This window comes from Talpa occidentalis, unplaced genomic scaffold (genome assembly GCF_014898055.3).
Source record: "Talpa occidentalis isolate TD23 unplaced genomic scaffold, MPIMG_talOcc4v2.1 talOcc4.16, whole genome shotgun sequence".
NCBI lineage: Eukaryota > Metazoa > Chordata > Mammalia > Eulipotyphla > Talpidae > Talpa > Talpa occidentalis.
Genome location: NW_023601653.1, coordinates 21,995,529 through 22,139,707, shown reverse-complemented (window position 1 = coordinate 22,139,707; position 144,179 = coordinate 21,995,529). Strand labels below are relative to the sequence as shown.

Below are 144,179 nucleotides of genomic sequence, written 5' to 3'. Positions count from 1 at the left end.
AAAGTTTTCATTTTTGCGATTGTTGTTTTTATAATAGGCTGCTTAGTTCTATCTCAGAAATAGAAATGTAGGTGGTGAGTCAGGGAAAAAGCTCAGTATGAAATAGAGACATGAGTAAGCACACTGCAAAATTCACAGCAGGCAGATCCCTTCTTAGCTGCACAGTGTATGGAAAGACAGTGACTAGTGATCTGGGAGAGAGCAGAGCTAACAAAGAAGGGTGGTGGGCCCAGTTATACTTTGGCAATGGTACTAAAGGAAGTAATGAAAATGAAGAAAGCCATTAGAAAAAGAAGCAACCAGTCTTTTGCAAAAGGCGTAGGAGGAAAGCAAGATCCTTATTAAAAGTAGTTGATGAAGATGCAAGTCTTAGATGCTGTACTCAGAAAAAGTACACAACAGGTAGATGGGTCTAGAAGTTTCTGCCAGCACCTGTTATATCATGCTTCCAGTTGAAGTGAAAAGGGAACTAACATGAGCACTTATTATGCCAAGCACATGCAGAAGACTTCAGCCCCTTTCTACTGAGGGCCATGAACCATCTAGTTTTTCTTTTGCTGTAGAGCCCTCCTCACATAAGGAAGGAAAATACTGAATGCTAAGTGTACCAGCTTTGCTTGCAACCAAGATATAGGCATGTCATCCACTCCAGAGTAATGGGGTCAGAAGGAACAGTCACTGAACTTTCTGGAAACAATTTTCTCTGCAGACATGCAAAGATAAATGTCCACACTTCTGCTTTGGACATTGTCACATGTGGGCATGATATGTAGATATTCAGCAGTGAAAAATATCATAGAGAAACTGACCTAGACCTCTGATGCTCTTGAGCATCTGAACCAACCCAGGAAATAACTGTCTCTATATTGATTTTTTTTTTTTTTAAGAAAAATAAGCCCCTTGCATTGAAATTACTTTTAGTTGAGTATTTCATTTCTGGCAGCCACATGCATCCTACCTGAACCACACAGTGCCAGACTCTTGCAATATGATTCATAATCATTCTGCCAGCTGAACATTAGCCCTCATCTAAGAAACAAGGAAACTGAGGTTCAGAAACATGAGGGTCTGATCTGGTGTCCCTAGTCTTTTAAGTATAGAAGTCAGGGTTTGAATCTAGGTGCCTGTACCTGAAATATCTGTGCATCTCCAGTTCTCCTGGCTTTCTGCCATCCTATCACATCTGACTGCCTCTGTGTAAGTGCAAATATTTACCAATGGAGTTTGTGTTTGAACCTGCCGGGGAGGGTAAAGGCAGGTGTGTCTTTGTTCTGAGATCACGGCAAGCACTATAAGAATCTGGTGCAAAAGGCAGTTTTTTTGGTTAACATTTATTTAAATGAGAATCATTTTAGATGTTTATTCTTAGCGTAAGAGGATTGGGGGATATATAACCTCAGTTATAATTAGATATTGGGTCATGAATATGCACTTAGAATTGCAAATATTTCTTGGAAACTACGTGACTAGGAGACTTGCCACCATGCCCTTCATTTTCCCAAGAGCACCCCAGTCCTCAGTCCTCCAGCTGGTCACATGCCCAATGACTGAAATAGAAGGATTTGGAAATCTGCTTTTAACAAATAACATTTTCAAGTTGTACCATTTGAAAATCGACAGAGTCCCTATAAGGTGGAAGAGAGACTAAGAATGAAGAGCAGAGGTGATCACATTTCTCGCCTTAAATTCTGCTTTTACAAAGGATTTAGTTGAACAAATTCTAGGGGTCTCTGGACAGGGAGAAACTAATTATTTGTTTTGAGCAGTGGGCCCTACTCTACATAGAATGTTTTGAGAGACGTGAGATTTTCTTGCCTTGTCTTTGCTATCCCAGATGAGCCTTACATTTGGGCTGTTTCCACCTCTGCCTGACTGCAGAGGATTCCTCCTTGGATTTTTTTTTTTCGGTCCCCTGTTTTTTCTAAACGGTATCATTAATGTGATTTTGGTAGACTAAACTAATGTGTTAATGGTGATTCAAAGTTAAATTATTGTGCCCCTGTGGGAAGTAATACATTTGCAAAGTCTTAACCCTTGGTGTGGAAATAGTGCCCTTTTTAATAGTAAAAAGAGCTTTTGGAAAATACTAAGTTAAAGATGTCATGTGAAAAAGATTAGGCCAGCCTCAGTTATTTTTCCTAAACTTTTATTAACAGTAAAAGCACCCAGAGTGGGAAAAACAAACAAAATTAGGTTCTTTGCTTGTAGCCCAAGTTACTGTCATCTGTTAACTGGGATTATTGAGATAATTAATTGATGTCTGGCTTCCATTCTCACCAGTAGATACATTCCCTCCTCAGTCTGTTCTCAACATAACAGCCTGAGTTTTCCCTTTAAATGTTAAATCAAGACATGCCACAAAATCTTCCAGTGGTTCTTCACAGCCAGGAGAAATGCTGTAGCTTATAATGACTTCGAGGCCTTATTTTTCTTTTACCAGATTCCTTCATTGTCCTTATTGGCTTGAATCTTGCTACTTCAGTCACAGTGGTGTCCTGTTCATGAAAATCCCCCAAGCACATACCTGCCTCAGGGTCTTCATTATCCCCTGCTCAAAAACTCCATTCTAAGAGAGGATCCCATAATCAAACTATTTAAACTTGCAAAATGTGGCTGATTCATTTTCTCCATAGTACTCTATAGAGAATAGAACATATTTTACTTATTTGGTTTTTTGTAATATTCCTATTATATTCCATCTCCCTCACTAAAACGCAAACTCTGAGAGTAAGAATTTTGTCCTCCCCTGCCCTTTTTAAATGCTGTAGCTACAGTACATAGTTTACTATTAGACATCCAATAAATACTTATGCAATCATCTTTCCACCTGCCTATTCAAGGCTTATAGTTGCAAAATTGCAATATTACCTGGTTCTAAATGATTCAGACAAATAATTGGTTGAATTGAGATTGGAAGACCTAACTATGAGATTCATAAAACATTAGGAATCTAAGTCTGGATAGCAGAACACCCAGGCCCAGCCCAGAGAGCTACACAGTGTGCCCCAGGGTTTCTTTCCTTTAGCTGTACCATCATGAGCAATCTCTGTCTGTTCCTGTATCTTTGTGTGCTTCCTTTAGTTCTGGACAGTTCGTAAGTTGGAGTCTCCTAGGTCATGTGCTTAACATTCTGTCGTGGGCCAGGCACCACAATATATAAACCCTGTTAAGTGGTAGCTTGGTTTTATCACCCACCAAAACTTATGGCAAGTCTTATATTATGGGCAACCAAATAAGAAAATGTTATTTTTAAAAACCCAATTCTGTTTGAGGTTACCATGAGGTCTGTACATAAGTTTCTATGCTAACACCTATTTTAAATTGCTTTTAATGTCTTGTTTTTGTTAACTTGTCACTTGTAAATCAGGCTTCTTTTCCTATTAGATGTCCCTGTGCTATTTATTGCAAGACTGATTTAGTAATGATGAATCCCTTTAATTTTTGTTTGTCTGTGAAACACTTTGTCATTCTTTCAAGTCGGAGTGATAACCAACCTGGGCAGAGGATTCTTCATTGGAAGTCTTTTCTTAGGCACTTTAAATGTATCATATACCATTCCTTTCTGATCTCTAAGTTGTCTGCTAAGAAATCCACTGATGTAGGGGTTCCCTAATATGTGATTAATTTTCTGCAGCTGCTCTTAAGAGTCTCTTTATCTTTAATTTTTACTGTGTAATTATAATGCGTCCTGGTGTATGTCTGTTTGGTTTATTTTGTTTGGAACTCTTTGATTTTTTTCCTTGATCTAGATGTCAGTTTCTTTACCCAGGTAGGGAATTCTCAGCTATTTCTCGAAATAAAATTTCTCCCCCTTTCTCTTTCCCTTCTCCTTCTAGAACCCTTTAATGTGAATATTCCTCTTGATGTTATCCCATAAGTTATTTTAGGTCATTTTATTTAATGCTTACATAATTATAATTCTTAAACAATTGCAAAAAGAAAGTGGTTGTCATTTGTCAAATTTTGGGTTTTTTTCCCCTTATTTTCTAAAATTTCCCAGTGATAAGAATAGGTAATATAGATTTTGGTTAAAGATAAAAAATTAACACTAAACCAATTAAGGTAATAAAAATTTTAGTCAGCCATCAATTTTCCTCTTGAGGCAGCTTATAATTTGTGGCCTATCTTAATTATAAGCTAGAATGAGAACAGAGTGAATTGATAGGTCTTCAGTGAACCATCTGATTTCTTCAGAGTAAACTTTTATTGAAAGGCTAATATAGCATGTTTTGTGTTTCACTAAATTCACATAGGAAAATGAAGAGCACTAATGGAAAGCAGATTGTCAGATGACCAAATTGTGAATCATTCTATTCCCCATAGAAAACAGTCACACATGGTATTGAACTAGAGTTCAAATTTATTACACTTTTTTTTTTTTTTGGTTTGGTGTGGGATTGCTCTAAAGATGGATGCAATAGTCTCTCCCATCTTGCATATACTTTGTGATGTGACTTATCTACTCCCAGCAAATTCCCATTGAATCTGAGCTGGCCCTGTGACTTCTTTAACTAAAAATGTTGCAGAAGGAAAAGGAGTGATTTCTGGGCTTAAACCTTAATATTTAGTACAGCTCCTGATTTTAACCTCTTGAAAACTCACTACCATGTACGGAAGTCTGGGTTATCCTATTAAGGAAGCAACATGGAGAAAAAGGCCCTAACATATAAGAAGCCATATGGAAAACATACATATCCCAAAGAAAACAGCCAGTAGCGACCATCACATTAAGTGAGGTTGTCCCAGATGTTCCAGCTCCAGTTGATCCACCATCAAAATTCAGTCACATGAGTGATCCGGCCAATATGACAAGGGGTGAAATAAACACCCATTGAACCAAGCCAACATGCAGAATTATGAAAAATGACTTGGTGCCTTAAGTCAACAGTATTTGAGGAGGTATATCATGTATTAATAGATGGCTGAAAATTTGGATATGAAGTGTTTTTAAAAACCTTGATTGGATAATGGTATTACTAAATTATTATTTTTTGAGATATTTTTATTCTTGTGTTGAAGAACTAGGATATAGACCAGAGGTGCAGGGGAGTAAGTGGATTCACAAGAGACAGAGTAGGGAAAAGAACAGGCAGATTAGCTGAAATACACTGCTCAGGGGAGCAGCGGGTGAGACAGGAGAGATCTTCTGTGCCATGTGGGTCAACTCCCTGGCCAGGGATGGAACTCAGGCCACAGTACCTGGTGATAGCTTGATAGTACTGAGACTTAACCCCTGTACCACTATGGAGGCCCTTATTCAGTTTATTTTTGAGAAACAGTTAGCAAATGCTTCTTTTTGTCCCAACCCCTTTGAATTTAGGAGGTTTTGCTGAACCACACCCTCTACTGAAAATTCCAGAACTGGAGAACAATTGAATATTTAAAAACTGACAAAATTGTGTATGTGTGAGTGTGTGTGTGTGTGTGTGTGTGTGTGTGTGATGTTATTCCTTATCCTTGGTCACTAGTAAAGTGTATACAGCCCATGTTTTCTCAGGATTATGAGTCCTAACTCTGCTTTGCCCCACTTTCAACTTGAAATGTACTTTCCTCTCCCAAAGGCATAGACATCCATCAGGCTATGTCAGTAAATCATCTGAATAAATGATAACGAGCTGGTCTTCCTTCCCTTTTGAGTTAGCCTTTGAAGCTCTTAGTTCTTACCCTCTTTCCATAAAAGAGTTATGTTGGGATAACTCTCTGGTCTCATGTGTCCTCAGGCCAACTATATATAAATTGAAGGGCCAATTCCAATCTCTTTGAGGATTGCAGCAAGTAGCCATTAGTAGCATATGCCTGAGCTCATACTCCTTGTGCACTTAGAGTTCTCAGCTAAAGCTGCCCTTGCAATGAACTGTATAGCACCAATCTCTCTCCTCACTGCTCTCCTTCCCCAACTCCATTTCAGTTCTTGTTCTTTTATGCTTGAGTTAATGGTTTATGTCTTACACAATACTTTTGGAAGTAGTTGTATAAATATTTAATAAGTAAATAGACTCCTTTATACATGTCCTTCCATAAAGAACTGGCATTTACTCAGATAAAATATTGCTGTATACATATTTATAATATTTCAGACATACATGCTAACTAAACTCAAATGAGTGTCATGAATTTTACAGGTTTTGGTCAGCAAATGTCTATCACATCTCCCATTTTTAGTCAAACGTAGTGAAATTTAGAATAATGTCCCAGGTAAGCAGTCTGGCTCTACTGGGCTGCACTCATCAACCCAACCCTCATTCCTTCTCCCACTCCCTTCCTCTTCTCCCAGTTCCAATTTCCAAGCCAGGAATACATATACTACTTTCAACGCTCACAATAACTATTAGACCTTCTCTAAAGTATGAAGGTGTCATCTAGCTTTTCTGATGAATCGGTGTTCCTACGAGAAAGACCAAGAGGAGTGTTCTCTGATAGTGTATAGCTTTTTTTTTTTTTTAAGATTTATTTATTTATGCATACAAGAGCTGGGGTGTAGGCCAGATGTGTAGGGGGTGAGAGGATTCACCAGAGACAGAGTAGGAAACAGAACAGGCAGATCAACAGAAGTACACTGCTGAGGGGAGCAGCGGGCGAGTCAGGAGAGGTCTGCTGTGCCATGTGGGTAGCTCCCTTGCCGGTGGGGGATCGAACTTGGGCTGCAGAGGCTGCGGATAGCTTCATAGTGCTGCTGCTTAACCCCTTGCTCCACCAGGGAGGCCCTGATAGTGTATAGTTTTTGACTGATCTTTAGAAATACTGATTCCCTCCCACATTGTTTTCCATGTTTCCCTCCCCTTTTACTCCTCAACTTTGTGTTGAAATCTTTCAATTATATAACATAGTGAAAATTTCACTAAATTAGATGGGTTATAGATGGCAAGAGAAACATGGGGAAAGATTTGGGCATAAATGATTGCATTATTTGTGAGGAACTTCTGTTTTTATCATTACGCTTTGCAGTGGACATCAAGAGGCCCAAAGTTCAGAAATATTGTTTGCGGTCACTTTAATGTAGTTTAAATGTCAGAAACTTAATTTAGATTGAGGCAATATTATAATAAAGTAATATTTAATTACTACTGTCTATATTTGAAAATTTCTATCAAATTATTTAAAATATTTAATCTGTGATGCCTTACTGCAGTGAACAAGTTTTATGTCCAGCGTATCTAGGATTTCCTGGTAGGTAGCTTCATTCTCAAGGATCTTTGTTAAATCTCCCCAATAGTTAAAAAGCAAATATAAGTTGTACCATATGATAGCTACATTGCAGTGTAGCAGGTTTTTAGAAACTGAACGTGGGACAAGTGTCTGTGAAGTGAGATTTTGCTCATGTAGCAGGGTGAATGTTATTATCAGTTAACAAGCAAATTTCTATTACACATCTACCAGTCTGGGACAGGCAATTGGGAAAGTGGTAGAAATGTAAAATTTGGTTCCTCCCCTAAAAGCACTAATAACTATTAGAGGGTGAAAAGACTCAAGTCAGATTTCATGGTAAAAAACAATGAAGTGTCTGGGTTCAATTCCGCCAAACAACTTAGGGAAATGTACTATTCAGTGGCTCAGATTCCTCCTCTATAAAATGGCATAATGAAAGTACCTCTATGTTAGATAATCTATGTGTAGTATTTAGGGATATGCCTGACATATAATAAGCACTAGTACATGTAAACCCTTATTTCTCTTACACATTCTTATAACACTGGCAGGTAAATATCACCTTGGTCTTGTCATTTCTGCTCATTAGAGTTAATCAGGATCCACATAGGTAAAAGGCATATTTTAAATGTTCTCCCCTCAGCTCTATCAACTTTAGGGAAGAAAAAGAGAAAATATACTAAAATATAAGTGCAATTTACAGTCTTTACTATTTTACAGTTAAAACTTTAAAACCATTTACATATAGAAATGCTCTCTTCCCACAGTGTCCTTTTTCTAGCCTTAAAGTAAAAATCATCAAAAATACTTTTAAAAACTGGAGCAAAGGGAGTTTTTTTGAATTTTAATTTGTTTTGTTATCATTGCACTTGATATACTCAGAATTTATTCATATTAAGATCGTGATCACACTAAAGCACTATCACCACCATAGTCATTTGTGTTTTAACTAGTGAGTTAACTAGTGAGCATTACTTGATAAATTGCAGATTTCATTCTTAGTTCCCCAAAATGATAGTTTTTGACTTCATGTTAGTTTCACTAAGCATTTTATATGCAGTCATCAGGTAAAACTGATATATCAGTTAGGGACTGATAAAAGGCAGAATGATTTCCTTTGCCTAATAGTTTATTGTCAGTGACCATTTCATTTCAGAGGCAGACTTGTCAATTTACAAAACTCACTTCTTATATGCCCTTAAGAAATTGCTTAATCCTTGCTGGTATTTTGTTGTTGCTGTGAATCCAGGTTCTTTAAATGAATAAGCATTTCCTTCCAGTACCTGTTTTGTTATAAATGTGTTGATCAGACAAAGGGTTATTGTTAATAACCATTTGATAAAAGGGGTAAAAAGGATTGCATTTATTTTTTTCCTTGACATTGTGTGCTATTAGGAGATAATCCACCCTCCCTGATAACTTTGGCGTAATGGGGAGGAAGCAGTGGGTAATATTTATTTTCTTTTTCAAATTTAACAAAAGTCTCCATTGTAATTTATCACAGAAATTTTCAAAAAGCTATTTGAATCATAGTTTGTATATACTCTTATGAGCCCTTAGCCACAAGGGATTATACTTGGGTATTTTAAGTTTGGGGGAAAGACTGAGTTTGTAGAGTTTTTTACTGATGAGTTACTAATCATATTTATCATATGATTGATGTTACAATCAATATATGTTGAAATAAACAAGAAATAGACATTTTAGATATGTAAAATGTACAAATCTAGGCAAACAATTTAAAACTTCATTGTTAAAATATAGGTATCATCCTTTGCAGAAAATGTTACTTGAAAATAATTTATCTTTAAATGAAAAGTAAATTCAAAACAAATACCTGGAAAGAAAGTGAAACTATTTCTAGAGTTGTAAAGCATTCTGTCCAAATACCCCTAGGACCGAAGCATTACCGTTCAAATTTAAAACTGTTGCTATGAAACTTTTGCTTTAAACCATTAAAGTATTTTAATAAATTTTGCATGATAACATACAAAGATCCTATAATCACTAAAATTTGGATATGCTTTATGTTTTGAAATAATATGTTTAATAAATTCTTGTGAAATTTAAGATCAGAATGAAGTATGCTTCCTAAAAGTATGATGAATTAGAAGACATGAGAGTTGAAAGTGTTAGCATTACTAAGGCTATTCTGGAATGTCCGTTTTTAACAATGTTATCAAACACTTTGTCCATACTATGGTCTATAAACAAACAAAAATCAACCAATATAACCACATAATATTTATTCAGTTTGCATATAAGTGTATTACTGATAATATATTATTTACTAGGAAAAGATTTTAAAAAATGGGAATGTAATCTAACTATATTTTTTAATATCATTAAATAGTTGGGATTAAATAGAAATATAAGTAAAGGCATTTTAAAATTTCATTTCAGCACAGCAAAAAAAAATTTACATCAATACATATTATAAGAGAATAATTGTATCAATTCTTGCTGATGAATGAATTTTTTTTTTTTTTATAGAGGCATATTTATTTATTTATTTGTTTGTTTTTGTTTATACATGCACTGGGTACAGACAGAAGCGCGGGAGGGTGAGAGAATTCACCAGAGCCAGAGCAGGGAGCAGAGCAGGCAGAAGGACTGAAGTACACTGCTGAGGGGAGCAGCGGGTGGCAGGAGAGGTCTGCACGCCATGTGGGACCCTCCTCCGGTGGCTGGGGAGCAGCCGGGGTTCGAACCGGAGCCGCAGAGGCTGCGGGCAGGTTCGCAACCCAGCGCTCAACCGCTGCACCACCGGGGAGGCCCTGAATGAAATTTTTTATCAAATTCTTTAAGGTTGTTTTAAATTGCTGGGGATTTTGATTGACTTTTCTTCCCCTAACAACCTGAAACACTTCACTAGAGTAAGGTTCTACCCAATGTCTATCTCGAGTACAGAAACACCCTTTATTTTGTCATAAATAAATAAATTCTAATGTACTAACCCTAGAAAAAATGGTTTCGAAAATTCAACCTCTTGCTCTGGTGATTTAATACGATAAGAGAATAATAAAACAAGTTCAGGTTAACTCTGGAAAGTCAGTGAGAACCACAGTATAACAGTAGGTGATGGGACTCTATCCTGAAACACATTTCTAGAAATACCAGTCCTTAGGCACAACGACCAGCCAAGTGGAATTTATCTACAAAGTTTTTCTAACCATGGTGCTTTGCTCCAATCTAATCTCAAGAAAGATTCTGACTTCTAATTCAATTCCACAAATATTTGTTGAGCAAAAGCATTCAATATCTGTTGTACAAGAGAACTCCGCACTCTGCCAATACCCTGCTTTGACAAAAAAAAACTGGAAATCTATATTTACTCTCTGGCAAAAATTTTACCAAATTGGCATCAGTTTCTCCATCTGTAATACCGAAATTGGATTAAATGATATCTAAGGTTTTATGATTTTCTGATTATGGGATTAGATGGATATGGTGAGAACAGTTTATGCTTTGCTTTAATCTTTTAATTCTTTGCCTTTACCTACTAGTACAGTAGAAATAGAGAAGCTACAGAGACTCTTTGGTGGATGGTTTATCTGTTCTCAGATGAAAATGTGTTCAGTGAGCCTTAAGAAAATAGTGGTGGAAAATTTACAGTCTGGGGTGGGACTGGCTGCATTTAGGTTCTGTCACTGAGGTTCAATCACAAATCCTTGGGTGATTGAACTTTGCCTCTTGGGGCTTCAATTTCCTCACTTAAAGTGGAAATAATGACTATACTTATCTTGTGATTACCTTAAAATTATATTTAACTTGTTATAAAGATTAAATAAGGCATTTGTAGTAAGGCACTTAGAACAGTGCCTCGCACACAGTATTCAAGACAATTAACTGCTATTCTAGCTAAAGACTAGAGACAAATGTCATTGGTTGAAGTTAAAGCCCAAGCATTGCTAGGGATTTTTTAGTTACTTTAATCTATAATAGCCTTTCAAAGGGATTCCACATGTATTTATATGTTTATAATTATTTATCTGTATCTAGACCCATATCTTGCAATAATGTCAGTATCCAACACATAGTGGTCAGTAATACCAGTAACTCAAACATTGAGAAATGGAGGGAAATTTCATGTATCTAGATAATGTATTTAGAAAGCTTCAGGTTGAATTTTCATGTATCTAGAAAACTTCAGGTGTTGGATCTCATACACATCAGGCCTATGAATTTTGAGATTCTGAAATGAGTTTTTGAAAAATAATGCAGAACAAAAGTTTATAGCCTATTAATAGCATACCTAACATATTGTAAATGATCAAAATGTTAGTGTTTATTATTATTAAGTGCATTAAGTTCTTTCTACAGCATTGGAACATATTTCTTGGCTTTTATTAAAAAGTTGGCTTCAACAGGTGACAAAAGCATAGTCAATAATGAAATAATTTTCTAAATGATAAAGTAACAAATTTTCTCATAGTGCAGTTAAAACTATGTCACAAATATGTTGCAGTATTTGTAACAAAGGATTAAAGAAAATGAATAATTATGGTTTAATAGAACTCATTGGAATGAAAAGCCGTTCTGCTTCAATTAAGTCCATTTAATCAATTCAATCCCCAGTGGTATATAAAAGAATAATGGACAAGTGCTTGCTGCTAGGATTCTCTATACTCTGCAGGAATTACATTCTTAGAAAAGAGTTCATTTTGGCTTGGCTAAAAATTAAGTTACAGATGCGCCAAAATCATTATCTGTTGTCCACATATTGACACTCGGTGTAATGAGAGGGGATGTGGTCAAACTCCATTATTAGGTCTTCAGAGAATGTATGTGCTATTGAATTAGGCTCATAGTTTATACATTCAGTAATGGAGTTTCTATAAAACTTCTATAAAAAGATATATGACTACTATATGAAAGAATCTGTATAACTAAATTTATTTCAGTTAGGTCAAGAAACTCAAGATAAATATTACAATTTATTTTTGGAAGTAAGCCCTCAATAGTATTAGAATATAGATAGATGTATGACTCAGAAGATAACAGAACAAACATTAATTCTGTCTTCTGACTTTATTTCTTTGCCTCTCTATATGTGCCATATAAAATTTCTTTATGAAGAATATATTGCCACATGTATGCACAAAACCAAGAATAAATCATCTGCTTGTATCTCCCTCTCCCCCATGCTATGCATATTGGACTACAGAGGACTGAATGTGGCACTGTTGGGGAGGATTTTTTGCTTTCAGTCAAGAGAGAAATTGAGACTAGATTTACTATTTTACTTGAAACAACTTAAAATCTGGAGCAAAAAATGTTTCCCAATATTGAACACTGAACTTCCCTGCCTAACAGAGTTAGGTCTGCCCTACCTAACAAGTCTCCAAAATTCAAACTGTTTACAAGAAACTACATCTTAGACTAAGGATCAAAAAATGTTGAGTACAGGGCCTCCCCGGTGGTGCAGCAGTTGAACACTGGGTTGCGAAGCTGCCCGCGGCCTCTGCGGCGCCGGTTCGATCCCCGGCTGCTCCCCGGCCACCGGAGGAGGGTCCCACATGGCGCGCAGGGTCTCTCCTGCCGCCCGCTGCTCCCCTCAGCAGTGTACTTCAGTCCTTCTGCCTGCTCTGCTCCCCGTTCTGGCTCTGGTGAATTCTCTCACCCTCCTGCACTTCTGACTGTACCCAGTGCTTGTATAAACAAACAAACAAACAAACAAATAAATAAATAAAAATACATGTCTCTTTAAAAAAATTAAAAAAAAAAAAATGTTGAATGCAAAAATATTCAACACCTGGTAGATAAGATGCACCAGGTCTGGCATCCAATAAAAAAATGACCATGTGGAATATAAAGGAAACACATCACTGTGTGTCTTCTGTGGTCTTCATATTCTACTTACAGAAGAATTCTGAGTATTTTGGAAACCAGATACATGGAAGATTTCTCACACATCAAGTAATTTTGTGACTACACCCATGTCTCATACAATTTACCTTAATTCAGATACTATCGAGCCACAGGTTAAGGGCTCAGTTCCATGAGACTGTCTTCTTCCTACTTGGGATATGGCAGTTGTGAGACCAGGTTCTTGTGCTTCTAACCTACTAGTTATAAATCAGAGGTTCCTATGATCCACTCCTTGGGTCTGGTTAATTCCCAGAGTGGCTCAAAAAACTCAGGAAAACATTTTACTTGTTAGATTACCAGTTTATTATTAAAAGGATATAACTTGGGAATAGCTACATGAGACACAGGGCAAAATATGTGCGAAGGGGTTCAGAGCACCCATGCCTTCTCCTGCTTGGCTCTCCCAGCATCTCTGGGTGTATCCCAGGCCAGAAGCTCCCTGAATCTGCTCTTGGATTTTTGTTTTATGGAGCTCTTGTTACATGGGTGTGATTGATGAAATCAAGTGTAGTTGAAAGGAAGTGGTCACTCTTCACACTTAGGAAACCCCACAGTGTTTTAGGACTCTGCTAGAAATGGGGGCAATGACTAAAATCCCTTATTATAAATCATGATAACACAGTGGAAATAGTTCATAGTGCAGAGAAAAGTTTCCAGAAATGACACAGATGATAGAATTATTAGGTGAGAACTTTATAATGTATAACTATAGTTCACAGTTATAGACTATTGCATAGGTTTAAGAAGCTAGAGGACAGATTGAACATGTTATGTTAGACAAGTGGAAGACATTTTTAAAAACCAGATTAAAAAAAATAAAGTTCTAACCATGTCTGAGATGAAAAATGTACTTAGCAGGATTAACAGTAAATTAAAGACTATATTAGGAAAAAATAGTGACTTGAAGACAAAGAAAAGTATCCAAAATTACCCAGAAAAATACTGAAAATAAGCAAGCAGATTTCAGAGTTATGGGACAACTTCAGGTAGCAAAGTAAGTGTAAGTGAAACTGGAGTTCTGAAGGGAAGAGGTGACAGGAAAAAATATGTGAAGCAATGATGCTCAAACATTTTCCAAAATTGATGAAAATTATAAATATCCAAGAAATTCCCAAGTACAGGACACAAGAAAATGATGCCGAGGTACACCACAACCAATTTATTTAAGAAGAGTGATTAAAAAAAGGGAAATCTGGAAAGCATCCAGAGGAAAAAAGATATCACTTAGAGGAAAAAAATCCAAGAACAAGATGTCCTGTTACAATGTGAACCAGAAGATAATAAAGAAACAATCTCTTAACTTCTGAAAAGAAACAGTGTGTATAGAATTCTATGTTCAGTAAAACTGTATTTGAAAAAGGAAGGCAAAATACTTTCTTAGGTATATAAACATGAAAGAATTAGCCACCAGCAGAAATGTCAAAGGAAGTCCTTTAGTCAGAAAGAAAATGATGCCAGATGGAAATCTGCATTTACACAAAGGTTTAAAGAGCATGTGGTAAATATGTGGGTAAATATAAAAGGCATTTTCTTTTATTTTTAAAGTCTCTTGAAAAGCTATATGACATTTAAAGCAAAAGCAGTATCAATGTATTGTAGGTAAAATACACATGTAGAATAAACAAACCTATACTCTGTAAGGTTCTTCGATGTAAAACATGTATTATTTGAAGCTAGACTGTGACAAATTAAAGATGCTTACTACAGTTTCTAAAATGGAAAAAACAAGTCATATGTGATAAGCTAACAAGTGAGATCAAATGGGGAAAAATAAAATGACTGTAAGTTTGGAAAGAATGAACTTTCATGCTTAATAAAGGGGCTTTCCAAATGTGTATAAATTATGCAGTGATTACTAAGTTCGAGTCCAAGTTTTTCCTTTTGAAGGAATCATAGTCACATCCAGTTTATTTTCCTTATCTCTTCAAGGACTTCTATTATAGTGTCCGTGATAAAGACTCTGGATCTATGTGCATAATCCTCTCTTTAAAAAAAAAAAATGCTGTAACATTGGCTTACATTATTGTATATGATTTAGAGGTATAGGATCACCTCCGTGCTGTTACCACACATTTACTACCAAGATACCCACTGTAGACTACCATGCTCCCTCCCCAAATGCCCATCTTCCTCCCTCTCCCCCTCTCGTAGCATCAATTCCACGGTCAGATCTCTAGGGTTTGCTCCTGTTTGGCTTTATCTGACTTTTTGTTTTGTTTATCTATATTCCACATAAAAGTAAAACCATCTGGTATTTCTTTCACCGATTGATTTATTTCACTTGGCATAATCTCCCAGTTTGATCCATGTTGCTGCTAATGCCTAGATTTTAACTTTTTTAATAGCTAAGTAGTATTCCACTGTATACATACCTCATCTTCCTAATCCTCTCATGTGTTTTGGGGCACTTAGGTTGTTTCCATCGTTTGAAGTGTTCCTTCATTTTTTAAAAATTTGTATTTCTCTTCCTTCCAACTGGGTTTTTTTCTGCATTACCATCTTCAGAGTCACTGATTTAATCTTCCTTTTGCTCTATTCTATTTCCATGGCTTTCTTCAGAGCTTTTCAATCTACTCTATTGATCTTTTTACATTCTTGACCTCCAGTCCATATCCAGTTGAAAGCACATATTCTTTCAAACAATCCCATTAATCCTTTTCCCTGCCCTCATCTCCATGATGTCTCCCTGGAAGTTAAGCAGGTACGAGAACATTGTCCAGATACCAGTTAAGAGCAGGTTCCAGCTGTTGGGTCCAGGTGTTAACTCATTACTTACCTGCTCTGTAACCCTAGGCTGATTACTGACCCATTCTTGGTTCCTGTCTCTCCTCATCTGTAAAATGGGGATATTTAATAACAACTTTGATAGATTACTGTGAGGATTCAGTAAGGTAACAGTGTAATCTTCACATATTAATCCTTAAAAGGAGTGGTGGTTTTGCTACATGATATTTTTTGTCCTTGCTTCATCTGCTGCTGATGTCCTGGTGCTGCCACAGGCACTGGTTGGTGCCACAGAGTTGTCATCTTCAACTTCTCTCTGTATCTGGTACCACCAGCTCAGTCAGTACCTCCATACTCCCTTGGGCATTTCAGAAATATTGCTTCAATTTTTCTTAACTGGGATGACCAGGATTCAGTGGTGCAATCTTCCAAACTAGTGTTCTCTGTGTTGGGGCACTTCCTTCTACCACTGCTTCTCTACTTCTTTCTCAGAAATACTCACTGTCCCTGGGTCACTCATCAGAGCAAGATACAATTTTTTTGTGTCTCTTTGGGCCTCTAGCATCTGACTTTCAAGTCTGTTTCTGATATTTTGTGAGCTTAAAAACTTCTCATTGAAAGCTTATTTCTAAGTAGTGACTTCAGCAATCTGCTGTAGCCAACCTCCATGCGTGAGCTCTCTGCCTACATGCTGAGGGCAGTTGTAGAGGGACAAGTAATCTAATCATAGCACCAAATATCATCTACTCCCACGTGGCAGTTTTGAATCTCTCTAATGCACATGGAAATGTTAATCACTCATGTAACTCTTACTAGTAATAAATTGTTCTAATCTCCCAGAAAGTGATTGCCATACACCATTGTACCACAGTGCCACAGTGCAGACATATCTGGGTCTACGCTCTCAGTGTTCTCCCCTACAGGGAGCTATTTGGACACATTTGGAGAGTCCTGGAGGCACCATATTTCCTGAGGTGACTCTGGGCTTCCCTGAAAGCTGCAGTTGCCTCTGGATTCAACCTAGGAAAACTAAAGACCATAATACAGTGATTCATATGTGAAGTTCAGCTCTAACAAAGGACCTCTCTGGGCATGCTTATCTTATGTTCATTACTACACATTAACCTGTGGTACTGTCATTCACATATCTTCTAATCTTCCTGGTATTCTAGTAACTCCTTGAGCCGTGAAACTTACTTCTTGCATTCCCCAGAAGGTCTAAGCAGGGTCACAGAGGAAGTTTCTTTGAGACCATTACTACTGCTACATATGAGGACATCCCCCAGACACTTTCAGGAGATCCACAAGTATGATTCCATTTAATCTTCATAGGACACTCTATCTGTTGTTGTCCCATTATATGGATAAAATATTGAGGTTCCAAATAGTTGTGAGACTTGGGCAGGGGCACAAACATGGGCTACTATTCTACCAAACCTGTGCGACTTGCATGCCTTATTTCTAGTCACTACAATGTAACATCTTCAAATAACACCTCTTTGCCATTATGGTTTCTGAGCTTGACTCTTTTTACTACATCTAGACTTCACAAGCTCGCTGGTATTGAAGCTGCCCAGGGAAGGAGTTTGAACACAGAAGCGTGGACAGAATTTGTGGTTATTAAGATAGTAGAGGGGAATAGGCAATTTTACCAAAGGTGTAACCTATTCCTTTAGAGATGCCTGTGCAAGTTTTATAAAGAACGTTCAATAATATTTTACACACATCTTATGAGAATATGATACTGTTGGTCAAAATTTTATAACTAAGAGCAAAAGGAACTCAGAGGAAAATAGCTGAATACTCCTAATATATTCAGTTTACTGAAGTCAGAATAACATTTTTTTTCCAAAAAAAGTGAGACATTGGGGTCATATTCCTGAATTTTGGTCTGAAAGTCCTGGCCTTTAGCCTGCATTTTAGAACTGCTAGATTGCATTATACTCCAAAGAGACATGTGCTTTCTGAGGACAGCCACATGTGAAGCAGGCAGAGCTGGACTTCTGCTATACTCACTTCCCTTTTAAGAAGCACTTTCCCCCTTTTATAGGCCCTTCTCCTTCCTCCCATTTACCTTCCCTAACCTCTGTTCTCAGTATTCTGCATTAAGTGTCAAATAGAAAATAAATCACTAATGCTTAAAGAAAAATTAGTCTGAGGATTAGTAACAACCCCAAGGGGAGTCACTCAAAAGTATAAATCTTCAGTGATAGAGATGACTAATAGTGGTATTTTAACTGCTATGACTCCTGGTTAAGGGAATTATTTTGGAGGTAAATTATACCATTGAAAAGACAAACTGCACCATTAAATCAGTCACCTGCCCACACCCTCCTTAGCTGTCTTAGCACTCCAGAGAGGGCAGCAAAACAGTTTTCCAATGGTCAAGCAAGAGGAGATACACAATCCTGGATTCAGCTCCACACTAGCTTCAAGGCTGTGTGTTGCTGAGAGCAGAGCAAGATGAATGGAACTTGCATGATGGTTCTTTGTTAAGGGTGAGCTGCTGCTGACCTTGCTGCTGACCTTGCTGCTGCTTTCTCCTAGTAAGTGTCAGCAGAATGGACCTTTGGCTGCTGGGCATGAAGAAATCATATAATCAATGAAGCAATCAATAGATAAAAGTATAATAGACTGCTACAATCTGTAAGGCTCTGTGACTAGTTGTACAAGGCACACAAAGATAATTTATGAGGCAATATCTGGTCTTAGGTCATGTATGATAATACTTAAGTGAGTATACAGAATCAGGAATCTGAGGAGATAGCCATCCAGTGGCTGATGTTGTCCAAGAAGTTTTTTTTTGTTTGTTTGTTTGTTTTTGAAATTCATTTGCCCTATTGAGTAGTATTGTAGAAAATAATAGAATCCTTTTGTTGAATACTTTCTTCTGCTGGTCAGTGTCCTAAGCTCTTTACACATATTATATGTAAAGTATTTGGATGAATATATGACCCATGATAAATGCTGAACTTATAGTTCTTCTTATTGTGCTACTCCTTCCAAACTCTTTCATAGGAAAAATTATTCCCCCCACATCATAATAGAGGAGACCGGTGCATTAATTCTGCACAATTGTACAATGCATGCACCTAGTAAGTATCAACTCAGCTACTGACTCCAGAGTCCAGGCTCTTAATCACACTCCAGTAGTTAAGTCAGAAGTTGCAGGGGACAGGTATGTTAGATCCCAGGATCAACAGGGCCAGATGGATAGATATGACAATGTTCCTATCTTGTGGAAGAGGTCAGAAAGTTAACTAGGGTAGAGGACTTGGGTCAAAAAGTTACGGAAAGTATGGCTAGAAAAGTAATTCAGAACAAAGTATGAAGTGGCTTGACTGTTAACTGAGAAAAGAATTAAAGGCACTTGAGCTTTATCCTTTATGGACTTTATTGTCAACACACACAAATACTCACAAACATAGACTCACACTCATGGCAGGTACCCCCTCACATGAAGAAAAAGAAATTTTAACAAAGATTAAGCTAAGTGTATTATTAGGACCCATTTATTCATTAAACACAAGTAGACACAGGGTCTGGAGTTCATAGTTCTTTGAAAGATACACAAAAATGTTTAAATTCTAATTAATTTCAATTCAGAGAAAATGAATATAGTACCATGAATAAATGCCATGAATATAATCCAGGTTATATTCATCTTTAATGAATATAACCTGGATTATATTCATCTTTATACCAACATTATAATACACTTTTTTGACTTTATTTATTTTTCTTTTTTCTTTTTTTGTGGAGAACAGGGCAAAAATGCCTCTGACCCACAAATCATACCACAGCCCTCGATATTATGCTGAATCACCTAGAGAAAGGAATGACTAAGCATAAGTAAAATAATTAGGGAACTACTAAAATCATTCTGCATGAGCTAATACAGGCTTTGACTATTTGTGAACCTGGCAATAGACAGAGAAACAAATTCATCACAATAGAAAGCTCAGAAAAGTTAATGCCTCTGTGTACAAGTATATAGGGGGCTGTGTACTCATACAACTGAGCCACAAAGTATGTGTTCTAGTTCAAGAGAGCAGGCTTTTATACATTTAATTTGTGTTTCAATACTTCTTGAACAACGAAACTACAGAAGAAAGATTTTTCAAAACCACAATGGTGCTGAAAAAGTGAGTCTGAATCAGCAGAGTAGACAGAGTTTGGAAGTCTGACTGATAAAGATTCAAAACTGAGAAACCTGATATAAGCTGAGGAAAGGGTTGCAGGATTCAAGTCAGAATAAACTGCTCTAAGAATAGAAACTTACCCTAAGATCACTTGTGTAATCATTAATTTAAAGGATTATGAAACAACCAGATTAGTTCTAGAGTAAGATAGGCGGCTGAACGGTTTTCCTCCAAGATATGACAGCTTTCAAAACAAAATGGACAATCTGCTGACCCAAGATAAATGGTAAGAAAAGGTAGTAAAAACCTTTTTTTTACTCAGAGACCAATCAGGTTTTCTCATCATTTGAGACTAGGGAGAAATCAGACGTATACAACTTTGAAAGAAACTTACACTAGTCACTTACACAAATGAATGCAAATCTTTCATGTTCAAATTTGTAAAAAACCAAAGAATTTCCTGGAATTTAAGGATAGTTAATATCATAAAGAAAAGATAATTGCTCACAAAAGCTGACCTATGAGAAATAGAAACTTCTTAATTCTTAGAAATATACAGGAAGAATGAAAACCATGAATCAAGAACAGGCTGCCAGGAAAAGGTGTAGTCAGAGAGTAAAAAAGAATTCTTAGGAAATAGTTATGATTTCAAAAACAAGCACTCTTACATCATACACAGATGGGTCTTAGAACAAAACTGATATAGCTGAAGACAATATTAGTGTGAGTGATAAAAATAAGGAAAACTCCCAAAACTTAGATAAAGAAATAGGAAATTTTAAAGATGGATAACATAAGAGTCATGAAGGATAATGCCAGAAAATTGAGTAACTGTATTTCTAGAAAATGGAAGGAGGATAAAATAAAACAGAAGTAGATGATGTAAGAAAACTTCCTGAAAGAGCCAAGTATTCAAATCAAAAGTCTTTGATGTACTGATCAAGAATATGGAAACACAGGCATACTCAGATAAATTCTTACAATTTTTTTGAATTCCAAGAAGAGTAAATTTTTAAAATTTCCATTGGAAAAGAAACCAAGCAAATAATGAGACTTAAACTGATATAGGATCCCCCTCAGCCTTCCTGCTGAATGCTAGAAAATGCAGCAATGGTCTCAATACCTTGGGGAAAATAAAAATTATAATGAAACTCTATGTCCAATCAATTAGTCTGTAAATACTTAGGAAACAAAGATTTTTGTTGGAAAGGAAAAGTCAAAATGTTATTCCTATGCATTTTTAGGAAAAAATACTCAAGATGTACTTCATTAGTTCAAAATTCATTTCAAAATTAATCCAGAAAGAAGATAAAGTATAAAAGTGCATGAATAAATAAATCAAGTGTACTGTTAAGCAGATATTGAAAATTTATCCATTTAGTGTATCTCATAACAAACAAATGCCTAAAATAATACATAAAAAAATAAATGAAGATACATAACTACAAATTAAAAGGTACATGAAAACTGAGTGGGATAGAGAGTATGCAAGGAATCAATTTTTCTTTAAACTTCAAACTTTCAAAAGTCTCATTGCTTTGGAAAATATGGGAAGAAGGTATTGTTTTGGGACATCATGGCTGAGAATTTGAAGAGTGGTTTAAACAATTGCTACAAATTTCCTAACAAAACTTTGATATAAGTTGTTTTCAAAATTGGTATAGGGTTGAAGATATAGGGATTTTTCAGTCTTTGTCAAGATTTCAAGTAGGATGCAAATGAAAAGATACTATGTTTAAGGATCAATATGCATGCAATTATTGCAAGGATTTCACTTCCTAAAGGAATTAGCAATTGCGGTTGGTGCCAATAGAATAAGTCACCAGGATAGGTCGAGACAGATGGGCTTGTGATACTTGGATTTAAGATTGTTCAGATTTACAATGGTGTGAAAGCCATATGCATTCAGTAGAAACCGTATTTGGAATTTTGACTTTTTCTCTGCCTGGCAATATGCTCTGCAATATTCTCTCCTGATGCTAAGCATCATCACTGAGCTATAGCTCCCAGTCAGCTAAGTGATCACAATGGTGTAAACCGTCAATATTCTACCATGTATTGTGTTGACAGTAGCTTAGACTTACAGTATTTTCAATTTATGATGGACTTTTCAGAACATAACCCCATCAAAAATTAAGGAAGAGCTGACCTGATATGTTTAAATATGTTCTTTATAACTTAGACATCTTGAAAAAGGGATAATCCTCAATATATATTTTAAGAGGTAGAAAAAAAAATATTGGGATTACAAATCCCTAATTCTAAACATACAGGCTGGGGGCAAAAATATTTCTTTAAGCCATTGCTAAGAAAGGTCAAGGTATATTGGCTTCCCAGGTTAAAAGCCTGGTTTACTATTAATAGATCTATGATGATACCCAAGGTCACATAGGGAATTTAGAAAGGCAACAGATAAAGAAAATCAAGAGATGAGTCCAAAAATGATAAATGAATTTGAAGTGAAAATCTTTGAAGGGGTGAAATAAATGTGAAACCAGGAACTCTGAAAAATCAAGAAAGTAAGATTTTTGCTGATCAAGCGAAAAGAATTACACAAGGATCTTGAGATTCTGATCCACAGAATGTTTTAATCTTGAAGTTATGAAGGCATTTGAAAGGAACAAGTACTATTTACTTACTCTACAGACATTTATTGAGTAAAGATATAAAATAGATGAAATGGATCTCACCCTTCTGATGCCTTTCATTTGATTTACAGTGTAGGGTCTGCAAAGATATTTTGATTATATGGAAATACTAAGAGTAAATCCCACCCATAATCATATCCATACTCCTTTGGTTTCTTTCTATATCTCTTTAATATTTTTCATTTTGTTTGTCTCACAACTCAAGATTTTCGGTATCAGAAAATCTTTGCATAGATGTCTGAAAATAACTGATATATCCAATCAATGGAAGTTTATCTGAGTTGTTCTAGATGCTAGGGATATAGGTTTATTAGAAAAAGGGACAGAAAAGCAAAAGACACTTGCATAGACACAAGCGGGCAGAAAGAGCTGCCCTACTCCTACATATATATTCAACTAAATGTGTACATGTGCACACATCCATGTGCAAGAGTATTCAGAGAGCCCCATTTGTAGTAGCCTGAAGCTAGAGGAAATGAGCCAAATTCCCATCAAGAGCATGTCATATGCCTCATGATCTAGTCACACAATGGGACACGCTACAGCTATGAGGATAAACAAATTACAGCTACAATGATCAATTATATGGAAGTCAGACAGAAATGAGGACATATTGCAGGATTCCATTTATGTAGAGTTCACAGGGGGAGACTTATCTATGGCATGATAAGTCATGAGATGGGCACTCATTTGAAAGGAAGTGGGGAGACTTCAGGAAATAACAGGCAAATCTGGGGTTAATTTTTTTCTGGAAACTGGTTCTATAAATAGATGTGTTTGTTCAGTTTGTGAAACTTGTGAAAGTCCATCATCACTTTACGATCTGTGCATTTTTCAAGATATATCTTAAACTTTGATAACATTTCAAAAATATATAGTGACCTGCAATACACACACATGAATATTCCTTTTAAGAAAATGGCATTACTTGTTTTGTCATATGATTATCAGGCTCTTAATAGATCAATAAGGGGAATGAAAATTTGAAAAGATTGAAAATACTGATACAATCATAAATTGAATATTTAGAACAAAAAATATACAAAAAAATATTAACACCCTAAACCATGTCTATAAAACTATTTTCCCACATGCTGCAGCTGCAAATTCAATGATTTCCTCATATGTTAAGCTTCATAGTTTTTACAAAGACTACAAAATGACTATCCTCAAATATGTTTGCTCCAACTTTTTAAAAAAAATTCATACCAGACATATTTGTTTGTTATGTTAATGCAAGCTTAGCTCCTATGATAGATTCTGATAAATTTTATTTGTTAAAATTTCCATAAAAAAAAACCAAGTGGTGCTTTTATTATTTTGTTCCCTGCCTATAGACTATACCCCTAACAGTGGAGAACTTCCATCTGACTAGGAAGTTTTTAAGAAGTAAATCTTCCACTTAAAATTTTACTTAGTAACCAGGAAGAATTTCCCACAGAGAAGATTCTTTTATCTCCACTGCCCACATTTTTCCAGGCGTGAGCACAGGACGTTTATAATGCAAACATCTTTGTATTACACTCTGGGTAAGTTTACCCAACAGACAGTGTGAATGTTCGAGTTTTTCCTGCACCAAGACAGCAAGTAGTACACAAATCCCACTAAATCCAAACTCACGGTGGGCACAACTGACCTTCCCTGATGTTGGATCTCAGAATTGGTCCACTTCAACATTCATGCCGGGGAAAGTGTGGGAGCAGCTAAGGTGGGATGGAGAGACAATAATCTCAAGCTGCTGCTGTGAAACATTCTACTTATGACAATTTTATAAAAATGAATGACCAGGAGGCGGAGCAACATGGCGGCGGCGAGGAGACGCTGCGAGTAAGATCTCCCATTAAAAAAAGTGAATAGGGAGGAAAAGCGGCAGGTCCCAGTGAGAACTGGGACACCGAAGATAAACGGGTGACGCCAGCGAACTGCCCGAAGAAGAAAGTGGCCATAAAAGAGGACCAGAAGGGAGGGAAGCGCAGAACCCTGCTCCCCTCCCCGCCCACAGAGGCGGCACTCTCCGACCGGCAGAGAGGAGGAAACAACAAACCAAAACGACCCACAAGAACAAACGACGCAGCAAGCGGGACCGTGAGTGGAAAGGAACTGTTGCAGCCACCACACCCCGTGAACGGGAGCTGAGGCGAACCCTGCAGGATCCGCCGCGGTGGTGAGCGAACGGCTCCGGGCGCCATTAGAGAAGAACAAAGACCCCGGGAGACACGCACACAGCCCGGGCTGCCGGTAAGCTGGCGCGGGAAAGCTGCTCGCTCGGCGCGCTTGAAAAGCAAGTGCAGACCTGGATCTCGGCTGCCCAGGTCCCCGCGCCTGCGACCTAGGCTTGCGGGGAGACGACCTAGGCTTGCGGGGAGACGCGCGGAGGTCCTCACTGAGGTGAAGGTCCCTCCCTGAGTGAGCAGGAACCAGGCGCCCAAGCACTGGAGCGGTGCAAAAGGCGCCATTCCCGCGCCACTGAACTGGGCTACAGCCCGCGTCCTGGAACTGAGGGCTTTGAACGGAGACCCGGGGCACGAAAATTCGGGGCGTGGTTTCTCCACGACGGTGGGGCACAAGGCAGACACAGCACCCCAAAGCTGTTGAGGTGTACCCTACCATTCCCGCTCTGTTCTCTGTCCCACGGGGTGGGGGGAGGCGAAAAACAGCCCCCCAAGGACAATAGGAGAGATCTCTGGCGCCACCTAGCGACCAGGAAAAAAAAAGTCACTAACACCCTATAAAACAGGACATTTCTTAAGACTGCTTGAAAAGGGCAGAAGGTTTCTGGAGGACACAGTGGCCAGCCGGGAAGTTATTCCACGCCAGGCTCCTTCCGACCAGCAGTCTGAGCCCACAGAGGGAGCAGGCACCCACGTCCGGGGCAGACCGGGTGCGCAGAAGAGTGTGCCTGAAACCGGAGGTGCAGGGACTGCATCCCGCTTCGCCATTTGAGAACAGGGACATTTCTTCAGTAAAAACTGCCTAAAACCAGCAGAAAGCTCCCCCAGAAGACAGAGATGGCTCCTGGAAGAGCCAGAGGGGAGCGGAGAAGTTCACCCAAGATGTCAGTCAGTCCGAGCAACACAGTGTCCCAACGCATACGACAAATTAGAAAACAGACAGTAGGGAGTAGAAGAACCACACGCAACCTAAAAACTCCTCAGGAAAGAAGCACACCACAAAAAGAAAACCACTCCCCAGATTGCAACAACAGCAACTTGGAAGAACTTCTGAGCCTTCCAGAAAGAGAATTTAAAATTGCCATGATTAAAAAAGTGATAGATCAGAAGAAGGAAATTGAGTCCCTAAAGAGGGAAGTAAGAGAAATGCAGGAGATCAAAGAATTAATGGAGGAACTAAAGAACTCTGGGAAAAGCAATGAAAGCAGAATAGATGAAATGGAAGAACGAATAAGTAATCTTGAAGACACAGAAATAAAAAGAACCAAAACAGAAAAGGAAAGAGAAGTACGAAGGAAAAAGAATGAAGAAAGACTTCGGGAACTATCTGACTCCATGAGGAAAGGAAATATAAGAGTTATAGGAATTCCAGAAGGAGAGGAGAGAGATGTAGGAACAGAGAAAATATTCATGGATATAATTGAAGAGAACTTCCCAAATGAGAAGAAGGAGCTGAAAATTGATATACAAGAAGCAAGAAGAACACCAAACTTCCACGACGAAAGGAAAAACACAGCAAGACACATAATAGTAAAGCTCCCAAGAATCCAGGACAAGGAAAAAATAATGAAGCTGACAAGAGGGAAGAAACAGATAACATTCAAAGGAAAACCAATCAGGCTGACATCAGACTTCTCTGAAGAAACACTACGGGCAAGGAGAGAGTGGAGGGACATAGTCAACAGACTCCAAGAAAACAGATGCCAACCAAGAATACTCTATCCCGCAAAGCTCTCTTTCCTCCATGAAGAAAGAATATGGACCTTCCCAGACAAAGAGAAACTCCGGAATTTCATTGCGACTAAACCCCCACTCCAAAAAATACTACAAGGAATCCTAAAGCCAGAACCTCAGAGGGACGAATAACAACGAAAGAAGACCAAAAAAAAAAAAAAGTTATTAAAAGAATAAATAAATAAAATCAAAGGAAAGACAAACATAATGGCAAATACAGATGCTAACATATCAATATTAACTCTAAATGTAAATGGACTAAACTCTTCAATAAAAAGACACAGAGTTGCAGCCTGGATTAAGAAACAAAACCCAACCTTTTGCTGTCTCCAGGAAACACATTTAGCTACAAAAGATAAAAATAGGCTCAAAGTCAAAGGATGGAAAACAATCCTACAAGCAAATGGGCCAAAAAAGAAAGCAGGAACAGCTATACTTATATCAGATAAAACAGACTTCAAACTCAAAAAAATAAAAAGAGACCCCAATGGTCACTACATTATGATTAAGGGGACAATACTTCAAGAAGAAATAACACTCATTAACATATACTCACCAAACGAAAGAGCACCAAAATATATCAGACAACTGTTGTCCTCTCTGAAAACAGACATCAGAGAAAACACATATGTAGTGGGAGACTTCAACACACCACTATCAACAATGGATAGATCAACAAGACAAAAAATAAGTAAAGAAACTAAAGCTCTAAATAAGGACCTAGAGCATTTGGGCTTAACAGACATCTATAGAACACTAAACCCAAAAAAAACGGAGTACACATTTTTCTCAAGCGCACACGGATCATTCTCCAGGATCGATCACATACTGGGGCACAAGACAAACATCAACAGATACACCAAGATTGAAATCATACCAACCATCTTTTCTGACCACGAAGGCATCAAACTAGAAATAAATCATAAAAAGAAGGCAAGGAACTATCCTACCTCATGGAGATTAAAAGCCACATTACTGGAAGACCACTGGACTAACGAGGAGATCAAAGAAGAAATTAAAAAATTCTTTGAATTGAATGACAAGGAGGACACCAATATCCTAAATGTATGGGATGCAGCAAAAGCAGTAATAAGAGGAAAATATATAGCAATAGAAGCTCACATCAAAAAACAAGAAAGAACTCAAAGAAACAACCTAATCTCGAAGCTCAAAGATCTAGAAAAAGAACAACAAAAAAACCCCAGAACCAGTAGAAGAAAAGAAATAATAAAAACCAAAGCAGAAATAAATGAAATTGAAACTAAAAAAACAATCCAAAAGATCAATGAAACCAAGAGCTGGTTCTTTGAAAAAATAAATAAAATAGACAAACCCCTAGCCAGGCTCACAAAGGAAAAAAGGGAGAAAGCACAAATACACAGAATCATAAATGAAAGAGGAGAAATCACAACGGACACAGCAGAAATCAAAAGAATAATCAGTAACTACTATGAACAGTTATATGGAAACAAGTTCAACAATCTAGAGGAGATGGACAAATTCCTACAACTCTACAATCACCCAAAGCTAGATAAAGAAGAAATAGAACATCTAAACAGACCAATTACAAGCAGCGAAATTGAAATGGTAATTAAAAACCTCCCCAAAAACAAAAGCCCAGGACCTGATGGATTTACAAATGAATTCTACCAAACATTCAGAGACGAATTAGTGCCTATCCTTCACAAACTCTTCCAAAAAATTGAGAAGGAAGGGACAATACCAAACACGTTCTATGAAGCCAATATTACATTAATACCAAAACCGATTAAGGACAACACAAAAAAGGAAAACTATAGGCCAATCTCCCTAATGAACACTGATGCAAAAATCCTCAATAAAATTTTAGCTATCAGAATCCAACAATGTATCCATAAGATAATTCACCACGACCAAGTTGGATTCATTCCAGGGGCACAAGGATGGTTTAACATCCGAAAATCAATCAACGTTATCCAACACATCAACAAAAAGAAATATAAAAACCATATGATAATATCAATAGATGCTGAGAAAGCTTTCGACAAAGTGCAACACCCATTCATGATAAAAGCCCTTGAAATTCTTGGGATACAAGGAACATACCTCAACATCATAAAGGCCATCTATGACAAGCCAACAGCCAGTATCATTCTCAATGGTGAAAAGCTGAAAGCAATTCCATTAAGATCTGGAACAAGACAAGGATGTCCACTCTCACCACTGCTTTTCAATATAATACTGGAAGTCCTAGCCAGAGCAATAAGACAAGAGAAAGACATCCAAGGAATCCAAATAGGAAAAGAAGAAGTCAAACTATCACTATTTGCAGATGATATGATAATATACATAGAGAACCCCAAAATCTCCACAGAAAAACTAATTCAACTCATCAATCAATTCAGTAAAGTGGCAGGATACAAAATCAACACGCAAAAGTCAGTAGCCTTCCTATATACAAACAATAAATCTGAAGAAGAAGAAATCAAAAAAACCACCCTTTTATTATCGAAACAAAAAAAATCAAATATTTGGGAATAAATCTAACAAAAGAGGTAAAGGACCTATACAAAGAAAACTATAAAACACTGTTAAAAGAAATAGAAGAAGACACAAAGAAATGGAAAGACATCCCCTGCTCATGGATTGGAAGAATAAACATTATTAAAATGGCCATCCTACCAAAAGCAATATACAGATTCAATGCTATTCCAATCAAAATCTCAATGGCATTCTTCAAAGAAATAGAACAATTATTGATGAAATTCATATGGAATCACCAAAAACCCCGAATAGCCAAAGCTCTACTGAAAAAAAAAGAAGGAAATGGAGGCATCACACTCCCGGACTTCAAACTATACTACAAAGCCATAATCATCAAAACTGCATGGTATTGGAACAAGAACAGACATACAGACCAATGGAATCGAATAGAAAATCCAGAAATAAACCCACAGATTTATGGTCAACTAATCTTTGACAAAGGAGCAAAGACTATGCATTGGAGCAAAGAAAGTTTGTTCAATAAATGTGCTGGGAAAACTGGGTCGCTACATGCAAAAGAATGAAGCTTGACCACTACCTCACACCATACACAAAAATCAACTCAAAATGGATTAAAGAACTAGACATAAGACCTGAAACCATAAAATACATAGAAGGAAATATAGGCGAAACACTACGGGATTTGCACATCAAAGACATCTTTACAGACACATCACCCAAAGCAGTGATAGTGAAGAGAAAGATAAACAGCTGGGACTACATCAAATTAAAGAGCTTCTGCACAGCAAAAGAGACAATAACAAAAACAAAGAGAAACCCCACCAACTGGGAGAACATTTTTGCACCCAACACTAATGATAAAGGACTGATCACAAAAATCTGCAAAGAGCTGATGAGACTCAGCAACAACAAAGAAAATAATCCAGTCAAAAAATGGGCAGAAGAGCTAAAAAGAAACTTCTCTGAAGAGGAAATGCAAATGGCCAACAGACATATGAAAAAATGTTCAACATCACTTGTAATCAGGGAAATGCAAATCAAAACTACCATGAGATACCATCTCACACCAGTGAGAATGGCACATATTAAAAAAACTAGCAACAACAAATGTTGGCGAGGATGTGGAGAAAAAGGAACTCTTGTGCACTGTTGGTGGGAGTGCAAACTGGTCCAACCACTATGGAGAGCTGTGTGGAGATTTCTGGACCTACTAAACATAGAGCTTCCATATGATCCAGCAATTCCACTCCTAGGTATTTACCCAAAGGACACAGAAACATCAATTCCAAAGAGCACCTGCACTCCTATGTTTATAGCAGCACTGTTTACAATAGCTAAGCTTTGGAAACAACCCAAATGCCCAAAAATAGATGACTGGATCAAGAAGATGTGGTACATATATACCATGGAATATTACTCAGCATTCAAAAAAGATAAACACATGCAATTTGCAGCAACATGGATGGCACTGGAAGGGATCATGCTCAGCGAAATAAGCCAAAAAGAAAAAGAAAAATACCGGATGGTCTCACTCATAGCAGGAATCTAGAAAACTTAAATAAGGGACCAGGAAAATGAATATAAGAAAGTGAAAATCAAAATCAACAAAAAACTATGAACCAGAGACACTTTTTGGGGGTGGGGGGCGGGAGGGGAAGGATTGGGGTCAGAATGGGGCGTTTGCAATTGTATGGGGGAATATAAAAATAAAATAAAAAAAAAAAAAAAAATGAATGACCATATGAACCCATTGTTAGCTTCCTTTCTAGTGCTCGGGAAAATGCCAGAGCAAGCTTCATTTATTGCTCTGTGATTCCACCTCTGCCTCCTACCTTGCATCCTGGTTACATTTCATTTCTCCTGAACTGAGCTCTTCATCTCTAATGACTCTCAAAACACTGTACACACCTACGGTTGCCTTTGTGGTTGCTATTGTCTCCTCTAGTCAGCAACCTTTGTGGCACTATTTAAGTTTCTCCTCCAGTGACTTTTTATAGAATTTCATCTGCCTACCTCTTAGATGACCCGTTTTAGCCTAGTGGACAGCAGCTGGTGAGGTATCTGGCTTTTGTTATTAGCCATTGTTAGGGGAAGACCAGCTGTGCAGAGTTGGGAGGCAGCCATTAAGCTTTGATGCTGCAGAACTGGCGGTGCTTCAAGGTCTAAATGGTTGTCTCTTATTATTTAATGTAGATTTGATATCAGTGAAGGGTGGAGCCTACATGGATACCAAGGGGAGTATTTTGGTCTTCACTTTGATAACAGTTCTTTTTTTTTTATATGCTTTTTTTATTTTAAAGATTTTATTCATGCATACAAGAACCGAGGTACAGGCCAGATGTGCAGGGGGAGGGGCGGTATGAGAGGTTTCACCAGAGACAAAGTGGGGAACAGGACAGGCAGACTGACTGAAATTCACTGCTGAGGGGAGCAGTGGGTGAGTCAGGAGAGGTCTGCGCCATGTGGGTAGCTCCCTGGCCAGGGATCGAATTTGTGCTGCAGCGGCTACGGACAGCTTCACAGCACTGCACTCAATTGCCTGAGCCACCAGGGGAGACCCTGATTAGGGGAAGTCCTAATTACAGTTTTTTTTTTTTTTTTTTTGGATGCAGGTATGCTTTCATTTTTAATTTTATATATTTTTAACATTTTTCATTTTTGAACAATGTATGCATTTTCATCTTGGTTATAGTCCCCATACAATTCCCATGCCGCCTTGTTTTGATCCTATTCTCTCCCCCCCGCCCCACCTTATTGTGTCTCTGGTTTATAGTTGCTTGTTGATTTGGATTTTCACTTTGTTATAATTAGTTTTTTTTTCCTGGTCCCTTATTTAGGTTTTCTAAATTTCTGCTGGTGTTTTTCTTTTTCTTTCTGGCTTATTTCGCTGAGCATGAGTCCTTCCAGCTCCATCCATGTTGCTGCAAATGGCATGAGTTTATCTTTTTTTGATTGCTGAGTAATATTCCATTGTGTATATGGACCACATCTTCTTGATCCAGTCATCTATTTTTGGGCATTTGGGTCGTTTCCATAGCTTAGCTATTGTAAAGGCTGCTGCTATAAACATAGGGGTGCAGGTGCTCTTTGGAATTAATGTTTCTGTGTCCTCTGGGTAAATACCCAGGAGTGGAATTGCTGGATCATATGGAAGCTCCATCTTTAGCAGGTTGAGGAATCGCCACACAGCTTTCCATAGTTGTTGGACCAGTTTGCACTCCCACCAGCAGTGCAGAAGAGTTCCTTTTTCTCCACATCCTTGCTAACATTTGTTGCTGCTACCTTTTTTAATGTGTGCCATTCTCACTGGTGTAAGGTGGTATCTCATTGTAGTTTTGATTTGCATTTCCCTGATTACAAGTGATGTAGAACATTTTTTCATATGCCTGTTGGCCATTTGCATTTCCTTTTTGGGGAAGTTTCTTTTTAGCTCTTCTGCCCATTTTTTGACTGGATTATTTTGTTGAGTCTCATTAGCTCTTTGTAGATTTTTGTGATCAGTCCTTTATCATTCGTGTTGTGTGCAAAAATTTTCTCCCAATTGGTGGGGTGTCTGTTTTGGTTACTGTCTTTTGCTGTACAGAAGCTCTTTAATTTGATGTAGTCCCTGCTGTTTATCTTTGCCTTCACTATCACTGCTTTGGGTGATGTGTCTTTAAAGATGTTACTAAGGTGTATGTCATGTAGAGTTTTGCCTGTATTTCCTTCTATCTATTTTATGGCTTCAGGTCTTATGTCTAGTTCTTTAATCCATTTTGAGTTGGTTTTTGTGCATGGTGTGAGGTTGCAGTGAAGGTTCATTCTTTTGCATATAAAGACACAGTTTTCTTACACCATTTTTTGAACAAACTTTCTTTGCTCCAGTGCATATTCTTTGCTCCTGTGTCAAAGATTAGTTGACCATAAATCTGTGGGTTTATTTCTGGATTTTCTATTCGATTCCATTGGTCTGTGTGTCTGTTCTTGTTCCAATACCATGCAGTTTTGATTATTATGGATTTGTATTATAGTTTGAAGTCTGGGAGTGTGATACCTCCATTCCCCTCCTTTTTTTTTTTTTCAGGAGAGTTTTGGCTATTTGGGGTTTTGGGTGGCTCCATATGAATTTCATTAATATTCTGTTTCTTTGAAGAATGTCATTGAAATTTTTATTGGAATAGCATTGAATCTGTAAATTGCTTTTGGTAGGATGGCCATTTTGATAATGTTAATTCTTCCAATCCATGAGCAGGGGATGTCTTGATTGAATTCACACTTGCCCACACAGGAACTGCTTTTACTTATGTATGCTGACTCATGTCTCTGTTTTACACATTGAAAAAGTACTCCATTTTTATTCCTTCTCATCCCATAATGGAGATTTGCTTAAAAATGATGATATACATTTGTGCTTACTGTTGATTTTGATTTTGTAAGCATTTATAGAAAGAATAATTGCATTGAAAAAATATTTACCTAATTTATTTTTGCAGACAAATGATAGTGTATGCTGAGTATATCCTTTTACTTCAGTCTCTAAAAGTGGTTCATTACTCTAAATTACTATAAAGCTTTAGCATGCAGCACTAAATTTCATTTAAATTCCCAGAATTGGTATGAATAACATGAATTTCTTTTACTTCTGTACTCAGAGAATCCTTAGATTATTAAATACGTTGACAATGACCGTTGGAAAAAACTTCAATTTCAAATTCTTATTTAAATTGTATTAAACAAGAACTTTTATTAAGTATTTCACATATTATTTAATTTTTAAAACAAACTTTAAGGAAGAAAGATTTGCCTGTTTTGAGAAAACTGAGCCTCATGTGACTTAAAGATTTGCCAGGTTCATATAAGAAATAACTGGTGGATCTAGTAGTCAGACATAGGTCTGCTGATACCAAAGCCAGTGTTTATTACTACTTTTCACCTTTTAGAGTTAGTAGTTTGATAAGCTTGAATAAGCCAGAAATAAATGATACTTATTTTCACTAACTCAATTTTTGAAAGAACAGGAATTATATTTCAACATGTGGATTGCTGAAAAATTAATTTTCACCTATCACTCTTAAATTCCATCATACTGAAAATGCCTCGAATTAATATTTTATTAGGCTGTATTTTTAGTACATTCATTTTTGCTTTTCTAATATCTATTATGCAGTTTTACTCAATGCTTGGTCATATTCCTTTCCCCTTAACAATATGCCTAGAAATCTTGAGATACTCATTAAATGGATCGTTCTGGGCCCCATCCCAAATCTACAGAATTAGACTCACCTAGGCCAGTGTAAAGAAATCTACACTTTTTAATTAATGAGTCTGTGATTCTGAAGAACACTGAATTTTGCCTTCAGAAGGGTTCTGCATGTGTGTGTTATGGTTGAACATTTCTTAGATAGTCATTTATGTTCTTAAAGATCTTGATTTAGAATCTTAGCATAACTGATTCTTTGTGAAAAACCCTTCTGACAGCCCTTAGGCCTGTTCATGAATATTCTGAGTTTTGCTATCAAAATACATAAGATTGCATTTTTCTGTCTCCTAGAAATCAGATATGGTCATGTGATTTCCACTAGTCAATGGAAATGAGTAGAAGTGATATGTGTTGCTATCTCTGGACCCAGAAATCATCACAAGTCCAGAGAGTGGAGGTTTTGTCAGCCTACATTCCTGCATAAAGATGAGATGCAGCAGAATTCCAGGCTTATCCAAAATGGAAGATTAGCAGCATGCTGGTTAACTTCTAGTATTTATTTTGCGCTTATTCTTTAGTAATAATAAAACCAATTTGCCAGCTACTTCACTAGCTAACAGTTTAGTTTTCTAGTCTACTTGGTAACTAGATAGAGTGATTATGTGAAATTTTGGCCATGAGATATAGGTGGGAACTACATTTTGTTGTTAGCATGTATCTTTAAAATGCAAGGGTACAATCTTGCTTCAAGTTCCTAGAATGCAAATATAAGACTGGAACTCCAGCAGCTTTCTTGGGCTATAAAATGAATTTTAAAATGTAAGCCACATTTAATAGAGCTAGCAGAAGGAAACTGGATTTCTAACAATGTGAACTTTCCATATTTTCCTGGAAAATCTATCCCTGAATTTCTTTTATATGAATGAGAAATAAACATCCATAAGTCACTATATTTAAGATCTCTATTTCCTATCACTGAATATCATCCTCTTTAATAAAAAAAATTATATCTGCCAGTAATTACTTACAAACCAGGATTCTACTATCAATCTGCATTTTCCCTCACTGCAACTACTTTCGCTTTAGTGTTGGTGCGATCATGCGGGCATTGCAGGCTAAATACCTTCTGGAAGTGGGGTGTGAATCCTGTATCGGTCAGTCTTCTAAAATGATACTCTGTGTTTTTTGGACCACTTTGCCAGCTCACTAACCACTGGGCAGCACTGGGCAGCATGCTGTCAAGAAAGATGGAGAAGGATTGCTAGTTTCCCTCAAAAACAGCTGGATGAATCACTTTTGTGAGCCCAACAGAGACCCATAAGCATTCCTATGGGAACTTGAAACTTGGGATTGAGTACTTTTATTTTGGTCCATGCTTTTACTTAATTTAATTCATACTAATCCACTTCTCAGATTTCCCTCTCCTTTCTCTTATAATGACTCTCATCATTGGAGTAAGTCCAGCATAATCTCATCTCAAGATCTTTAATTAGGTCTGCTGATAACCTACTTCAAATAAGGTTGTATTCACAGGTACCAGGAGTTAGGACTTGGGCAATTGTTTTTGGAGGGCCTCTATTCAAACCACAATGTATACTAAAGTATTTGAGGGTGATTAAAGCATTATGTTGACAATGGACTCTCAGTGGTTTTAGAAAAAAAATTTCTTTATATTGGACTTATAATTTTTCTATGTTTGAGACTATTTAAAAATGAGAAACAAGTGGAAGGCTAAGTACTTTAGAATTACTTTTGTGATCAACAGGATAGATGAGCTGAGGTTGTCCCTGTGTTGAACTCCACCACTTAATGTGTGAATTTGGGCAGGTCCCTTAACCAATTTCAACCTTAGTGCCTTTGTTTACAACATTGAGATAGAAGTAGCTCATAGTTTTTGTGAGAATTAGTTGTCAGTGGTTGTAAAGATATTACCAAAGTATTTATCATCTAGTAAAAAGTTTAAAATTTTAATGTTACCATTAATAACATCATCAACATCATTAAAGTGATCTTGCCTTTACTTTTAGGCAGTAGCAGAAATTCAGAAGTGTGCTTTCAGCCTGATTCAAAATTTCCTGAATTTAGGAGGCCAGTAATACTTGTTTATCCTGCACTAGTTTACCAAAATCATACATTCATGTTTTCTCTTTCTAGTTGTACTTAATTGTGTCATGCTTTTAGGTGTTGAATCTGTGGGGGATTGACCTTCAAGTATTTTAGTACATAGCCATTCAAAGATCTGTTGATTCTGAATTGCCCCTTAGTATTGTCATTATGTAAATTTCTCTATGTTGGTTGGTTGTGATTTAGAAGTGCCTTCAACTACAAGTCACATGAAGTAAAACAGAGTGGTTACAACCAAATAGATTCATTTTTCTCACATAACAAGAAATCAATGAGGGGCACTGTAAGGATGTCAGCAAGGACCATTCTGGCTGTGTTTTCTTCCCTTATTAACCATTGTTGCCTCTTTGTCATAAGATGGTTACGGTTCACTGAAATCTCATAGCTACTTTTCAGGCAAGAAGAGGGGAGCACAAACAGATAGAGGAACTATACTAACTGATTCTGTCTTTTTATTATTGTTTTTAATCAAGAAAACAAAATTTCCCAGAAGCTTCTATCCACCAGACACTTCCTTACATTGCATTGGTCAGAGGTGGGTGGTCCGATGCCTCAGAGCTCACTCACTGTGCAGTTAGGGAGCTGGGAAGAGGAATGGCACTACTGTAACTAATTTAGATCATTTATGATTCATTCTCTAGAGCTGAGACGGGGCTCAACTCTCCCAGTAGGACCATTCTTGGCATGCTAGCTAAACTACCAGGGTTCTATTCACAGGGAAGAAGAGGAAGGAAGAATGTAAAAGTGTTGGCAATGGATGATTTCTTTCATAAATAACCAGTTCCCTTTGCAAGTGTTCAGAGAATAAAGCCCCATACTTTTAAAATGTAAGATACAAATGTATCACAAGATTCCTCTGAAATAATCAACCTAAGATACACAAATGCAATATGGCTTTAATTTCTTTCACATTTAAGCAATTATGAGATACACAGAGAGATTTGGTGCATTACAAACATATTTCTCAGATATGAATATAAAATAGGAACACTAAAAAACTCATTTCTATTGAGGATAGGCTAAAAACTGTTAAATTTGTCCCAGTTTGGAATTACAAACTCTCAATGTCAGAAGAAAATGTTTCCCATTGTATGAGAGAGAAGAAATCAAGTGCAAGACTTTTAAGGAACTGAAGAGACCATGTTTGTGTCTTCATGATCTGAGAAAAGCCTAAATAAATAAATGCAAATCTGAAAATGTTTCATCAACATTGCTTCAAGGGCTCATATGGTCCTGCTTCCTCTGCAGATCTGAAAGGCTGTTGCCCAGGGAGAGGATAGACATATGCAGAGGTTGCACAATTATTAGGGGAGGTGGGACCTCCTGACCCCAATCAAGTGTTCTTTTCTATGTTCCTCTAAGACTGAGATGGTCCAACAATTTGAAAAAAGGAACTTCTTGTAATTTCTCTTGATTTCTGTTGAAAAACGAAGCGACGGGAAACAAGAGAAATTCCTAGCAGAGAGCATAACCACAATTTAAGAAGAGAGGTCCACAGCTGAAGGATTCTGATATCATGAAGGAGAGAAAAATAATACAGATAGAAATGTTTGGTTTATGTAATAACCAGTAAGCCAATTAAAAACCTAAACTTGATTTTTCTCACTTCCTTCTTCCTTTTCATACTCTTTCTCTATTCCTCTCCTCTCTTTCAATATACAATAGGCCCCCCTTGTCTGAGTAGGATACATTCCAAGACCTAAAACAACAGATAATATTAGACCCTCTCTATACCATGTTTTTTCCTACACATACAGACCTGTAAATGATAAAGTTTCATTTATAAATTAAGCTCATTGTTTTAATTTGCAACTTCTCCACTGTCATATGATTGGAGAACCTTTTTATGTTGTTTGCCAGCTGATTGTCTTCTTTGATGAGGTATTTGCTCACATCTTGGACCCTTTTTTGAATCAAGTTATTTGCTTTCTTGAGTTTTAAGAGTTCTTTGTATATTTTAGTTAATGAACTTTTATCACATGTCTTGCCAAAAAGAATACTTTAAAAAATCATAAATTCTAATGAAGTTTAGCTTATCATTGTCACTTTTATGGTTTGCCACTTTGGTGTTATATTTAAAAAGTCATTGCCATAACCAAAAATATCTAGGCCTATGTTATATTCTAGGAGATTTATAGTTCTGCATTTTACATGTAGGCCTGTGATCCATTTTGAGTTAATTTCTGTGAAAGGTGTCAGATTTGTGTCTGGGTTCTTTTTTTTTTTTTTGCATTGACTGTCTAATTGTTCTAGCACCATTTGTTGTAAAAACTATTTTTGATCCACTATATTGCCCTGTTCCTTTGTCCAAAATGAGTGGATATTTTATATGGTCCTATTTTTGGACTTGCCATTCTGCACAATTGATTTGTGTGTCTGTTCTTTCAATAATATTACATTCTCTTTATTAATGTAGCTTTATTGCAATCTATTTTTTTTTAAGATTTATTTATTTATGTAAGAACTGGGGTACAGGCCAGATGCCCAGGATGGTGAGAGGATTCACCAGAGACAGAGTGGGGAACAGAACAGGCAGACTGACGAAATACACTGCTGAGGGGAGCAGCTGGTGAGACAGGAGAGGTCTGCCTCGCCATGTGGGATTCTTGCCGGATGGCTGGAATCTAACCCACACTGCAGAGGCTGCGGACAGCTTCACAGTGCGGCGTTCAGGGAGGCTCTTAGAGCAATCTTTAATTGGGTACTGTCAGTCTTATGTTTTTTTCCTTTCCCTTCAATATTGAGTCTGATATTATGAGTCTTTCACTCCTCCATATAAACTTTAGAATCTATTGATGTCCACAAAATAATTTTCTGGGATTTTGATTTGAATTGCTTTGAATCAATAGGTCAAGTTGTGAGGAAGGATTGCTATTGTAAATGTCATATTTTTGTGGCACGTTCCAGTCATTCATTGCTAATAAATAGAAAAGAGATGGACTCTTTCAACTTGTAAAATAGAGGACTTTGTATCTCTTATCTTGAAATATAACTTCCAATATGATGAGACTAGAAACAGGGCCTTAGAAAGATGAGTGGGGTTTGAAGGCAGAGCCCTCATGAATGGGATTAGTTTTCTTAGAAAAGAGACCTCTTAGAAATCCCTTCCCTATTTTGAGAACACAAGGAGAAATGGCCATCCATGAACCAAAAAGTAGGCCCTTAACATACACTGAATCTTCTAGAGCTTTGATCTTGGACCTCCTAGCCTCTAAAATTGTGTGACATAAATTGCTGCATATAAGCCCACCTAGTCTAAGGTATTTTAGAGCAACATGAATGGATTAGGATAGTATGTATCCTGTTACTTTAATAGAATTGCTTATTGGTTCTACAGGATTAGTTTGCTTTTGGGCATTGATTTGACCTTCCTAGGAAATTAAGAATCATAAATTTGAGCTACTATTTACTGAATGTCTGCTATGAGCATAGTATTTTTCTAGTCATGAGGAAATAGATTAATTAAAAAAAGACAAATTCTCCACCATTATAGTACTTACCTTCTAGTAGAAAAACCTAGGTAGCATAAATAAATCTGTAATGTCCTGTAGCTATAAGTGCTATGAAGGTGGGCAGGGTGGGGGGAGCAGGGAAGGGACTGAACGAGGAGGTTGTATGTTCCTCTAGTTCAGCTGATCAGAGAAGGCTTTATGGAAATATGATGACATTTTAGGAGAATCACGAATGAAGTAAAGGAGCCAGCACCATCCATATATATGGAAAAGAAACCTCTAGAAGTAAAGAAAAAGATTAAATGTTCTAAAGGGCAATGTGTTTGGAACATTCTAGAAACAGCAAGGAACTGATACAGAATGAGTTGGAGAATAGGGATGCAGGTGAGGTAAGATGGGGTAGACTGGCAGAGATTATATTGGAGACATCAAGGTTAGATGAAGGGCGTCTTGTGATACATGGTAGACACTTACATTGCTTAGTTTGATTGGAAGTCATTGGAGGGTTGAAAGCAAGGGAGTGATTTTATATGCTTGACTATTTGAATTTTCACTCAATTCATAATATGCATTGAATTTGCATTGTTAAGGAAAATCTATGACTAGTATAGAATACTTATTATACTATGAGACAGATACTTCAATATAAAATAAAATAATATAAAATATGGCCTGAGTTGAATTGGTCAGGTTAAAGAAAAAAAGAATGAGGGCACATAATAAACCAGAAAGCATTTGGGAGAAAAAAAATGTGAGCAAAAATAGAAAAGAAACAGGAATTGGAAACCCAAAACTACTTAGATCCATCTGGTTCCATTTTTGTTTTAAGCTACCATTTATGACAGCCACTATGGGCTGACAGCTTGCTGACATCCTGGATATATATAATGAGAGAAGAGTTATTAATCTTATTTTATATACATAGATTAATTGATATTATAAAGTTATTAACAATTTTAAAGATGATGAAATAGACCCAGGATGGCAGGGAACTTCATTGAGTTCACATAATTAAGTAGCAGAGCCAATGTTCTAATCAAGATTTTCTCACTCAAAAGTTTGTCCTCTCTATTACTATAAATCATCTTAAATTCTTTTGTAAAGTAGCTTTCCCCCATGAAACATCTGAATTATGCTCTCAAGATGCTGTTGACCACATCCAGGCAGCCCACTCATGGATCTTACTCCCCTCACACAACTGCTGTGCCCAGCTCTTGATGTACCTTTACTGCTGAACCCTCACCACCTTTCTCTAGGGCTATCTCTCAAGACAGGGACTCAACATCCTCCCCACTATTTCCTAAGCCCTTTGAAGAAAAGCTATAATGATGAAAACCAATCCTTCAGGAAGAATTGTCATATAAAAAAATGATGTGGATCCCACTTAAGCAGGGATAAGTCATAGCATGCATTCCATTTCAAGAAGATTGAGTCAAGAATCCAGTAGACTAAAGGAAAGAGAGTGAGGTGAGGACCGACAGAATGACTACAAACCAGACTTCCTCTTAATACAATCCTTGTCTGCTAGTTTATACTCTTATCAGTTTCAATCAGTTTCCTCTTACTGTCATCTCTCAGTCACTGTTGTCCCTTGATTATTGACCTTTAAGAAACTTTTTACCAAGATGTTAACACCTTTTTTTGCTGTTTCTTCTAATATTTTTTCAACAGCCATAAATAATTTCTACCTTTATGGCTCATTTACTACTCTAGGTCCATTTCCTTCACCCACTTTACATAATTAATCTTCATATCTAACCAATTCACATGACTATCTACTTGCCTAATAAGTTGAATCCTGAGATTTCCCTCTAAACAAATTCTGCCTTTTCCTACTTTCTCCATTTTTCTAGGTTGGCTTTTTTACTTTCATTGTGGTCTTCCCATTCTCCAGTTTATTCATTATTAGCTTTTAGTTATTAGAATCTAAACTTTGCTGCTTCTTATGCTCCCTTTTGACAAGTAGGTTTGCCTACTTGATGCTATAAACATCTTCCAAGTTTGTTAGATTATGCATATCTAATCTGTTCTAACTTTTCCAGATTTCTGAACTTAGCAACAGTGAAAGAAGCTATTATTTTAATAATTCTGAGTGGAATACTGAATGTGTAAGCACTTTCCTTTCAGTAACAATTAAAAAAATAAAATGAACTTTTATGGTTCTTCTTAAATCCCTGAGTCATACACACAAAAAAACTGATTACCTAATACTTATGTAACTAAAATTTGTGTTATTAAGTTATTGACTAGAGTGAAACAATTGCACTCAATTACAGAAAAATGGCATTTACTAGAAGGATAGTGTGAGCTCATAAGATCAAAAACAAGTCTGGGGATATGAACTTGGATATTTGCAGGAACCAAGGAAATCCCAAAGGGGATTATAAAACAGTCTCTGGCAAAAACAGCTTGGTATTTCAGGCCTGACTTCTGTGACGAATCCAGTTGTTCCTAGTGTTTTGTCACTCTGCCCGCTGTTAAAACTTCAGGAATACAACATCCTTTAGCTTGGGTTACAGAAGTTGCTTTTTTAACTAAGTAAAAACTGGGTTTCCCATTGCACACTCATCAGACTATAACCAATGGAGTGTTAGCACTTCCTAAAAGAATCAGAGTCCTGTAACCAAGGGAAAATGAATGTTATACAATCAAAACACAACAGGAATCCACTATATTCATTGTCTCTGAGAAAGACTTTGTCTACTCTTTCCAAATTTTCCCACAGGCTACATTATTCAATCCCTTGTAGGATTTCTTCATAACCTTTTCAATATACTCTTCTAAGCCTGGGTAGTTTTTTTTTTTTTTTTCCTTTTGAAAACCATTAAACTTTCTAGTCTTCCAAACTATCCACATCACCTCAGAGTCTTCTGTATCTCTTACCTCTTATTTCTCAACCATTGCCCTATTGATTTTAGATTATTATTGATATTATTTGAAAATACCTCTTCAAATAAGTTTCTCTTACCTCACTTCAAGTTGCCATGAACTGTTGCAATCCATTTATTTTGTGTAGTTAGAAATACTTTTGTAAAGCAGTCAAAACACCAAAGAAAGAATAATGTTATCATGACACTCATGTTTTAAAAAGCTTCATCAGTTTTTAAGTAACTCCCTCATAATACCTAGTCTTTTATCTAGCTGTACAAGGATCTGACTCATCTGGCCTCAATCTGCCCTTATCAGATTCACCCCCCCATCCCTTCCATTCTTTAAGCATTCTTCTAAGAACATACAATGCTCATTCACAATACTTTCCATTTATACCTATTGTGTATTATGGGTATTATTATAATTTCCCTGATTATTCACCCACTGGATAGTAATCATGGACTTGGAGGGGAAAGGATTCCATTCCCGGACCCAAGATGACACTGATTTTTTTTTTTTTTTAAGATTTTTGTATGTATTTATTTATGCATACAAGAGCTGGGGTGTAGGTCAGAGTTACGGGGGTGTGTGTGTGAAAGGATTCACCAGAGACAAAGTGGGGAGCAGAACAGGCAGATTGACTGAAATACACTGCTGAGGGGAACAGCGGGTGATGGAGAAAAGGTCTGCTGTGCCATATGGGTCAGCTCTCTGGCCAAGGATCAAACTCTTGCTGCAGTGACTGCCCATAGCTTCATAGTGCTGAGACTTAACCCCTTGCACCACCAGGGAGGCCCTGACCCTAATTATTCTAATCCAAACATAGTACTCCCTTTCCCTTGTCACTATGATGGGTTCATATAAATCGGGCTTAAATCAACTGGTCTATGGAATATCCATGACCAAAGTGACTGATTTAAGAAACAGACATGGATTCTGGGAAACAAACGTACCCACTCTTCTGAGCATGGTCTTCTTTTCTCTGGATATTGTAGTATGAGAGATTGAATCTTAGAACAATGATAGCTCTTTGCTCTAATGAGGGAAACTCTTCTGAGGACAAAGATACTTAAGAGATAAGGCATCACAGAGAAAAACAACCAGATCCGTGTTATGATGCTAACTAGAACGTCTGCCTGAGTTCAGGACCTACAGTTACATCAGTCAATGCATTTTGCACTTGGCTTAACCATTTGCAATCAGGCTTTCTGTTACTTATTGATCAGAACCTCCAGATAGCTGTTCTTCGTGATTAAGATGCCTCTTTTCCCCAGTTCTTTTAGAGGAAAATAGCTGCTCTTCCTTTAAAGCCAATCTAATTTGTCCCAACCTCTATGAAGTCTTTATCCTATTAGCAAGAATCATTCAGACTTGTATTCTCCCCCTGCTCTTTGTTCTCATTTCTAGTAATCATTCATTTATTCAATCCTAAATATATATGTAGTATTTTGTAGTATATTGGTAGTATTTTGTATGTGCAAACTTCATTTCTAGTCATGGAAACACAAATAAGAAAGTTGACAGAAGTCTCATACAGCCCTCATGCGGTTTCTATTCTCAGGTCAAGACAAACTAATTACCAACAAAATGGTAATATGTGGAGAGATGTAAATTATTATGGAGGTAGGTATATCTTGGAAAAAGAGATAAGGAAATCTGGGAAGAGACTGCAAAATATAATAGTGTAGTCTGGGAAGTTCTCACTAAAAAGGTAGAGCCTTAGCAACGTTTTTAAAAAGCAGTAAGAAAGCATGTAGATAGCTGGGAGAATAGAGAGGCAGGAGTATATTTATCATGTTCAATATCAGTGTATCATTTAAGAACAAGTTCATGGTGTCACAGGCCAGATGAGATGCTCAGAGGGGTGTCAAATTAAAATGATTCACATAAGGGCCACCCCTGGTGGCACAGCAGTTGAGCGCTGGGCTGCAAAGCTGCCCGCAACCTCTGAAGCATCAGTTCGATCCCCGGCCGCCGGGCGAGGGTCCCACATGGCACACAGACCTCTCCTGCCGCGCCCACTGCTTCCCTCAGCAGTGTATTTTGTCCATCTGCCTGTGCTGTTCCCCGCTCTGGCTCTGGTGAATTCTCTCACCCTCCCACGCTTCTGACTACACCCAGTGCTTGTATAAATTTAAAAAAAAAAATGGTTCATACAAAACTTTATAAGCCATTAACTCACTGGAAACTTTTGGCAGTTAATTGATGCTATCTTATTTCTTTTTTCAAAGAGTCATCTGGTTGGTAGGTTGAGAATAGACTTTAGGAGAACATTTATCACTATCTATAATCAATGTTTATTTCGATCTGGCATCTCTTCCTTCTTTGAGTGCAAAACTTACATCTTTTTGTGTTAATGTGCCTGTGACTTACAAGTGTTAGGGGAACTTAAAGGGCAATCACATATTTGTTAAATTAGTTCCATTTCCTTAACCAGGCATAAGAGAAGTGTGTATATTAAATGCAAACTGAAAAGATAGCATTAAGCTTAATTTTATAGAGTAACACTAAGTTGATAAAGGCACTAGAGTTGGAAAAGGGAAAATGAGCCTAATAAACTCCCACAATGGTAAATATATACTGAGCACAGTTTTAAAAGAAAGTTTTTCCCTAGATTTTTAAATAAATTAAGCTTGAAGACAATACAGAATTGTAGCTTAATCAAGTATCCCAATTAGTCACCTAAAAGCGACACCAACTATACCATGATGTTGTATATCTCCATTAAAATTAAAGTACAGCTGAAATGTTGGGAGGCTAGCCATTCCCCAAATCACTGTGCCTAACAGTAGCATAGACAAGTCATCAGAGAGTAGCCCATCATTAAGCAAACTTGTCCACTGAATCTAAATCAAATTATATATGAAGCTTGTATGTTTTTTTCCAAAAACAAATTTACAACTTGAATTTTCAGACAATTCATAGGTTTCACTGAACTACGTCTGCACCATCATTTCTTTGTGTTTGAGAAACTGCATTTACAAGTTTAGCTAGAAAATATTCATAAGCCCTATGGTGCCAGGCATTGGCAAATGTCCTCCCTAGACATGTACTGAAGGGAACAAGCCACACAACTGGTTCCCTCCCACATAATCCCTCTGGCTCATTGAAATTGGATGACCTTTCTGGGAACTCTTTACTGTGGACTCTGTGGATGCCAAGAGCCCAAGAAAGCTTGCTGGGTTGTTCTCATTCAAATACTGAGCTTGCTAGGTTCTCATTCAAGTATCATTAGACACACTTCCTTCTTGCTCAGCAAAACTGCTAATTGGCACAGGAAACATCCCAGCTTTGTCCATTTTCTATAGAAGTTGGAAATGCTTCTACCTGACTATGCTGACAGAATTGTTTTCAATGGTATGAATGATCCAGACATTTCAATGACAACTTTAGAGATAAAATAACGTGTATAATGCAGTTGGCTAGTCTGAAAAACCTCGTACCAACAGAAGTGGTTACAAGCAAGAATCCTCCAGCACTGGGGTTTAAAAAATGGGTACTTGGAATATAGTCATGTAAATGTGACAAAAACTATCTCTAATGCCTTCCTGTTCCTGTGCTCTTACCTTAATTGGTCGTTTGCACAATTATTACAGTTAATCTGTTCACTACTAGTTATAAATAAGAGGGACTATTGCAGTTAGTTTCCATAGAATGTATTTCCATCAACTCAAGAAAGCATTTGCATTGCCAAGAATAAAGAAATTTGTCCTTGCATTTGTCTTGGGCCAAGGTCCCAAGCTTCCCATATGTTTGAAGGAAAAAAACAAAATGAAAACAAAAATGTCTCTAATCCATGTTTTAAGTCCTGTCCACTTCTAATGGACTTGTGCAGAGCAATAGGCTTAAGAATTGCTTATAAGCACACTTGAGCCAAGTATTGAAATTCTTGAACTTTTTAAGCAAGTCTTAACATTTTGAGTAGTTATTTATGTCAAATTGCCAAAAGCTCTGTTAAATTCTTCACAGATGTATATGCACATGTCTTCATTGAATTCAAGTAGATGCATAAAGTTACCTACTTTTATACTTTCACATACAAAGGTAAGCAAAATACTCCATTCAAAAAATCATTAAAAAATTAAGATCGTATTTTGCTTTGTGTTTCTAAGGGGATATTGGAAAGTTTTGGGGAATTCACCAAGGATAAAAGAGCAGACAAACATCACTCCTGATGTGTTCAAAGCCCTAGATGCAATGAATGAGCAGGTAGCTAGTTACATTCAGAAAACTTCAATCATTACTAATCTTTAGTTCAGGTATAAGAAGGTCATTCCTGCTACGCTGTTTGTAGTGCATTTGATTCACTGAAAGTTTGTGTGTGTGCCCGCAATATGTCTGAACCTGTGAAGGTTGAATGGATAAAAAGGAGGTCTCCTGGAGAACTTTTGTTTAACTCCTCTTGAAATTGTAATTTCTAATCCTTGCCAAGTCATTTTCTTGAAATTAACATTTAAAGGTTAGTTTCAAAGCGGGCAGTACCTTATGCCTCCCCAAATTAATGATCCATTAGGTTATGAAAGAACTAAAAACCGTTTTTAAGATCACAGTAAGTCAAAGAGATTGTTGCTTGAGAAGAACAAAATGACAGATAAAACAGAATTGGTAGTTCTGGAAATAGAGCCAAAATACACTTGGGAATTTAGTGTGTGGCGATGCTGTTATTTGAAAACAGTGGGGAAAGATCAATTATTTAATAGGCAGTGGTGACACAGCCGGCTAACCATTTGGATGAAGATCAAACTGTATCTCTATTTTAGAGCCCTAATAGTTACTTCATAAAATAATTTAAAATCACCATCATCTTTTCTTTTAAAAAAGGAGACAAAAAATGTTTGCCTGCATTTCTTTTTCTTTATGGTCACAAAATAGTCAAAGTCCACTGAAACAAAATCTTTGTAGGCTCTTAAGAAAAGGAAATGGCAAAAATGACTATAAAAATTTAAAGTATCTATACAGCAAATTGCCAAAATATAAAGAGTCACAGAAAAAGAAATATAAATGACCAGTAATCATTTATTCCACTCATATGTTAAAAAAGCCTACATTTGCTAGGATTATTCAAGAAACTTGGGCTACATCAGAGAAAAAAACAGGCACCAATTCCTGTGCTTGTGTATAGGCTCTCATGAGGGGAGGTGGCAGTGGGAAAAAAAAAAAAAGTGATAATACCTACAAACAATTATAATTTGCTAGAGCCAGGGTTCCCAAACTGTGTCAAAGCATCCTGAGGTGCTGCTGCAAAATTATAGGGATGATAAAAGTTAGCAAATTTTAAGAGAAACATGACAATGTCTATCAGACAAAATACGAATTGCTTAGCTGAGGTAGCTCAAAATTTCAACATTAGGCCATGTTAAATTTCTTTTGGTGATATAGTTTTCAAAGCCAGCTTTTCAGTAGTTGCTGTGAAAAAGCAAATAATACACAAATACCATTGAGCATCAGAAAATGAGGGTGGCGGTGTCTGTCATGATGCCAAGTGTTGACAAGTCATTAAAATTCCAACAGGTACATACATCCCATTTGTACATACATCCCATTATTTCATTCTAATCATAGTATCATTTTTTTCACTTAAGTGTATTTCTTTTCTAAAAGGCTTTTAAGTTGTATTTGCTTGTTGTTGTTTTTTTAAAGATTTATTTATTTATGCCTACAAGAACTGGGGTACAGGCCAGAGGTGAGGGGGTGAGAGGATCCACCAGAGACAGAACAGAGAACAGGCAGACTGACAAAATACACTGCTGACAGGAGCAGCAGGCCAGTCAGGAGAGGTCTGCTGTGCCATGTGGGTAGCTCCCTGCCAGGGGATTGAACTTGTGCTACCGTGGCTGCGGAAAGCTTCATAGGTTGTGTCTTAACCTCTTGCGCCACCAGGGAGGCCCCTGTATTTGCTTGTTTGAATCTAACTAATAAATGTAATTTTTAGAGATTTCTTTTGCCCAGGGATGCTTGGGGCGAGGGGTTGGGGGGTTCAGGGGGGAGGTATTGAGAGAACAAGAGCACAACGAGCTGTCTAGTTTGGAACCTGTGGGATAGAGGATAAGTGCTAGTAAGAAAAAAAAAATTGAACATACTAAATTGGCCTGAGTTTTGGGGCTAGGAAGGGGGCTGATTACTACTTTAAGGGGGGTGTATAGGCTGGCCTTCACTGAGAGGTGATATTTGAGTGAGGTGAGGTAGTGAACCCACATGACATGACGGATGTCTGAAGGGAGTGGGCAGAGGATACAAACAGCACGATGAGTGCAAAAGCCCGTCAAGAGGAATTTGGTGTGGCTAGGGCAAAGTCAGTCCAAAGGAAAGTGGGATGCAAGGTCAAATAGGGGTCAAGCAAGCACAACATATAGGTCATTAAAGAACTTTGGCTTTTGTTGAAAGAGACGCATAGTCATTGCATTTTAAAATAAGCTTTTTAATATATTTACATTCCAAAATAAATGGTTTAGTTAAAAAACACTTATATTTGACTCTTCTGATATTATTCTTCAGAGTATTACAGACTACAATTATGTGCTTCATTCCCCACCCATTTTTCTCCCTGTGGTATTTTCACAATCTGGAATTTAAAAAGCAATTTGCATAAAGAGTAGAGAAAGATAATTTGACAGTAGTTTTCAAACATCTAAAGAGTCATAGTGAGTGAGTTAAACAATAGTTTTTATGGTTACATTGTTTTCTGGAAGTTTTTAGAGGAAGTACTATACTAACACAGTTAAAAAGTTGTTTTGTTTTTTTTTTAAATTAATTTATTTATTTATACAAGCACTGGGTACAGTCAGAAGCACGGGAGGGTGAGAGAATCCACCAGAGCCAGAGCGGGGAGCAGAACAGGCAGAAGGACCGAAGTACACTGCTGAGGGGAGCAGCGGGCGGCAGGAGAGGTCTGCGCGCCATGTGGGACCCTCCTCCAGTGGCCGGGGAGCAGCCGGGGATCGAACCGGCACTGCAGAGGCTGCTGGCAGCTTCGCAACCCAGCGCTCAACGGCAGCGCCACCGGGGAGGCCCTAGAGTTAAAAAGTTTTTAAAGTGACCAAAACATTTCATGAATATTACGTGAATGTTTTATTGCAGGTATGATTTTCTTTTGCTTGAGATTAATTTTCTAGAGCAACTTCGTGGCCCAACATAAAACACCTAATGAGTGTATTCATCTCAGAATATGCATAGGATATTTATAGAAAATTAGATACTAAAATCATGGTTTATAGGCTGAAAAAGACAATATATCAGCAGATGTCCTCAACTGGACAAACTGTAAATATGTAAAACATATCTTGTAGAATAAATAATTTTTACCTGTAAAACACAGTACTTAGTTATAGAATACTTTCCAATTAATGGAAGGATAAATCTGGGGTATAATTTTTAATATTTTCATAATTTATTTGGATAATAGCAAAAAAGGAGTTCCTTACAAATATTAAGTTAAACAGGAGTGTTGTTTTGTATTTTGTTTTGTTTTTGCTAGTTCAGTTTTGACTAGATTTGAAATGATACTCAGCTATCCAAGCTGCGAGGTCTCTTGGCTGGATAAATGAATAAGGTGTAGTTGCCATATCTATGTTATTTAAAGAGGGGGGCAAGAAATTTCTAACAGAAGAGAGCTAAGGACTGGACTGTGGAACACACCAAACATTGACAAGACAGGAAGATAATGAGAAAGATAGAAAATGAGGTGGAGCATCTAGTAAAGCTCAAACAAGGTGGACAGGGGTGTCAGGGAATGTATGGCAAATGAGGATTCTGAATTGACCACTGATTTCATAACACAGAAATTTTGATAAGAGCAGCTTTGGTGGTGTAATGAAAATGAAAATCTGTTTGGGTTTAGCAGGGAATGTGACATGAAGAGGATTTCCATTCTCGTAAGCTCATAGGTAAACCGGATCTATTAGTTTGGTAATTATACACTCCTTTAGAGTTTTTTTATATACCCTAAGGACAGCAACTTAAATTTTTGATGTGTCATAGGGAAGATGTGGCTTCCCTTGGTAACTGATGAAACTAACATATGATTCAAAAAGGAAATAGAAGATTTTAACAATGTAATAAACTGATCTAATTTATACATACAGAATACTGCATCTAACAACCACAGAATGTACATTTTTAAATCTAGAAAACACTTTAAAAACTGATGATAAAGTATGTCTCAATCAATTTCAATGTATCTGCTTTCTAACCATAGTGTAATTAAGCTAGAAGAGCTTAGGATAGCTCTAGGTTAAACTAGAAAATGCTCATATTTGGAAATTAAGAAATATACTTTTTATAAATCACAGTGGTATAAAATGTTAATCAAAGTTAAAAAATGCCTTCATCAAGTGATAGGAAAATACTATATTTCAGATTGTGTGAGATGTTCCTAAGCTTTTATTGGGGAGCATATAGTCTTTGGGGAGAGGAAGGATTAGGGTCAAAATAAGGAGGGGGGTGCAATTGTATGGGGAATATAACCAAAATGAAAATATATACATTGTGCAAAAATGAAAAATCATGTAAGAATTATATAAAATAAAACATTAAAAAAAGATATAGTCTTAATGCATATTAGAGAAAAAAATGATTGACTATAAAATGATTTAGCATCCACTTAGAGAAGCTAGAATATGAACAGCAAATTAACCCCAAAGATATTAAAATGTACAATTTAGTAAAAAGTAAAAGCAAAAACCCCAAAAACTAAAGCTATGAAAATAAGCATGACCTGGGATAACTACAACTAAGTTGCTTTTTTGAAAGGAATCATAAAATTAGTGACTAGTGAAATTCTTTTTTAAAAAGATAATGGCAAAGAGTAAATATCAATTTATCAACAACAGAAATAAAAACATTAAAAATTTATTAGAAGACTTTGTTAATTAAAAAATTTAGAGGAAACAGGAAAATTCTTATTAAACACTATTTGCCAAAATACACCCCCAAAAATCAGAATAGTCCAACTGTCAAATAGATGGAATCCTAATTTAAATTTTCCATGAAGAAAACTCACAACCTAGATATTTTTGCTTGAAAATTCAACTAAACATTTGCAGTGATCTACAAAAAAATCTTGTAAAAATATTAAATGTCTACTTTATGAAGTCACCTGTGAACATTACAGGAAATTATATTCATAGGTCAATTCTTTCTATAAATATAAATGGAAAATTCCAAATAAGTTGCTAGCACTCACTCCCACAATTTTTTTAAAAAGATTTATTTATACATACAAGAGCTGAGGTACAGGCCAGAGATGCAGGGGGTGAGAGGATTCACCAGAGACAGAGTGGGGAGCAGAACAGGCAGATGGACGGAAATACACTGCTGAGGGGAGCAGAGGGCGAGACAGGAGAGGTCTGCTGTGCCATGTGGGTAGCTCCCTGGCCACCTGGGGATGGAACTCGTGCTGCAGAGTCTGCGGATTGCTCCATAGTATGGTGCTTAACCCCTTGCGCTACCAGGGAGGCCCCACTCCCACAATTACTAAAAGAGAATACAATCAGACAAAACTGGGCCTATTATGGGAATGCAAATTTAATATGTAAATATTAAACTCACCACATTAAAATATCACAGAAAAAAATCATACAATCAGAAACATATACACTATTTATGTTTTGTTTTTTTCTTTTAAAGAGCAAAACAGCTTACCCTACTGGGAAAGAGCGAAATTTTTTCTAACCTGAAAAGAAATAATCATACTGTTTTTTCTTTTGCTGTTTTGGTCACCTTTAATTTTGTTTTTTGTGTATTAAAAAATGGAGTAGCTGTCGGGCGCGTGCGGGGTTGCGGGCCACCACCGTCGGGACCAGGGGCTGGTGGGCTTGCCTGTTCCTGGGCACCCCTGTCTCCCCTCGGGTTCACCTTTGGAGTGGCATTCCTGGCTGTGCATGCTAGTCGGCACCCCCCAGACGGGAGCTCATCATGAGCCGGTCAACATGGAAGAAAGAACGCACAGCAAAGGTGGATAAGGAGCAAGTGTTTGGTTTCATTAAACCAATGTTTTCAGCTGATTAAAGTACACACAACACTAAAACTTGATTCTCATTTAAGTGCCCTCTTCAGCCAGAATCTCTTTACTAGCTTCATTTTTATGCCAACATATAATCCAGACATATTTCATATATTGGTGCTAATAAAACGGAATATAGGAGCTTCCATATGCTGGGAACTAGCAGGTGCATCTTAGCACCTGCTGGCAGCTGCTACAGGCCACACTGACTGTAAACTTGAGACCCACTTGAGTGCAGACTCCCAATGAGCAGACACCAGGCGGCGTTGTTTAGCCCTCACTGCCCTCTCAGGACATGGGCTACACCTGCGGATGCTGAGTTTATGAGGCGTTTACATCACCGCACCATTGCCAAAGCAGATGAGCTCCCTCCAGAGAAGTACTAGTAACCTTAAAAGCCAGGTGGTGAGACGGGCCTCCCCAGTGGCCTAGCGGGTTAAGGCTCAGTGCTACGGTTCATCATTCTGCAATGGCCTGAGTTCGATACCCGGCCCAGGGAGCTAACCCACAGTAAGGTGCAGCGGGCCTCGATCTCTTTGCCCACTGCTCCACTTAGTGCTGTAATGTTCACTCTTCCTTCCTGTGTGTCCCCTCCTCGTCTGTCTCCCCTACTTCCCCTTCCCCCCATTTCCTCCTCCCTTCCCCCCCCCAAAACAAAGTGTAGAGGAATCCAAGAACATAAAATATGAGGCCATGTCTAAGTAAGCCTGTTGCGTAACACAGGTATAGATGTTGAATAGAACTAACTGATGATGGAGTAAAACAAGAAGGGGAGCATCAATCATGAGCCAGTCAGCATGGAAGCACAACTAAGGTGGAGAAGGGGCAAGTGTTTGGTTTCATTAAACCAATGTTTTTCAGCTGATTAAAGTACACACAACACTAAAACTTGATTCTCATTTAAGTGCCCTCTTCAGCCAGAATCTCTTTACTAGCTTCATTTTTGTGCCAACATAATCCAGACAATTTCATATATTGGTGCTAATAAAACGGAATATAGGAGCTTCCATATGCTGGGAACTAGCAAGGACATTCCCTTTTTATCTGCTGTGCAGGGGGTGGCATTAGATAATTCTAGGCAGAACTTCGGAGCTAACCCCTGGTCTGTTTCCACCAGAGTGCAGTCTCTTTATCTGCTTGGCAGTGAGAGTCGAGGCCTTTTGAAAAGAAAAAAGAAAAACCACCACTCTGCATTCCATATATTGCATTTCTGTACTTTTTGGCTCACATAATAAATGTTGGGATGTGTGTACACATCTAGTTTTAGAAATTTCTCTAGTATCACACATCTAGTTTTAGAAATTTCTCTAGTATCTTGACTTACTGATCCCCTGTCCCTTTAAAATGGGAAGATTTTTGGGACCTCCCTGGTGGCCCAAGGGGGGTTAAGCACTGCACTGTGAGATGGGCCACAGCCTCTGCAGCCCGAGTACAATCCCTGGCCGGCCAGGGAGCAATCCACATGGCACAGCAGACCTCTCCTGACTCGCCCGCTGCTCCCCTCAGCAGTGTATTTCAGAAGATCTGCCTGTTCTGTTCCCCACTCTGTCTCTGGTGAATCTTCTCAGTCCCTCATCTCTGGTCTGTACCCCAACTTTTGCATGCATAAGTAAATAAATATTTAAAAAAAAGGAGTAGACAAGGGCACATTTGTGTACTGGTAGATGATCAAGCAAAGTGGGGAAAGTCCTGTGAGAGCAGAGGGGAGAAACACTGGAGGAAAGAGAAGGTGTAAGGAAGTGTGAGTATGTGGCTATAAAGAGTTGACATCTATAAATATTACAATAATCAGAAAAACAGCTTAACTTTCTGTTTTCAGACAAACCTCTATAATACTTCCCTTCATTTTTTGCTGCATATTCTTTTATCACCTCTTCATATAAAAATGACTTTGTAACATTTTATAGAAATACAGAAAGGTAACTCAGTCTTCCTACCACTAGAAACTATTCATCAACATTTCTGCCATTACTGCTGGCAAAGTAGAAACTTTTTTTTCATCTTCCCAGCTCATTTTTGTGATGTCACATAAATTTGTAGGGTTGTCAATTTTGGGGACCTTTCACGTTTCTCCTTTTCATATGAGCTGTCATCAAGTTTGGGGATATTTCTTGTTTTTCTTATATTGAGATTAATTTCAAATATTGGTTATTGATTAACCTGTTTATAGTTTATGTTGTTATTGTGGAGATAAGAGCTTGGTTTGTTTTTTTCCAACCATTTTATACTACATGAACAGAAAATTGAAATGTTTTGACATTGTGTTCTAGTAACCTACATTCATCATTAATTTGGCTATAAATCAACTGAAGGATCGATTTATAACTTCCTGAAAAGCTATCTTTTCGTGTTAACAAATTGCTGCTTTTGATGTGGTACAATACATTTTGTTAGTTTGCTTCTAAAATTTATTTCTTCAATTGTCTTTTTTCACTTGGTTTTCATATCTACTTAGTTTTAGTTTCTCAGTTCTTTTATCAACAAGTCTAACTGTGACAGAAAGGAATCCTTTCCATACACATCGTATGTTCATGTTAGAAATTTGTAGTTTCTCAGTCATTTTTATGAAGCATTCCAAAACATCTTCTCAAATTAGAGTTAATTAATGTGTCTGAATTTTATCAACTTTTTCCCTAGGTTCTTATGTTCTTAAAAATATGTTAGGAAGGCTTTAAAATGGCTTTATGTCCCAATAGCAAAAGTGGGGACACCATCTCATTACACAAAAAAATGTTTAGAAAGTCTAAATTCGTATGTTACAAATACTTTATAAACAAGAGGAAACTGAAAAGGAAAAGAAAGACAGCAGCAAAAAACCCAAGCCATCAACAATTTCAGGTACCATGGAGACTGCTTTTATTCTCATGAGAGTAAAGGAAAGAATTGAATGAGATACATACTATGTCCTTCCATGTGTTTTTTAAAAATGTTTGCAGCTGCTCCATAAAAGACAGTTAAGAGAATTAACAAAAAGAAAAGCTTACAGACTGGTAGAAAATATGTGCAAAATACATATCTAGCAGAGGACTTGTATCTAAAATATACAAAGAACTCCTAACATTCAACAATAAGAAAACAAATAACCCAGTTTTAAAGTGGGCAAAAGATTTAAACAGACACCTCTCCATAGAAGACATACAGATGGCAAATAAGCATATGAAAAGATGCTCAGCGTCAAGGTCATTAGGCAACTGCAAATTAAAACAATAATGATATATTATTACCCACCTATTAGATTGGCTAAAATCCAAAAAACTGACAATAGCAATTGCAGTGATGTGAAACAGCAGGACTTCTCCCTCATAGCTGCTGGGAATGCAAAATGGTACAGCACTTCAGAAGACAGTTTCTCAGAAGTTACTTATAAATCTAAACATAGTCTTAGCATCCAGTTGAGCAATCATATTCCTACGTATTTACCCAGCTGTTTTTGAGAACTTACCTCTACAAAAAAAAATGAATGTTTATTGCATCCTTATTCAAAATCTTCCCAAACTGGAAACAATCCAGGTTTTCTTTAATAGGTGAATGGAGAAACACTGTGATACATCCATAAATGGAATATTATTCAGTGACGAAAAGAAATGAGCTAGCACACCATGAAAGAATTGAATCTTATCTTTTGCTAAGTAAAAGAAGTCAATCAGAAAAGAATATATTCTGTGGGATTTCAATTGTATGACGTTCTGGAAAAAAAAAACTGTAAAGACAAAAAAACCTGATTTCAGGAAGATTGGGAAAGGGAGACATACTGAATATGTAAAAGACAAGGGCATGAAACAATTCTGTATGATACTGTAACGTCAGATATACAACATTGTGCACTTGCCAAAAGCAAGACACTGAGAAACCAAAATGTGTCCTCACAGACCAAATTTCTGGCTCTCGAACAGAGCAATTTTGTTGCATTCTGTTGTGCTTCCTCACCATTAAGAGAAAAATTGTATGGTTTGTTTATATACTCTGCATTGCTGAGTAATTTCTGGTTAAGGAAAGCTGTTTTGGCCATTCATGAAACTTAAGTCCTCTAGTTAGCAATCTCACACATCAGGTGACTGAGATTGTGAGAATTTTCCACAAATCTGCCTCTGGTTCCATTCATTTCAAATGTTGTTTCTCCACCATCACCTACATACTTCTGGTGCCAGGCCCATAAGATCTACTCCCACCAAGCAGGATAGAGACTTTGAATCACCTTTGGGTCATGATGCCCTTGTGAATTGGCACATTGGTCAGATAAAGTGTTGTTGGAAGTCATTCCTGAGCCAGAACAAATGCTAATACCCTAAAGATCACTAGAATTGACTGCAAATTTTACAAAAATATTTGACCATGTGAACACATTGCTAGGGCCCCTCCTAGAGCTTGTTAAGAGCCTGCACCCATGAAGGGTACAGAGGTTTAAGCTTCTTTATATCCGTGAGGGGATGGGTGACTGTGGGTGTTCCATGGGGAAACTATTATCCTTTCTTCTCCTCTCCCTATGCCCAATTATTCTATTGAAGATATTTCACATTTAAAAAAAGTTTCTTTAGCTTCACAGAAATTAGCATTGTTGTGCTAGGAGTCTTTAGAAGCTTGCTTTATTCCCCATTTTCAAAATAAAATAGCAATTAAGATTATCAGTAAGAGAAAGAAGCAGGAATAAGTAAGACTAAAAGTGAGGAGTCTGAGGTGGGTGATTTGGGAGAGAAAATAATGTATGAATTAGTCAGCTATGAACATGGAAAACCAAACAGAGCAGGAAATAGTATATTTGGACTTGCTTGAGGTTCATGGGAAGGAATTTATAGAGACCAGTAGGCATGATGGTGTATTGTACTTCAACTATGTTTAGCCATAAATATAGACAAAGAGTGGGTGGGAAAATTGGATTTGAGCAGGGGTGGCCTTTACCAAGCAAATATTAGGAGTGAAAAGGAGAGAAGCAAGGTATATGCAAGAGAATGATTATAAAGCTGGACCATGGATTTTAACCTGTGTAGGGAGAGATGAGAGGACATGAAATGTTGACAGTTAGTGGAAAATGGTAGAATCAATACATTGACAAGCCCAGTGGGTCAAAGGATAGTTGGGATTGGGTCCATGAGGGAGTAAACTGGAAAGTGGTGGTCAGGGATGGAGTGAATGCAAGTTGATGTGGAGGACTGGTTCACTAGTTTAAGTATGTAAAATCATAGGACGCTGAAAGAATCGTTTGTGTGTCTATCATAATCCCAAGAATAGGGCAGGAATACCAACACAATGGGTAACCAATCGAGAACAAGGTGCTAACAGTGAATGAGGTGCTAACACCATCAAGGAATGATGGGGAAGAACCTGGGGGTAGTGCACGAAGGCAGCAATGAGTGGCAGTGGGTATGTAATCTGATAAAATGCGATTCTAATCTGGGAGGGTTTAGAGAGGAGAAAATGACACAGAAGCAGCAATGAGAAGCAAAGAACCCACTTCCAGATCCAGTGACAACTGTGAAGCAAACACAGTTACTGAGAGAGTTGAAGAGGCAGATAGACCCTAAGAGGAGGGATTCATTTTAACTTTGAGAAAGGTGATAAAGGAAGTTCATTGGATTTTGCCAACTATGGATTGGAATTCCAAAGGGCGCATAGCAAATTATAGCCTCAGTGTCCATCTTTAATTATCTATGGCAGGGTGTATAAAAGTTTATCTGGCCTGATGCTATATTTCACATTCTTATAATAAAAGGTAAGGTTAGAGAATAGTGTTGAACATATGTATGTATAGACATACACACACGTGGGTGTATATGTACGTATTATATATTTCTTTTGCATACATATGCAAAAGAAAATTCTAGAGATTAACAAGAAATAGTGTTTACTGCTGGGGGAAACCTAGTGTTGAAAGGAGGCTTAATTTTATGCCCTGTTGTAGTGCAACATTGCAATATACAATGGCATGTGAGACTGTTAAAGAGCCAGTAAATACTTACATTTTGATATTAAAAAGTACTCATTTTCTTAGGTGTGATACCTTTTAAAAAGTTATCATTTCTCATAACATAAACATTTACAGATCAGATTTTTAGGCAGTAATTGGAGTGGAATCCGTATTCACTCCTGTTAGGCATACAGATAGAGGATTAAGGGTGAAGCAGTGTGACTTTCATGAAGCTCATTACACTTTTTTTTTCTGTTAGCAAGAGTACAAATCCACTTTCATGTATTGGCTTTGCAATCAATTTAAATCCTTGAGGGGTACAACATCATGCAGATCCTGTGTCCTCTAGCCTTGCTTTGGAATTTGGCAAGACCCATTCCACTGTTTCCATGGGCATGTGTTACTTTTCTCCAGAGGACTCGTTTGATTTGGTTTGCCACCAGGAGTCATTGTGGTGTTTTTTGTTTGCACACACATGCACATCTCTTGCCTAGATAGAATTGTTTCATCCTGAGCATAAATGCCTTCAATTTTAAGAACAGCTATATGTCCTCTGGTTCCAGAGACCTTGCTTGTAGCCAGAAAAAATCTGCCTCAGACCAGTCTTCCAGTCATATTTTAGAAATCCTTAGTTACTTGCTCCCCAAATTCAGCAAGCGAATTCTTAGTGTATTTTTTAATATTTCATTTTTGTATACATTTGAAATCTATACAAAAAATACACTAAGTCATCTACAATGAAAGTTTCAGAAAATAATTTATCAGTCATTGAAATAGGTAGTAGGTATTCAGATCAAATTTATCTCCACAAGATATTTGTATTAAATAGGGAATGAAGTGGTATAAAGTATTCATGGTCCATCCTTAAAAAAAGAAAAATCCATAGGTCCAGGAGGGCCTTGTAAATCATGTAAAAGAGTTTGGGTCTTGCACTGAAAATAGTAAGCCATCTAAATGCTTTAACTAGAGTAAAATATCAGACTTCTCTGTTAGAGCAAATAACATGTTGAATTGATCAGAAAAAGTCCAAGTAGTGGAGAATTGTGTTCAATAAGGAAGCTATTGTAGTTGTCTGGGCTTATCTTGGTGGAAGTTTGCAAGTCCACTTGCGAGAATAAGAAAACAAAATGGTGGGCAAGTCTGGTGTCATGAAGCTAGAGGTGTAGACTCAAAAGTTAAATACCAACCAGGGTTAAGCACCATGATTACTTACTGTGTTAGCCACATAAGCCATAATAGTGTTTTATCTTGCCATTCCTCCCTCAGAAATTCACAGTAGCTTTCCATGCTAAGAATATCTGTACTCCTTGTTTGTGCATTCAAGGCCCTGGTCACATCCTTAGGAACTATATGCTCAGGAGACACAATAGTTGACCCTTGAACATGGAGGTTAGAGGCACCAACACATGCAGTCAAAAATTTGCATATAACTTTAGACTCCGCAAAAATTAAGTCTATTGAAGAAATCTTACCTATAACAGTTAACACATTTTATGTCATACATATTATATATTGTATCTTTATAATAAAGCCAGAGAAAATGTTTTTAAAAATGAGAATATACATTTACACTACTACATTAATAATTTACATCATCTGATTAAAAGAAAACCCACATGTAAGTGAACCCATGTAGCTGACACCCTCGTGCCTCAAGGGTCAGCTATAGTTTGACATGAGAGGAAAAGTGAAGAAATTGTACCACTTCTTGCTTCGGAAAATGCTCAGACAGGGCGTAGGTCTCTTTCAAAGTCAAACTTTGTCTCGCCTTTGTACAGCTTGACTTAAATTCGCAAGTTCTCCATGGTCCTTCCTGGTCTATATCCATTTCTCTTTCCACATGCATGCCCTAAGCAATCAGTTGACCCTCAGTTTTGTAATTGAGTAGTTAATTCAGTGTGGCTTTTGTAAAGTGGTTTTCATAAGAGCAAATAATGAGCTAATTCAGCTTTATCTTCCTATTTTTAGTGATCAAAATTTATTGAATTAAAGTGATTTCTTATCCCGCTAGATCCATATTTCCAAAAAATCTACATGAATGACAGGTTTCCATAGATAAATTTGACTTTACTTTAATACACGTTCAACCCTGTGAACAAGTGAGGTATGAAATAACATGGCAAGTTTGTGAGAGTGCATAAAATTCTTTATTTAGAACAATAAAGTATATGTATAGATAATGTAATTTCAAATTCAAACCTGTATAAAAAAGGGTCAGGACATATACCTATTTTAAAAAGTACACATACAGTATATACACATACACATCACATTTTACAACCTTTTTTATTTAATTAAACTTCAGTCATAATAAAACTATTTAGAATAGTGTTGACATACATTTACATTACAATCTATGACAATCTCCAAACTATGACTGAACTAACAATATATCTGTGCATCCATCTAAAATGTCTGAATACTTTTCAAGTCCATTGATTTAAAAAATAGTGGCAAGAGACACTATAATCACACATCAATCCTTAGCGTATGGAATATTTTGAGTGGAAATTTTTATTTAGTCTGGTAGCTCAGAAACCAAATAAGTGAAAAATACTATAGATTTTAGTTTAAGCAATTAATTTTACTTTAAAAACATAAGAATGTAGTTGGAGATGGCAGTTACAAATTTACAATACTAAGCAAACATTTTAGGATCATGAATATCCCTTTTTTAATATGGATTGCTGCTTCAGGAAAAAAAAAAAAAAACCTTGCCCGTATATGTCTTTAAAAAGGCATTTCCAGACTTGTTAATGGAAAACTGCAACATCATAGATGGTATAATCAAACACCACAAATGAACTAGCCAGAATTTCAAACTGAATGTTTATATTTTAATGCAAATTTCAAAATAATATTGTTTCAAAGACAAGCCAAGTTACTTTAAAATTCTTATCCCCTTTTCCAATTTTAAAATGTAATTTATAGATTACCCCTTCCAAATGGATTCCAAATTATCTTATGGCAATCAAAAACCTTCTGAACATCTTACATATTCTGCTTTTAGCTTTTAATAAAATGAGGGAATTTAAATGCTTAATTTGGTACATTTCCAAATGTTATGCACATTTTATAGTATCTCTTCTGACTAAAATGAACTGGTATTTTTTATTCTTGGGAGGTGATCCAAAACATTTACTTAAGCAGAAGGAAAGCCATCTCTTGTGTAAATGGTTATCCAATTCACCCTATGTGAGACTGAATGTCACTTTTACTAATGGACCCTATTTACATTACAAACAAAACAGCAATGACTTTTCAAATTGCTTATTCACAAAAATCTGAGTTGCGTATTTTATGTAGGATAGTTTCAGCTCTTTTATATCCTGTTAGTTCTATCAATAGGTTTCACTCTAAGGTGAATTTGAGATTCAAATCAGGGAGGTACTGTTCCAATATCAGTTAATGGCAGAGTGCGGCATCCAGACAATTTTCCCAAACTGTCTTTTTGAACGTACATTTCTTAAGTTTAAGAATAGCTATGGAATGGCTAAAAACCCTATATTGGATCTATATTTTGAAACCAAAACCTAGCTACAGGAAAACATTAAGAAATATCTGAATTCTGAATAGGTTTTTCTGTGAATTTAGCTTCAATTATATTACCAAAATATGCCACAAAATTTCTCCGTCATGTTTAATTCTCAGTGAAATGTGTTTAATTCTACCACAGGCAAACACTTCAATATAGATACATACTTTCCCCTACATTTTCATGTACTGTATCCTTTTTTTTTTTAAAGATAATAGGTTAGTCTATTGTATTTTAAAAAGTCAATTTGTCTGACTCATTAAAAAGTGGCAGTGTGGAAATAAGCACATTAGATTGTAATACAAAATCCAGGAACACTCTGATATCACCGGGCAGGCACTATTTATCACAGAGCCAGGTTCTCACAGACGTGGGTTCTACTGTAGAGGTGCAAAGCTTTCAGGATCATTCAGAATCTGCAGAATTCTGATAGTTTGAAACAGTACAAAAGATAATTATCAGATACTTGGCACCAATTTAAAAGGTAATTTCATGGTTTACAATGTCAGTTGTGAGTATTCCATGACTTATATGAAGGATAGTCAGGATAGTCAGGACACATATAAAATAAAGATAGATATATCTATTTTAAATTTCAAAGCAGATATGACAGTTAATGCCCAAGCAGCTAACATCCAAAATAATGTTGAGCGTTTTTCTATAGTTCATGCATTTTACTGAACTTCAGTGTTTTCAAAATTGGTAATCCAACTCACTTTCAATGAACCAATACATTTAATTAGGCAGAACACATCTCCCCTTGCCTACCACACTGGATTTCATAACTTGTTGAATTTGCTTATTTAACTGTATTGATTAGGACCGTGTCCTTGGGTGTTAAGACCCAGCTTTGAAAACAAAAGTACGTTTATCGTACTCTCAAACTCATTAAACAGATTTTCATATGCCTAAGAAAAACTTACATAAATTGAACTATTAGACTGAAAGTACCAAACTCATCAATCTATAACATGACCTACACATGTAACTCATTAATCTAGGACTACTTCCCTCATTAAGAATCAATGTCACACACTGAGACAGGTCTTTCAGTAATAAAACCAGCGGTCAGTTTAATTGCTAAGTGATTGTACCATGGGGTATCCAAGGGCCTAAATCGGTTAATGCAGCTTCCCAAAGCACCCGGGTTGTGTCTTAGAGCAATGACGAGATTTGAAAAACCACAGCACTTCAAAGTAGGGACCATAGAAATCATCTGGGCTCTTTGGTACAGAAAAGAGCAAAGGCCACTTACTGGCGTGTATTTGCATTAGCTTTGAACATAAACTAAAATCCAACTATATTAGAAATTCTTAGACTTTCGAAATCAAAGGAAAGTCAGCAGTTTTTCATGCCCTGTTGTATCACTACGTTGAGAATGGTTATCTGATGTTTGTGGAGTATGTGACACACAAGGATTAAGATAGAGTGGAAAGTTTAGGTATATATTGGCGATACATTAAAAGAACCTTCTTCAAAGTAAACCCCAAGAAATCATTTTTTGACTTTAGTCAGATGTTCCTTTGACTCAAGTAAAATTGGCAAGGGCAATTCACATACATTTTCTAGTTTAAAAGCACAATGTCCATCCCAGGAATTCCCACCAAATTCACCCTTTATACAACAAATGCTGTCACGCGTCTTAAATAGCAAACCGACATGCATAACTACATAAAGCTCTTTTTATTCTTAATTCATAAACCTTAATGAATAGAGTGCCTGATTTTAAATAAATGGATCCTGTAAACAGATAATGGTGAGTATACTATAAATAACTGAAGTTTCCTGATTCCTTGCATTCTTGTAAAAGCCAAGTAACCTAGTTTGCAACACCCACATTAGCATGTGGGTGTCATTTTCTAACCTTAGATACTAAATATCATAATTTATTTTTACTTTCTCCCATGGTGGAATTTGAAAATGGGACCTTCGTACATTCAGTAATTTCTTCTAAGTCCCATTACATAATGCTGTAATAGTTTTAGAATATAAACATTTCATAATATATTTAGCAAGCAGGATTTACACACTCGATAGTGGTCAAGGGAAAAGGCCAACCTCCCCAGGGGTGCCAAAGGTCCTTCTCAGCGACTGTCCTGCTACTCAGTATTCAGCGTTTCTTCTTGCAATGACTGTGAGCATCCCCCTTTTGCAAAGCCATCACTGGTCTAATTCAACACCGGCTCCCCTGGATGGACAGACCCAGTCAACCACGTCCATGTGTCTATGGGTTATGGTTTATGTCAGGAAGACACCAAGATCAGACCCACATCATTCGTGAGTGGCTATAAGGCTGACAAGTTGCTCATTCCAATCATTCTTCCCACTGTCTTCTCTATGTACAGTGGCTTTTTAAGTTTTTTTTTCTAGATCCCTTTGAGAAAATCTACTGCCCCCACTATCCAGGCTGTGTTCTACTTGCAGAGACCAATGTAACTACATACTGCAGGTTGTACTGAAAATAAAGCCATGTGATTTTTTTCAGCAATTAGACATTTCTGGAGGCATGCAAAATGGTGCGTGCAGTCTGGGACACGTGCTTTCTCTCCCAACATCAGTTGCAAGTTCTAAATGAGACCACAAGTCCCCAGGTCCTTAAAATAGAGTGCTGCCCCATGCAAGTTCTTCTTTATAGATGATTAATTCAGTGCCAGTTTCACAGTAAAACACTTTGTTCCAATTTCTGAATCATCCATCTAGAGTCATGGTAGCAAGAACAGAAAAAGATGCAGTCTGTCACTCCAGACAGAATAGGAATTTGTTTAAAGCGGCTTCATTTATGAAGCAAACATGAACTGTTACTGCCTAAAGAGGAAAGAAAATAAAAAAAAGAAGATTATGGTGTGTCTGCCTTCTCAACAGTTCAATTTCTGTGACCAAAGAATGAGCAACAGAGCATGCTTTACTTACAGTCTACAGATCTTGATAAATATTTTCCTAGATGCAGTGATTACTCTGCGATCTCCCTGGTAATACTTAACATCTGAAATGTCTTACTATTTGCTGTCTCTGCCCATGAGAATGTAAACTCCATGGAGCTGTGTGCACTTTTCTTTCTTGCTATACTCCAACATTCAAAACAGGGCCTAGACCCAAACAAATCTCTCTTTTTTTTTTTAAATAATAAATTTTATTTTTATATTCCCCATACAATTGCAATCCCTGCCCCCCACGCCCCATAGAGTGTCTCTTGTTCATAGTTGTTTTTTGATTTTGATATTTTCTTTCTTAGTTATTCTTTTTCCTGGTCCCTTATTTAAGTTTTCTAGATTCCTGCTATGAGTGAGACCATCCGGTATTTTTCTTTTTCTTTCTGGCTTATTTCGCTGAGCATGATCCCTTCCAGCGCCTTCCATGTTGCTGCAAATTGCATGTGTTTATCTTTTTTGAATGCTGAGTAATAGTCCATGGTGTCTATGTACCACATCTTCTTGATCCAGTCATCTATTTTTGGGCATTTGGGTTGTTTCCAAAGCTTAGCTATTGTAAACAGTGCTGCTATAAATATAGGGGTGCAGGTGCCCTTTGGAATTAATGATTCTGTGTCCTTTGGGTAAATACCTAGGAGTGGAATTGCTGGATCATATGGAAGATCCAAACAAATCTCTTATTTAAAAATTTATCTCTGATAGCCTGTGTCTTCCCTATAAGATGTCCACCACCAGTTTACCAGTGAACCATCACCATAATCCCTTGTGCTTTCCTCCCCCTCCCTTGTAGAATGTCTCTTATTTATGGTTGCCTGCTAGTTTTCCAAATATTTCTTGAACATTAAGAATGGATGAGTGAGTACCCTCTGGCTTTCAAACCCCCAGGCGTAGCATAATCCTCCTATCACAAATGGAGATAACCTATCAGCCTATGTAAACTTAAACTTTTATAGCAAGGTGATGAAAAGGTAATAGACAGGTGGTGAGGGGAGAGGGTTGGAAGGGCAAAAGGAGTAGCTAGAGAATTGAAGAGGAGAGAGCCGTAGTATCAGGAGAGAGAGCTCTTCGGAAGGTGGAGAATCTCGTTAGAGGCCACCACCAATTAATAGCGTCCAGGCCACGGAGCAGCAAACTTATCTGGACAGTCTAGCAAAAACCTGCCAATTGAGCAAATGGCAGCAGACAATCTCATTTGATACTGTCAGCCAAAAAAAGGACAGAAATCCTGGCCACACAGCCTCTGGGGAGCTTCATTTGGCCCTAGTGGAGCTCACTGTATTTGCTGAAGCCTGAAAGTCAGACTTTGTTAGTTCTTCACGACTGGTTTTGAGACACTGGGCTCTAGACTCAGCTTAATCAAGTATTTGTACTTCCTTATCTACTTTCTATGACAGATAAAATCTTAATACTATTTTCAGTCTTAATGTGTATTTTGCATTTCTTCCTTACTCACTATTTTTTCCCTATCTCCGCCCTGAATTATCAACCCCAGAATTGCCATCACTGGTATTAAAATATCTGAGATTGTTACACAGATTGTTTATAAAACTCCATAGCATGAATGGTAAGAATTACAGTTTTTAGCATATTGACTTAGAGAGACTAGGAAAAATACTGTATTATGTGGGAGTTTACCAAACTCTAGAGAAATTAGTTAGGAAAGCAGGATTAAATCTGGAAAGAAGTTAGAGAAAGTATCAGAAATGCAATATATAAGGCACTTTTTTTAATATTTAAAAAAAAAATTGGAATCACAGAAGAGCAAAGAATTTTTTTTCCCCTAAAACCTGTAAAATTGTAATCAAACATAGACAAACAAGACTGGCAATCTCTTTCTGATTTTTGTCTCTGGGTCACACAGCAAAAAAAAACTTGACCACTGACAACTATTTTATAATGATAACCCTGGATTTCTGCAACAGCTTCATGAAATAAGCAGGTATCATTATCCCCTCATCACCTTTGAAAAAAGATTAAAAGACAACTTACTCATCCAGGAAGTTAAGAGGCAGAACCAAAGCTTGAACCCAAATCTAATCTCCTCTAGTCCTCTTTATCACAGTGTCTCTACAGAAAGAAAGCTCAGTAACAAAACCTCAAAGGCTTTAGAAATTCTTAGGAAACACCTGTAAAGAGTCACCGATCTTAGTACACAGGGAATGGCTGGTGACTGAATGCTATCAGCTTGAAATATAGATGAGCTCGAGGCAACTATTTTTTTCTTCACTCAGCTGAGATCTACCAGAAACCTCCAGAATGTGTTTGACTCTCTCTACTGGCCTTATCCTACCAGGAACCACTTTCTACACACACCAAGCTGGGGTAAGTCAGTAAACACTGATGTTTACTCTCAGCCAGACTGGGTCTTCTCCATGGCTAATTAGTTCTTTTCCTAAGGTCTCAATTACAATTCTTTTTTAAACATACTCATTCACTGGTCTCTACTTCTCCCATTTTCTATTAATAGCACCATCATCTAGCTATTCTCATAGGCTTTATCTCAGTTTTGAGTTGAGCCTCACATCTTATCAATAACTAGAATTTATTGCTCTTTTTACTGCAGTGTTCCCCAAATGGTACCTACTTTCCTATTTCCATAGCCCTAACCCTAGTTCATGTTGTCATTCTTTCTCATCTTTTTGAATTGGCCTCCTAAGAGGACTCCCTGACTCCAGGCCACCATCCCGCCTATCTGGCCACACTAACCTCTGATTACTTTCATAATCCTCTCTATTTTCATTTCACCACTCACATCTTTTCTAAACCCATCAACAGCTCCATATATTACTCAATCCATTGTAAGTTCCACATTTGGAATTCATACCCATTTTCAAACTGATATACTTCATGTGTGATCTCTACTGGAGTCTAACTGTATAAACTGATTCTTGAACATAGAATGCATAATTGGCCTCTCTGATTTGTCTTATTTCCAGTGTCTGGATTACTCAGCTCCTCTACTGCAAATAAAATTTCACCAATCATCCAAGACTTTGCCACCCAAATCAACTACCTAATAAAGATTTCTCCAAATGCAGTGGTCTTGTTTTCTCTCTCTCTACTCTCAGTGCCATTTCTTTATAAGCTTTTTAAACTTTATAATCTTCTACCTTCCTTTTAAAATAGATTATATCTTCTTTCCTGCTGCAGGGTCTAAGCTATTTGGGAACATAGTTAGGTCAGGTTCAAGCTTGCATTCAACAAAGCAACTAACTAGAGATTTGTTGGGATCACATTTTTGAAAAAGAAAAGCAAATTTTCCTATAATATACTGTATTTCTGTGCCACAGGGGCATTTGGTATTAGCTAGCTGACTAAGTGGAATTTTAACTTTTCATATAGATATTTTCGTGCTTGATGGCAAGTAAACAGATTTAGTATATTTACTCTTAGAGATAACTTGTTTTCTAGTTCATTACCTACACACCTTCTTTGCATTTAAAATATCAAGCTGTCCTTTTCATTTTCCAACTTTAGATTGTTTCCTTTTGCAGAACCAATTCATGTTTCCTATCCTACTATTTCAATATTAATCCTGATTTGTTTGAATCAGTGTAACTTTCACTTTTGGGAGAAATCCTTGCCATCAACTTGACTCATTTCATATTTTTCCTTCCTATAAAGCCAAGTAAATTACTGTAATGCAAATTACATCATTTTCAAAAGGCAGTTACAACTCCGTATTTCACTTCTATCTTTGTACTGTTATTTCTTGGCAGATTTCACCTCTACCCTGTGCCTTCCCTTGATCACATCCCTCAACCCAAATTATACAAGTTCCTTGACAGGTTGTAAACATCTGTTGGTACGGGGTCAAGCCTAAGACTTGACTCTTGCAATGAGTACTCAAATGATTAGGATTGCTACATATGCATTTTAGCTTTGGAGTTTGCAATAATGAGCTAGCTCTTTCTTCCTTGTCCCTCATCCATTTGAATTCCCATTTACTATGACAAGCTTTCCCCTACAAATTTATTTGCATATTACTGATAGTCTCTGTTTAGGCATATAGGATATGAAAAACTAACTATAGAATTTGAGATTCCAAAATGAAATGACATTCTCTCTTAAGAGCTTATAGTTTAGAGGACAACATAATATCTATGTAACTGAGGTATCCGACTAAGAGTCATATAAAAGTTAGAGGGCCCAAGAGATCACCTTTATTGGAGAAGTTACTATTTTTTGGAAGTGGTGGCACACGAGGTGATTCTTGAGAGAGCTTTATAGAGATGATGAACAGGCAAGTCTATGAAAGACAGCCCCTTCATTCATTACCTCACACTTTTATTTCTAAGCAAACTCAGGGCTTCTTTATCCTGAATCTCTACTTTGCGGTATTACTCTTGTATGAAATGAATCATTCTTTAAGAAAAATAAATTCCTATATGACTGTAGTTCCCCTGACCATCCTATTGACCTCAATAAGTAAATTCAATAAACCGTACTTTTAAACATTATTAGGGTAACAACACTTACGAACGCAACAAAGCTTTGCTAACCACGGGCATAATATTACACAGCAGATCTCTAGAACATCTTTATCTTGAAAGGGAAAAAACCCTACTTCAGAATAACTATCTTTCTACTTCTTGGCTAAACTTTCAATTAAGAGCAACTTAGTGAACGAATAAATCTTTCTAAACATTTCTTGAGAGCCTTTGACGCACAAGCAACAAGTGCTGTGATACAGCAAGAACCGGACAGACTGTGTTCCTGTCCTTGAATGTTCCCTGACTAGGAAGCATATGTGCAAGTTGCTTCGCTATGGCTGCTTTAAAATGACATCTTTTTTTCTCCTACACAATGGTCTGGGTTTTCCCATCATCATACACTCCAAATGTCACAGGACAAACGCCACCATTAAAAACCACATGATGGAAGACCCATGTGCCAGAACAGGATCCCAGGGGTGCAATTTAAAACTAAACAACAGAGGACATTACTTGAGCCTTTGAGACTAAATTAACCATTTAGTGTGTGGTTCAGGTTATGTCTGGCTTAAGGGAATGAAAGGCAAATAGGAAAAACTGAGTCTTGTGTTGGGGCAGAGAAATAGGTTTCGAGGAAAAACTGATTTCAGCTTGGGGACTACTGCCCCAGAAAATGAAAAGGTTCAAGTGAAGGGTCTGTTCATTTGCATTATTGGACAAGAAAAATGAGCCTAGATAGCAGCTAGGATAGGGAGGAGAAAAGAAGGCATTGTCATGCTTTGGAGGCAGTGATAAAGGGCATGGTTAAAGACAAACATGAAGGGTTTAAGTGACATAAAAATGAGACATTATTTTTCTATCATGGTATTTTGGGTGTTGAAAATGTTGTATAACCAAAAGTGAGCTCCTGCAGGAAGTATGAGTCTCCATGACCCAGTTTTCCTAGGGAAGGTTCCATCTAGAGATAAGTTTCTGAATCTGGGACATAAGTGAAAACTGGAAGAGACAGGATCTGTAGGGATAGGTAAGCTTACTACAAGCTCTCTCTATTATAATCGAGCAAAGGCAATAACCCTCTGTGCATCGTGGCAAAGGAGGGTAGACAGGGAAGGTTTGAAGACTTAGGAAGATGAGCAAACACTCACATCCCATTGTAATAAATGCACTCAGGATTCCCTGAGCAACAACAAAATTTAGTTAGAAGTGGGAATTAGAAGAATACAGATGGTTGCTTGATCAAGTTAATGCCATTCAGCTCCCCCAAGAATGTGTGGGGTTTGGGACCTAAGAGAGTAGACAGGAGACATGAACTTCAGTGCCCTCTGACCATGTTTTCTTCATTTTCCTTTTCCTACAAACCCTCTGTGGGCCCCCATGCTCCCAACAGCATTGTCACTGGTTAATATTTAGTGCAGCCTGTGCTCTGAGCCCTGTTGAGGCACAAATGACCAGTCATGCAGCAGGTGGTACTTAACCTTGATAATCTTCCTCTCCTGATTGCAAGACATTTTGTTTCTATCCTGAATGTGGCAGAGAAATCTTTCTGGTCTTCACCAATTTCAACTTCTATGAATGGGCTACTTTTTCTATTATGGTATAGAATCACACCTAATTATTTATTCTTTAATATGTTCATCCTAAGTTGCTTGAATTTGTTTTCTGACCTCAAAGTAAACACCCCACTGTTCACTTTTTGTATATCTCACATTCAAGATAAATCCACTAATCACGACTAATACTGCTTGTCTTTCAAAACTTGAGAACACATAACCAATTAGATATTCACAATTCAATTATGTAGCAGCTTCAGTTAACATACCAACACCAGCATGATAAAAGACATAATAGATGTTGTTTCCAAATTTTGGTGTCTAAGTTGGTGTTAAATCTTTCAGAGAATTCGAAAACTTACCAATGTATGAAAGTAACAGTGTTGATAAAAGCCACAATTACACTTCTTGAAACTCTCTCTCTTTTTCTTGCAACATACTGAAAGAAAGTAAGAAAAGAGCTCATTTGCTTTTGGACAGAGATTTTGAAGTACACTATGATCTGGGCATTGAAAAAGGCAATTTTTCTGTATAAACAGTAGCAAAATATTGCAAAATTGGGTGGGAGGCTTACGTTCTTAACTATAACTATAGGAAAGACTTACCTGCCACAAGACAGCCTTCTCAAGTAATTGAGAATATTCTTTCTGTAAATTCATATATACATATATCCTAAAAATGCTTACATTGCGCATGCCAAATGGTAACTATATCAGTGTACATCGAGGTATTAGTGCCTGGACAGTGTGGGGTAAGGTAAAATGATTAGGGTGAGCTACAGTAAATTGAAAGGCAATTTAAGGTTTGCATTTGTCTTTGAGAAAAGACTGACTAGTTTGGTTTTCAGAGCCCTTAACACTTCTCAGAGCCCAAATATATTTAATGTGTAAGAGAAAATCACTGAAAGTTTCTTGCATAAGTACTGAAATTATGAGCCAGGATTTAAGGAAGAATGAGTCAAAAGCAGAGTCTAGAAGGACTAAGGCAATAATGATAGGTTAATTAGCGATTTAGTCAGTACAGAGTAAACATATGGGGGTAGAATAAAGACTGTTGCCAATGAGTTAAGCTGGGTAAGAATCTCTGAGGAATCAGTAAATCTTGGTAATAGTGTAGAAAAGAAGAATAAAAGTTGGTGTCCTTCTAGGACTCCGCAACCAGACATCTGGGCAATGTCCTGTTCATACAGAAATTATGGAAATAGAGAGGACTACTTTTTGGTACCCTAAGCGGCATCATGAAGATAATTATGTGAGGGCATCCTCAATAGGTAGATGGAAGTGTAGGCTTGAAGACAGAATGAGAGATCAGAAATATAAAGACCTGGGGGACAGTCATTGGGATATGCCATTATGAGAGTAAACAGCTTCTTGACGTTGTGGGCATATTTCTGGGATGAGAAATGGCAATGGCAAGCAAAGTAAGTACATAGCAACACAATACCTTATCTCATTATCCTCTTCATTAATCTGTATATTTTCAACGGCCCTTGTCAGATTTGGTTGTTTCTTCTGGGAAAAGAACAATGCTATGTATCAGTGACTGGAATAATTAAGAGGTAATGACATAAACATTAAAGTGGAGAGACTAACTCCATAACAGTTCTTAGCATGTACCATGGAAATTATACTGTGCATTTTTCATCATTTTTAGTTGCAAAATTAATCAACTCAAAATTTTTAGGATATCAGCAGAAAGAGTAACTTTTTTTTAAAATCTTTATCAAATTCAAAAGACAGTTTAAAAAAACCAAGTCACAATGACTTTGCACATTTAAAAATTTTAGACAAGCTTTAATAAGAAGAGGGCAAAGGAGTAGAAACCCAGAATAGCAGATAAAGCCAAATAGATATGCCATTTGTATTAAGTATGTGTTTGTGATTTTCAGCCTGTTTTTTTTAAATTTTCTTACATTGTTGTTCGTTTTGATATGGTATTTGATTTCTCCCACCACCAGAGCACAGGTGAACCATCACCACGGACCCTTCCCTCCTGTTTTGAGCTCTCTCCCTCCCCTTCCCCTGCTGTATGCCTCAGATCTGTTGTCAGCTTGCAAAGTTTTGTCTTTTTTTTTTTTTTAAAGATTTATTCATTTATTTATACAAGCACTGGGTACAGTCAGAGGCACGGGAGGGTGAGAGAATTCACCAGAGCGGGGAACAGAACAGGCAGACTGATGAAGTACACTGCTGAGGGGAGCAGCAGGCGCAGCAGGAGATGTCTGCACGCCGTGTGGGACCCTCGCCGGTGGCCGGGGATTGAACCAGCGCTGCAGAGGTTGCGGGCAGCTTTGCAGCCCAGCGCTCAACCGTTGCACCACCAGGGAGGCCCAGTTTTGTCTTTCTCGACCTTTTGTTTGGTTTCTCTATATTCTACATATAAGCAAAGCTAAGATAGTTTTTTTTTTCCCAGTCTGTTTTTATGTTCAGTTCCATATATTTAAAGTATTCCCATTTCTTCAGTGGAAAAAATATTCTCAACCAGAGGAGCTGTCTCCAAAGTGGCGATTTGTTATAGCAACACTTACCTTCCAGTATAAGGCTCCAAAAGCAAACCCAACGACAAGAGAAAAGAATGCAGGCAAAGCCATGGCTGCCCATTGTAGGTTGGAGTCTCCAATGGGATTCGAGGCCTTCCCTGTAATATAAATAGCACAGAGGTGAGTGAGCACAGCATGTCCACGCTAAAGGTTTTGGTCTTACGTTGTGGTTGCTCCCAACATAGGTACTGTTGACCTATCTCTGTTTAAGATATTTCAAATGCTGATTTTTCTGTTAAATATTGGATGGCAAGACCAATCCATGTTGACTCCGAAAGAGAAGTTGGAAAAAAAAGAAAGAAACCCCACAGACAGGAAAATTGACATTTCTAGGAGAAAAATAGTTTGTATTACATCCAACGAATCCATCTTCCAAGCCTTTATCTTCTAACAGCTTTTCACTTTTTCTTTTGCCATCTTGTCAAGAAACTAAGATTTTTTTAAAATTTTAAAGATGACATTTTACAACCCAGATCATGATCTGCATGCATAAAACTGTTTGTTCTGCTACAAATTAGATTCATGTAGATCGTATTTCTAGGTGCCTCTTACTTGGAATTGTGGTGTGTCCTTAGCTCAATACTGCTTGGCATCCAGATGTGATAAGAACTAACAGAAGGTTTGATCAGATTTTTATGTTTGTAAGCTTGAGACTATTGGACACTAAAGAATGTTGAAAACATTAGTGTCTCTCCACCCTTACTGGAAACAAGAAACTTGGTGAGTGAGGAGACATGAGATTAGCTTGGGACACCTTCCTTCATCCTGCCCTGTTCTTACTCTAGAAGCAGAACAACTTATGAATTAAACAAAACATTTTTCTCAAGAAAGTTTCTTCCAACACAAAGCTTAACATTGACAGGGTTTCTTCTGTCTCCTTATAAGGAACAACATAGTTGTTTGACAACACTGACACATGTGCCAATTTCTAAGACTTAAGATATCAGTATTCCTTTGAAGATGCAAGTTTAGAAATGATACATTTTCAACCATTATGTGATCAAAATGTAAACCATTCCAAGACAAGGTGACCACCTTTATGATACTTTACAATGTTATTTGGGTTACCTTAACAGCCTGTGGCCACCTATTTAACATATAAAGTACACTAAAAATCCAAACCACTGTATATCACCATTTACAAGGGAACAATAAGCTCATAGATTTAACTTCAGACTTGAGATAGATTCTGCTTCTGGAAAATTGCCCATTCCCAGTATTTGTAACTGAGATCAGGAAATTTATTAATTCTATGTTTCCAAAGAGGTTCTGGGAAGTCTGTGTATTTGCTCACATGCATGTGTGTGGATGTGGTAGGGTAGTGAGTATTGTGTATAAAGTGTAAGGTGGTGGGGGAGCAGATACGGAGTAAGAAAATGGGAAGGGAACCACAAATTGCTTCCTTAAGACTAACACCACATCCTCCAGCCTCAGGAAAAGTATGTTTCAGGCATCTTAAATTACAGCTCAACATGATTTCTCTCACCAAAAGCAGCCCAAGTTACAAAGTGGGATTTGGTATAATTGAAGTAGCTCTATTGTTACAGTAATATAGCTATTTTTAAGGGTTATATAACATTAATAAAAGGTACATAAGTCCCAGACTACCACACATATTTTGAGAAAATAGATTCAAAGGTACAATAATCCCTACCACATTAAGAATCTTAATAGCACTATCTGTAAATGAATTGGCTATTTGTGTTCTTATTCCACTAACATGTTTGAATTATCCTTGACTCTTCCTGCAGAAGAGAGGGCAGGGGAGGCCTCGTTAAAGCTGGGAGGAGAAAAAGACTCAAGGAACTGAGTTTCCTCTCTCATCGCTGTCAGGTTCACGAACTTTTGCTTTGTCCCTTGCTACTACCCATGACTTAACAAATGGGCCTACTCTCCAGCTATATCATCCCTCTGGCATGGAGAGAAAAATGATATAAGAGCTTGCCTGTCCCTCCAGGGCAAGATTCCCAATACTTGCTCCTGTTGCTATCTACCAGGAATGAATGAAATTTGAACTGTAAGCCTCAAGGTCCATATGCAGGGTATTCGGGACCAGAGCCCAGGCCTGCAACAAAGATTTACTTTTCCTGTAAAGATTGCCTGAAGAAATCTTGTGGGGTGGGGAGCTCACCCAGACAGGACCTGAGTAATTCCAAATTCCTGGGAACTGACTTGTTTAGTGTGACTAATAATACCAATCTCTGCAACCAGCAGAGAGACACAGGGCACAGAGATATGTGGAGAAGGGCTCGCTGGCCTCTCAGCTTGGGACTTGGAGGAAACATGTGTAAGAGATGTGGGTGAGAGACCCATGTGGCCCCTTTCATTCCCTTCCTATGGTTCCCCTCCAGAAGGTGACTTAGACTTCTGACAAGCTTTTAGGCCTCAGCAGCTCTCCCTTGGGCTGACGGTTTGGCTGGGCTTTTACCCACTTGGGGCTGGGTAATGTTGGGGGTTTCACTGGGAAACTATATCCTTTCTCTATGTATAAGCATTATATTAAAGCTCTTTCACAAGAGGAATATAGTTTGTGTAGCAGATGGCAGAATCCCTTTAGAACAAGTAAACTTGGGGGTCCTGGGGATACCCCTCAGTATGTATGCAAACAGTATTAGCATTCACCACTTGACTACGGAGTCTAGAAAGATTAAGCACAGAGGTAGTCAAAGGGTTAGAGCTGGGACAGGAGTCCAAGCAATGACTCAAGACTAATGGCAAAGTAAAATTTTCCTTCTGTAGCATTTAAAAGCAGTTTGCAAGGATCTCAAACTTTTTAAAACATCTTTTCACCTCAACACAAAGGATTTACTATTACTTTGAAAACACAGTCCTTTTGGGCAACTTCTACACTTTTATATTTGCCCAGAGCTCTTCCTTACCAGTCCCTCACATCTCTGCAATATCCTCCTGTTCTCTGGTGGACCTGGTCACATTTTGGTTCTTATCCCTGGAAAACGATAGGCTTTCTTCAAATTTCCCTGAACCCATTCCCCAAAAATATTTTCCCCCTTTATGCTACAATTAGAAACATTGCATACCTCTTTCATGTATTACAATATATACACATAGTGTACATATATACACAGTGTACTATGTGTATTTTAGTTATCACTGTCACTGTCTCTCTTTTAAGAATGCCACATCCCTTAAGAGGTAATACCCTGAATAGATTTTTATGTGCTACATCAGTAAAATCACCTGGTCAAAAAGCAGGTAGTTATGAAAGACCCATATTTTTTTTATAAAAAGTGATTTTAAAAAAACCCCAAAGTTGGTCATTCACTTTGCAATTAATTAAAAAAGTACCTTCAGGGCCTCCCTGGTGGCACAAGGGGTTAAGCACTGCACTATGAAGTGATCCCCGGCTGGCCAGGGAGACCCCCACATGGTGAGGCAGACCTCTCCTGTCTGGCCCACTGTTCCCCTCAGCAGTGTATTTCAGTCTGCCTGTTCTGTTCCCCACTCTGTCTCTGGTGGATCCTCTCACCCCCTGCATCTCTGGCCTGTACCCCAGCCCTTGTATGCATAAATAAATCTTAAAAAAAAAAGTACCTTCAAATTTAGAGGCATAGGACTCAATGGATGTTTTACATTCAGTTTGTCTTTTTTAATGTAATTAGAAAAGTCTTGTGTCCAATCATGATGGTAGCAGATTAATCTTCCCAACCTAAATGATTACACTAGACAAGTTATACAAGGCAACTATTTTCAGACATTAGCCAGAAGGCAGCACAAGAATATAATCCCTGAGAGAAGGAAAACACCCAGGGAGACCACGCTCGTCCTAATTTTCTGATTGGGAGGCAGTTTCAGACTGAGGTATAGAAAACAGAACCAAAGCAAGGCTCAGTCTCACTGAGAAAGTCAGGTCAGGGTTGCTGACTTGGCTGAAATTTGTGGGGTAGGGTTATTTGTAGGAAAAGTCATCAGAGCACCAGGAGTCTCTGGAGGAGGAGTCTTTTTAAGTCACTGGTTGCATAAGATGTCCATGCAAAGGGAGAAACAAAACTTGGCATCTTTACTTTAGCAGTCATTCAAAGACAGAGGAGCTCTTACAAGGAGAGATTTCTTAGGTATTCAAGAGATAGCTTAGAATCATCCCTACTTCCTTCAAGGAGGCTTAAAAACAAGCCTGAGAAGAAGGATAAAGCTGATCTTCCTGCAGATGACCTGCCGAGAACAAAACAAACCTCAATGGTCTCTAAAGGAATGCTACACAATCCAGATAGTCAAAATAGTATCCATACTGTTGAGCATATACTCCAAACTTACTAGCCATTAAAGAGGAATGTAATAAGATAGTGGAAATCTACCCTGGGATGACCTACATGTTGAAATTAGGAGAAAAGAACTTTACTGCAGCTCTTAATACTATATGCAAAGGGCAAACAAAAAGGAAATGTCATAATGAAAATGCAGTTGGAAAATCTCAGTGGAAAAATGTAGAAACACATGGAAATTCTGAAACACGAAGCATAAGGTTAGAAAGAAGATATGGGCCCAAACCCCTAGATTGTACAATACAAGAGAGAATCCTAAAAATGACTTTGGGTGGCAATGATGTGTCCATGTAGGTTTGTTAATTATAACTAATGGGCCACTCAGGTAGGGGCTGTTGGTAATGAGAGAAGGTATATGTGAAATCTCTGCACTTCCCCCACATTTTTGCTATGAACCTCAAACTGCTTTCAAAAAGTCTTTTAGAGATGGCAACCAAAGAAAAGGGAAGTGTACGTCAAATACTTAGAAACAGAGAGAAAGGTTGAAAAATAAGTGGAACAAAACCTTGCTCTGGGATATTGCCTAATGCATGTGTGAGCAAAATGATCCTGGCCTCATGTGAAGTCTCCCCTGTCTCTCTCCTTGGTGCGCCAGGTCCTTGAACACAAGATGTATGTCCCTAGTGTGCCCCATTTTACTTTACAATTGAAAATTTTCAATACATGTCATTAAATTTTGACTTTTTCTCCCAATAATCTGTCTATTAATGTGTTCATTCTGGTTTAGTCTCAGAAGAACCCAGATGTAGTAGGGGACTTTTCCCCTAAGCCCCAATACAATAAAGTATGAAAGACAGTTGTGGAACTCTCATGTTTCAGGCTTGTTTTCTGAAGTGCTAGCATATCAACTCTAAGGTGAATGTGGTAAGTTGAGATATACAATGAAATTCCTAAGGCAACCACAGAATACAGCCAAGAGGTGCTGTTGAAAAGCTAATAGGGTAACTAAAATGGAACCCTGAAAAACATTAAGCTCAAAAAAGGGCTGGAAAAGATCAGTAGACACATGGGGCCAACAGAAAGCAAAGCATAGACCCCCATCCACCATACCGATAATTACATTGAGCATAAATGGATGAAACACTAACTAAAAATCAAAGATAGATGAGATAAAATAACAAGGCCCAATGATAGCCTACCAGAGGGGTAGTGTAAAAAAAAAAGGATAAAAATAAAAAAATATACCATGAAGACAGGAAGCATTGGAGAAACTGGCTCTACTCCAAGAGGTCACTGGGGAATATTATAAATGCACAGAGAGCTTCAAAATACAAGAAGCAAAAAATTCAGAACCAAAGGAGAAATGGTCAAATCCCCAAAATGTTTTTAATACCCTTCTCTTAGTTATTGACAAAAAAGTTAGATTAATAAGGATATCAGTCTAGATTAAGCCACTTTGACCAAGGCTACACTCTATATGTGAACACACGATAAGTCTGAATAGATGTCAAAAGATTATAGTGTATGTTCTAACAGTAGAATGCAGACTCCAATAACAATCTAGAAAAACTAATTTTACACATCAATCCATTTTTATATTTTAAATCAAAGAGAAAATCACAAGGAGATTTAGAAAATACTTTAAAAGAAATGATACTGGAAACATACCATCAAAATGTGTAAGGATGTACCTCAAACTGCTTACAAGGAAATTTATGCCTTTAAGTGTTTATATTAGAAAGGAATGGTTTAAAATCAATAATCTAATTTTCCACCTTAAGAAGCTAGAGCCAGTTGAACAAGTGAAACCAAAAGTTGAAGATTAGAAATCAATAAAATATAAACAGAATTTAGGAAGCCAAATGTTGGTTCTTGAAATATAGAAGAAGAGAGAAAATAAATAGCCTCACCTCAGTTCAGATCAGGCTTTGGTGGCAAAATTCCTAAAACAAATTGGATTAAATTTTTTTTTAATTTATGGATTGAAGATCGCTAGTGTGGATTTGTAATAAATTGATTACTCTTTTTTTTTTTACAGCTGGGTATTTATGTCCTCAAACAGCCCCATTACAGTCTTAAGGAATCTTTTTTCTAGCTAAGATTTAGGTATTAATATTTCACCTTCTGCATCTGCTATGAAACAAGAGGGTCAGAACATTTAGTAAGTTCAATGATCTCCAGAATGACCTTTGCCTAGATTTGAAAAGAGGACACAGATTTCCAGAAACTGTATTCTTGGCCAAAGAAGACAGAAATTTCAGGGAAAGAAGCAATCTCCTCCAACATTTAAGTTTATAGCAAAAACAAAATTATCAAATTCCCAAACACACTATAGTAAATACTGATATATACAAAGGTTAAATATCCTTGGATTTCTATGCAACCAGGATTTGTCCCTTCCATTTTCAATATTCCTTTTTGTCAGGCAAATTTCACACAAACTATGTTCTCAGTCCACAATGAAAAAAGCTTAGATCACAGTTCTAAAAGTAATTTCATGCCTTATTTAAAATCTTAGCAGAAAAACACTGGTGTAATTCTCTAAACATTCTCTCCAGCTCTAGGGAAATCCAATACTACAGATCTAGTATTTAATTTTCAGAAAGATTGGATCAGGAAGAACAGTAACAGAACAGTATGAACAGTAATCATTGTAGAGATTTCCTTTAAAGCCCATGCAATACTCCTATCGATGCCAATTGGAGCCATGCATGCATTAAATCAGATATATGTACTTACTATTACTGCTACTGCTGTCATTCCTAAGGGAGCTGGCTGCAACGGGGGGTAACATAAATGGTTTTGTGACACTGACTCTGGAATCTAAATAGAAAGCAATAATGTGTCAGTGCGGCATGATGATTTACATAAATTACAGAGTCCCCAAAAAGGTGAAGTGCAATACCAGAGTACTTTCCAAATCTAGATTACTCAGTTCCTATTTATTTCATACTGAGTCCTGCTATTCTATTTTTATTAAGACATTCATCATAGTAACCTTACAGAACAAAGATGCATTGCCTACATATGCTGATAAATAGAAATGCAAATTGTTGGTAATCGGTCATAAAAAATGAAATTAAGATTTTGTATTTAGAGGAACCCAGTGAGGGAAAGAGTGTCAATACAGAGTAACTGGTGAAGATCAGAATTCATGACTCCGAGGTGGACCCTTAAGGAAGAGATCTGAGAAGGGACATTTATTGAATAATATCATTGGACAATACTAGCAAATGTCAGATAAGAAAAATATGAATGATGTAAATAATTTATTTACTCACACGCAATTCTTTAATTTGAAAATGTTTTGGTTGGAAAACCCACAGATCTACAAACACTAGTTTCTTTCATGGGATTAGTACTTGCTTTTATATTAGACAGAAACATATACACACACATCTTTCTCTAGCTACACATATATTTGAGTTAGAGCTAGAGTCTTACCGACACCTGTAAGAGTCAAGCTTGCTTTTCCACTTAAATCAGAAATGTTTATATGTCTTACCTTTTTCAGGACTTAATGTTGAAGAGAACACACATTCACTAGTTTTAGATGCCACCATATCCAAGTCCTTGAAGGCATCGATGGATTTATTAAAAATTGCGAAGAAGTCTTCAGGAGTAAACTTTCTGGGAACTGGACTCTTAGATGATTTTTTTACATTCTAGAAGGGAAATAACGAATACTTCAAAAACGTTTCCAAATAATTTATAGATTTCATTGATGTCAAGCTAATAGACTAACATGTCCTTCAAAGATTCAAATAAAAATAAGGGGCAGGCCTCCCTGGCGCAGGTGGTTGAGGGCAGCGCTGTGAAGCTGCCTGCAGCCTCTGCAGTGCCGGTTTGATTCCCGCCGGCTGCAGAGCAACCCACATGGGGCGGCAGACCTCTCCTGCTGTCTCGCCCGCTGCTCCCCTCAGCAGTGTATTTTGGTCATTCTGCCTGTTCTGTTCCCTGCTCTGATTTAATCCCCGGTTCTTGAATAAATAAAATAAATCTTTAAAAAAGTTTTTTAAAATAAAAATAAAATAAGGGGAGTGGTAATTGTATGGGGGATATAACCAAGATGAAAATGCATACATTGTGCAAAAAAGAAAAATGATGTAAAAATATAAATATATAATTAAAAAATCAATTAACAAAACAACAACAAAAAACTTTCAGGCAACTACTTTAACACACATAATTCAAACGAATATTGTAAGATGACCCCATCCAATTTAGTCTGGGACTCAATGTTCAGAGAGTAGGAAGGAGGAAGGGTATTAGTGAGAGTAAAGTGAATACAACATACAAATGAAATAAGCTAGAAAACTTGTTCTTTAGAGATGCTCACTAAAAACATGATAACCTTATTTGAAAAAAAATCCCTCTGTAACAGTGTGGTTCCCCAGGAAAGGGGGAGGTTCCAGGTTCCCTGCCCCACCCAAGGGAGGGTGGAGCTGAGCAGGAAGAGAAGAGGATGCAGAGGAGACGGAGGAAGGAAGGAAGCAGGATGGAGCCAGAAGGAGACCTGGAGGAGGCGCAAGGAGCCTAGAGACACGTGAAGAAACTGCGCTTGTCTTTTGGTTGTGGACTGGGTGACACAGATGTGGGTGAGACCTGTGGGGAGGTGACAATGGCAGCTTTTATCTTGATGTTGATTTTGCTCTTTTCCTTCCGGGCTTGTCCGGTTGTTTGTGACCCTTTTCTGTGGGTCCCCACTGGAAGATGCTTTAGACTTGTGGCAGGCTTTGGGGCCTTGCTCTGGGCCGATCCCATATGGATGGACTTTTACCCATGAGGGGACGGGTAACTTTGGGTGCTTGATTTAGAAACTAGACTCTCTGCCTTTCCTGTATTGTTTCCTAGTTTTATTAAAGTTCTTCCCATTAAAGTCTCATATGTTTTGTGTTGATGCGGCGGATGGCAGAACCCATTTAGAATAGGCAGGTTTGCGGGGTTTGGGCTGCACCTCTCCCTGTCCTATAACACCTCCACAACATAAGCTCCAAATAAAAAATTAAAAAGCATCGTGAAACTACATATTGGTAAGGACACGGAGCAGAGAATATTCTTAGATACCAGTAACAATATGAATTGACACATTTGATATTATCTAGTAAAGTTGGAATGTGTGCCTATCCTTTGACCCAGAGATTTCACTGATACTCTATACTTGACGCTCCTATATATCTGTACCAAGAGACATATAAGTTCTTAACAGTATACATAAACCCATATAGCAATCAACAGGAGAGTGGTTTAATAAAAAGCTGTATATTCAATCAATAAAATAGTCATGTCATAAAAATATTACTACAGATAAAAAGCCAAGAGTCATTCATTATAGCCAATTTTCCATGTAAAGGTAAATAAACGCCTAATAGGAAGGTTAGAAAATAAAAAAAAGATAATGTCAGGGCTATTTTTAAATTGCAGTGTAAATGATTTTTTAAATATTTAAACCAAATGACAATGTATAAGTCTTAATGTACATTTCAGCATTGTAGTTCAACTACGAACACTTACTTCTCAGCACAACTAGTTTTTAAATTAAAAGGCTATAAAATCAAATATGTACATTCCCCCCCCCACCCCTGCCAACCACCAATCAGCATAGGTTTAGAGAAGAGCAGTAAAAAAAATTCCAATGAATACAAGGTTACCTTAAATGAGGGTTTTTCCATGCATTCCACAAGGTCATCCACTATTTTCACAAGTTTGTCTATGATAGAATAATTACTCAAGCCTTCAGAAATATTTGAAAACTTTTCCAGAAGCTCAGTCAAGCTGACTGACAATTCTACGACCATCTGGCTTATCCAACAATGACTAGGCTGCAAAAAATTGAAAGGAAGATAAAACATCTTTTTTAAATATGTGAACTCAGAGTACCCTTCAAATCCCTCAATGCTGCAGTCATTGACAGCTGGATGAAGAATTTCCTAATATCAGAAAACAGATCAGTTCTTGTGTTTTGTTTAACTCAGATCTAACATCCTGTTTCAAAATTTACAAATGCACACAGACCAGAAGATCACTTGATGGTAAAGATTTTGCTCTTCCGTGGAAGTAAACAGGTAAGAAAGTCAACTCAGCTTTACAAAGTTCAGGTATGAATGGAATTCAACCCTATTGAGTATTTAGTGTCTACTCACCCCCCCCCCTTTTTTTTTTTTTAAAGATTTATTTATTTTTATACAAGAACCAGAGCACAGGCCAGATGCTCGGGATGGTGAGAGGATTCACCAGAGACAGAGCGGGGAGCAGAATAGGCAGACTGACAAAACACACTGCTGAGGGGAGCAGCAGGCGAGACAGGAGAGATCTGCTGCGCCATGTGGGAGTCTCACTGGCCGGCCAGGATCAAACCCGCTCTGCAGAGGCTGCAGATAGCTTCACAGTGCAGTGCTCAACCACCTGCGCCACCAGGGAGGCCCACTACTCACCTCTTCTTAAAAGAGTTGTCGACAGAGAGGGAATTTCAAAAAAAATTATTGTGGAAGAGGTTCCTGGCCCTCATGGAACTTCCATGGTGAACTGGACAATGGAACAGTGAACTAGTAATGGCTTATTGTTTTATAGATGTCAAGGCTTATTCATAGATGAATTCAGGGGAGTGTTTAAAAAAAAAAAAGTCCTGGTAGAAATGGGTGTGACAGCACTATTGCCTTAGTGGCAGGACTAGATACCTAATTTGTGGGGCCAGCAGCAAATGAAAATGTATTTATTGTTCAAAAAATGATTATGTCAAAATAGTGGCATTAAATAAAATTAAGCATGAAGTTCCATCCATGAAACCAGCCCACCCACTGGTAAGAAGCCCTGAAGTCAGGCAAAACTGGATTCTAGTCTGGCTGAGAGACTTAGTATTAGGTGCACAATGAGTTAAGTTACATTAATTGTCTGAACGTCACATTGTCTGAAGAATGAGACTAATTGACAAGGTAGTTGTGAAGAAATAATGTACATAATTTGAATACAAGTCTTCAGAGGGTGGGTAGTTTTACAAAATCTTGTTCCCCATGGCATCCCCGGTGCCTGGCATGATGGGAGTTGCTCAGAAAGTATTTGCTAAACCGATGTATAAGTAAAAAATGCAAAAGAAAAAAACACTGTACATCAGAGGACCGAATTCTTTCCCTAAAGGGCCATAGAGTAAATAGCTATGGCTGCCAAGAGGCAAAAGTCAAGGATATTATGTAGGTATATCTATACAAGAGGATACAAATTTCCATTACAAACTTAAACTGAAATATCGATTGAAGTCCCTTTCTTTTGCATGAATGATTGAATGTAATTTCATTTGTTATGCAGGCCTACCAAGAAGAATGGACTGCTTTACTTTAGGTCAACATTTTGCTTGGTTGGGATTCACAGCCAGCATTCTCTATCACCAAATAGTGCAAATGTTCAGCCGCAGCTGGTTGGTCATACAAAGTTAGAACTAAAAGGTATTCATGGCTTGTTAACCCTTGGTTATAAATGACCCTGGATTAATAAAGGTTTAGATGACTAGCAAAGATTTCAGTGTATTAGAATGGATTTTAATATATTTTCAATTGATGTGACATTACTTAAAATATAACTGGTCCTAAGTTCACCTATGCTATATACAGTAACATCATGCTCTTAGTGATCCTTTAAGTGTAGGCTCTGATTCATTTTAACTGTGCTAAAATGTTAAAGTAAGAAAAAAGTCATATAACTATTAGGGATAGCAAAGGATTCTGTTGGTAATTTAATATAACTTGTATTTTAATAAAAGCACGATCATAGAGAGTAACTGCTGCCAATCAAACCACTAAACTTTAGGTCTCTCCTTACCAGCAGAAATTATATGTGGAAGAAGGGCAAGTAATTTATTTATTCAAAAATATGCAAGGAGGCCATTTTATAGGAACAGAAACATTTCAATTAATATAATGCAGATTCTGTTGGTAATTTAATATAACTTGTATTTTAATAAAAGCACGATCATAGAGAGTAACTGCTGCCAATCAAACCACTAAACTTTAGGTCTCTCCTTACCAGCAGAAATTATATGTGGAAGAAGGGCAAGTAATTTATTTATTCAAAAATATGCAAGGAGGCCATTTTATAGGAACAGAAACATTTCAATTAATATAATGCAGCCAAAAGGGAAACTGGTTTATCTACAGATAGGTAAACCCCAATCCCTGGAAGCATTAACTGCCATTCAAAACTTTTAGGATTGTTGGCTCTGGCTTCAGATAAGTAGAACAAACAAAGTCCCAAATGGGAATTAGTTCAACTCATCAACCAAGTTCTCAAAGACTATGTGTTTCCAAGTATAGTCAGAATGGACTCTTTGTTTTCTTAAATCAAAGCTTATCTCAGGCACATGCAAGTTCATATTTGCATCATTAGCAAGTTTCTTTCTAAGCTGTCAGTCTTTCCTTTGGGCTGAATTGCTCTCCAAGTTTCCCCCCATTTAGGCAGTGATAATTCTTTTAGCCAGTCCTATCAGCAAGGGGCACATTTCCTAGGCTATGGGATATAGCACATACTGTAAATACAGCTAGAACAGTATTTATATGGCAGAACAGCCTGCACCAATTAGTGACTGTCCTTGTCATTGTGCACATATTTCTGTGGCAAACAGATTCCACATATTCATCTCTTGAAACTCTTGCTTTGTTCCACTTTATGCCAATGCTTGCCTATTCTCTAGGAATGTAGGAACCTGACATGTTGGAACCAAAATCAAATGGCCTTGTTTTGAACTGAGGTACTCCTTTTGTTTCTGCGATCTTTGCCTTACATGAACAGGACCCCTTCGTTTTTTTTGCTCTTTTTCTGGTTAAAGTTGAAAAGGTTTTGTTTATATGTTTCTTATTTTTAAACTGGGGAACTCTGGGTTGCTTACTTCTGTTTATCTCTATTTCCAACTGAACTCTATGTTTACATTCTGCATTCAAGTTCTTGCTTAACTATAACTACCTCCTCATAGCCACCCACACACCCCCGTTTTCACATACCTCACTCAACAGTCCAAGCAATCAGCTTTTTCCGGTAACATTTTCAAACTCTAAATCTGTTATTTCTTACAGTTAAAGAAATCCCACAATCTTCTAACTTAGTATCTTCCCTTTCAAAGTCATGAACAATTCATTGATAGTTGATACGAATTTCTGAACTATGCTGTTGAAAAATATATTCCTGAAAATCTTATAACTGTATTTCATCTATTATTCATCCTGCCCTTAATTACCTAGGAAGAGATAGTCTTAATCACTTGAAAGGTTTATCTTTTTGTTAATTTGTTTAAATAGTTACATTTTAGCTTTGAAAGTCTCTTGGATTTACTAAAGATAAAACTGAGGTAAACAATATTAAATATCAGCCAGTTTTGACCTGTCTACCTCCAAGAGAGGAAACCAGTTGTGACTAGAACAAAAAGCAGTTTCGTGTTTTCTTTTTAATTAAATATAGTCAATGATTTGCAAAGAAACTAAAACACAGTGAAGTAAATATTTCATTTGTGAAATGATAGGTCTTTCTGCTTTTCAACTCTTCCAAGGTTATGATTAGGAAAGGGATGATGAACGGTTATGAAATTCAAAAATGTGAGTTTTTCCCCTTCTCTCTGTAACAGGCATTATTGTCACTATTTCATATCTTTTAGAGACCATTTTAAACTCAGATTGATGTAAATATTAACTCATAAGACTTACTAGAAGAAAGTAAGCTATAAATAATGCTGTTTTGCTAAACAAAGAATGTAAAATATTAGGAATGTTGACACAGTGTTGTAGGATGTCAAAAAAGAGTGTCTTTTAGAAACCTGGAGTATATAATTTCATTGTATAAGAATTTTATTTGCCCACGCACAGAAAAAGAAAGACTTTCTTTGAAAGGGAAAACTTGCCTGGACTTTCCTTAACTCCATGCTTTCAATTTATTACCTTCTTTCAAGGCAGCTTCTGGATTACATTTTTTGTGTTAATTATTACAGTTAATTATTACTTGGAACAACATGTGTTCTATATATTTATAGCATGTGTCATTCTAGAATGCTAACTGATGAATGATATTAAATCAGTATCCTTGACCTACAAACATGCCAGTTACTTAAGATTTGTTTAAAACCTGAACTTTCTTCTTAGAGACTTAATATGTCATCAGCATCAAATTAATAGTTTAATGATACAATTAAAGATACCAAAACTAAAACAATTTTAAGCATTCTAAACATAAGGATATAACTACTACTGAAGACCAACAATAAAAATAACCATGCACCCTCTAAGACAACACAATTTTAAAACAGATGCGATATGAGTTTCCCAAGATGTGTGATATAACCTCTCTGCAGTCACAGAACTGGTAAATTTCAGACACTGGCTGAAATAAATTGTGTGCTTCAAAGCATCCTGGGGGCTTGCTACATGTAGCCTACTGCCTCCTCCCCACCCACTTTTCATTCAAGAAACTCTTCTGGTTTATTAGTTGAAACAATTTGTTATCTTATGTTGTATCTGCCTTACATGCAGAGTCTCCATAGCTTTATGGAATTAGTAGCTGAAATGGACAAACACTGAACATTTATTCATGGATGCATTTGGCACGACTTTGAATTTGGAAGCTGTGCGCAGAGATGCTTGTGTGCGCCCTTGGAGGCCTATGGTCAGCATCTACACGGTGAGAGAATTCTCTACAAAACTGCTGGGGCAGAATATCCATTAGTGATTCTGAGGGAGAAAAGGCCTGGCTCATAAACTATGAGGCTTCTGAGGAATATTCACAAGTAGTATTTACCCTGTCTTCTAATCCAACTAATCTAATTACCAGCAATACCGCCCAGTTTGATTGTTTTTGTTTTGTTTTCTTTAATGTGTGTCAAACCTCAGCCTTGCCAGAATTGGAGGTATGAATGCCCAGGGCACAAAGCCTTCCTTTCTTTCCTCCTGTGCTTTTAGCATCTACCTCCTGGCTGAGCAATCAGAAGCATCTAGAGCTACGCCATTGGTCTCAATAGTTTAGCTCGAGAAGCAATACTAAAAAAACTATCTGGTTCAATCCCATAATTACCTAGGAACTATGGGATTGGGAAAAACAAGGCCTCAAGCAGTGATGTGGTTAGTCCAAGGCCGCACAAATTTAAAACAGGCCTTAGAAACCAAGACTCTCAACCACTTGATCAGCGAGGACAGTCAAAGCACAAATAGCTGAAGTATTTTTCTGCTGGGTTCCCCAGGTGGTCTCACAGCTGGATGGCCACACTGCTCCTCAGGCCCAATGAAGAGAAAAGGAGGGAAAGATTTGATGCCTGGTATTTAAAGTCCAGTATAAAGAAAACAAAGTAATACTGATGATCTGACAATTTTATGTACACTATAAAATGGGTTTTTCATATCTTTACTTCTCACAATACCTAGACAAATACATAACACATATCATGTTAAACAATTATGTATGTATGTAAGCAATATGTGATCAGGTATCCAAAAATCAATAACCTTGTACAAATTCTATAGACATTCAGAGAATAAACTCAAAGGGAAGGTCCACAGAGCAGGTAACATGTCAATATATTAACTACTGTGTCTTCAGCACCAAGCAAAATGCTCAGTACAAAGTAGGGCAAATTCTACTGAAAAATTCCCCTACTGGGAAGTTAGGGTTGGGTCTAAAACAGTGTGACATGGCATTATGAGAAAGTAGTGACTTAAACTGACCTGGAGGGTGATAAATACTAAGATGCTTTTACCCCCAAGGGACTGCATCATTTTGTGGGTAGAACTTGGATGAGTGAAATGGAAAGAATGGGAGGAAAATGCATCCCTGTCCAAGGGAAGCAGCTGTCAGTGGCTTGGAGCTGAGAAAAAGCAGTGATTCTAGGCAAAGAAGCTTGTGGCGAGGGTGGCAAGTTTGTGTGGGAAATAATAGGTTATTAAGACAAGATGGTTAAGGTGGGGCAAGATTATAAGAGTCAAGAACATCAGATGCAGGAATTTGGTGCTCAGTCATCTGGAACAATGAGAAAGTCCTTGAATATGGAAATGACTCTTAAGAAAGTGTACCAGAAGACTCAAGGGACCAGGATTACTCAAAAGTCATTACCCAAAAGTAAAATTACTAAAACTATTCCTATACCTGAGGTTTTTAAAAATTAAATGAACACCTATCAAAAAGAAGACAGCAGTAGGGGAGGTGCAGATAGTGTGTGATGAGTTCCAGGTATCACCTCTTCATAACAACCCCATGGGCTCTATTCAGATCAAAGTTGTGCCTCAGGGCAATGACAAGTGATCACATGCAGAGATATTTTCTCCTTCTTTCCTTACCCTCTTGCAGCACGTAATTTTTCAGTGTCTATCATCCATTAGGTACTGAGGATATGAGAACACAACAATATACAACTCTTGTCCTCACTAAGTTTACTGGTTACTAGGTGATCAGTGAAATAATTCCACAAAATACATGGAAAACTGCTCCTCTGAGTTCTATGAAAAGAGCTAATAGGAAGAGCTAGTTTTGTCAAGGAGGAGAGAGAAATTTCCTGAAAAGGGTGAAAACTGAAACTGAAGAGTCAGGAGTTACCCAAAGGGCCAGACTAGCATTCCCAAGGAAGCCATGTGCAAAGAACAATGACAGCAGGGCACATGGAGGATGAAGGACTGAAAAACAACAAGGAAAAGCACCAGGTCCCCAGTCTTGACAGACTTAAGGAGATCCTTTTCTTGTTTCATAAGAGGGACAGGCAGCCATTCAAGGTATATGAGTAAGTATAAGAGTATGCATGATAGGCTGTACTTGGGTTTTGTTTTAATCAATGTCTACTCAAGAAGAGTCAAAACCTCAACTGATAAAGCCTGGGTGACAAGGGAGGTGGGATGCAGGGTGGGACAAAGGTGGAGGACTAGCCGAGAATGGAACTCTCGCACGGAAGGATGCTGTGGAAGAGGGTGACTGGAGGCCCACTGTAGAGAACCACCCCCTGCGTAACCCTGTTTTTAAAAAATTGTTTAATTAAAAACAAACATGCCAGTAAAGAATCATTCTTGTTATGAATCAGCAATGGCTATTAAATCAACTGGAGGAATTTTGATGAGGTGGTGTTAAAATGGTCTTTTAAAGTTTCTCCCCAGAGATTCCCGATTAGTTGCTGATGAGTAAATATACAGAAGGAGCTGCACAGCTTAACCAAGGGCTCATCTAGACAGCTCCTTGAGGGGAGCATGGACACTGTGCCTCTCCTGAGAAAAGGGGTGATGTGTCCTCAGGATGTGGCATCACAGCTTGGAATGCATCATCTGAATATAATCAAGAAATACCAGTCAAATGTTTCAAAGAGAAACTTTTTCTTAAAGGGAAGACCACTTTATTACTTCATATTTTTAATGTCATAAAGGCAAAGAAAGGTTGAGGAACTCTTAAAGCAAATTGTGATGAATTCGTTTCCATAAGCTTAGTGGATTTAAAAGAGCATAAATTTATCATTTTACAGTGCTTGATGTCAGAAATCCAAAAGAGCTATTAATAGGCAAAAATCAAGATGACCCTTGGATTTTGGTTCTTCTAGCAGTTTCTTTTCTAGTTTTCAGAGATTGTCTGCACTGGTTTGTAACCCCTTCCTCCATCTTCAAAGCCAGTAATATATATCTTGAAACTGCTGGGGGGAAATGATGTCCTGAATGGACTCCATGAATCAGTTTTATGAGGCCCACCCCTACCCCAATCAAAGATATCCAAGACACCAAGGACTACAAATCCCAGAATGGCACCACCGGAGGGAGGATTGCTAGGAACTGAGAGTGGAGTTAAGCAGCCAGGTTGCCCTATAAGGAAATCACTCTGATTCTGACAATCTTACCTCTTTTATATAATTGCCCCATCTCAAAACCCTTATTTCACTGACACCTGCACAGTCCCCTTTTTTTAAAAAAGATTTATTTATTTATTTATGCATACAAGAACTGGGGTGTAAGCCAGAGGTGTGGAGGTGGGGGGAGAGGATTCACTAGAGAGCATGGGGAGCAGAATAGGTAGATCTACCGAAATGCACTGCTGAGCGGAGCAGCAGGGAGAGGCAGGAGAGGTCTCCAGCGCCATGTGGTTTAGTAAGCTCCCTGACAGGCTGGGGATTGAACTCATGCTGATGGCTTGATAGTGCTATCTTTAACCCCTGAGCCACCAGGGAGGCCCTGCACAGTCCCTTTTGCCCTGTAAGGTGACACATTCACAGTAGGATTAACTCATGGTCTATATCATGTTATAGATATTAGAGACATCTGGGATCAGCCACTTACTCTGCCTACAGCACAAGATATCAAAAGGCAAACAGAGCACCTAAGTTGAATCTTGTACAAGGGGAAAAGGCCAAAAAAAAAAAAAATAGATGAAATTGAAATCAGCCCTGTAGACTGAAGTATTTAGATACTGCTAAGTTTATAGGGGCTGGCAACCATACAGAAGTTATGTAAGAGAAAATCCTTTACTTAGGAAATACACACTGAAGTATTTAGGGGTAAACAGCCATGATTTATACAACTTAATAGGTTTAGGAAAATAGTAACACACAAGCATGCATAGAAAGCAAGCACTCAGTCAAGCAATTGAAGCAAGAATGTTAAAAATAGATTAATCCGAATTAAAGGGTAAGCAGGTGTTCTTTGAATATTCTTACAACTGTGCTGCATATTTGCAATTATTTCCAAATAAAAAGCTGGAAGGAAACTGATATATATATATATATATCTCAATAGTTATACTTTAATTAAAAACTAACGAATTTTTTACTCAAACACGAGTAACTCATCATTTATATAGTTTATATAGATATCAATGTGTAACACAAATCAACTCAATTTTTTGTTCTTTTACAGTAAGATTACCAGTAAATGGAAAGGATCATAAATGTTTAGGCATTTTTAAGGTTAGAACATTAAAGGAAATCCTAACCGTCTGGCAATATTACAGCCTCAGAGAGTTTAGAATAGAATGGGTAATTATCCTTGAATTTAAATACTAACTGGTTGGCCACACCCTGCTATTTGTGAAAAGGAATCTGCAAGGTAGTTCTGGAAGACTGCCCTTAGAAGAGTAGCCTCCGCTTTTCGGGAGTATTTAGCGGCTTTATAAGACAAAACAAAAAAGTAAAAATAAAATAATGAAGTGTGTTCTATTCAAGAACTTTCTTCTGCCCAGTGCCACAAGCACAATTTTATGGCTTTGGCCCCAGAGAATCTTCTGGTACCCACCCTGACTCCCACTCCACCCTCTATTGTTTAAAGACAAAAGATAAGGCAGCTGGGGCTTTGACCACTGACAAATAATCAGGAGCCTCTCCACTGGGAAACTCCTCAGGTTTTGGCAGAAGCTACCATTCAAAATGAAGGTAAAACAAAGCATTCGACACCCCCTGTTTCTGCCCAAAGCCCTCTACACAGACTTGTTTTTCTGCCAAGTGTAGTAGCCAAGAACAGAGTTTGTCCAGTTGTGCCAGGACAGGGAGCCAAGACCAAATAATAGTGGACTTTTCTCAATTACAGAAACAATAAAAAAATATGGCCATGAATCAGCCTCAGTTTTCAAAGTTTGGCTCTTGCTATCACCACGATACTAAAATCTATGACAGAGCAAAATCTGATTCTAGGAGCACAAATAACCTATTGTTATTTTAAGTTTAGCACTTGTTTTTCAAAGAGCAGCATGATTTCTTTGATTAAATTTTGGCAATCCTAGGCCTAAAAGCATCTACACTCAGGATCTTTCTTCATTACTTAGATGCTTTCACTTAGAAGACTTAGAAAGCTTTCCCTGCTACTGTAGTTATCTAGATACTCACTTCCTAGTATCACCTTGGGCAAAATACTTCTGGGTTGTAAACTGCAGTGTCATTTGTAAAGTAGGAATCATAAGAGTTAACCTGCCTCTTCACAGGGCTTTCCTAATCATCCAAGGAGTTACACATGAAAAAAATATTTTAGAAACACCAGACTATTCCCCCAGTTATTATTAAAGTTTTTGAAGGTAAGGTTAATTTGAATGTGTTTGTTTCTAAAAGTGTCTGGTAAAATGCTGGCTCCGAAGTTTTTCCTAAACAAATACTTCCTGATTGAGTGATCAGATGAATTATCTTGCTGCCTAAACTTTAACGATCCTATTTCTTACCCCCTAATTCAATAGGACACTGACCGAGGCTTGAGGATAACTGGTTTAACATGAAGAGACATGTTCCAAGGAGTTTAAGGAACTTTCGATAGTCCATGCTAAAATGCTTCTTTCACTAATGAAAAGAAATACGCCTTTGAAATTCTCTTGAAATAACACTGTCAGTAGCCTTTGACAGACTGAAGCATAAACACTGAGCTATAGCAAGCTTCAACTGGTGATAATTTTGATTGCTTAATCCACAGAAATTATTCAAAGCCTAAAACAATTTGTACAAGTTGGATATGTAATGAGCATTTGGTAAATTACAGAAACATGAGACTTGCAGAGAGTAATCCCAACGGTTTCAAGGACAACAATACAGCAAGTAGTTAAAATGATGAATATGCTACAACGCATGTGTCCAAGGCCTATTGCAAAATATAAACAAGTGGCAAAGTGTTATGTGAAACATAGTGACACCAATATAAAATATGTAAACAGGCAAAATAAAAACAGTATGTTCAGAGGCATAGTTTGTAGTAAAAGGAAAGCCCTTAGAGGGTCTACTCATAACCACATATTTCTACTGTAAGGTTCTAAGAATCTATAGCATTGCTAATAAATTTAGAAGTAAAACATTTTATGCTTGCAAATTAAATAGGAAAGAGACATATCACCTTTTCCCACATGAAACAAATTTACATAATTTTACACTCAAGTATTTTTTGTAAGGGGCTAAAAGAAAAGAAGTTTGCTGCTAGTTCTAAGGAGGATGATCTTATTTTCTTGGGGAGGACACTTGACATGTGTGCTGAACTGTTCACCAGCTGCAAATATTGAAATTTGGCATTTGTGTGAGGGAAAAAAAAACTATCCAAGTCAATTTTCAAAGCGATCTACCTTCCCCAAATGCTGATAAATAAGCACACCCTGAAGTGGCAGATAATTTCCTATCCCAGTACAAATGGCCCCAAAGCTTTTATCAGTTACTAAAATGAAACTCAGAAATGTACAGCTTACATACCAATACCTCCATCCCGGGGACATATTTGAGGGATATCATATAGTCCTTTGGAAGATTTGCCACCTACAAAAACCAAAAAAGGAAGGAAAAAAATTATGAGAAGCTCCATACATGTCAATCAGTATTTTTTTTTTTTTTAAAGCTACCATCAAATTTCAGTATTTCTATGCAGTGATTTTTCACTCTTGATTTCTCTTATAATCAAAATCACTCTCCAAAATTAAATGGACAATACAAATATTTTGGACTGACCACAAACTCAGTTATGGTTGGTTAAGTATAAACTACTCAGTTTTGGAAACATAACCTCAATTTCCATTTCCACCTGAGGCTTTAGAATTCACTTTCAAGACTATTTTCCTATTCATTCCTCCATATAAATAGTAATACAAAATTATTTTCTCATCAGCAGTTGTCAAAATGACGTGTATGCCTCACCAGGGAACCTCTTGCTAGAAATGCATTTCTTGGGCTACAACAGACCTATTGCTTGAACAAGTCTTCCAGGTGATTCCAATGTGTGCTGAAGGTTGAGAACTGCTATTCTATGTTGATCCTAGAATAAATGTCAGTGAGATTTGGAAAGAACACCACTACTTATGAGGTGCAAATGCTTTACAACTTAAACTCAGAGATTTATTACTGTAATATAACTTAATCCACTTAGCTAGGGCTGAGCATTTAAGATCCTTGAAAAGTTAAGCTACAATTCTTTGAAGGATGGTTAAAAAAAAAGTGTAAAACATTTCCATCAGTCTTTAAGTTGAACAAATACCCAATTTGGAACAAATTTAAATTCTGTATTTTGGCTTCCCTCCTCTGTTAAAGGGAAATAAAAGTACCCATTTCATTTAAGAACTGAGATAAGTGAATGTGTCAAACACATCACAAATGATTCAGATGCTCCGCTGACTTGCAAGGCATAGATCCTGGTGAGTTCCAGAGTTCCAGGTTCAGTTATTTCCTTTCCTGCACATCGCACCAGCTCTGTCATCCTACCCTCTGGCACTGTTAATGTTTCTAGCTGAATAACATAACCAACAACTGATTTAGTCCACTGGGTCTAAAAAACAATATGCAGTGTGAAAATGTAGTTTCTTGTTTGCAGGCTTATTTTTTCCTTTAACTTATCTCAAAAACTTTTCTTTTAAAAGGATTTATTTATTCATACCAGAACAGGGGGACAGGCCAGAGGTGGGGGGGTGGTGGTGGGTAGAAGATTCACGAGATAAGGAATGGGGAACAGAGCAGGCAGATCTACTGAAATATACTGCTGAGGGGAGCAGCGGGCAGGGCAAAAGAGGTCTGCTGCACCATGTGGGTAGCTTCCGGGGCTGGCCGGGATCGAACTCATGCTGTAGAGATTGCAGACAGCTTCACAATGCTGTGCTTAACACTTTGCGCCACCAGGGAGGCCCTTGATTAACCTGGGGGTTTGTGTATGTTTGCTAGACCATATCAACTCTGCCTAATGTCCCCAACACAATCCACATGTTTCTTCTTAGCCTTGAAATAGCTTCTAGAATGTGAGGATAATTTGGTGAGAAAAGAATCCACACAAAGGTCTTAGTAGTCAAAGGGGAGCAAGGTCAGAACTGATCCCGTCATGCTCGCTGCCCTTCTACTCCAGTGCTGTGACCTCATACTCATCTTAGCCTAAGCTTAAACATTTATTGAATATTTACTATGTGCCAGGCACTGTGCCCACTAAGGGCTTGTGTTACATGATCATATCCAAGGTTCAAAGAAGTCAAATAACATGATTAATGTCTGACAGCTACTAGGTATAAAGTCTGCACTAAACGTTTCTGACGTCTGCGCCTCCCATGCCTCTTAGCTCCACCACACTTCTTCTAGTCTCTGGACACTTGTCTTGAGGGTTTTCCATTTGTGAGGTTCACCATCATCCCTCATGCCACCCCCAAGAAAACAGAAACCTCCCGAATAATTGCCGCAAAAGGTGACAATTAAAAATTTTAATTTAAGGCTCATGCTCCTTCTTTTTACACTTTCCTTCCTGTTTGTCAATCTTCCCACTGCCCTCCTGCAATTGTCTTTTGGATGGTTACCACCATCTTTGAAAAACAAATAACCTGGTTGTTTTATGGAAGGCTTAGTGGCAAAGGCACTGCGCTGATTCTGTTGTTGGTATAAAATCTGGCATCTGAAATGGAGCAACAACATTCGAGTTTGTTAGGAACCAACTATGTAAATTAAACCCACTGCAGGTGAAGAAACATGGCAAGAAATGGCAGGTGTTCTGATCACAAGATGCTTGACATTTTGGCCCCTCCTCAAACACAATCTGCATTATCAAAATATAGTAATTAACCAAAATACTCAGAAATTGAGGAGCTGAGTATATATCCAGAGAGCAGAGAAAGTGTAAGGTAAATAGCAGCCAATTCTACTTTATTGATTCATAGTTACTGGACTTAACTGGTTACCTAGATTTATTGTGAGAATTTTACAATATATGCACAGATCAAATCGTTACACTGAGCACCTGAAGTTAATGTTACACGTCAACTCTATCTCAGTAAGAAACTTATTCAAAGAAACCTTCTAAGTTCTCTGACCAACAGACTAAAATCTTCACAACTTACCACCTAGAGGGTGTATATAGTTATTGTTGCATTAAGTTGATTTCCTGACACTTAGCTTCTGATAGGCCTGAAAGGTTATTTTAAGAGGTATTTTTGAAAAGTGTTTTGTAACTTACATTCTTCTCAGAGACAGTCTCTACCACAATCTTATGGTTTTCTATATGTACACATATATACATATTTATATTTACACATAGGTATGTGAAGTCTATCGTAAGAGAGGTCCGCTGGTATCTCTAGGCCTCAGGAATCCTTGCCAGAAGATGCAAACCCTGGCTGTGTGTGCTGGTCTCAGAAGTTATCTGCAGAGCAGTCTCCCCTTTATTACTTTCTTATCTTGCACTGGGGTTCTTTTCCAATTTCATTTGGAAGAGAAGTTAGGAAGTCAAGTTGTAGGTTTTTATGGTTTGATAAGTTATTACTTTCCAAGCATTTATAGTATGTTCAGTAGTAATCAGAAAGCACAGATTACCTTGTGAAGAATTTGGCTTTTCTGCTGTACATGCACCGCTATGCAAAGTCTGACAGAGTAGAGGAAGTCTTTGGCCTGGAACTTAGAAGCTATTCCTTAGGGCAGTTACATTTGGTGTAGGAATCACCGCGCAGGTTTTGGGAACAGATTGCTCAAGTGAGTCCAGGCCCTGCCAAATACTAACACAGAGATCTTGGGTGAGTTACTTAATCAGCTGCAGCCTCAAGTTCCACAGGTGTAAAATGTAAGCCACAATGGAAGCTAGCTAGTGGATTTATCAGGGCTGAACAGGATCCAGCAACATGTTTAAAATACTTAATGTTTAAGCATGGTATGGAGCCACAGAGTGATTTCTGTTACTATTAATTGCAAGGAACTAGGATATTCTAGAAGGGTTCATGAGCAGAGATGACACACATGGCGTGTTTGAGAGACCAGGGACAGATAAATCTAGTTCTTGCAAGTAAGAGGTAAGAAACAAGAAGAAAGCCACATTAGAGGGCTACGGTGATTCAGTAAGAGGCAGTCAAGTCCAGTGGGACCAGTGCTGCCATCAGAACCCCACACAGTCACTTCTTCTACAGGCACCTCTTCACCTCTGTGGAACTTCTGTTCCTTCTCTGAAAAATGAAGAGAGTGAACTAGATAATGACTAAAAATTCAGGCTTCCCGAAATTGCTCATGAAAGCAGTGGTGCTTCACTGAATGTGTTTAAGCGAAGTGGGGACATAATGGTAAATTCAAGAAGATTAGCTGGAAGGGTGATTACAGCAAAGAGGAACAGACAAAGAGTTTAGAAGTCACTAGAGCAAAGTGACTTCTTTGTGTTAAATATTTATACAGAGAGTGGAAGCTGAAAAGGCAGAAACATGGTTTGGATTCCAAGGATGTATCCTGTTGGTAGGGTTAAATGGACAAGTAACCAAGGCTACAAGAAGTTGAAAAACCAATCAATTTTAGTAAAATATATTCAGGGTTAAAAAAAAGTAGAATAGAACCTAATTAATGGAAATTTTTACCAAAGGCCAAATTATTCCAATGAGCTCAGTGGTTTGGAGTATGAGGATGTCAATACTATGTCAGATCATAAAATGTACAAAACTGGGCCTCCCCTGGTGGCGCAGCGGTTGAGCGCTGGGTTGCGAAGCTGCTTGCAGCCTCTGCAGCGCCGGTTCGATCCCCGGCTGCTCCCCGGCCACTGGGTGAGGGTCCCACATGGCGCGCAGACCTCTCCTGCCACCCGCTGCTCCCCTCAGCAGTGTACTTCATCAGTCTGCCTGCTCTGCTCTCCGCACTGACTCTGGTGAATTCTCTTACCCTCCCATGCTTCTGACTGTACCCAGTGCTTGTATAAATAAATAAATAAATCTTTTTAAAAAAATGTACAAAACTGTAAATATATGTAACACAAGTCACCTGATGATGAACCCCATTTGCTATCACTTTTGGATGTCTTAAAGACTGACCATACTCAGTGACACTGAAAAGAAAAAAATGTGTAAGGGAACAAGCAGGCGGAAATGCTGGAAAACTCAGCCAAGAAGTCTTTGCAAGCCAAAAAGACACTGGCTGCAAACCACAGGCTGCAGGAATTTGGACTAGGAAGAAAAAGAACTCAGAACACTGAACTCCCTTCTCTAGACCACTGATCTAGAACCTTTGGGTCTCAGGATTCAAATGCCATTGCGATCTCTAAGTCTCCTGGAATTGGTGCCTGCCTGGACACCCTCAGTGAGATATTACCTTGTCTCCATTGTTATCTCCCAAGTCCTTGGTGTCTGGGTTCTTTGGTGGTGGATGTGCTGTAGTGACATGTGTCTGAAGAGATGTGATCTTATACCTCTGAATCCTATCGTTACAGTGTTAAAAACCAATGTTACCTCAGTTTTTAAAAAATGCAATAGTAACTCAAAATTCCCTTGACATTGTGCATTAAATGTTGCACATATGTGAACCTTTCTAGTATGAGTCCACAGTTTTCAGAATGTCATCTGACCCAAGAAGTTTAAGAATCACTGCTGTAGAAGGAAAAAAAAAATCAACTCTAGGTTTCTATTTAAATATCACAGTTCACGTGCATACAACAGCGAAATGTAATGTTCGTTGCTCAGTTCTCAAAAAAAAAAAACCAAAAAAAAAAAAAAAAAACCCACAGGAGAAAGCTTTTTTTTTCCTCCTTACAAGTCATTTCCTGTCAATAGTGACTAAAAATCTAACTAAAGGACAGTTACCTTTAGAATTCAAAGGTATCCAGTGTGTTTTTTCTTAATAACTCAACGATTTAAAAAAAAAAATATGATGACACTGCACAAATCTTTTCTGGGTCACTTTTTGTCAGTGAAGAATACCTAAATAAAGTTAGATGATCTGTGTCTCAAACAGAAGAGATTAAAAACATTTGTCTATTTCATAGTTATACCTTGTGATGATTCTAATGAAGTAGTACCAGTTGAACTTCTATAGTAAGAGCACTTCCTAACCATAAGACAAAGTGACTACTATTGAGGAAATAAAGTTCAAGAGGTTATGATGATAATTTGTAAATTGCAGTTGCATTTACATCTTAAAAAATAAGACCTCATAAATTATGAACTGCGCTCTTGCGCTCCAGAGACTTCACTTCCCATTTCCACGTTAGGGGGTGGTTAACTTATGATCATTAGGCTTCAATCTCCTAACCAATACAATAGGGGTAAAAATGATTACCTCCAGGTTGTGAGGATTATAGGAGAATCCATAGGAAGTGCCTTCCTTGGTGTCTGGACATTAACTCCTACATTAACCAATGCTTTAAAAAGTCAAGGAGCAGGTGCATCTCTGGCCTTCAGCACAGCTCTTGTATACATAAATAAATCTTAAAAAAAAAAAAAGTCAAGGAGCAGGAGATAAAGTGAGCAGGAGATAAAGTATCTAAGGGGTTGATCCCATCAAGGAAGGAAGAACACCTTTTTCTTCAAGGTAAAATTGACATGCTTCGTTCTATAGCTATTAAGAAGTGCAGGATAATATGTAGTTATCAGTTTTTATGAATATTACTTGACTATAATTCTGTCCTTTCTTTGAATATTAAAAGTCCCAAATTTAGCTTTAAGCAGACAAGATTTCTCCTGACCACAGGAGCAGAAATTAAATGCTAAATATTGCAAACCGATAGAAAATAAATTTGAAAGACAATCCAACTATTAAACCATTGATCTTCTAGAGTCAAACAAAATTACCTAAGACCTCTGTGTTTAAAGAGAAGATAAGCTTAGATTTCAGGTACAGAGATTCCAATCTATCCATTTCAAAGCAGAAGTGAATCAGCTGAAGAACACTGCACTTGAAGAAAAACCAGAATTGTTCTCAATTGTCCATTCAAAAGTACAAACATTCATTAGCAGGACTATTTTTATAATCTCCTGTTACATTAAATCCCAAAGTCAGGTATTAATAAACCTACTTAAAATAAGTGCCTACCACCAGACCAGGAAAATCATAAAATTCCTGAGTTTAATTCAGTTCCATTGCTTAATAATCTTAGAAAGACAGTAATTTCACCATTACAAAATGGAGCTGGGAGGCAACCTGCCTTATAATTACTTAATAGCCATTTCAAGATAAAACAGTTTTTTGAAAAAACTAAGTCACGTTTAATTCTATCTCCCTCCCCCAAAGAAGAAGAAACATCATCATAAATGAAGGGTATAGTAGGAAGAACAAAAGGGAAAACCAATTTGAACTATTTCAATATTTGTACTCCTGCCATTAACACAGCCATTCAAAGCTGCAACCTCACTGTCCTCCAGATACACATTTTTAAAGTTTGATTCTTCCTCTTCCCAGATACTTCACCCTTTCTTTAGGTAGGTCTGAGTTTGCCATTTAAAACAAGTCTTGCAACATTTTTTTAGAAACAAAGCAAAATGTTCTGTAAATAGATGAGCCATTATGCTGAGTAAATATGCCAGAAGGATTTCAAATGAAAACCATGGGGACCGTAGTGGCAGGACAAAGTGTCCGAGAAGAAATTAAAAAAAAAATGACAGTAAGGTCATATATCATGTTAGCACGTGCTCCTGTGACTGAGAATCACCCCAAGCAAACAAACTTAGGGTTCGTGGGCACCATGTGCGTTGTCACCTAATGCAGAGGCTGAACTGACGAGACTGCAAGGAATGACAGCAGTTGAAGAAATTTTCGTGGGCACAAGGCAAACTGGACTGGTCAACCAACTTTCCCTCCCTCAAATAGAAGACACCAAGATTGCGTCTGCAAAGCAAATTCCTTGCTGTTTATATTTAGTTGAGGCATTAGTTTCAATAATTTCCAAAAATTATGTCTAAATGTGTACCCTGAAATATCATTATGGAGTTAAAAAGGACCTCCACAATTATCTAATTTAGTAGTTATTTTTTGGGGGGCGGGGGGGAAGGGAGGTTGTTACAGACTTTTCTAGGAAGCAGATGTGTTCTCTCTCTTCTCAGAAATGCATATAAGGCACACATGGACACAATTTGGAGTTCCTCTTGCAAGGGTTTGAAGTTTAGGAATCCTAGATTAAGAACTATTGATCACATCTTTGTTCCTCATTTTAAAAACCAGACATGGAATCCCAGAATGGTTCATGGATTTATTTGCCCAAGGTCACACAGCCTGGTAATAGCAGAGTTGATGGTCAAACAACCTACTATTGGCTAACTTACGTCAAGATATTTGCCCCACGGTTCCTGAGAGACTTTCATTATCTATATTCATTTCATTCAATGGTCACTCATGTTACTGTTTGAGTTAGTGAAATGAGTTTTAGGCTAAAGATGGAAACACATCTTCCATTTCAAACGGGGTTGGGGGCTGGGAGACAACCCCAACATTATAAACACGATTGCCTAAGCAGTGCTGGCATTTTTATGTAAGTAACTATTACCTGGGATGGAAACATTAAGGTTCCCACACCCCATCACTACAAAATGAGAGTATTTCTGTCATGAAACTCTGACAGCTGTACTTTTAATAGTACTTTTCAATAATCCAAAGAAAACACACTACTTTAATTAGATCAATTTTTGAAATGAAAAACTTTTTACCCTGAGTCAGTTGCTGGAAGGGAGGAAAACTCAATAATTTCACATTTGCCCTTGGGGTGAAATACTTTTAGTGTCAATATTAGCATCCCTTTCCAGGAACTTCTTCTCATCTGATTAATGCTTCTTGCTATATTTTATTGCATTAACTGATAGATAATAGTGAAAATAAGCAGATGGTTAAAGACAAAATTGGAAGATGCTGGAAGACCCTTAGAAGATCTACTGTACCACTTGAAAATATTTGACATTTGACAGGAAGTAGCGGGTTCTCTAAATAGTATTCCTCAAACACTTGACAAATAAAAATGCCTGCAAATAATTTTTTCTTAAATACCATGTTAATCTCAGATATGTGTGGCCTGTGGTTAGATTCATCATGACCTTTCAACTGTGATACACTGCCCACATAACATGAAATTTGCACCACACGACCACTGCAGATCCTCCCTGCCCCTTTGCAGCTCTGTGGTATACCAGGAGCCCCAGGAGAGCTGTGATTTCCACTTGTGACCTAAATTAAACATATTTCCAAGTCTTGCATTCATCTGACACCTTAATAAGTCTATAACCACATGCAGAAACTAGTCATAACTAGAATTAACATTAAGTTAGAGTCAAGACACTCTGGTCTCTAAAACCGACAGAATAGTCTATCTAGAGCAGTAGTTCTGAAACCTTCTTCAAAAATGTCTTAAAAGTATAGGCACCTGCAATGCTTCCCAAGACCTACTAAATCAATGTGTTAATTTTAATTTTAATAATAACCACAGGTATTTACAAATGTTCACCACTTTGGGAACACATCATTTCTTCATTCATCTGACAAACATTCAATGCTCATCGTCTACTGATCCAAAAGTTACATTATAAACACATTATCTTTTTAGTATAGTTTCCTGGGTCACAAACTAATAAGAAACTTGGGTCACAAACTAGTAAGAAAGGATTGTAGTCTATGTTTTTTAAAAATTACCTCCCCAGTTACCCCATCCTATCACCACAGGTCAATGTTTCATTGCTTTAGACATCAGCCCCTTGATTAAAACATACTAATACATCCTCAGCTGCAACTCTGCATAATTGGATGCAAATGTGCGTGTGTGTATGTGTGCAAGTGTGCCCTCTTACTTTGTATTGAGGCTACTAAGCTAACCAGTCTCTGCCCATCACATTTGAAATTCTGTTTGGAAGTCTGGCTATGAGCCCAAAATGAAACATATAAAGTAGGAAATATAAAACAAGAGCAGAGAAGATGAAGACAATGCCTTCTACTCAACATACTATTATTTCAGCAAATCTATTTTTCTTTCTTATCTCCACATGCAATAGTCCTTTCTTCCCTAATCTCCCACCAGTTGTACTCTAGTCAACACTCAAATAACTGAGTGCCAATGGATTATTTTGAACCAAGAACTGGCAAAAATGCTTCCCACACTTTGTTTAGCCTGAAATCACACAAAGTCACTCAACCGAGCAGGTGAAATCTCCCCTAGATAGTAAGTGCTGGTTAAAATGCACATCGCATGTTTATTGTGCCCTCCTCCCCTGTGGTCTGCATTTGCAGAGGAGCATGGCATGAAGACAGGGAAAACTGGTTTTTGCTGAGGGGAGGGGTGCAACATGACCAAAGTAGGAGATGAGAGGAGACTGTTCAACACCTAGGCAACAAATCGCTCCTCCCACTGTGCTCAGTAAGGGGGCAAAGCCCCACCCACAGTGACAGGGTCTTCATGATGCTGGACATGAGAGAACACTCCCCCTCAGCATTCCTTGACAGGCTTATTAGAGTGGGAAGGCATGGGGTAGGGAAATAAGACATGCTAAGGAAGTCACTGAAAGATAATGGGGAACAAGCACATCAGCACCCCAAGAGCACTCCAGTGTCCTTCCCTGTCATGACTGAGGTGAAGATGACCAATGAAGAAATAGTCCCCACAGAGATGTACTGTGGGCTGTTCACCAGCAGATCCATCCTGCCCTTAAAAACCTCCCTGCCTGCTCTCTACAGCACAGCTATGATTTCTTCCTTTGTCTTGAAAAAATGTTAATTTGCCACAAGATAAAGCAACATCTTTTATTAAAAGGCACGGGAGGGCCGCCCTGGTGGCCTCAGGGTTAAGTCTCAGCACTATCAAGCTATCACCCCTAAGATCTGAGATCCATCCCTGGCCAGGAAGCTGACCCACATGGCACAGCCAAGCTCTCCCATCTCATCTGCTGCTCCCCTCAGCAGTGTATTTCAGTTAATCTGCCTGTTCTGCTCCCCACTCTGTCTCTGGTGAATCCTCTCACGCCTGCACCTCTGGCCCATGCCCCAGTTCTTCTGCACAAAAATTAATTTTTTTTTTAAAAAAAGTCACTAGAAAAAGAGTCCCAGCTACTGAAGCTTTCCTCACTTACCAATTTCCTAATGTCTTTCACATCATCAGTAACACGGTTCTCGCAGATCCCTTTTGTTTTGACGAGAAGATTAAATAGGAGCAGTTGAAGATAAATGCAAGTGATAATCCAAGTCTAAACAAAAACAGAAGAATTTCTGGTTATCATTGAAATATTCACAACTTATTTCTGAATGTGCAAAAAACAATCTAAAATATTTTTTTTCAGTATCACTGGGCTGCAATACAACCAAATGTCACCCATTCACATTACGCTGACCACATTTTTTTTTTTAATTCTCAGTTAAAATGCCACTTGGGTTTTTCATTTCAATGACATTATTGTTAACTCTGGTCAAAAGCTTTCAGACAGTCGATTTCCTAATGGCAATTAGGAATGAACTTGTGGCAACATGTAAAGGATTTATCACTTAGGGTGTTTTTTAAAAACTAGGGAATGCATAAAATTTATAGCTTAAGGCACCAGAAGAAACTTTCTCTGCTCTAAATGTGGACTGTCTGGCAAGTAGCTGCAGAGCCCTAACAGTGCTTTAATCCAACAATCTCCGACAGGATACAACCAAGGGAAAGAGGGGAGAGGAGAATTTTACACCTAGAACAGAAGTTAACCCTAATTTGTGAGACATCAAAAGGATCATTATTTTGAATCATGGTATTTTAGTAAGGAAAAATATTTAATAAGGAAAACTATTTCCTTAACCAGTAAGAGACATTTCTGAACCCAAGCAGAAAATGATGACATGCATACATGTTCACATACACGCATAGAACATGTTTTAAAATGACACTTTGGACCATGTGTTATAGCTACTTACATTCATGATTTTTTTTAATCATACTGTATTTTATTTTAGGAAATTGAGCATCTAGGTTTTTCCCCCAGTATCTTTACAACACATAACACATAATTTTGCTTATAAAAAAATCCTTAATAAAAATTTATGGGATGAATCTGTGACCAAAATAAAAATGGTCTAATGCTTCAAATTCAAATGCTATTTATTGAGTGCATATTATGAGACAGGGACTCTGCCAGCCACTAGAGAAACAAAAGCCTTGAAGTTGCTCTTCAAACCCAGACAGGTAAATAAATCACACCCATACCCCATGATAAATGACTTTGGGGACAAGAAGGAGGAAGCAATTCCTCAATTAAACTTAAGGAGAAGAATCTGTGGCAAGAAGGTAGTGCCAAGAAAAACCAGGGACAGTGCAACCCTGGCTGGATTTTGAAGGACAAAGAGGAGTTTGCTAGAGAAGACAAAGAAGCAAATTGCAATTGTATGGGGAATATAAAAATAAAATTTATTAATTAAAAAAAAAAGAAAAAAAAGAAAAATTCATTCTTTAGGGATACATAAATATGTGGTAAATTGTTTTTCAATGCAGTTGTATCAACTTGATTAAAAAAAAAAACATTCTAGGAAAAAAATAAATAGCATGATCAAATGTCATAGAGACCTGCAGATATTTTAAGATAAGTGAGATTTCTTTTACAAGCTAATGTTCATCTGTGCCATCTGAAAATTACACGCAAGTCCATGTGCATACGGCTAGAAATCTTTCATATTTATTAGGTAGCCATGTATTAAAAGAACTGGATTATTACTTTCAATTAATATCAGCAAGCTAACATACTACACTGAACCAAATGAGGATTATTGCTGATTAAAATTTGTAAGACTAAAGTGCTACCAACATAGATATTAGCTTGTTAACAAAATTAAAGCCCTCTAAATTGCTTTACAATGTAATCTATTGTAGCACTAATATTGCTTAGTTTCGCTAAAGCTACTTGAGCACAGTGAAGTCAAAATCTTTTTAGCACTTTCTCCTTTGGATCAATATGACTCAATTATGTAAAAGATATGTTTTGAGCTTCTTTTTGGACAATTCAAAAAAAATTCTTTAATAACTTATTCTGCTCTCATGCATAAAAATGAAATTGATTAAACTCAAGCTTTCTTTTATATTGTCAGTGCTAAGACCTAACCTTGATCCTCTTTAGTGATGTGACCTGGGAAGGCTCCAGGAAGGATCTCTCTAAATGGCCGGACTCACTAATAACATTATTTTATTCTAGGTTCAAAATATATGTAATGAAAGAAATCCTGTTACTTCCCCTCATTATGCTTTATGCCCAGCACTGAAGAAACACTAAACAAACATGGGTTCACTCAACCACTCAACAAATATTTATTGGACACCTCGCTTGTGCCAGGATACTTTCGAGATGATAGGGATATTTGTTTTTTAAAAGGCAAAAATCCTGCCCTCCAGAAGCTTGCCTTCTAGTGAGGAAAGGTGAAACAGATCAATAAACATAAAAAGTAACTAGATTCTCCAGTAAGTCAAAAGTGTTAAGTGCCATGGAAAAGAAAACTGGATAGAGGTAAAGGGGTTGAGATAATGAAGCTGCTCCTGTAGCAGCAGTGGTCTTAGGCTCAGGTTGACAATCACACTCAAGAGGCACCTGTGTTCACAAGTGAGCTTCAAGAGAAGTCACAGGGCAGACAGAAAACAAGCACTCACAGCACCAGCAGAGGTCACGGAACACCCAGTCTCAAATACCCACTCATCACTGCACACCTGCGAGTATGTGGCAATGACAGAGGATGTGGGATGAGTAGGACACATCCTGGATCCTACCAACTTTGCTGTTTGAGCAGCCCCTTTAGGCCAGGGATTAGGGTCCATTCATTCTCCAGCACAGCTACCGCTCACCGGTAGCATTCTCAGCCATCACGTACACACAGGGCTTATTGGCTATCTAGAACCTTTAGTGGGATTCTTAGGAAGAACTAAAGAAAGGGTCCTAAACAGTGCTGCTATAAACATAGGGGTGCAGGTGCTCTTTGGAATTGATGTTTCTGTGTCCTTTGGGTAAATACCTAGGAGTAATAGATGACTGGATCAAGAAGATGTGGTACCTATACACCATGGAATATTACTCAGCATTCAAAAAAGATAAACACATGCAATTTGCAGCAACATGGATGGCGCTGGAAGGGGTCATGCTCAGCGAAATAAGCCAGAAAGAAAAAGAAAAATACCAGATGGTCTCACTCATAGCAGGAATCTAGAAAACTTAAATAAGGGACCAGGAAAATGAACAACTATAAGAAAGTGAAAATCAAAATCAACAAAAAACTATGAACCAGAGACACTCTATGGGGGGTGGGGGGCGGGGAGGGGAGGGATTGGGGTCAAAATAAGGGGGTTGCAATTGTATGGGGAATATAAAAATAAAATTTATTAAAAAAAAAAAAAAAGAAAGAAAGGGTCCTAAAACTGAGTTCTTGTTGCAAGGATCATGGGGAGGATCGAATCCCCTGAGTCTCTAGAAAAGGCCACAGAACTAGATGTTGCACCCTTCTTTCTAGAGACTCTAGTATAGGGTAAGCAGCTGGAAATTTTAAAGAGAGTAATATTTGTTGGTGCCTCACTGAGAAGGTAATAAGAAGCAAAAATCAGATGGCACCAAGGAAGTCGTTCATGCAAATATCTGTTGGAAAACTACTGCAGAGAGAAAAGCAGTTGCAAAGGCCCTGAGGTCTATTAAGAAATCTGCCCTATTTAAGGAAAAGCAAACAAAGAATAGAGAGGCCAGATCATGGAGGACCTGTACGTGTCTGGACTTCTTACTTTTACAGCAAATGAAAGTGGATTCATTGCAGATTTTGAATAAACGAGGGTCATAAAAGTACTTTAGAATAATTTTTAAAAGTCAACTTGGAAGTTTCTTGCAAAATTAAATGTAATCTTACCATAGAGTCCAGCAATCATGTTCCTTGATATCTACCCAAAGAAATTGAAAACATGTCCACACAAAAATCTCCAGTGTTTGGACTGTAGCTTATTCCTAAGTGCCAAAATTTGGAGGGAACCAGAAACCCCTGAGTAGGTGAATCGACTTAACTGTGATATATGCAAACAGTGGTATATTATTTAACACTAAATGGAAGTTATCTGAAATGCATATTTCTAACTGAAAGATGTCAATCTGAAAAGATTACAGACTACATGATTCCAACAATATGGCATCTGGAAGAGGCAAAACTAAGGCGACAGTAAAAGACTCAACATTCTAGGTGCTAGAGGGATAGGGATGAATAAGCACAGCACAGAGGACTTTTAGGGCAGTGAAAACATTATATAATGCAGTAGGTATTCACCACTAAAATGGTGACTACAAATCATACATTTGTTTAAACTCACAGAATGTATACTACCAAGAGTGAACCATAATATTAACTATGGATTTTTTTAGTGAAACTGTCTCTCAATTTTGCTGTGAAACTGCTCTTTTAAGAAGTCTCTAAAGGGGCCTCCCTGGTGGTGCAAAGGGTTAAAGATGCAGCACTATGAAGCTATCGTCAGCCACTGCAGCAACAGTTCCATCCCCAGCCAGGGAGCTGACCCAGATGGCACAGCAGACCTCTTCTGTCTCGCCCGCTGCACCCCTCAGCAGTGTATTTCAGTAGATCTGCCTGTTCTGTTCCCCACTCTGTCTCTGGTGAATCCTCTCACCCCTGCCCCCGCATCTTTGGCCCACACCTCAGCTCTTGTATGCATCAATAAATAAATCTTTCAAAAAAAGCTCTCTAAAAATCCCTCTGATGACTGTGGTGAAAACAGACTTTAGGGTAACAACAGGTGGAAAGAGATCAGTTAAAGACTACAGCTACAATCCAAGAAAGAACGGGTGGTAGCAAGGCATTGACTGGAAGGGAGTGGATTCTGGGTGTCTTCTGAAGGCTCAGCCACCAGAATATGGCCCAACAGTTGGAGTGTCACTTGAGAAATCAGGATGACTCCCAAGGACTTTGGCCTGAACAACTGAGAGGGTGGGTGTTGCTAGGATCTGTGATAGGCTGCTGGTAGAGAAGGTGTGAAAAGCAGGATCTGGAGTTAAGTTTTGTGAGTCTTAAGTTTGAAATGTCTTTGAGATAGCCTAGTGATACTAGGTCAAGATATTTAAATCTGGATTTAGGAGGAAGTTTGGGTAGGATATATAAAGATGCTAGCTTCGATATATAAATGTGATGCTGAGCAAAAGAGGGGATATGATCACCAAGAGAGAGTACAATTAGAAACACAGAACAAAGGACTGAGTTCTACAGTGATCTAATCTTAAGATGCATGACAGAAATGATGTTTGATAAAAGACTGAAAACTCACAAAGAAATCTGAGAAAGCCAAAGTTGTAGGTGGAAGCCAAGTCAAAAAAAAAAAAAAAAAAAAAGGAAGTGGGCCTCTCTGGTGGCACAGGGGTTAAAGTCTCAGACCTATTAAGCCATCGCCAGCCATTGCAGCACAAGTTCGATCCCTGGCCAGGGAGCTGACCCACATGGCACAGCAGACCTCTCCTGTCCTGCCTGCTGCTCCCCTGGCAATGTATTTCAGTAGCTCTGCTTATTCTGCTCCCCACTGTCTTTAGTGAATCCTCTCTCTCTCACACACACACCCCACCCTAATTCTTGTATGCATAAATAAAAATAAATCTTAAAAAAAAGTACCTTAATGTAGTTAATAAAAATGTTTTGTACACTTGAAATTTGCTAAGAATAAATAAATCTTAAGTATTCTCAGTATGCACACAAACAAGACACTATACAAGGTGATGGGTATGTTCATTTGATGGTGGCAAGCATTTCACAATGTATGCATGTATCAAAACATCACATTGTACATATCAAATACATACAACTTATATTTGTCAATCACACCTCAGTAAAGCTGGAGAGAAAAAAGCATCTCAGTTATATAGTTGTGACTACCTTCTTCAAGTTGCTCCAAATTACTGGACTCATTAGAATGGCTGTTGCTTATTTTTTTAGTTTTTGTCTGTTTCTTCGTTTCCCTGTTTCTTCCAGAATGTCAGGTCATTACTTGCAAAATATTTTTACTTCTGACATGGCTACTTCTAGCCTCCCTAGTGTCAATGGTAAACAACACAAAGTATTACCCAGAAGCATGATCCATCGTGGATGTGTATGGTGTGGGCAGAATAATGCTCCCCACCCACAAAGATGATCACACCTTAGTTCTTGAAACTTGTGAATATATTGCCTTATATGGCAAAATGGACTTTGCAGATGTGATTGAGGACTGTAAGATGAAAAAATTTTTCTGGATTCTCTGGCCCCAATCTAACCATTATGAAAGGGAACCTCTCTCCCATCTGGGGTCAGAGAGGTGCAATGATGAAGGGGCAGAAAATCATGACATGATGAAGACCTGACTTGCCATTGCTGGCACTGAAGATGAGGAAAGGGGCCAAGAGTCAAGGAAAGCAAGGAGTTTCTGGAAGTTGGATCGCCCAGGATACAAATTCTTCTTCCTCCGAGCCTTCAGAAAAGAATGCAGTCCTACTAACATTTTTTTTTTAGCTCAATAAGCCCTTTTTGTACTCCTGAATCACCCCCAACTACAATAGAATAAATCTGTATCACTTTTAAGAAAAATAAGTTTGTGGTAGCTTATTAGAGCAGCAATCAAAAATAAATCAGAGCCCAAGAAACGTGGCTGCTGCAGGAATCATGGAATGAATGGTGTACTGTTGGGATGTGCAGGCTATTCCCGGTGAGGAAAATAAACTGCCCTGTCAGGATTCGGGGGCCCCATCCACTGCCTAAAGCAAAGCAGCTCAGCTCTTTCGCTTTGTTTTGTTTTATTTGTTCATGCTTCTGGGTAAGACTTTGTTTGAACAAAGGTTTCCAAGGGCAAGAAAGAAACAAAGAAAAAAGCCAAGCTTTTGAAAACGGTGGTATGGAGGCTGAGTACAGAACATGTATCCAGCAAAAAGCCCTCAGTCCTCACCAGTAGTGTGACCCCAGAGGGCCAATGAATTCCCCCCAAGGATTTTTATCAGTCTCCACAATGAGAGCCCAAATAATTTTAGCCTCCCCCATGTGTGGAGTGGTGGTGAGACTCGATGAAAACTCTCTAAACTACAGGTGTCATGGATGACTCCTTGTGTGGTTTATGGGTTTAGGGTGCTAGGAAACCAGGGCAACAATCACTTCAAAACTGTTTGAATAAAATGGGCAGAGAAAGAACTTCAGGAGTCAGACTTCCCTTGGAAAAAAAAAAAGGTGATCTTTAGATGTTTGGGGGTACAGAATCCTTTTCCATTTACGTTTGTCATCAACTGTGTTTAGAATTGCTTCAGGTAATAGACAACTGACTCCCGGTGAAGTGACGTGTTTGGATACACAGACGAGATTTATCTTTGCATTGTTCTCAGCTTTCTCCTTTCTCCAATTTCCCGGCCCCCCCAACAGATAGACTGGTGAAGCAAAATGTCCCTGCGTTTGTGACTTCTGCTCTAAAATGTATCTGTTCCATTTGGATAACTATCTTGCTGCTTCTTCTGCAACATTCTCTGCCTCTGCATATGACATTTTTCTTTGGCTACTTTGTTTTCTCATCCTACGACTTTCTCTCTCTAGGTCACGCTCATTGTGTGATAACCTCTCATTTCATGATAACCTTTCACTGCACAGACACATTAAACTAATCTTATTGTCGGCTGTTCTAGATTTTTTTTTATTAAGAGACATGCGTCAAGTGTCCCCCACGTACTCCCTACAACACAAAATTCTAATAACCCTTTCATTGTTAAAAGTTGCCTTCAAATTACTTACATAATGAAAAGCTAATGAGGAATGTGCCTGGTTAGAAACTAAGCCATGCCATGAAACAGTTCTGGGTAGAAGGAAGTATTGATGACTAAAATTCATACTCAATTGTGAATGACAGATTTAGCAAGTCTCTTTCTGAAAACAGGTTTTAAGAGAGGGCAGATATGACCAGATAGTTCCTTTAAAGGAGGGGTAAAGTTACAGGAAGACAAGACTAGAGACCATGAGGGCAAGATCTACTTAAATCTCAATTTTTATAGAGAACCAACCTCAGCAGATCCCAATGGAACATTCGCCCTATCATCAATTCTTTAATTCTTCCTGAACATAAGAGACTTTCTCACAGGAAAAAAAAAAAAAAGGAAAAGGAAAAGCAGCTGTGCATGCCAGAAAAGGAGCTAAAAGCTCCTTAAAGCTAGCTACTTAATCTGAACATGTGTGTTAAAACACAAGTCAGGTTGCAGACCCTTTCCTTTAGTAGAAAATCAACATGCATAAAACCCAAGAACATCAGGGGCACAGAGGCTCTTCAGGAAACCAGAGATTCCAAATTTCTATACTTGAAAAAAAGAAATCTCTATGAACACGAGAAGTGATTTTAGAATAGGTATAGCCAGGGCCTATATTAGAGACTTCTCCAGTGGAAAGGGTCATGGGGTGTCTGGAGTTTGCTTGCTTTATGCACAGACCTACAAAATGGTATTAAGACTGCCCTGAACAAAACAGCAGCTGCTGCCAAAACAACATTCATCTTCTCTTTAATCTTGAATGCCAGCTAGCAAAGCAGGCAGTTCCCTTGTAGCCCAAATGTGCTTTGGAAGAAAGCCAAATCGCTGAGCTACCCAAGAGCCAGGCCAGCAAGTTACCAAGATACAGGTACAGTAATTAGTTTAGTCCTGGGTTCAGGTCTTCTGGGGTCTTCTGACCATATCCCTCAGAAGTAATCTTAAACCACCAGCAGATTCTCATTTCGTGAGTAACCATTTAATATGCCATGTGACTTTTCCTCCAAGTGTTTGATTGTTTAAAAATTTACTATTCAACATTATACAGAAAATACCTAATCGCCCTACACAGACTCAAATTCTTCACAAGTGATTGTCCAGTAATCTCAAGGGGGAAAAAGAAACAGCAGATTTGTTTGTTTTTTAAACTTTACCGTGCAAGCAGTAGAGCAGATGTTAGCAGGACAGCTAAGTGAGGCTCAAACCAGCATGAAGTCCAAATTGGTTCATTAAAATCTTGATTATTTAAAAAAAATTTTTTTGAACATGTAAGCTTCTGTAAGATAAACAGAACATCCTAGACAGGTTTTGCTTAAATATAAAGGGAGACAATTGCTTTAAAGTAAAAGGAATTTAAGGATATCAAGATATTTAACCTTTGGGAGAGGGGAAAATAACCCTATGGTAGTCCTTATCGATATGTAAATCCTATTGAAAGGGGAAATGATTCACATACATTCACTCCTATGAAGGGCCACACATATGAGATGCAATTTGCAGATATTATTTCATGTAATCTTCCCATCGACCAGGCCAATCTATTATTACCCAGTTTTACAGGGGAGTAAAACATGATTCCAAGTGCTTCATGTGTTTATGGCCACTCTGCCAGTAAATTCCTGGACCAGCTTTACACCTAGACCATCTATACCGGAAAGAAAAATACGGAGCCAGTCAGATAATAATGCAATTGATTTCAGTTCTATCGAATGAACTGTCTTTTAAATGCTTATGCTGTGGACGACACACAGGTTTTTTAACAGAATCAGGTTTCTAATGGAAGCAACAATGTCAAGTTATTACTAGGCTGGGTAAACAAGTAGTGCAGGCGAATCAAGTTACACTTCCCTGTGGCTTAAAAAAAAAATGACATGACTAAAGGGAGGGGGAATAAAACCCAAATAATGTGATAAGGTGTTCCTGCTGATAAGAACTAAACTGAATGCTTTCAGACTTCTAAGCAAAGTTACTTATTCATTCAACAAACAAGTACGGAGTACCCGATAGTGGTAAGACAGATATAGCAGGCATGGTCAGCATGGTCTTGGGAAGCTCAACCTACAGGGGAAGAGAGCAGGGTGATAGAGGAAGAGCCCAGGAGGGGCCCCTAAATTTGACTTTGGGGATCACTCAAAAGGGGGGCTTGAGGGAGGGACTCAGAGATAGGTTCTGGGAGGTACTTCAATGGAGAACAGGAAATGGCCATGTCAAAGAGAATGGGGCAAGGACTCCTGGCAGAGAAGGAGCAGGTGGTACCTAGACAAATGAGAACGCCAAGTACTCTCAGAGAACCTCATGTTTATGACAACTGAAAAATAGTACGTCTCAGACGTCAGAGGCTTCCTAAGCAGCACACAGAGGACTTGTTAAAAGTCCTAAGATGCACCCTCAGAAATCTAGATTCCACATGATACCCAGGAATCTGCATTCTAAATACCACAGATGATTACACTTAAACAGAAAGGAATTTATTTCAAGGATTTACAAGAAATAAGCAATAGGCAAGACTAGAGAAATATGCAGAGATCCTCCCCAATTGATCTCGATTTTATCTTAAAGGTACTAGTGAGCTCCAGAAAGCCTTTAAACAGGAATATCAAGATTTATTTTTTGAAGGGTTTATCAGACATCGGAAGGAAGGTTAGGTCAGGGCAGCATGCCTGGGGGTAGGCCAGCTAGGAGGTCACTGAAGTCATCCACAGTCAACACAATGAGGGCCTCAATGAGGGGCCTTTACAGAGTGGCAGTGGGAATGGACAGAAATGGACATGTTCAAGACAGGAGGGGAAACAGAAGTAACAGAAAGTGGTGGGATGAGAGGCAAGCCCCAAGTGACTTCCCGGGTCCAGTCTGGGTGACTGGGGAGAAAGTTGTTCTGTAACTGAACTAGGATATATAAGTGAAGTGACAGCTGCACATTAGAAGTTATCACCAAGGTCCTGTGGGATATTGGCATGCAAGAAGGAGAAAGAACTATGTGCGTGGGAGATGAGAGAATAAAATCCAAATACAAAAGAGGCAAATCAGTTGACTGTGGGGCACTGTGACCCATGGGGAAAAAAAGCACAGAGGGGCAGAACATGATCAATAAAACAACACTAAAAGATGGCAGCTTGGCAGGGGTGGAGGAGTACCTAACAGCTGGCCTGGGTGAGAACGGTTTCCACCAAGTGATAGAACTAGAAGTCAGACAACAGTGGATAGGGCATAGGAGTAAATGATCATAAAGGAATTTCACGACACTAGTTATAATAACAGCTTGCCTAGAAAAGAAGAAGAGATGGGGTAATATCTAGAAGGGATAAAAATTTGACAGTCTAACAATCTTAATCAAAATGTTGACTTTAGAATAGCTCAGCAATAGTAAAAGCTGGAAGCTGGGTGATGTAGAATATTTAATTGAATGTATCTAATATAAAATTAGAATAAAGAAAATATAGCTAATTTTATATCTCCCTTCCCCCTGCCCAAAAAAAATGAAAATTGACAGTCTAGTAAAAGGAAGAATCTCTGAAAGAAAGAATCTCTCCCAGTCTATGCGAAGCCCCTCACTGGTGGTTGACAACCGGCTGAGATTAGCGTGCAATCCCTGCAAAGGATTATTATCTCAGGCTAGAATCTACAGCCTAGGTGTTCAAGTTTTGCTATTATTTTTTATAAATACATACATGACAGAATAAGCTTTTGTGGCAGCACAATTTCATTAGAAACAATGGTATTCACTAGGTCACTAGCTATTCACAAATATAGGTGTCCAACAGGTATATAAAAGCAGAAAGAATTTCCCCTAACAGTATAATTCACTATATTCTAGGGAGTTGCCAGTCAATGACTAATTGTAATCAATTTTATAACGGTGTAATGTAACAAAACGGAGCTAGTCTAGAAAACTAGTTGGTGCCAGTTCAAGGTTGAACCTAGATTTCCATAACTCTTGTCAATTCTTCTGCTCTAAATATATATTTTCAAAGAAATCAGAACACTAGGCCCCCAATATTGGCCAAAGTAGAAAAACAGAAAAAAAAAATGCATGACAGTTCAGAAATAGGCGTTCCTACCCATCCTCTTGAGTGCTGGTTGACAATTATGTCAATTATTGCTCTTAAAATCGAAGCACCGTGATATGCAATCTGAGGATTATAGCTTTCCAAAAACAGCTACGAAAACCTAACTCATAATTTATAGTCTCTCAACTATGTGACTCACTTCTGAAAATGTGACCTCATATAAATCAAAGGCTTAAGCAATTTTTCAAAATCTGCAAAACTTTGAACACCAAACTATTGAGCAATGGAAAATAATGCAGGCTCCAGTTGCCACCTGATCCCATGTGCTGTATTTGAGCTGAATGCCTGAACTTCCTAGAATTTCTTGTGTTTCTCCCCCTATGGTTGTAATTAAATGTGCTCATATGTCTTGTCAGATCAGCTACTGGGATTCTGACAGGTTTGGTCTCACAGGGCCTTTTAGATTTTTCAGAGGATTTAATCTGAGGAAGCAGCTCTGGAAACCTCTAAAGTTTTTTCCCACCATGGTTTTGGACTACACTGATATAAATGGAAGCTTTTATACTCCACTTTACAACAGCTTCCAAACAGCATCAAGACCAGTGGGGCTAAAATCACAAGCTCAAAGGACACTCACAATCTTGATCATTTTCTCCATCACTGCAGATGACAAGCCCCTATTTGCAAGGGTCACAGCGTGAGCCTTCCTGCTTATGCAATGTGTGCTGGACTTACCAACTAACTGCCTTTGGTTGAACTGAGTAAACTGCTGAAATTGAAAATGGAAAAAGGAAAAGTTTTGCTAGCCAGCCACTACCTTAATGATTAACTCGCTTTCTCAAGCAGAAGTTTCAAAATAGAGCAGTTGACCACACACACTTATCAACTCATCTTTAAAAGAGTTGACACCCCAGGGACCAGGGACCATTGCAATCCTGACACCAAGGAGATGAACAGGCACATTCCTGGCCCCAGACTCAACCTTACTTCCCAATCCCAAAACTCTTTATAATCCACTCCACACCCATAGGATAAAGATGGTCTTTGAGACATGAGCTCATTGTCTTCTTGGGATGCTTGTTGCTGACCCCTCCCACCAACTCAGCCTTCGCTTCTTTTTGGCATATTGGGTGATGAGTGGCTGCACCTTGTAAATTAGACATCTTGGCAAGCCAGCCAGGAGGTCAGGGCACCCCAGCACACTCCCTTTTCCGGTTTCCAACAGACAGCAAATTGTCACCGAGGCTAACTCATTCATGCTGCCAACTGGGGCAGAGGCTTGACCAAAGGGACCTGTGGCCCGCGTCACTAGCAGTGAGCTGACTCCACAATGGGAGGGTTCAAACCCCCCTGCAGCTGCTACATCTTTTTATCCAGGGCCATTCCTTCTTTCAGCACAGAGCCAGCTGCCTGCCCACATTGGTGAAAAGATGTGGTTTTTATTTGGGGAGTCAACGGATTCCATGACTGGGTAGTCCCAACAGTGTGTGTGGTTAGATAGCCTCTGCCATTGGGGTTTTGCATTAGCCATTGAATCTACCAATAAAGGTAGAAGATTTAAAGACTTACTCGGTCCCTCCGCTTGGAGGAGTCAGTATTTGTAAGAAGTCTTTTGATTGATATAAGTGGAAATCAGGAAATGTTAATATGGCAACAACAGTTCCATCTAAAAGTCCACTGGGGCATATACTGGTAGACTTGGCCTCTTATAGGTATGAATCATAATTTAAAAAGACGGTTTATGGTAATGCTGCCTGGCCCATGTGTGTTTAGAATCAGATGAAAGATGGTCCTGAAATGGTTTCCCTGTTACTACAGCATCTTGCAGCTAGAACTTGGTGGCAAAAGGTCTGCTAAATGGTATGAAATATCATGTGTACAAGCATTTATGCTCCTACACAATAAAGATTTCTCCATGTAAAGAATTAAGTGAATGGTGCAAAGAGAAAGAATTCAAACCCCTCTCAGATAAAAGAAATGAAGAAAATGAGGAGGATAGAACAATTAAAGCATTAAATGCCTCACCTGTACAGAAAGCAGCAGCCCTGGTAGCTCCTCAGACACCTGTGGCTCTGCCATTCAAACTCCCCCCCTAAAAGAAGGGGAAGCAGGAATGGTCTCCCCCAGAAAGACCCGACAGGCCAACCAATTTAGCCAGGGACTACCCATCCCAGAACACGGCAGCTTTCTTTGAGAAAATGGAATGAGCGAGAGCAACCGACTAGCTATTGTTGATCATTTAGTCCATGCTCAACTTTGTATCTGCCAGTTTGGAAGAGTGATAGCCATCCTTATTGAAATGTTCAACAAATCATGAGAGATTTGTTCACATCTATCTTTTCACCCATCATCCCACATGGGTAGACATACAAGTCCTCCTGAACACCTTCTCATAGCAGATGAGCAGAGGTTGGGAACTGAGGTCATACATGAAGTTTGGCATCTTTATCAGGAAGACCCTGTAGGGACCACGACCCAGACAGTGCTCCCTTAATAGAACCCAGTTGGGACTCCAATAATGGAGGACTAAAAAGACTAGAGTACTATAAATGATGCTTCCCTGCAGGTTTGGGAATAGAGGTGTCTAAGCCAAAAAGTATAAAATGAGGTTCAGCAACTTCAACAAAAGATCAGTGAGGACCCCTCTGAGCTCTTGCAGCAAATTAGACCTTCCACACCTATATAGTCGGACATCTGGAGGCCCGCCCCAAAGATGAGAATAGTAAATGGGACTTGGAGACAGTGCTTAAAACAATACAGAGTGGGCAGCAGCATAAATCCGCCTCAATTAGTGGGCATCACTTTCAGGGTTTATGATGCAAGAGAAGAGAAAAAGTCAGAAGTCACTGCTATACTAATACTGGTAGAAGAGTTATTTCTGCTGATGGAAAAAGGACTCTTGGGAGGAATAACAAAAAGGGACCCCTTAGAAACGATCAGTGTGCCTACTGCAAGGTGGAGTAACAAGGAAAAAGGATTGTCCTCTACTATAGTGAAAAAACCAGACAGAAATTAAAAAGTAGGGGAAGTAAAAGAGACAGATGCTTGAAAAGGAGTATGACTCTGATGAAGACTAGGAATGTCCAGTAGCTTGGATTGACTCACACATCCTGTCTTCACCTCCTCCACAAAACTGTGGGTACAGTTGGCAGTGGAAAGCCAAATATCTGACTTTTTGAATAGATACCAGTGCTACCAATTTACTGTTCAACACAAAAACTATCTAAAAACAGCCAAAGAACAGTCCCTAACACCGGTGTCTCCAGCAAAGTGCACCAAAGGACTGTGCCCTATCACTGGAATGTCACCTGGGGATGTACACCTGAGTGTCCCGTTCTGTTGTTGAGGTGAGAACAGTTAGGTAAACTAAGTAATCAGGTAACTTTCTCTCCTGGATCACAACAGCTGCAGACCCAAGTTCCTTCTGAAAAAGGTCTTCTGTTTCAGATGTTTTTGACTCAAGAAGAAAGAAAAATCAAAGATATCTTTTCTCTTGAAATCTAAAAAATAAGGAAGGCTGAATAGCTGATGGAACCCCCGGTTGAGTAGTCAATGCAGAACCTGTGACTATTGAATGAAAAGCAGCAGGGAAGCCCAAAATAAGAAACAGTATCCCCTATAACAGTAGACATTAATCAGAATATAGCAAATCCTCCAGAAATTTCTATAACGTGGCCTTATTTGACTTTGTAGGTCATCGATAGCACGCCTATTTTACCTTTTAAAAAAACCAAATTTGGGCCTCCCTGGTGGCGCAAGGGGTTAAAATGCAACCTATGGAGCTGCCCACAGCCACTGCAGCGTGAGTTTGATTCCTGGCCAGGGAGCAACCCAAATGGCACAGCAACCTCTCCTGACTTGCCCACTGCTCCCCTCAGCAGTGTATTTCATTCAATCTGCCTGTTCTGCTCCTCACTCTGTCTCTGGTGAATCCTCTCACCCCCCACACCTCTGGCCTGTACCCCACCTTATTTATTCTTGTATGAATAAATAAACCTTTAAAAAATAAATAAATAAACCAAATTCAAGTGGATGCACTTAGTAAAAGACCTATAGGTTATAAGGGTCTAGGACATGCACCTCACTGTCCCAAACCCATACATTCTTCTAACCCCATTTCCTGGAGACTATGGGTAGTTTTCAGTACTAGATTTAAAAGACTTCTTTTTGCATCCCCATGGAAGACAAATCTCAGTTATTATTTGCCTTTGAGTAGCAAGATTTGAATTCCCAAACCTCTCTCTGTATTGCTTGACAATGTTGTCCCAGAGATTTAAAAATTCCCCTACAATTTTAAGCCAAAAACGTGTGAAGTCTGCAGCTCCAAAAAAGTTTATTACAAAATGTATCAATAGATGACATGTTCATTGCTAGTCCTAGTTATGACTTGTGTTTACAAAATACAAATTAAACAGCTAACATGGATATATAAGGTCTCGTCCAAAATGGCTCAGATTTTCAAACACTAAGTTGTCTATTTCGGACTCCAACTAAAACAAGTGGCGAGGAGTCCAATGGCAAACAGAGAGCAAGCAATTGCCACTCCCAAAACTGTTCAACTGAAGACAGGAATGGTTGTTTTCTGCAGCATTTGGATTCCCAATTCTAGACTCATCATGAAGCCCCTGTATGAAATCTTGAAAAGGACAGATTTTTTTTTTACATTTGAGACCACTAAGAAGTTCATCACAGTTCCGGCCTTGATCCTTCCCCAACCCAAAAAGCTGTTTCCCACCCACCAACCCTGGTATCTCCATTCTTGTGGCATATCAGGCAGTGAGTGGCCAAACCTTGGAAATTGAGCAACAAAATCCACACTCCCCCCTTACATTGTAGATGCCCCAACTGAAACTGGGGAGTTGGCCATCTGATGTTTACATCAAAGTATGATCATCCGGGGTATTTACTTAGAATGTAGATTCCTGGGAATTGCATAGAATCTAAATTTCTGAAGGTGCATCACAGGAAATTTTAACGAGTCCACTGTGTGATTCTGAGGTACCTTCTTAAGTCTGAGACATACTATTTAAGGCTGTACTAGCTCTGGGTACCATACCATTAGGAAAACAAAAATGTCTAAAAAGGTGCTTTTTAGACTTGCACTAGTTTTAAGGGCTCCATGTTATTAGATGTTCCTGATTTAGAGTATCTTGAAAAAAGGAATGTTAAGGAGAATGCTGTGGATTGACCAATTCCCATTCCAGCATGCTCCTAGAATATATTTTTTGATACTATAGAGGCTGGAAAACTAAAATCTCCATTTCTGGGACTCCTTTGCAGTTAGTTGTAGATGTGACATAGGTTCTGTCAATCAGGCAGGACTCTACAAGGTTTAGTATGGAAAGGAAATCTTTGAGAAGTTGGATGCTGAACATGCATTTTTCTGGCTTGGGTGGTAGTGGGGATGTGAGAAGCTTGTAGCAGTAATAACAGTTTGCTTGCACTGGCTATAGCCATTTCAAAGTCTGCAGTGGACTTAACTGGGTTCCTGGAAATGGGAGTTCTGGAAGCTCAACCTGCCCTTCCAGGTGGTTCTGGACGCTCAACCTGCCCTTCCAGGTGGTTCTGGAAGCTCAACCTGCCCTTCCAGTTGGTTTTATAAGTCATCGAATATATCTCCATAGAACCCATTCTGTTTAAACTAAAGTGGATTGTATTGTTTGCAATTAAACCCCCAGCAATACTAGAGTAAAGGACCCAGGTTACTAAGCACTGATTTCATATAAATGTTAGTCTAAACTTTCCTTAGGAATTTTCCATTAGTATTTCAAAATTAAAATCGTAATTTTTTTATTTTTTAAAAAAGCAATTTTTAATTGGTGAGCCAGGAAAACAGTCATGTCAATCTACTCTCCAACACTGGAGGCACAGCAAAGCATTTACCTTTGACATGCCCGAGACATGTCCATTTGCAATTGAAAATACACTTCAATTGCAAGTTCATTGTTTATGACATGTGAAAGGAAGATTATCAGCAATGTAAGATATGGATGTAAATCCTGGCTCTGCAACTTACATACCACAACCCTGAACATATTATCGAAGTTCTCTGAGCCTCAGTTTTCTAATGGTGATAGCATTCATTGGATTTTTCAAAGAGATTAAATAAGACTATGTTATATAAAGCATCCACAATAGAACTAGCACATAAAAGATCATGGCATGACTCTTAGATGACTGTTAATATTATAGTTTTTAATTTATCATTATCACTAATCCTTTAAATGTTGGACTCAAAACTAAAGTCTACATTAAGAGGAATGTCACAATCACATTTATGTTCCCGCCTCCCTATAAATTAAAGATCATTGCAGAAAGGTGATTTAAAAAAAAAAAAAAAGATTGTGAAATTTCCCACTGGGCTTGGATTGGGATCAGCTTTCTTCAAGAAGGCAAGTTCCTCTCTACCTGGCACAAAAGTAAGGCACAATTGTTTGGGCACTTGGTGAATGTTACTTAATAAATAGCAGTTTCAAAAGTCAACTTAGCTTCCAGAATAAATCCAAAATGGCTTCAGAAAATAAAGTGTGTTTACTCACACACAGAGAAGCAATGGATATAGAGCGGTGGCTAGGAGGCATCAATTCTAGAATCAGGCTGTCCAACTTTTAATCTCTATTCTGCCACTTACTAGCCTGGTGGTCTTGGAAAGTTACTTCATCTTTCTGGGCTTTCCTTTCCTCATCTGTTGACACGGGCTTAATAACAGAACGACTTCCCAGTCTTGCTGAGGACTAAAATGGAGCAACACAAATAAAACAGCAGAGTACCTGACAAATAGCACACCTGTGTGAAAGTTCATGCATTTATAGAGTGTTGTCATCTGTACCACACCTTGAACTACCATCCCTAGGGATATCATTTCCAAACTTACAAGATGGTGGTTTCTGCCAAAATTCTGGGCAGGCTGAATTCTTCCCAATCCCCTATTTGCAAATCCAGTATGTCAAGTCCTATTAGTTCTACCAGAAAAATAAATCTCAAAATATTCACTCCTCTCCATCTTCTCTTGTACCACTACAGCTTATGGCAAGTTCCATCATCCTGCCAGGAACATAGTAAGGAGCCTATAAACAACTTTCTTTGTTTTCTGCTCGCTGCTCACAAGTGTGGGAATCTAAAACATCACTGCCTGCTTAAAACCCTGAATGCCTTTCCACTGCATTTACCATAAAATGCCTCTAAGAGCATATATAGCATAGACTTGCCCCCTCCAGATTCATATTACCATGTTCTCCCCCCACCCCCAACATTCTAGCTATACTGGCTTCCTTTCTGCTCCTGAAACACCTGGAATGAATTCCTGTCTTAAGTCTGCTGCAAGCTTCCTCCTGCTTGGACTCTGTAAAAGACATGTCCTTCTCAATCAGGATTCAGTCCAAGTATCACCTTCTCAGATAAAGCTTCCCAGGTAACCTGTTAAATAGCTCCCGAACTGCTATCAGTTTTACTTCCACTGAAGCACTTTGCAACTTCAGAAAATAGCTTGATAGCCCAATTAGTTTACTCTTATCACCTATCCCTCCTAAGAATGTAAACGGATGTGAGGACAAGGATTATATTATTCTTCTTCCTCATTCTTATCTCTAGCACCTTAAACTGCTGCTCACACACACAGTACCTGCTCCTTCACACCTGTGGGCTGCCTGCAGTGCTACCTGCTACTAAAGTACCCGCAAAAGGACTCCTACCATCATATTCTCCTTTATAGTACAGGTGGCATATAGCTAAATCACTTGAATAAAGCATTCGTTCAGGTATATGAAATGGCCCACAGATGAATTTTGGACAATGTATATTTAACCCATTCAGCAGATGGGGTCTGGATTCACCCAATGGAACTGCAGTATCACTGACCAATCCAGCTTATTAGCTGCCTCTTGCAGTTTGGGTTTGGACACCATCAAGCAGGTACTTCAGTCCCTCGCTGTTGTGTCCAAAATGGGTAGAGCAGAGAATTTTCTTATAAACATTTTTAAAAGACTGACGAAGGATAGACAGAAGAGTGTGTATCAGTTGGACATAAACCACTGTCATCCTCACTCTTGGATCTGATGATAGTGAAATCCCAGTGATGGCAATCATGGGTGACTAATGTTGCAAAAGCCTTCTCTTATCTAAAATGTGACAAGCTGAATGCTTCTCAGTTTGAACTTTTCAGCATTTTTTTTTTTTGGACCTTTAAGGATTTCTCTAGTTCCATAAAAATGGAAAGTCAGGATATAAAACCAGGAAAAGATGTGAGAAACTCCATAAAGAGTAGGAACAATGTAACTCTTTTGCTCACTGCTGAATCTCTAGCCTCCAGCAGAGCCTGGCTGGTAGTGAATGCTAAACACGTTTTAATGAACCACCATAGAGAATGCCTCTCCAGGCAGAGGTGGCCAAAGTACTAATCTGCCTGTAAAATACCCAGACTTTCCTTTCTAAAGGAACTAGATAAGGATATATGGAGTTACTTTCCTTTATTGACCCAAAAGGACCACATTAAAACTAACAAAAATAAAAAAAAAACACAGACACAGACTGGAGACACTGTCTTATAGTAAATTCAGTGGCAGTCTCTGAGTCACAACTCTGCACTTTATTTAGAATTCACTATAACATCCAGCTATAAATTTCTCCATGTCTCCCCAGTAAGCTGCAATGCATCAAAATTTGTAAAGTAGCCATTCATTAAAAAAAATAATGTCTGGCAATATTGCACTAGAATACATAATGGGAATAGGATTTCACTTGGAAGCAGACACATTCAGAAGTGATGACATAGGTTAAGCTTTAAAATGCTAATCTTATCTCTTCCCAATGCTTTGGGTGACTCTTATCTAGTTGTAATCCCTGCTAAAGTAAGCAAATAAATAAATATACTCATAACTGAATTTTTATATGGCATCACCACATAATACTTGACTAAAGAACAAAACCAGCTATCTTGTCTTCAGAGTAAAAGGCATATTGATGTTCCCCTCTCACATGATTTCTTTGCAAGAAAAAAACTGTTGAATGTGAGACAATTCACGAGCAGGATCAAATGATATCCCCTGAAATAAATGGACTTTATTACGGGCTTTATTATTGCACTTTCAGGCTAACAAGCATGACTTCGTGGAAAGCTCTTTAATCCTGACTTTTCACCATGCTAGCTGTGGAGTTATGCACTATAACTACCTACTATAATACTCCCATAAAAGTCTAATACTCCTACCATGTAGGAGACTATAAGTGCAGTAGAAAAAGGAAGATGTCAAGCAAAAGTTAAGAAACTTTTTTCACTGTATCAGAATACACAAGTACCAGCATCACCTTCTACTACAATTACCTTTGAAAAGGCTCTGAGCTCATCTTCAGTGTAAATGTATTTTGTGTTCTGAAATTCTTCCTCAAAGAAAACTTGGGGTGAGGATCAGTAAAGCATCCTAGTCTTAAAAAGAAAAAAGAAATATGGCCAATGTTCTTTAATCCTCAGGCCTATACCCTAATGCTAAAAGAAAAAGAAAACTTTTTCACTGGCTAGGAAAGAGGATGAGTGGTTAACCATCTCAACAGAAGCCTTTGGGTTTCCTTTCCTAGCAGCTGCTATGCTGAGGACTCAAGAGGATGAGAGAATAAATATAAACAGAGGCACTGTTTGGATAGCAAAGAGATCTTCTGACCATATGGGAGAGAATGGGGATCTACTTCCTCACAAACAGGACAAGGGCTGTGTGGGTTGAGAATCCAGCTAGCTGAGAGATATGCCTCAGCTGCTGTATGATTTGAATGCCAAACCCCCATAAACCACTTAGTACATCTACTTAATTGTTGTTGTTTATTTTTGCATGTCATCTCCTCTTTTCATTTATGGTACTTCTGGGGGGGCGGGGGTTGTTTGCAATTGATGCAGGAAGGAAGTAGACTTTGCTCTTTGAGATGGAATAATTATTTGAACCTTGAAAAGCGTAACTGATTCAAGAATTTTCCCCCAAATAAATAAGTGGTACTAACAGTCCCAGACCCAAAAATTAAACAACCAAATCATACCAAATAAGAATGTTCCAGTTTCATACAGCAAGGGTATCCTGCATTTCTGCCTTTTATCACTTTCTAGATAGTGACTATCACACATCAGTATGCAAAACTACACATAACACCCTGTCCTCATCTATTGCACTGGCTAACTATGAACCAGCACAAACTGTGAAAAGAAATATAAAAGGAAGCATCATCAAAGTGTGTAAGCTGAAGAAGAAGAATCCCTATCTTGGAACAATCTTATTCATTATTATGTATCAAGAAAAACATCTTATCTAGGGGGGAGAAAAGCAGCAGTAATACCAAGCAAGGGATTAGGTGCAAACAAATCAAGTTTAAGTCCAATAACTTATAAAATGATTAGCTACTTTCTCAATCTCTCTAATTCTAGGCCCTTCTCTGTCAAATTGAATAATCACATTACCACCTTCACATATGGACAGCATTAGGGAAGATAATGTATGTAACATACTTGATTCAGGTCCTGGCACACAGAATGAGCATCTGAATTGGCATTTTCTTCATCCACAGTACTGAGTCCTAAAACCCTTTCCAACTCTCACATTATCCAGACGTCATGAAACCAGCCAGCACCAAAGACCATTCAACCTATTGTATCACTTCCTTACAGATGGCAAGTCACCCAACCTCCTCATTTTTTACCTATCATCTCTACTCTTTTTTATAAGTGATCCATTTGTCATTTGTCCCTCCAAACAAAACTATGTTTGAACATTGTGTGTGACCTTTGCAGAGGGATGGTGTTTCACATCTACTGACATCAGTGTATAAGAGTAGAGTTCTTCCTATCCATCTTGGTGCCATGCCAGCCCATGTGACAACTGAGGTTAGCAGGCACAAAACAGACACATCCCCAGATGCATGTTTAGAAAGTGGATAGATGTGTCCCCTCCAAGCTACATCTGATATGATTCATTATCTCATCGTTTGGTTCTGAAAATCTATCAATAGTATGATTGTATGCTATTAGCTCTTAGCTTATATCAACATAAGGCAATTTGGCCAGGTAGGTAAGTAAAGAATTTCAGTACAGTGTTTTCAGTATATGATTTTAAAAAAATACTGTAGGGGCAAGGAGTGAGATCACTAAGGAGTGGGAGAGTTGAAATAGGGCAAACAGATGTCAGGAGGGCTTCTGACAAGAGGAACTACTTAAGCGAGACAAGCAGAGGATGAAGAAAGGTTGTCAGGGCTTTTAGAAACAAGTGGGTATGTCACTGTGCAACTGCATGCAATTAGGTAACACAACATGGAATGAAAGCCGCCTTCCCAGGGAGTGGTAGAGATAAGCAACAGTCAAATCACAGAGAGCCTTGTATGGTGTGTTGAAGGTTTGGACTTTATCCTATAGGTAATGTAATGTCAGTGGAGGATTTAACCAGGTAGTTGGGTACAAGGCCAGACTTCTGTTAATAACCCTAGGTTGTATGCATTAGAAAGAATCTTTGCACACAATGAATGAAGCCTTTGGAGGGACTAAAACACATAGCAACACTGTATACCTGAATTTAGGACATGGATGTCCTGTGTGGTCAGCAAAGTCTTGTTCTGACTTTTCCTGCATTAGCCCTCAAATAGGACATAATACTCTCAGGAAATGAGGCAAAACTAAGCCCTTTTATAATCCAGCTCTTTTCCTACAAAAATTATGCATGTCAATGTTCTGATCCATTCTCCTTTGGACTTAAGAGTTTTTTTCTTTTACAGAATTTAAAATATTTCACTTCTTGCTCTTATAGGTTTAATTCAATACTTTTGTGTTAGCACCTACTCTGAACTGAATCCAAATTTACATCACACATTTCTGGTTGGTAACTTAATTATTGAGGTAGCAATGGTCAAAGATTCAATCAAGAATCCTCTGGAAGCAGCCTTTATAGTGTCAGAAAATAGAAGCTGTTTTCTGTCATTCACAAGTACAAGTCAGCACTCCATCAAAAGGAGCGCAGCAATTTAATATTCTGTCAAAATATGGAAGGCTTGTTTACCTGAAATAATGGACTAATAAAAATAACTTGTGTCTGTATTGAGGGATATAAAACTTACTCAACGATTAACCTGGACAATCAAGACCTTAAACTCTAAACACAGCTACCCACAAGAAAACAAAACTTGAATTCATAATTAAAACATTTACAAAATGTTGAGTCCCACACATTTATTAAATTCAATTCATGCAAAAATAAAAATGCTTTGAATGCAAAAAATGCATTTTATTTGAAAGAAGCTAGCACTTTCCTAGGTTTTTGGGTGTCTGGAATAGTACCAGCCCTCTTTATGGATTGGCTAACTTAATCCTCACAAGCACCTGAGAACTTAAGATGAGAAAATCAAAATGTCAGAATTAAGTTACTCAAAGTCATCGTATTTGAAGAGTGATTCCAGATCTATGAGTGTCCAAAGCTGTCAACATATACTCTATATAAAGCAGTGTGAGGCTCATTTTGGAAGATGTTAGCTAGCACAAAGTGTTTGTTTAGAAAGTGTGAATTTTTCAACATTCAAGGTTTAAAAGTACAATATGGCCCTAGGCATCTGTAGGGAAGAGCTGGGCCTATAGAGTATTGCTCTATTAATTTCATATCTTGACTAACAACTTGAGAGATAACTGGCTCATGCTGACCCCTTCCAGAACCTTTAGCAATCTCAGTTCACAGTTACACAATCCCATTTCATATAATTGCTCATAATCTCACTTGCTTTTCAGTGACACGATGTTTTAAATTATAGCCATCACACAAATGGAGCAAACTGGCACAAAGTAGACAGTGAGGCATACCAATCTGTTCGTTGGCATGACCCCTTTCCTAAAGATCAGAGCTACCCACCCATTGAATATCAGTTCTAAATAACCCGGTTCCTATCTCATTTAATCCTGTGTTTTCCAACCATGTACTATTACCATCATCACCCCCAGCATACATGAAGTCCTTGCAAACTAAACTAAATAGCATGCATGTGGTCTTGGTGTAGAGTAGGGCTTGGATTCAGTATCACTCTAATTCCACAACTGATGCTCCTTTGTGTATCTATATGAGACCAATGAGTGAGGTACTTGGCACAAACAATTTACAATTTAATAGCACAGTAGGAAGATATGTGTTAAGTGTGGAAAACATGTAATAACAGCACAATTCTGTGAGTGGCAATCACAAAGCCAGCACACAGCATCTTATTTCTAGTTTAAAAAAGTAAGGAAGGGAGGGGACAAGGAAAGGAGGTAGTATTATTCCATTTTACAGACGAGATTAAGGTTAAGAAAAGGTTAAGCACAGTTAAATAACTTGTCTAAGAACTTTGGCAGGTGAAGAATCAAGAGTCAAAGGTAAAAGCTGGGAGCTTTTGACTCAAAGGGCAAGGCTTTTCTCCATTGACAAGAGACTGTATTTCTGGTGCTCCTGGAAATGACTTCTTCTAGTCAGGGAAAAGGAGAAAACGCCTTACTAATTCATGGGAAGGACTCATCCCCCTCTCCCTCCCATTCCATAGGGCACAAGAGTTTAGGGACACAGACCCTGACTCAAAAGCCACCTCCACCCCTAAATAGCCCTATGACCTTGGGCACAGGATAGAAAGTAACTTTGCTCTAGGTAAACTATCTTGCGATTATAATTATAAACATTTAGCTCTTTGTCAGTTTTTGTTGTGAAAGTAGAGAATGGAAACATTTAGAACTAAAGTGAATCTGAAGCCTGGGTTATTTGGAATAACTGCTTCAACTTTCTCTTTCATTCTGGAGTGGAGAATTTGCAATTTAAGTCCCTTTCTTTAAGAAAGGAGTCATCACTACCGATAAACTTGCCTTCTGCCTCAAGCTGATGACAACAGTAAACATTTTTTGAAGTATATTTAATACTTCCTATGTGCCAGGCACTGGACTAAGAGATTGTTCACACACTTTTAGACATGCACTATTGCTCACCTGTTTGTCAGATGGGGAAACTGAGGCTCAGAGATTAAAGGGCTGAGCCAATCAAAACAGGTCTCTAACCAAGTCTGTTTGGTAAATAACACCTCTGTTCTGTTGTCTCCTTCACTGCATTCAGATGAATGCCAGGGCTTTCTAGCTAACACTTTCATTTCCACTAAATTGCTGATGATTAAGCTGCAGGGTTACGCTGCTAAGGACGATCCAACAGTCATTTGTTTAAAAAAAATCATTACATAAATGTAGAAAATGAATTCTTATTATTAATGCAGTTGGAATGACGAGGAATTACAAAGGAAGGTCACAACTTAAATGCCCTTAAAATAGTTTTAAGCATAAAGACATTATTAAGACATTATTAAATTGTTTTCTAATATGGTCACTTAAAATGATCTTCAAAAGCAGCATATACATAGGGTTAGAGCAAATTGAGCAAAGTAATCTCTAAAGCATCTTTTGTCTTAACTTATTCTGAAATACATTTTAAAATATTTTTAAAGCCTGCCTTTGGCTACACTGTATCATTTAATTGAAAGCCATCAAGGTTTTGGCAGGAATTCTTAACCCCCTCAAGTGAAATGGATGAGTCCTTTCCATGAATTAGTAAGGAGTTTCCTACTTTTCCCGATCTGGGAGGAGTCATTTCCAGGAGAACCAGAATTTTACAGTTTGTAAGGGGCTTCCCCCTTACAAGCATCAGAGGAGGTGGGCATGTGGCTTCCATCTGAAGGCCAAGGAAACTGAGGTGGGAGTGGCTGGTGACAAAGACCAGGTTCCTTGAGTTCTGGGTATGATGTCATCAGCCACACCCATGCTGGGGTCAAAACCAGTCTGTCATTCACCCAGAAGACACAGATTTGCCTGCTCTGTCTTCCTGGTATAAGATCATCTGCATCTTCATCTCCACATAATTTCTCAAAAAAACAGCAACAACAACAACAAAAAAAAAACAAAAAAAAAACAACTGAAGTTTAAGCCTACAGACTTCTGTGATCTATGTATCACTAACTGTAGGTGCATTACACTCTGTTGGTTAGAGGGAATCTAGTCTTTAGAATTAAACAGCCTTGGCTTCACATCCAAGCCTTTCCCTCTTTTTTGCATTTTTGTCCTTTTAATCTTGGGCAAATTTTCTTAATCTTTGAACTTTAGTTTCCTTACTTGTTAAAAAAACGATAAAATTTATCTACTTCATAACATTTTTCTAGAATCAAATAAGATATAACTGTGCAACTGGAGACACAGGGCCTTGTTCATGGGAAATTATCAATAGATATTAACTTATTAACTTGGTCATATTTCCTTATTCAGTAAGCTGCTCTCTTTAAGCAGCTTGTCATTTGGCCAATTTTGTATAACTGCTTTCATAAAAAGAGGAAAAAGGGAAAGGAGGCAAAATTGGGGGGATTTTTTTTTTTTTAATTTCTAAGACTGTTCATGAATGAGAAAGGTGATAGATAATGCAAAAGGAAGGGAGCTATAGCTATGAATCTATAAAGGTTATTTGAATCCAGTTATTCATTCATGCCCTATAAGCAAAGTCAGGAATCACTAGAAATGAATTTATTTCTTACAGCACATGGGTTTACAGCATTTTTTTTTTAATAGAGGCATGTTTATTTATTTATTTATTTGTTTGTTTTGTTTATACAAGCACTGGGTACAGTCAGAAGCGTGGGAGGGTCAGAGAATTCACCAGAGCCAGAGCGGGGAGCAGAGCAGGCAGAAGGACCGAAGTACACTGCTGAGGGGAGCAGCGGGCGGCAGGAGAGGTCTGCGTGCCATGTGGGACCCTCCTCCGGTGGCCGGGGAGCAGCCGGGGATCGAACTGGCGCTGCAGAGGCCGCGGGCAGCTTCGCAACTCAGCACTCAACCGCTGCGCCACCGGGGAGGCCCCTACAGCATGTTTAATTCACTTCTCTAGCAGAGAAGGAAATGATTATTTAGTAAGTGCAAGTCCCAGACAGTCTAGTTCCCTTCATCATCACACAGTACTAGACTGGTATTTCTGTGCCCAATTTAGAGAATTGAAAAGGAGAGAGAGAAATATACTTGAGGTCAAACAGCCAGTCAATGAAGACCCAATACTACTATTTGATCTATAACTCATTCCAACTGTTTTTATTTTCTCACGTGGCCTCCAGTTTCATTTAGCCAGAGATATTGTAACGGGGTGGTCCCCAGGAAAAAGGGAGGTTCCAGGTTCCCTGCCCCATCCAAGGGAAGGCAGAGCTGAGCAGGGAGGTGAGAAGCTGGGGAAGAGTCTGGAGAAGGGAGGAAGATGGATGGAGAGCAAGAGGGAGACCTGGAGGAGGTACATGGAGCAGAGAGACACGTGAAGAAGCTGTGCTTGCTTCTTGGTCTTGGACTATTTGAAACAGATCTGAGTGAGAGACCCGTGGGGAGGTTAACCATGGCAGCTTTTCTTTTGATTTTGTTCTTTTCCTTCCAGCCTTGTTTCCAACCCTTTTTTATGGGTCCTCACTGGAAAGTGCTTTAGACTTGTGGCAGGCTTTCTGGCCAACCCTGTTTGGCTGGACATTTACCCATGAGGGGATGGGTACCTTTAGGGGCTGGATTTGGAAACTATATTCTTTGTCTTTGTTGCACACTAATTGCATTAAAGCGTTTTTCCATTAAAGGTCTTACATGTTTTGTGTTAATGTGGCTAATGGCAGAACCTATTTAGAGCGGGAAGGCTGGGGGGTTTTGGGGTACCCTTCTCCCTGCTCTGTAACAATATTGCATATTACATGTTTAACACTGTAAATGGTAAAACAAAGCAACCTTTCCTACTTTTCAAACAAATATTTGTGTATATAATAAACCCAGTAGTTACAATGTTGCCTTCCATTGGAAAAGAAAAGTTTCTAAAAGAATGTATCAGCACCTAACAGGACTCAGCCATTCACTTATTCCAAACATTAAATATGTATTTACTGAGCATTTACTAGAAGAACCACTCTGCTAGGCAACTGGAATCAGGAAATTTTTGTTTTGCAAATCTTATTGCCAGCAGCTATTTTTCATGTCCAAATTGCATTTGTTTTGAGTCAATATTCCTGTAAACAGAACGCATATCTTTGAGGTACTGATTACACTACATTAATGCACTATGGTAGTGCCAGTTACATCTCTTTGGGTGTTCATCTTAGCCGTAAATACTTGGAGCTGGCAGAGAAAGGGCTTTATCTTGGTTTCCTCATCTGTGAAATGGGATTTAAAAAAATAATACTTGTCTCCCAGAAGAAAAGTTCTACAAATTAAGTAATCTTGGAATTTAGTTCTACCAAGTACCATTTGGGTGTGATCTAGTATCAGAATGATTTGGTTTTATATAATGATCATGAAAGCCATTTAAAATGGTTACACATTTAAATGGGAAACATCTGACAGGGTAGACTTTACTCCATCAAGCTGAATTATTTGTGCCTGACATCTGCACAGAAATGCAAACAATATAAATGGTCACATCAGTTCTGGATTCAAAAGCATCAAAATGTGTAAAAATAAAGATGCATGTTTCAAATAGGAAAGAATACCCACTATTTTCTAAATATTGTTAAGACAGTACCATGGCTGTAGTACATTAAATAAACATGTGATAAAGTTTTAAAAACATTTTCCTGGGCAGTGGTGAAAAATTTAAAAAAAAAAAAGACAATTTGTTGCAAAAACAACTGGATTGTATAAGCCCTATTTTATAGTTTTGAGCTTTTCTACATTAAATTTCATCCAAACCTTAAAACAATTGTAGTAACAATCCTCCTTTTCCTTTTTCATGAATGTTTTCCAAATCCTTTATTATTCTTGCATTTCAGCCCCTATTTTGGAGCACCTGGCAACACAGAGCCACAGCCAAGCCCCAGTGAAGTGATAATTTATCTAACAAGAGGTAGAATGACACCTGACAGTCCTCCAAGGAGAACCCATCAGACATCTCTGGATAGGGCTGGCCAAAAGAGCAGCTTTCTGGCATCCCCAGAGAGTCATCTCAGAGGTTTTGGTTGGTCATCAAAAATGGAAATCCCTAACGTGCTGACTATTGCAGAAGCATTATAGTGTAGGTTTACAATGAACTCTAAAAAATGACGTATGAATGCTGAGGTTTGTTTTGCAACCCTTGGGTTTTCTAGTTCACATTAGAAGCCATTTTCTGTGAAACTTCTCTACACTCCCTCACTGCTCCCCCTCTTTTACTTAAAGATCTGCAGGGACATAAATTTGAACAGCCGTCCATATGGACACCGCATCTCAGAAAACTGGTGAGCCTTTTATAACACAACACACTCTTATTGGAAATCAAGGAAACTTATGTTTTTACAAAGCTGTTTTTCTGGGAAGGCCCTGCAACAGGGCTCCCAAGTCAACAGTGGGAAAAAATCAGCACAGTCGGGTCCTGAGAGAGTCCCTCATGATACACAGCTGCTTTGTAAATTGGGATTTTTAGAAGCAAGCAAGTTTACTAGTACTCAAACACTGGCACTTAGAATTCAGTACCGGGGGTTAGTAAAGACACTTGTATGGAAAGGCCCTTGGCTTCAGAGATTTTATGTCAAGGTGAAAAAGAAGCAAAAGTTCTCGCACCCACGGGGCTTTTGTACAGAAGATGAACTTCTGCTCCCGAAAGGGCAACAGAGTATGTGTATACAAGACAAACAATGCCCCCCTCCAGGCTGTGCTCTTTCCTCCCCACATTTTGCAGCAGGGATGCCCTTTCAGTAAAGGTGAAGGTGCCTGAGGCCTGCTCTTCCACTCCCTTTTGAGCGGTCACCCCACAGAGCTAAGGTATTCTTTGCAAGGCAGCTGCAGGACTCGTGGGCTGCTGTCTGAGCTCTGGGAACATGGAAAAGGCATCCTCACTACCTCTCATTAAGACCACATTCTAATCAGTAAGACTCAAACCCCAAGGCCACAGCTACACCTGCAAAGCAAGTGCGGAATGCCTGCATGCAGATAACCAACAAAAGGAGAGTTTCTGCAGGTCCTGAAGTCTCTGGATCACCGCCTTGATTCCAATTTCATGAGTAGCTCACTAGTGGCACTGCCTGGGCTGTTTTCTGCAGAATCTATCCCCTGGATGCTGGAGAAGGGGTTCAGCTGATCTCTGAATTTTCTCTGGCCCACAAAGTGAAAAGGGCTGGCTTCTGACTTAAAAGGATGACCTGCTGCTTGCTACCAGGCTTGTCACCAGCTCCAAGATGCCAGTTACTAGAGGCCCAGGAGTTGAGGGGAAGAGGTAAGCCAGGAGGAAAGCCAGGAGGAAATATTGAGCCTGCAACAGGGCAGGGCTAGGAGATGCTTGCTGGGTGTTCTCCTTGGACTCTTTCCCTGAGGCATAAATTAGGCTGCTCCCTCCTCTTCCCTCCAGCCCTGCCCCTCCCTCCTGGTCACTATCTTCTCTGGATTAACTCTTGGGGAGATTCAGAGATACTGAGCTTCACTGACTTCTCCAAGGTCACACACTGCCAGGACCCCTTCCTCAGATTCTCCTCTTTCTGCTACAGGATCACATTCTCTCCATTCTTTCAGATCCACACAGTCCAGGGAGCTCAGGGTCAGGACAAGCAAGTACGGGGAAGCATTCATTACCTTTTGTAAGTCATCTGTGGCCACAAGACTTTGCTGGATTCTTCTTCAGAGGATTTAAAGCCAAGAAGAGGGAAAGTAAAGATCGTCCCCAACTACAGACATTGCTAAAATAGGACAGTGTAAATACCACTTGTATTATAGAGAAATACCAAGTGGTAGGTGAAATGGCTAGAAGTAGAACAGTCTAAGTTTAGATTTAAATTTATATCTCCATTTCTTCCCATTGGTTGGTTCATAATCATAAAACAATGGTTATAATTTGCATTCACACAACAGCAACAGTTACATAAATCTCAGAATCAAAGGAATCTTCTTCAGAGGCAGATGGTTCAAACCTATTTTCACAAGTATCTTAGAGAATTTCAGAATTGGGAAGTTACTTAGAAATCACCTATCCCCACTTTGTCACTTTGAGGAAACAAAAGTTCTAGGGATTCAAACATCTTCTTAAAGTCAAACAGCTTAGTATTTGGGTTAATGAAAGAACTCCATCACCTAATAGCCACATCAACGTGACAGCCTAGAAAAATAGTAAAATACAGCCAAGAGACAAAGCGATACATGAAGAGCAGTGTTCCTTTCGCTAATACACACAGTGATTTTTAAAAAGGACATAAGGTCTACTTATAAGGAAATCACCCCCACCCTTCCAACTACCCCTCCCAATTTTTTTTTTCCTGGAAACAGGTAGAGATGGGATAATAGTTTTCACTAAATGCCAGTCCCTGTAAACAGGTTTAAATATGCCATGATTAAGTGAAAACGCAAACATCTTAAAATTCATAAGGCTGCTACTGTCCATGGTTTCTATGAGACAGTCCATACATACAAAACCATCCTGAAAACTGCATGTATTTTAAAAGTATTCTGGTGCTCCCTCAATTTGTTTTATAAATTATTCTGACTACACAGGTGACTAATACCAAAAACAGAGGCTCCTGCAGCTGCTAGTGATTCATGTATTAGAAAACAAAGATAAAAGATCTCTCAGATTTATATCTAAATGCCTTTCCCTAATTTACAAAAGGGAACAAGAAGGTAATCACGAAAAAAAAAAAAAAATCTCCCAAACTTGCATAATGAAAAAAAAAAAAGTGAATGCACAAAGTTGCCTGGTAAAGAAAATAAAGACACCCTGCAGAAATGAATGTGTGGCCTCATTCCCAAGAGCCAGGGCAAGAACACCAGGCATAGGAACCTGACCAACTCTCTGTAGTCTGAAATAAAGCCTTAGAATCCAAGAGGAACTTAGAAATCAAGAATATAGAAAAAGGGAAGCAAATCAGAGTTGGTGACAACTCTGATGTGTGTTAATTACACTCTGTAATTAACAGAGTGATCAGCCTAAAATAGAAGGCACTGAATCCACAGGATCCAGATTTATGAAAGCTTGGTCTCTGTTTTGCTGGTTAAGCATCATTTACCTGCACTAGTCAGTTTTTCTCTTGCTTATGTAGTAAGTCAGCAGGCAGCTCTCTTTAGGGACAATAAATTCAGTCTGTAACTACAATAACCACTGTGCTGGGATAAGGACATTTAAAATCTCATTTCACCCTTAAAACCACCCAGTGAGAAAAAAAAACTTTATAACTGCCTTATAACCATTCAGATTAAAAAACAGAAATCCTAAGAAGTGCAAGATCTAAGACTATTTGTCTTCCCAGTGGTGAAGCAAGATTTTGAACCCAAGCTTTCAAAAGTAGTACTCAGGATCTTTCCACTATGTCTTAGATTCTCCCCAGACAAGGATGGGAAAAAGCCAAGGCAGCAGGGCTCAAGACATCATGTAAGAAGCCTCCAAAACTCAAAATATTCAGACAAGCTATTTGAGCAGAGGTTTTGTTTTTTTTTTTAATTTAATGTATAGTGATAGAAAGATTTCAATCAACTAACATTAAAGCACAAATGTTCCTCACAATTTGTTATCCTCAAATCTGCAGTAAGACATAAATAAAATTTAGCAATTTTAATTGGTTTGGCTCAAGTCATCAGATTTCCATATGGTTATTTTCCTTGTTTTATGTTAAATGTAATCGACTTAGCACTTGAGCTTTGGAGTCTTGGCAGAATGTATCAATTAAAAGCTACATAAATTCAAATTATTCAAAGCACACACTCCAAATTGAGTGATTTTAAGGACAAGATTGAAAAATGCTCTTTTCATAAATGTTAATTTTTTTTCTATAAAGTAAACTTGCATCATCACCCAGATGACATGCTTCATAGAGACAATAAAGGGATAGTTTGCTTTGGAATCACAAAAGCTAACAAGCATTCTATTTGCCTGAAATGTGCTGCTGAGAATGAATGTATGTCTAAAATGGCCTTTTCTACATTCTTTACAAGATGAAGCTCTCCGATCTTAGTATTTCTAAAACTGACAACAGTCACGAAAAAGCTCACAAACTGTCTCAAAACTAAAATGCAAGCACAGCATCGAAAAGCCATTAAACTGACAGAGCTTTTCTAATTGGTGTTGCAAAATATGTTGCCTAGTTCTTGCTGATATACTATCAGAGAATTATGTTGAAAAAAAATGATCAGATACTGATGATGTTCTGTCAGACACCGAAGATGTTCTTTCTAAGTCAGAGACACTATTCCCTTTAGAAACTCTAAAACCACAAAATATGAATAAATCCAAAATCTGAGAAATGCAAAGAACATTCACTTCCTGTCAACTTGTGGTTAAATTTACTGTTAACATTGCTCTTTATCTCGGTTGCCCATGCAATTATTTTCCAAATATGTAAGTCCATCACAAGTGCTAAATAAATGAAAGAATCATTTATCAAACCTCAAGTGGATGCTAATAGAATTTTCATACTTGCTGAGTTTGACTGAAAGGCCTGAATGCCCGGTGTCCCCATTATTTTTGGAAAGCCCCACAACTCAAGTTAGAGTTTATTAATATTATCACTATTAAATTCTTATTTTATAGGAGTGGGAGAGTACAGAACCATTTGCCTTATAATAGAACTCTGCCACTGATGTCATGTTTATAAACAAATTATTGAGTATTAATAGATATTGCTTGCAAGGATAACAGATTCAGCAAAACAATTGACTTTGCATCTTAGTGTCTATTTCCTCATGCTACTACTCTTTCTTCATCCATACAGTGTTGCAGAGAAAATTTCTTTGTAACTTTTGAATTCCAAAATTTAACACTAGGAAAGAGACTCTAACTCTTTCCCACCTTCCCGCAGATTATTTTATTGATTCTGGGGTATTTCCCGTGTCCCCCTTTTCAGTGGCAGGAATGTGGACTTTTTAGAAGTATCTTTAAAGAAAACCTTGAAGGTCATTAGATCCCAGGCGATGAATGCCTTCATTCAACAAGGGCACTGCCCTCCTTGGCCTGCAAGTCCTTTAACATCAGCAAGTTCCCCCAAAGGGCCTGCACTCTTACTTGGTCCTAGCAGGTCACATTTCTAAAATACTTAGCTGTCTCAAATATCCCTGGTCTTCAGCATTTGAGTCACTAACACCACAGCCCCAGCGTTTCAGACTAGATCCACCTCTTTCTAGTTTTCAATGGAATTATTCCACTTAATCCGATTTGCACAGCCATTTAATCAAAGTGAGAAAGGAGATTACAGAGCTCACATTTGTTTTGCAAAGCAAAGGTGCTAGGATCATCAATCCTACTGACTCTCAGTGACTTGAGAGTACATGGCCCCCTTTGGAGTGTTGGACATTAACCTGATCTGTCTCCAGTTCTTGTTTAAATAGGAAGATTGAGACTCTTTTTCTGAACTACAAGGTAGCAGTTTCTCCACCCAGTCCCACCAATACCATTCATGTGAGAAGATGCTACTAGATCAGCGGACTGGTTATCAGGTGATGATTTTCACAAAGCAGAAAGCCCTATCAAGTAATGACATTCAAACTATTTTATCATTGCCGGAATCTTTAACATGTGCATTTCAACAACACACCTTGGTGATCCCAAGCGTGGCATTCATGTGCAGCTATTAACTAAGCGGCTTGCCAGAGGGAGCTGTGCTGCGCTTTCTTCGTTTTAGGTTGCTGTTCTAGAGACCAAGCAAACCTGCCAGGCATTATCCCTTCACCCTGCCCTTTTTCACACAGGTGGAAACCTGGAGGTCTTCCTACTTCCTTCTGAATGAACATTCCCCGGGCCTAGACATCTGTTTAAAATATGATACCAAGCAGGTCATTTAATAAAGCAAGTTCAGCACATGGATGTCTTCATTCCAAACTGGCGATTTGCACAACCCCCCCATTTCCTTTCTCTCCCTCAACCCCGTCCACCTCTTGGACACAGGAATTGCAATCTCCGATAGAAACCGGGGGTGGGGCGAGGCGGTGAAAGGGCAGCCTTACTTAACCCGCTGCAGATGCACAGAAAAAAATTCCTAGGGAGGTAAAAAAAAGCTATGAACACCGGTGGTGAAAAAAAAGCTGTGGCTGGGGGCATGGTGATGGCCCTTTGGAAAGGAAAAGTCAGATATTTGCTTCAAGGGGGAAAAAAAAAAAAAGATAATCGAATTATACCCCTGGCTGGTGGGGTTACGTATAATGCACAGCTTAGTAGCACTGGGAATTATCTCAATAACTATCATTAGGGTTGGCCACTTTAAAAACCAGATCTATAATGGAAGGAGATAGGTGCGATGTGAAGGAATTACCCTTCTAGAACTCTCCAGGGAGCTCACCCAGAGCCGCATATCTGGCCAACGCCGCGGGGAGCCAAGTTTCCCCGGATGGGCGGGCAGGTTCTCCGGCCCTTGGGGAGCTGCAGCTAGGGAGCTCGGGCTTTCCTGCGCTCCCTGGCTGCACCCGTTCCGCCCGAGCCCCGCGACCACCTGGGGGCTGCGCAAAAGTCTGGGTGCGCCGGCGAGCGAGCGTGGCGCGCGGGGAGCGGTTCTGTAATCCCTCGGCTTCCCCGGGCAAATGTCTCGGAGCCAAGACATGCCTTCCGTGAGAACTTCAATTCCCAGTCCAAAGAGCAGAGCCTTCCATCTTCCAGGAACTGCCGTTCCCTACTGACAGCTCCAAACTTAACGGCCGCGGCTGCAAACTTGACACCGTCTCCCTCCCATCCCTCCTACTCCTCGCTCTGGCTCACCCGGGCCGGCGGCTCCGGAGCGCACGCCACGCCCGCCTCCCCCGCACCCTCTGGGCTCGCCGAGAGGGCACAGCTCCGCACGCCCGGGACGCGCCGGCCTCCCCCAGGCGCTGGGCGCGATTTCCTTGGAGCGCCTGCCTGTGAGCTCCCGGGTGCGCCCTACTCCTACTCACTTGTGTCTTCTTCATAAGGAAAGGCAGCGCGGCGATCCAGCCCAGACAGCGGTGTGGCGACTCCGTTTAGCTGTTCTGGAGCTCCAGCATATTGCACGAGCAGCGGCGACAGATAGTCCACGCATTGGGTAGCCCGAGCGCAGCGCCCTCTCCACCGCTTGTGCTGCCCGCAGCGCTCCAGGTCCCGGCGCGAGGAGGCGAGTGAAGCCCGGGCCGGCGCGCAGCCAGCACTTTTATATAGCTCCCTCCCGCCTGCTCCGGACACGCCTCCTTTCCTTCCGGAGCCCCGGGGACGCGAGACCCGGCTGGGGCACGGTGGGGAGACCTAGCAGGGCAGCCAGAGCGCGGCGAACGCGAGAGAAGTTGGACTGATCAAGCTCAGCTCGCGTCCTCGCCTGGGGGCCTCCAGTGCGCACCGGCTGGAGGCCACGCGGGCTTGGGGGAGCCAGGGGCGAGGCTTTTAACAACCTGCAGCCGCTGTTAGCGCTGCACGCTGCGATCCCTGCTCCACCGAGGCTCACCTGGCACCGCCCCGAGACCGAAGAAATACCTCGTGTGCCGGCGAGAGCCGGGAGCAACCCCTTTTATGCGGCGGCTGTACGGGAAGGGAGTTTGCTGGGTGCCTAGCAAAGAATTCGTCCTGCCCCGCCTTAGGGAAATTAAAAAAAAAGCTTAATTAGAATCTATAGTTAGGCTATTGTCTTACCCCCTCCATTTTTTTTAAACAATTACTTTAGTGAATGAATATTTAATAATTAAAAGAATTGTTGACTCAGGGTTAAGTGTTGCTAAGAGAGATGTTATTCTCAGAAAGATTTACTGCTGCTTCGTTAGAAATGAGGCTTGAAAGAAGCCATGGATGTGTTGGTCGCTAATACAGTAAGGGTTTTGAGAGGTGAACTTTTTTTTTGTTTGAGAAGGTTTTGAAATTGGCAAGGTAAAGGAACAATAATAATAACCAACACCATTAGGAGATGCACTTAATTCTATACCAGGCGTCATAGTAAGTACCTGAAATAGATTATCTCATTAAAACTTCTCCACAAATCTAGTGTGTAGGTTCTATCATTTTAACCCTATTTTATCAATGAAACGGTTTTAGAAAGATCAGTTTTCTCAAACCAAAGCTAGTAGTAAACGACATGACTTAATCAGAATTCGGAGCTCTGGCTATACAGCCTTTAAAAAATACTTAAATATTTTATTGACTCTCCAAAGCTCCTTTATATTTGTTCTTATAGCTGGAGGCCATTCAAAGCACTTATTTTTAAAAGAAACTATTAACTGGACATTAACATCAATAATCTTTTGGAATAATAGCATGTGCAATTTAGGAATTAATTCTGTTGATAAGATTGTAGTACCCCAAAATTTGCCTTAATTAGTTCAGAGTGCCAAAAGAATATGCCAAACCTGTAGCTGTGAGAGTAAGGAATGAAGTAAACCTGACATTCATTTGGTTAGTTTTCTACTTCTCTTGTAACAAATAATCACTAACTTAATGGCTTCAAACAGCACAAATTATCTTACAGTTTGGAGGCCCCAAGTCCAAAACACATCTGGGCCAGCTAAATATTGGCATGGCTGCTTTCCGTACAAAAGCTTTAAGGGAGAATTTCCTATCTTGCCTTTTCCAGCTTCTAGAAACTGTCCACATTCTTTGGTTCATCATCTCCATTATCATCAAAGCCAAAAATGGTGAGCTGAATCCTGTTCACATAAAAGCACTCTGAGACTCCCTCTTCCTCCCTCTTCCACTTCTACAAACCTTGAGATTACACTGGGTTCACCTGGACAATCTCCCTATTTTTAAGTCAGCTGATTGGAAATATTAATTATACCTGCAATCTTAATTGCCCTTTGCCTTGTAACAACAAAATTCACAGATTCTAGGTATTAGGACAATGACAGCCTTGAGAGCCATTCTTCTATTTCACTGATTTAATACCAACAAGTTATGGAGAACACAGTAGAAATGTACATGTGGTATGTCACTGTGCATCTTTCAACAAATGCCTCACTCCAACTGACTTTGGATCTCCCAACCATAAGATTATCACCCTTCCACAGTTACAAAAATAAGTTATTTGAAAAAACTTGGATTATTAAAAAATTGCTCTTACATTCACTCAAAATGCTGCTGCAAATCATTTTAAGTGGAAATGGAAAAAAATCCAACAGAAGCAAATATAGCTCTTTTGGAAAATATGGATTTCTTTCTGATAATCTAAACATATCCAACCCTTAGCACTAATTTTGCTCTGCCCATATCTTCCAAACAGCTCCATATATATTATGCACAAAAGAATCTCTTGAAGTGCATGGTAACAGACTAGTGAATGAAAAGGGGTGGGATAAATTAATTTGGGGAA

At 38.4% G+C, this 144,179-nt stretch overlaps 1 protein-coding gene across 2 annotated transcripts; it reads right to left on the bottom strand.

Moving 5' to 3' along the window:
• Nucleotides 1–71,257: 71,257 nt before the first annotated feature.
• On the bottom strand, nt 71,258–142,030 carry KITLG (KIT ligand). 2 transcript variants are annotated; one of them, XM_037513900.2, is made up of 9 exons: nt 141,808–142,029; nt 105,331–105,444; nt 94,787–94,849; nt 83,307–83,477; nt 81,161–81,320; nt 80,395–80,478; nt 73,424–73,533; nt 72,340–72,407; nt 71,258–71,335 (listed from the first exon to the last, which is right to left on the bottom strand). In XM_037513900.2, exons 1-9 carry the CDS (start codon nt 141,820–141,822, stop codon nt 71,296–71,298), a joined length of 825 nt encoding a protein of 274 aa, XP_037369797.1. In that variant the 5' UTR covers nt 141,823–142,029; the 3' UTR covers nt 71,258–71,295. The 2 variants fall into 2 exon arrangements, with proteins under 2 accessions (XP_037369797.1, XP_037369798.1); XM_037513901.2 differs by lacking the exon at nt 80,395–80,478 and having other exon boundaries at nt 71,264–71,335; nt 141,808–142,030.
• Nucleotides 142,031–144,179: the final 2,149 nt, after the last annotated feature.

Excerpts from the sequence above, each read along its gene's own strand:
- KITLG (XM_037513900.2), bottom strand. Across the intron at positions 81,321-83,306 it reads TGGAAAAACCCTCATTTAAG|AATGTAAAAAAATCATCTAA; the intron begins GTAACCTTGTAT and ends TTTCCCTTCTAG. Across the intron at positions 73,534-80,394 it reads TGACAGCAGTAGCAGTAATA|GGAAGGCCTCGAATCCCATT; the intron begins GTAAGTACATAT and ends TTTATATTACAG.